This window comes from Dermacentor silvarum, chromosome 11 (genome assembly GCF_013339745.2).
Source record: "Dermacentor silvarum isolate Dsil-2018 chromosome 11, BIME_Dsil_1.4, whole genome shotgun sequence".
In the NCBI taxonomy this organism is placed as follows: domain Eukaryota; kingdom Metazoa; phylum Arthropoda; class Arachnida; order Ixodida; family Ixodidae; genus Dermacentor; species Dermacentor silvarum.
Window position 1 is genome coordinate 90,616,146 of NC_051164.1, and position 104,716 is coordinate 90,720,861.

The 104,716-nt window shown below is 46.2% G+C and overlaps 1 protein-coding gene across 1 annotated transcript; it reads right to left on the reverse strand.

The window, feature by feature from the left end:
• Positions 1–9,355: 9,355 nt before the first annotated feature.
• LOC119433025 (QRFP-like peptide receptor) lies at positions 9,356–99,495 on the reverse strand. The gene is made up of 6 exons (XM_037700176.2): positions 99,372–99,495; positions 20,954–21,373; positions 14,219–14,342; positions 13,309–13,514; positions 11,861–11,972; positions 9,356–11,154 (listed from the first exon to the last, which is right to left on the reverse strand). The coding sequence occupies exons 2-6, from the start codon at positions 21,352–21,354 to the stop codon at positions 10,813–10,815; spliced, it is 1,185 nt and encodes a 394-aa protein (XP_037556104.1). The 5' UTR covers positions 21,355–21,373; positions 99,372–99,495; the 3' UTR covers positions 9,356–10,812.
• Positions 99,496–104,716: the final 5,221 nt, after the last annotated feature.

Consider the following 104,716-nt stretch of genomic DNA (forward strand, 5'->3'; position numbering starts at 1 on the left):
GGTGTCGCAAGTGAATTTTCGTCCCGAAAGGTAGTAGTTTGTGTTCCCCTTTCCCATTCCCCCGGTGTAGGGTAGCCAACCGGACGTTATTCTGGTTAACCTCCCTGCCTTCTGTCTTTCTCTTTGTCCTCCTCCTCCTCCTCCTGTCAAACAGCGACCCGTTCACGGCGGGACGGGAATGGGCACACAGAAGAACATGGCTCGTTTTGAACACGTAAATACACCGTTTATTGTGACCTCACTCGGTCGTACAACAAATGCTCGACAACATCATACGCGTGCCTCCGACGCATACGTCCGGAGGCCCACAGAGATCAGCACAACAGTGAGCAGTCGCCCTGCGGAATATATACACAATCCGAAGCCCTCTTCTCGAACCGACTAACACATTCTAAATCTAACGAGCACGGTGAACGATTGTTGTACATTTACGGCGCCACTTTTATTTCATTATCCGTTGTATACATGGAAGGGAAGAAGAAACAAGGATCGCTTCAGTTCGTTGGTGTGCGTACTTTTTACCACGAGAGTGGCTACAAGTCGTCGGGCGTCTTTCAGCGAACGCCCAGATACCAACCTGCAGATTATCTATACATCTCGTAGACGTTTTAAAGAGATAACTTATATACATCTTACACAGTGTTTCACTTCTATAACCTCTTCATTTCTTCTTTTTTCTTTCTTTTTTTTTCACTTTACCTAGCATGGCCTGTGTACAGTCGACGGGCCAGGAGGTCGTAGGTTCCAATCCTGGCCGCGATGGCTGCATTTCTACGAGGACAAAATGCAAGAAAGCTCGCCTACTTATATTCAGGCGCACGTTAAAGAACGTCAGACGGTTAAAAAAAAAGAAACACGGAACCCTCACCACGGTGTCTCTCATAGCCGCAGTGTTACTTTGTGACGTTAAGCTCAATCAATCAATCACTCAGTCAGTGGGTCAGATCCCGTGGTTTGTAAACTTTTGCTGTTGACTGTACGTCCTCATTACACTACTTGATCAGACGTGTAAGGTCCTAAGTCAGTCTATTGTTCGTACAATTCGGGGCCTTCTATCGGTTTTCAGTCAGTGACATTTTATAGGCAATACGCTGCGCGTGCGAATTGCCTATATGATGTCGACGTTATATGTGTGTAAATGTGTGCGACTTTATGTGATAGTGGCAAAATAAATCTTTGTCAGGGTGGCAGGCACAAGTTCGGAAAGCGGCTTCCTGTTCAAAGAAAGAGGTAGACGATAAATGTGTTACAAAAAGACTGGCGTCAGCGAGTACAGACTGGCGTCAGCGAGTACAGACTGGCGTCAGCGAGTACAGACTGGCGTCAGCGAGTACAGACTGGCGTCACCGAGTACAGTCGCGCATTACGAAAGCCTTGCACATGCATATGCGAAGCTCCGCTGTGCCTGAATTGCCTTTTTTTTATTTCCTTACTTACTTATTTACGTTACAATTCACGTTACTTTTGGATGAATTACGAGAGCCCACCTCCATCTGTTTCTGCCTTACAGGAGAAATACAGCCTTCGTGCCTGGCCACTTTCGCTCGATAACTCTTGCTCCTGACCCCCTTACGACTCGTCGCACTCTCCCGTATAGATCCAAGAAATAGACAGAGGTTCATAGTAAGATGGAGAACACATAATCAACTGTGGTGGATCAACGCGTGTTCTAGGCTCAACCGAACGTTTCGACGTGGGGAGTTGTCTGCGTCCAGGCAACAATTGCTCTCCCTGGCACCGGACACTCCCCGCGTTATTGTTTATCTATGTGCGTGCCTATGTACGTATTTCTCTCTCTCTCGCTCTCAGCGTGTGCTTTTCCTTCCCATTGTTGTCTTCCCTTACTGCTTCCCCAGTGAAGAGTAGCAAAGTGGATCTTAATCTTCCGGTTACCCTGCCTGCCTTGCGCACCTCATTCATCTCTCTCTCGCTAATTGCCGCTTAAATTTACCTTTCTCTCTCTTTCTGCTAAGTGCGGCATTTTATTCGACTCGATTCAGCTATTTGTCCAACGAGAGCGTTTCTACGTTTCAACGTGCAGTTCAATGGCGAAATCGGAGTCGGGCCCGAGTTAAAGCTTTCCCTAGATGCGAAGGGATGGAAGGAAGGGACGGATGGGGAGGTAGAGGAAGCGATGTTCACGATGCGTACCGAAGCGGGCTTTCCGAAACCCGCCGCTCAGTCGGCGTTCATTCGCAACAGCATCGTCTCCGCTCATGTTCTCGCCCGCGGAGGACGCGTGAAATCAACAGTCGACACCCGCTCTATATGTATACGGTCGATGCTGTATTATTTAACGCAGGACGAGTCTCTCTCGTATCGACTCCCCGCAAAACATTCAGCGGTAGCTGCTATCGCTGTCGCCGCCGCCGATGCTGCTGTTTACATCCGTGTGCATTTTCGCCTTGTTCTAATTCCGCGGAACCGTTGTTACCGTATTTCTCGCTCTACATTCATCGAGCTTTCAGCGCATGGTCTTTCGCGCTCGGAGGAGCAAATGCGTATATGGCAGCGTAAATTAGATACGAAGGCCTTCGAATCATTATGTCATTATTTATTTGCGTGTCGCATCACACTAGCCAATATTTGCTTATAGAATAGAACATATGCTGAAAACTTGTTTATGCCGCGTTGAATTTTAACGAGCGCGAGCAGATTACCAGCGTTGAGCAGATTACCAGCGCCGCGTCCACTGCCTCCTCGTACCACTTGCGGTTTGATGTTTTAACGATTGATTCTGCATATCCACGAAAAACACGTTGTTTACTAGGGGTACGGTTGAAGGAAACAAGGACCGAACATGCATCGACGACCGCAAGAATTGTACGAGGGATGTTTGTGGGGTTCTCGGTGATTTAAGCTGTGCGGACGTGTCGCAGATCATCACGTATGCTCACTTGTTCTAGAACGACGAAAAAAAAAAAAAACATGGTCGTGGCTTTTTCATACTCCCTACACTTTTCTTAAGAATTAGTGTCCTCTTACAACGCGCAGTAATAGTGCCTGACTGTCGGTTAGAACCGCGGTGTCCATTTTCTCTTCCTAGTTGCTGATAAATATATCTCTCTCCATCGAATCACTATGTGAAACCGAAGGACACCGGCATACGTGTTCTCAAGTACAGCTTCTCTACGATGCATACAACGTGGTCCTCGTCTGCTATAGATATATATAGACGCTATAAGTGGTCGAAACATGGCGTCTATGACGCTTCCCGGCAAACGCTTCCAGCACGTGCAGTTAGCAAAAGCGTGCCCTTCGAGATCGGCCTCTCTTACCCAGAGAAGGCCTTCACATGAGCGTGGATTTCGACACCACCTATTGCATACTGCGGCCTCCGAAATACATGCACAGACGCCACCACTCTCAGAGTCTTCGAGGCGCGCGAAACCCCGGATAAATTACCAAGCGGCATAACTGCGCGATGATACAGTTATTAACGTGCCCGGCTCACAAATATACATTGGCACAAGCACAAGTGCTCGAATTCCAGTGTGGGCAGCAAAGCATTTTATCTTCGTACTGTGGCTAGGGTGAAGAGCTGGCAGATGGATTCAATGGTTGGCGTTGACGGAAAGAACAGACACGCACAGCAAACTCAAGTTTCCAGCTTTTAGCTGCGTTCGCAGTTCAATGCGAACGCGAGCATCACGAGCGTCAGAATTGAGTCGGCTATCGCTTTCACTCCGTCGTAACTCGGGCCAATTTCTCGGGCGAAACCACAAATTTTACAAGCGTTATTCTACAAGTTCAAAATGACCACCGCGTTAATTTAACACATTGAATGGGCAAACATTTTCCGCCGCTATACGCCCAGGGCGGCTGACGGCAGACCGGGGGCGCGTTACAGACGGGAAAACGCGGCATGCTCTCTCGTACGCATTTCGCTAATTGGCCGACGCGTGTTGCTGCCGCGAGGTGTAAACGATTCCCTTTTGTGCGCCGATTCAATTACGGCTTCTCGACGTCTTATTGTTGCGAACGTTGTCGAAAAGGCTGCGTCATTGATGCTCTTGACGAAAGAGGATCAATTACAAGCTGCGCACATAATTCGAGAGCAGCGCAATTGCTTTATCGCTATGCTTGCTGCTGTGCTTGTTGTTACTTTTTTTATTATTAACTGTATTTAAAAAAGAGGCTGGCCGGCTACTGCTCTTCTTTGACATGATAGTTGTCCTCATAATCGTCCGAGCAGTAACATTGATTAAATAATTCAGTGATATTGTGAACAAACATTAGGAGGAACTCGGAAGCAATATTTTTTGTAACTTGTTTGGGCAGTAACTAGCGTATGTAATGCGGTCCTGTACAAAGGGTTGCGGGCCAGAGACCGCATTTTCTTAACTTTTGACTGGTTGCCCAGATGTTCTCGTTTGAGTGGATGGAGAACGGCTCGTGCTTTCGGCTCAAGGTCACTTGAAGGTCGCCGACAACGGGAGCTAAAAGCATTTCATGCTTAGAAGCACAAGGGTATCAGTTGTAAAGTTGTGCTTGTTGTTCTTTGCTTCGCTCACGTTTTGTCCGAATTCTTCTAAGCGGCGGAAATTACATGTTAACCTATGATACGCTTGACGATAATGAATAAATATTAAATGATTTAAAACGACATTAGGACACACATTGCAGCTATGGTTATTAAACCAGCAACTACTCAAAGGATGTATACGCAGCATTACTAACATCGGGACAAGCGGCGGTTACCACATTTCCCTCCTCTATGTAGGCCGCGAAGTAGTGCAGTGTTGTAGGCGTTATATTGTCTGTAACAAATCGAAGTGACACAGTGACGTTTAAACTCAGTTCTTCTTGTCAACCGGTCTCTTACAAACCTGAAAAACGACTTCCTTGACCAGATGTCAATAGCATATATGCTCGCATCAGCTCCTTTATGTATATGAACGAAGAATTCATTTGTCCAGTTCTTTCAGATAATGGCATCATTTGTTTTCCTAAACACATAGGTACAGGTTTAACATCACGATGACGGTTCCTCATGTTCACTGTTCATCCAGAATGGTCGCGTCATCTGGTGGCATTTGAAGTGTACTACGTGTTGCATTTTTACGTCATCACTGGGAATGCAGGTACGTGTCACACTAAGTTTCAATTTTCTCGAGAACAGGTGGCAACAAAATGGTTACTCGCTCTACATATAGGGTCACCTGTATATCGTTTTACGTCACACCAGAATATTTTAGATTGCCATTTGTGGTTCAGTTTTCAGGAAAGGGCGAAAGCCATTGTCCACACCAAGTCTGAGGAAGGGAATTGTTGAAATTCGAATGGTAAAAAAAGAAAAGAAAAAGAAAGCGACTTTCTGCATACGGTGTATGAACTGCAATTTTTCGAGATTTTTGTGATAATGAAAAAAAGCATGGCCTTTCATGGACAAACTTTACTTCTTCATCGGAACGCTGAAGTATTTCTGGAGCAAAATTATGCAAGTCCCAGGTAACACTCGCGAAAGATGAGCATATAGAAATGACTAAATAAACCTACTTATTTGCCATTTTCACAGTCCACAGAACAAGAAAAGTATAAAACCTTCGTACTAAAAGTAGAACATTTAAGAAAGAAAAAAGAACTTGCTTACATCTAAAAAATCCTTGTAGACATTCTATATATTCTTCTGTTTAAGTAACACATCTTTGTGTAAACTTGCTTTCGAAGAGACATCGAGTTATCATTCATACTTTAAGGATGAACGTAAAGTGATTTTCAATCACCATAATAAATTTTTACTCGGTAGAAAGAGTTAGTTCTTCCGATATAAACCTTCAAATTTGCGAAATTGGCGAATCTTAACAAAGCAGCTTCTCACTTTTAGTGACGTACATTCTTGTTATTTTTATTATTTATTTACTATTATTCCTTTGCAAGAAAGCTGCGCAGTATATTTCACAAAACCAAAATGGATGTCCTTGTTCACACACATTTCCCTATCTGACACAAAGATTTCGTCGAAAACAAAAATTTGTAATCGAACCACCCGGTTCTGTTTCAGCGATGCATTCCTGTTTAAACTACGCCTATCTGTCTGCCGAAGAAGCAACAAAAAAAACAGAAAAAAAAGAAAAGCTTGAGGAAGGCCGAAGGCGCCAAAGGCGGAAACACGCAGCGCGGCATTTGCGTTTCGCGCGAACCGGAGTTGAGTAACAAATATGAGCCGTAGCTTCCGGGTACGATAATTCCGTTTGCAGTGTCAGCTTCCGCTCATTCATCAGGGAGGCCGCTTCTTAGTGACTAATCGGATCTGCCGTGGGAGATGCTAGCCTAAGACTCCAGACGGGAAAACAAATACACTCGCTGTGGGAGATACCGACCCAATGAAAACAATGAAGAAAACGAGAGAACATCTCTTATCGAGCTTCTTACACCCCGAAGGAGTGCATTGCCACGGGCCGCTAACTGGCTTTTCGTGAGAGCTGGTGAGCGCCAGCTAATATGAAACAAAGAAGCAGAAAAAGGCAGAGTGTGTAGGAGACTTTACAACTGTGTCTCTTTTCCTCGCATAAAGAACGTAACGTGTCGTTGTTTGTTGGCTTCTTATTATATGACAAATAAATATCGGGCGCCCCTTTGTTTCCGTTATTCTCTCTCTCTCTCTCTCTCTCTCTCTCTCTCTCTCACACACACACACACACACACACACACACACACACACACACACACACACACACACACACACACGCACGCACGCACGCACTATACGCTTTAATGCTTAACTTCGTTGACTTCTACCTTTCTCTTCTCCTGCTCCCAAATTATACCTTCAATCGAACAACTTCTGAGCATTACGAAACTGCAGCGTGAATACCCAGCGAAATGTTGTGGTTTCGTCGAACGAAAACAGTATCCACACCCGATAGATCGAACTCTTGGTAACACCAAATAGCTCCATAAGTGTGCTTGTTCCGCGGTCACGTATCACTACCACGCCCACGTATCACTACCGCGCCCACCAGCTAGAAAAAAAAAACTTTTTCTTTCACTATGGCGTGTGCTTTAAAGCCTCGGACGCGCGTGAGCATGTTATGTTGGAACAATCCCTCGAAAAAAAATATGAAAGGTTGCTTAATAATCAGCCACCGTGACGTGCTTAGGTTGCTCTGGTCAATGGACACGTGCTTTCATAACGTCCGAACGTCCGTCTAACACACCAGTCCGAGTCTCTGCCAGTGAAGAAAGTTCCTTTTAGTAAAAAGGAGAACAAGAAACCCTAAAGTGAGATACGTATTCTTAGTAATCAAAATTTAAAAATATATATATTTTATACCGAATCTCTGGATATATGGAACATGAACAAGCTCTGTAGCGAGTTCGACATAAACGGATTTGACTGTATGCGCTTTTTTTTAAATGAAATCTAAGGAATAACTACACACAGCATGTAAAGTTATTGTGGTCTTACATTTGTGTTCTCGACAGTCGTCGTTTTTCTTTTCTATAAATGTGCACTGAAGTCGGACAACAATAAGGTAACAAAAAAGAATGGTGCTTTCCTGGTAACTCCTAACATATCTTGCAATATATCTTCTAACATTTATTCTCGCACACACACAAAATGTGCGTGTGCCATGCTTTCTTTTTGTCTATTCCTTGTGCTAAACTTTCCTATTAACTCCGATACGCACAATGCACTATGACAGCGTACATGTGCTAGTGTTTTAGCCACTAACTCGCTCAAGCGAGTTGGTGGCTGAAAGTTGGTGGTAAAAAGGACCAGCATAGCAGGCTGATCACATATTAAAGCGATAGCTTTAAGGGCCCCGCTACGCGGGTCGCCGGCGTTGACCGTGAGCGAAAATTGTCTACCAATCACAGCGCGGCGCGTCCGCGTGGCGCCTCTCGGGTCCTTGCAGCACAACCAGATGGCGCTCGCCTTCGCGCATCCGTGGCAGCGGCGGCGCCGGCCGTGCGCGGAAAAAAAGAAACACAATTCTCGCCTTCGTGCATAACGTTCGCCGCAATCGTTTCTCGGTGAAGATTACGGTTGCATAAGCTTCAGTTACCGGGAAGCGTGAGAAGCAGTCAGGGACCCTTTAATGCTATCGTGTTATACTCTTAAAGGCGAAGCTTAAGCGTCTCCCAAGTTTTTATTTTCTTCCGCGTCGGCCAATTTGTGCGATCAATTATTAAACACTACGAGTCGACCAACTCAGTTTAGAAATTTCTCACAATATCGTCGATATGGTACAGGCTTTGTATAGGCAAAAAGGTCAGGGTGATTGGAAGGGAAGATCCTCTAGAGGTATTTATAGACAGTCCCTACGTAGACTGTACGAGCAAATTTCCATTAGTGTAGGCCCAGGATTTAAGCAATTGGCTGCGCGTTTCAAAAATCACTATGAGAGAGAGAGACAAAAGAAAGGGCAAAGGCAGGGAGGTCAACCAGATGGGAAGATACGGTTTCCTACCCTACGCTGGGGAGAGAGGGGAGGTGGAGGTAAAGTGACAGCAAAGTATAGATGAAGAAATCACTATGACATCTACGCGAAGCTTTCGGGTGCACTTGAATTAAGTCATGCATGCAAGTAATATTGATTTTATTCTTCGATAAGAATAGGAATGTCTCGGACGTTATCACTATATGCCACTACGGGCCGAGCTTTGTGCGAGTAATATTGGCGTCATTCGGTAATAAGAACAGATATGTCGCAGATGTTCGCTCTGCGGGTCGCAGCGCCGCGGCAGTAGTGTCATAACGCCGGTATATCGCGGTTCTGTCACTTTAATATGGTCTATAGTTTCTCCCATACCGCTCTGCTTGTGTGGTCCTGAGGTGTGGCGGTCTTTTTAGTTCCCGCATTCTGGACCATCAATAATCTCGGCTCGTGTTGACAAAACATTTCGTACACTCCGCTGTTTCGCACGAACAGGTGCCGTTCACTCATTGATAGCGAAACATACCAGCGAACGATTACTCGCGTGCGAACAATCTTACCCAAATGCTGAATTGGCGTACGCTAGTAATGACATTCGTAAGAACTTGGATTTTAAGCTTGCAAGAAGATTATACTAATGTTATTCGAATGAAAAGCTTTGTGAATTCGCTGCTGAGTTCGAAAAGTTCAACTATTGGTGTGACAGTAAAGGATAGCTGCATCACTGCCATCCATGAATGAGAGCCACTTTTTTTTTTTGTCAATGAAAACAAGGGCTGGTTCCTGAATAACGTCCGACTATATATATATATATATATATATATATATATATATATATATATATATATATTCTTTTTGAGTAAATGTTATGCCTCTAAAGTCGCGAGACATTTGAAATCTCGAAATTAGTAAGGTAGAAACAAATATTAAGGTAGAAACTCTTGTTAGAACTGTTCCGGCCATTCGCCGACATTAGACATAAATATAGCTATGCCGAATATTACGTTTTGGGCGTGTTCCGCTAACAGCGATGTCTGTTGCGCACACTTAACGTTTTAGTAGCGTTGGGGAGCAACGTCAACGATGGGTGTAGTAGTATACAATCAACGCTCACAGGTCCTCATGAATCTCTGAACCGCAAGGCTGTCACTGAAAAACAACTTCGACCATTCACCGGAAAAAAAAAACACAAAAAACACGCACACAGTCATTTTGGCACTGGCGTCAGTCATTCGCTGGCAGTTCGCACTGAATAACGCGACTTAGAGTTACCGTCCAGCCACTGTGCTCTATATTCTTGATGACCAATGGTCGCAGGTGCCCGAAGGGCGTCTATCGATACCTCCTCCGGCGAACGTCGATCTTACTTGCACTCTATATTCAAGGCCCTGTCCGCCACGTCCACGGGAATCCTCCCAAGTTTCGACCGTCTTGGCGCCTTGTATTGTCCGGCACAGGTTCTCAACACTTTCATAGACGTCAATACCGCCCTGACTAGTTGCCCGCCGTTGCTTTCGTACGTCAGTCGATCCGTCTTGTTCAGGACGTCGTGCTGTAAATTGTGAAGTCGATCTTATCTTTTTGCCCAGAGTGTCCTCAAGTGTCCACACCAACGTTTTCATGTGAGCGCTCGCATTCAAATACACACGCCCCGCCCTGCTTACACGCTTTGCGTCAGGACTTCGCTGTTCTCTCTTATGGGGTCCACAAGTGTTTTTTGAATGTGCACTTCATACAATTAAGGCACACGCTACGCCCGCCAGTGTGTCCACTGTCCTCGTCAAGCGTGAAACATGAGTATGGGAACTTCCGCTGCGTATTTGTAACGACCCTTCAAATACCCATTGAAGTAACCCGGCTCTGAAATTTTCGCGGCACTTTTTTTTTTTTTTTTACTGCCCGAGGGACCAAAACCTCATTTCTTTTTTAAATTGTGCACATTACCCGCAGACGACGACTTCTTGGCTTAGCAAGCCTTCCGTGCTCCTAAAGCGCTATGTCAATTGTCTCACAGATCCACTGCGTCCATTTCGCCGTTTCAAGCGTCCACTGAGTTCTCAAGCGTCCACCATATTTTCAAGCGTTCATCTTGCCTTCAAGTGTCTACCATGCACCGAAGTGCCCAGTATTCCCCCAGCTGTTCGCACTCCTCGCTTTGCAGCATCCTCACAGCACAGCAGTGTATAGACCTTCAGGTTACCGATGCTAGCACTGCTCTCCCGCGTGCATAACAACGTCAATTTGGGCGTCCATCAATTTGGAGTGGCCATCATTCTGGGTGTCCATCACTTTACGTCTCCATCAACTTGCGTCTTTTCTTTTTTTTCTTTTTATCTCAAGTGTCCACGCCGGAATGATCGTTGCCCTTCCACGGGACGCAGCAGACGGGGCCGTCCTCGACGCCCGCGTCCGGCTTTTGTCGGCAGGGTCACGTGACGTAGGTGGCCGAGCGCCCCATGCTGACGCTCGTGGTGCGCGTCCGGCTGAGTCGCATCGTGGCCCCGCGCCAGGGCGTCGCCGAGCCCGGGTGCACGCAGCCGAACAGGGCTTCGCGGAAGGAACCTCGGAAGGAGCGCGACATGAAGCCGTACACGAGCGGGTTGACGCAGCTGTTCAGGTAGGACAGCAGATGGAAGCAGGTGCGCAGGGGTTTCAGGTAGGAGTAGTTGAGCGTCGCGACGCCACCGAACGCCGTGAGCACGTTCAGGATCAGGATCGGGGCCCAGCAGAGCACGAAGAGGCAGACGACCAGGATGAGCATCTTGATCACCTGCAGTGTTAGAGAAACAACATCAATCAATCGTTCAATCGGATGACCAATCGGTCGACCTCGAGGAGAGGCGATGATTGTGATTTCGATTTAGCCTGACTTAGCATGACACGCTGCACCGATACTCTACGCGACTAGTTGCCAATTTTGTATTAGGCAATGGATGCAAGGTGACGTGATATGGTGGCTCATGCGTAAAATGCACATGCCCATAATGGGTGATTCACATAAAGTGAAGCAATCGTACGTTACTAGCAGCTGGGTTGCTACATAACCAACGGCAACTGGGTCACACGATACATCTATAATATTCGCATATCCGTTCTAGGTGTTTAACATATTTGACCCAACTTTAAAGATAATGCGGTAAATGGTGGATTAATCTCACCAACGGCGTGTTGTGTGCGGTTGTCTTGCGACACTCTGGACATCTTCACTTGCGTGCATTATAGCAAATTATAGGTAAGCTCAAATATGACAGATTTTCAAAATTCGTTTGATGCAACTCGTTTTTTTTTTTTTTTTTTGTTTTATGTTGCAGAGAGATTTGAGAAACACGCAGTGAAGTAGTTTCCATGATGTCTCTTGTTTCCCTAAAGATGGAATACGAATGCGCAGGACTGGTTACTTCGTACAACGCTGGTCTATTGGCAGAGCACACAGAGAATAACTCGGCACGTGGGTGACACAGCACGTGGTACACAACCTGACGAACGGTGTCCTCGTCTGCGCGTGAGGGCTTGAGGCCGGACGGGTCGCCGTTCGGCGCGAAAGTGGTCTTCTTTTTGGATTTCTTCTCGGTCATCTCCGTCGCCACACTGGTAATGCAAAGAAGACATCACGTCAGTAGACGCTCACATATGAATTAAATTCCAGGTGAACAAGATACCGGATACATATACACAGCTGCACACCCAAAGGCGGGCAAATAAAGGAACACGTACAACAAGAACTTCTGGAGACTTCCAAGTATACTTACAGGCGCCGTATAAACTTACCCTTATTATACATACACCACTAAAATGGCTGTTGCAAAGGCACGATGAACTAGTAGTCATAATTCTATTTTCGCAAAACTGATTTGCTTCGAAGGGGAAGAGGTTTATTCTCAGAAAAACATGCATTTTCAGATCCAGTTTGCATGAGCCTTTAAGGCTTATGTGCTTGACTGGGCAGTCTAGGTCCTGCTAGCGAGATGAAGTTGTTGAACAGCTTCTGTGTGGGCATTACGTCTTTTTTTCCTCCATGTTTTTCGGACTGTTTTACCATTCCTAAAACTACAACATACATGTCTCACATCTGTGATAAGTTAACTCTATGTGTTTAATTTGACCCGACTTCGACCCATTCAATGCCTGGATTCATATACCTTCGTGGGAATCTAACCTACAGCTAGGTGTTTTCTTAAGTGCCCCGATTATAGTGTAGTTATGTGACCTGACTTTATGTTGACTTTAGTGTGCGCATGGGACTGGACTTAACTGTGGTTTGGAGTTGACTTTTAGTTTTAGCGTGCTTAAGTGATTTCTGTTTGATATTTTTATGTGAAAAGGAGTAGCCGGCGCCAATTAAAGGCGTCAACATCTCCTAAGCACTTTATAATAAAAAAAAGAAAGTAATGTAACAGTATGTGCAAGCAGCACAGCAAAGTTATTGCTGTGGTCGACACACGTGTGACACACAGACTGGAACCTAATCACAACTAACTTTAATCATAGATAATTTAGTCATAGTTAATTATACCTAAACCTAATTGCACGAGGTCGCGGGATCAAATCCCGGCCGCGGCGATCGTATTTCAATGGAGACGAAATGCAAAAACGCCCGTGTGCTTGCGTTGTAGTGCACAGTGGTCCAAAATAATCTGGACTCATCCACTATGGCGTGCCTCATAATCAGAACTGGTTTTGGCACGTAAAACTCCAGAAAGAAGAAGAAGAATCGCAGTTAAACCTAAGCATAGTTTCAAAAAAAAAAAAAGGACTACAACTCTCAGTAGCATGAATCCAGCACGAAGAGTCTTCGCGTAAGCGCAATGAAAATATTCGTCAGCACGACACAGAGGACGATGACATCGCGTAAAAACTCGTACAGTGCTGGAAGCTGATTGCGACACATAGGCAGCCCGGCGCAAAGAGAGGACGGTTCACTCACGAGGTGCCCGTGGTGAGACTGGCTCGCTCTCGAACGACCATCCACAGCTGGGCGCAAATCTTGGTATAAGCGTAGCCCATGACCAGGGTGGGTATGCACAGCACCAGGATGAGCATGTAGATCTCGAAAGAGCGCCACGCACCGGGACTGGCTTCGTCGCGCATGCACCAGTATGCGCGACGACGAAGGCCCATCTCCACGTGTACCTGGGCAAGTGAGAAAAAGAAAAGACGAGAAAAAAAAAAAAAGAACCGAGCTGGAACGAATTGTATCGAACGCAGTCAAGCATTGCCAAATAGGTCTTGTCAGAAGACATGCCCCAGAAGGTAGGGAAAATGATGTCACGATTCAGTAAACCGTTCAATTCGCGCCACTCTTCTATGTAATTACGAATGCATACGGACGAAAATTAAACATCGATTATCTATCATTCTTCCTACAATGACCTATAATTCTGTCTATGAACGCTTTCAAGTAAGCGTTTGGCTGTTCTTGCATTTTTTTTTTTTATTCAGGCGCATCTATTTTTTTTTCTCATCACCATCATCATCATCGTCTTCTTTTGACGTCCATGCCCCAGCGCTGAGTAGCATGCTAGAACAAAGTAGTTGAGGCCGACCTCTCTGCTCTTCTCTTGCAATAAATCACTAGCTAAGCTAATGTCCCAACAGATGGCAGGGAAGGCTAACTTTAATACAATGTCTTTGCTGATGGAATACAGTAATGCGTTTCGATCCGTGTGTATTTGCGATGTACTCACGCTAAGACACAGCCATTGGCGCTCGCACTCTCCGGCATTCGCGTTCACACTTCACCTACCACGCACACCGGAACTCGCTCACATCAACGTCTGAGAAAGTAATGCGACACCGTAGCGTTCGCACAGCGTCGCGTGAACCCGCAGCCCCACCTGCACGAAGATGATGGGCAGCGCCGTGAGGAAGGCAGCGATCCAAATGAAGATGATCACCCGCCTGGCTTGACTAAAGGTGCACAGGTAGCGGGAGCGAACCGGGTGGATGACCGCGTAGTACCTGCACAACAACGAGGCGACGATGAAGAATGCCGGGCAAGTCGACGGTTAAGAGCGCGAACCCTAATGGCACGGAAGGAAGAAGGCACAGAGGCGACTCCGTTCCTGCGTCCCATTTATATTGAGCAGCTAACTTAAAATTTCGCAATGACTATAGTCGGACACAACTTAAGTCTGCAGTGAAGCCTCGCCCACGCCCTCATAACCGCCAGCCACTGTTCCTCCGCCGGGCTGCAAATAGTTCATACTTCAAGCTTTCCCTGTTACCTAAATAAGGCGGTAACGACAGAAATAAAATTATAAGCGCGTAATTTTATGCTTTTTCACTCGTCTATTATAGCGGAACGTACGAGTACGACAAGTACAGCCGTATCAAGTACGACGCCATTTTTGAAAAGGTCGCATGACAACGATTTTGTTTGGTTCTGTGATTGGCTGGCGGAGTAACACAACCCCGCGTGGTCCGTGTGTTGTTCCCAACTGCTGTTCTTTTTTTTTTTTTTCAGTTGTGTCCTACTACAGATCTTTATTTTTTTAAATCGTACACTGAACACTGAAATAAGAAAGCGAAAGAAGGACGTCTATGCGGTTACGGTACCGTAAGCAGGCCTTCCAACCAATCTTCGTTTTTTCTTTCTTTGGAGCAGCGCGCTGCTTGTGCCCCTATACATCAGAAAACATGAAAGGGACGTGGACAAAACGTCTCGCGAACTCGCAACTGTTTATCCTTTTACTGAGTCGTAGGACGCGTTCGCTGGCGATCGAACGCCGACCATTATAGTTCTTCGGGATGCGCGTGCTGTCCATCTTTGCTATCTGTACGGGTATGCTGGTTAACGGCTCTCTTCTCTACGGAATTACGCAATGAAACATCAAAGGGCACCTCAATGTCCTCGCCGGAAAAAAACTATTTGCATTCAGGCGCATCGTTCGTTTAATAAACGAATAGCTTTCTACTCAGCGTTCCGCTATTCGCTTACATTGAAAATAATCGCGGATGGTTCCTGCAATCTTTTTATTTGATGCGCATCTACTTTTCTCTCCTCACCATCATCATCATCTTCATTTGCCGTTCTTGCCCCAGCGCTGAGTTGCAGGCTAGAACAAAGTAGCTGAGGCCGACCTCTCGGCTCTTCTCTCGCAATAAATCTCGCTCTCTCTCACACTCTCTCTCTCTCGTCAGCCAGAGAGATGAACATTTGTTGTCGTTTCATTCTAGTGGCTGAGACCAGCAACGGCATTCACAAGATTCCACGACTGAAATACAAAAGCTGTGTGGGTTATACGTTAGTGTGTGTGTGTTAGCATGTTATTGTGTTAGCGTGTGTGTTACTGTGCTAATGTGTATGTAAGTGTATGCGTGTGTTAGTATGGTAATGTGCGTTTGCTGGTATATTAGTTTGCGTGCTACTGTGCGTTAGCGTGTTAGCCTGTGTTTGTATGTTAGTGTGTCCTTGTTGCCCGTGATGGAGAAAGCAAAAAAAAAAAAAAAATTCGTCGACCCTTTCATCCGTGAAGATCGTTAACAAGCGAAGCTGAAACGTGTGGCCCCGGTGTTTATACTGGGTTAATCCCGAGGTTTCATTAAAGTATTTCTCAATTATGAGGTTACACACACACGTTCGGCTGCGACGGAGAGAACGACGTCACCGACGGTATGCCCGCAGTCCGCCGTTGTCGCTTGCGTTCGATGTCTCGAGTTCGCTCGGCGGCGTGGTTAGCAGCATTTGCCTGCCCATTGCCGCTTGCGATTCTTCGAAATTAGATTGCTTCAAAATTAAATATGTCCGTCAAGTAAGACAATGAATGGTTCGCACCCCCTTATGCATTAGCTCATACCCCCGTAAACGCGGCCTCCCCATTACGACGACGGAAGAGAAGTGAAATTCTTCGCTGGAATGATTAGCGGCGACGCAGCCAGATGTGGAAGAAGACGACGACGACGAACGCGGGAGCAGTGAGTGGCACGGGCGCGTGCCGAGCATGCGCAAGAGCGCAACTCGAGGGGCGTCGACGAGCCAGCTGCGGAAGAAGACGACGACGCTCGAGCCAATGCTGATGATGATAGTTTTCTGTACACAGGTGATTTCGCCTAGCCATATAAAGCTTCGCATTAAAAAGCTATGGAAATGATGCTGATTCATACGCCAACACTGGTATGTGGCGACTGTGAAACGTCACGTTCTTAAATGCCAACGACGACGAAATTTCACTTTGGCTAAATTTGTCATAAGTGAGTAGTATATAGTACCACTGAAGCAATCTTGGCAAAGCCACCGGGCTGGTAATTGCCTAGTATTCTTGTTAGCCGCCTATAAACAGCACCTAATCAGACGACGCGTGCACCTAGTTGTCGTCGGTATGACGCAAGTCCCAGTACTCCACCTCCGGGATCTTCTCACCGCGCCGAGGTCAGCCTGCGGGCGTCTCGTTATCTCGGAGGACATGCCGAGGAACCGCGCGTGCTAGATCATGCGTCACTTCCGGTGAACGATAATGGCGGCGTTCTTTATTCGTGGTGTTATAAAACGGCTATTTTCGTGAGCTCTTCGTGACGCTATCGCTCGTATTTCAAACGTAAAATTTTGAACGGAAGCTCCTCCGTGTCCAAATTATCTTAAACTAGTTTTTGTTTTTACGCGGTCAGAAATTTTGGTGGAGTTAGCTGTTAACTTGCAAAACATCCGGCAGCCCACGTGACGTCTCAGCCACCCACATGTACTCAAACTTCATAAGCCCGTTGAGGTGAAATTCATTAAACTAAGCCATCCTTCGCTTGACACAAAAGGTCTATAGCTGGCTGTGTGAACAAAAAAGGAGAAACTAGCTTAGACTTTTGGAACAAAGTTAACGCCGACATCCTTCTTACATATTACAAAATAAACGAGCCGGAGACTTGCAGTCCGTCCCGTCGAAAGTGATTAATCTAGTCTCCTGTAGCACACGTAGGTGGCAAGAAGCACTCAGCCAGATTGGCGTCTGTGGGCGTACGCACCACAGAGAGCCCCGTGCTAAACTGGTCGACGTTGTAGAGCGGCAGCTAATGCCGCGAATATGCGCAATAGGCAAACAACCCTGAGAGTGCTGCGTCGGCGTCGTGTGCACAACAGATGAGTTTCAGAGTTTGATTTTTTTCCTCTTCTTATTGTTCACACGTTTTTATGCGTGTGAAAATGTTTGACTCCTCTTTACACTAAAGCGCGTGTCACGAGAGAACTGAACATTATACGAAAAAATGGCGAGACATACTTGAATAGAGGAGCCGCGAATTAAACTTATAGAATTATGTTACTGCAACTGGGGGGAGTATGGGCGATGGACGCATGTAGCCAGAACGTTGGAATAGTTCCCTTAACTGCCGCATACGTCTCTGCAAAGCAGGTTGTATGTGTTGTCAGAAAGCGACAGTGCAACATTGGCTTGTTTGGGCTGGTCTTGATGCTAGCTTTTCTTTTTTCGTTATTTTTTCCAGCACGCTTTACATCACCTTGACATTAACATGCATGCAGGGATGCATGGTTGTTGTCGAGCCAGCATAAGAAAAAAAATCGTTCACGTTAGGCTAAACTTGGTCCAGTTTACATGAAGCTAAATAGTTACTGCTACAGTGATGAGGTTGGAAAATAGTGCCGTTTGAGTACGGAGAACAAAAAAAACTACCGAGGGGAAAAAAAAGTTATAAAATGGTGGTTAGCTGTGCTCCCGGCGGTCCTTCACGAAGTTGAAGCCTTGCGTTCGTTCCTGCGATGATAAGAACACCATAGCTTTGTCGTGTAAACTGGCCGTGTTGTTGGTCGTCCGAAATAGTCGGTCGTCGCAATGTTGGTCGTCCGGGGGGAGGGGACGGTTAGAAAGGTGCTTGAGAGATAACTTGCCTTCCACAGAGCTGGCCACTCAATGAACTTTAATAATATCCATTCAAAAGGTAAGATTTATCACATTTATCACACAGTAGTCATATAGTAATCATATAGCAAATCGTGCAATGATCTTATAATGATCGCGTGGATATTTTTCGAATACAGCATGCGGGTGTTAAAAGAGCTTTTCCCGGGATTATGCCACGTTTCCTCCTAGTGTAGAATTCAGAACTTTGAAGTTTAGATACCTTGTGAAGGCATTTTTTTCACAAAAGCAGGAACAAGTACAGTACTGATAATGAAACGGGCTAAGCTGTTTAATATACGGCCTTAACGACCTCACACTGAGTAAGGCAAGTCTAATGATTATAAAAACATCTTTTTTTTCTCTCCAAAACGTTAACCAACAAGCATAGAATTCGTCTGCTTATAGAAGCGTGGACTCGATGAAAATCTTCCGCGATCCTCGCACGGGTTAAGGAAAAAAAGAAGAAAAAAAAAACTGTAAGCCCGAACTTTGAAAGTCGTTCGCTCGTAATATCGGTTATCGTTTGGCGATACCTCGGAAGGAAGCGTACGCTGCAATTGCAAAGGAGGCACTGGCAAGGGCGTCGGCCAGCGGCGAACCGATATTACCGGCGACGAGCCATGCGAATCCAAACACCTGGTGCTCCTGGCGCGCCGCCCATGAAACTCTATAGAAGAGCCGCCTCAGACGCTCTCACAACGTGAACCGTCTGTCCCAGACGATTTCTTTGTGCCGCACAAGGCCGACCTCGGGTGGCGTTTACATAGGCTTTTGCTTTGCGCATTTGAATGACCCAGAAGGTGGTGGCCTCTCGCAAACTGTGGTCGCGAGGAAACCATCGAGCGCGCTTCATTGTGAGCGGCGTCACCCCACAAGCGACCTGTAGCTGGCAAGGGTGTGCTTAGCTCGTCGCGTCGACCGGCCGGTTTCGTAGTGAACAAACTGTCCACAGGTGACGTTGCTATAGTTGTGCCACGTCAGCTTGATCGAAACCGCAAACTGTTCGTTTCGATCGAGTGGCTGTGGTTGTGGTAACGAAAGACGGTGAAGGCGCGGTTCCAGTTCAAGTCAACAGTCTTTTTTGCGGACGCCTCACAGCTTTCGCACTGTCTTTGTGTGTGCGTGTGTGTTCGGACAAAATTTATACCGGGTGTTTCACGTAACTTGAACGAAGCTTTGAAAACAAAAAATCGCTATGCATCTTCGCCGAATCACGCCAAAGCCACTTTGTTCTTAGCCACCGTGGAGTTACTACCAAATTCTTGGCCATATTATATGTTTCTAAGAAACTGTAAACCATTGTCGGAAACTGCCAACGTGTTTTCCGTGGAGTTATCTTTACACGTGTTTTTTTTTTTTTTTTTTTTTTTGGGGGGGGGGGGGGGGCTCTAAAAATATGGGATGGATGGATGGCTGGATGGATGGTTGGAATAAACTTTATTGAAGTGCTGCAGATCGTGATTTATGAAAAAAAATAAATAAACGCAGCTTTCATGAAGTGGTGAATCAAATGAAGTGAATCAAATTGCAGAATTTCATTCCAACCGCGCGCGCGCGCGCACCCACGCTACGTAGTGTGACATACGCAGTGACAATTTGAAAGAGCTATACGAAAAACAGTCGGCGTCGGTGCAATAGAAGTATGCGTGCGATTGTGACCTAATGTTGAGAGCACCGGGCTGCCTTGCTGAGAGTCCGAATTTCCATCCCACCATCGGGCGCGTAATTCAATTTTGAATTTAACTGTGACCTATTCAAGCAAGACAGCAGCAGCCACGGTCAGGAAAGTCTGAGAGTGGTCGCTAAGAAACCTTCCTTCGTTTTAAAAATGACGTCACTGCGTGCTTTCGCGTCTGGATTGCAGCGCCATCTATGGCTCATAAAAACACTTTCGTGGGCTAGTCAGTGTTGCATTGCCTGAATGGCGCAGCGCAAACGGGTGAACACAAGACCGACGCTGTCTTCATCTTCTCTGGTGTCTTGAGTGTCCCATTCGCGCTACACTTGCACACTCAATCGTGTTTCAAAGGCGCGAAGCCTTTCCCGGCATGCCCGCAGTGAAACAAAGTTGACGAGAGGGCCAACTCCTGACAGAGTTTAGCCCTGAACCGAAACTTATTTTTAAACGTATACTATAAGGAAGAAAAAAAGTAATTTGAGCTGTATTAGTCAATTACACTTTCACAATACAAAACGAGTCATTCTTGCCGTTAGAAGAGGACCGGTTAAGCCAGTAAAGGATTTAAGAACGAAGGACGAGTGGCGACACCGTCTGCGATCTCTCACGCCAGCTCGTCGTGATGTCATGAATTTTGACAGTGTCTGCCCAGACCTAGTTAAGTTTTGTTTTGATCAGCAAAGATAAGACTACACCATTTTCTACAAGAGCCGAAGGCTAAACTTAGTAAGCTTCAAGAACTGAGCCACAACGCCCCAGATATACAGTGGAATCTCGTTGATACGATCTTTGCGGGAACCGGAAAACAAAGCGTATCATCCGAAAATCGTATCATCCAACCAAATCGTATTATCAGGGGCAAAAAGAAGCGTATTGTCCCGAAAAACGTATCATGCAGAAGAATCGTGTCAACGAGATTCTACTGTACTTTGAAATTCGTGACGTAAAACTTTCGAAAGGTTTCATTGAATATATTTTTCAAAAGAATAGTTTGTCAGTCATTTTAAATTCATCGAACATTTCTCTGTAGACTCTGTCTGTCCTACCTCTCGATGCTGAGGAAGGTGAGGTTGAGCACGGAGCAGATCATGGACACGTGCTGCACGTACAGCAGCAGCTTGCATCCCACCTCGCCCAGCGTCCACGTGTACGAGAAGAGCTGGCCGAACTTGACCGGCACGCAGAGCAGCACGATGAGAAGGTCGGCCGAGGCGAGCGACGCCAGGAACAGGTTGGAAATGGAGCGCATGCGCGGGAAACGGGCCACCGTGTACACGATGAGCAGGTTGCCCACCAGGCCCAGCAGGAGGGTGGCGCCGTACACGGCCGCGGTCGGGACCAGGTCGGCGAGGTCGAAGCGCCACGCCGACTCCTCGTAGTCGTAGTCCTCGGGCATGCCTTCCTCGGGAAACAAGGGAAGCTCTTCGCTCGAGTTGGTCTCCTCCATTGCTCGATCCTCTCTGCTCCTGCGAAGGCGAACGAAATCGCGCCTTGATGACATCACCGCCGGACAAAGTCCGGCATTTTGTTACACACTATAGGCAGCGCCGATGCCGACCATCTGTTACGCAAAGAGGCCATCGCCGTGATGCCGAGACGGCAGTAAGGAGCAATAACGTGGTGTTCTGCGGGGCTAGTCGGTGCATATCGACAGTATAACGTTATTGTAACGACGGTGTAACGTTACACAGGGAGGACAGAAAGGAAACGATGGAGGACAGTAAATGATTCGTTCCGAAGTACACACCCGCCGTGCTGACACCGATTTCCTTGTTACTGAACGTCGTTCTTCGCAGCCAGGGGAACCTGCTCAACCAGTTGATAGCAGTAGAAGGCGAAAGTTGTGGTTAGATATTAGGCTTAAAGAGGAGGAGGAAGATATTTTTGACTGCTGGCGGATCTAGCCTTGCTGCAATTTCCAGCAATCGTTCCGCCCTACCGCCGCCTTTCAACAGAATTTTAGAAAGCCAAAATATATAGGTGCGTCGTTCAGTGCATCTTCCGTGAGAGTACCAGCACGAGACTTGAATTCGATAAGCACCGCTTCGATTCCCCACATCTCCACGGAACTTCTTTTTAAGCCTTATAAAGGTCGATCCAAATTCTTGCGAACGAAGGTACAGTTTCAGCCCATTCCCGAACCATTCCCTATAGCCCATTCCCACCTCAGACCTCGGCGTCTAGCTGTAGCCTCGATGTGCTTCCCCGAATGAAGTGGCACTCTCATTGTTCATTCGCTCGTCTGTATTTCTATCTTGTCATCCCTAAACCTAATTCTCCCTTTGTAGGGTAGTAAATTAGATGCGTGCCTAGTTGACCTCGCTGCCATATCTTTTATAGCTCGCGGTCTCTCTGTTCGCGGTAAAATATGAATTCCACAACGCCCGATGACAGGGACAGAGAGCTGCTAGTGCGCGTGGATGCTCTCGGCCCGTATTTTTAGCAGTCGTCTGAAAACCACGGCAGTGCAGTCGGCGTGCATTCGAAATGAGCAGAATATAGAGGCAACTCGAAAAGACTGAGGCAGTCGACAGTGTAGACGGAGAGAACTCGAGACGGTCCCCACTGTGACGAGTTCCAGGTTCGCGTGGCAACAGTATTGCAAGATACCGAGGAGAGACAAACTGTTGCGCAACGATTGTCGGCCCCGCACGCCACTGCTAGTTAGACCAATTATGTGTCGAGCAGTGCCAGTTGGATTCTCTCGCGATGTCTGTCGTTTAGCGAGTAGGATGAGACGTCCCCGAACGCCTCGCGAAAGACGCGAACGAAAGAGCGCCGATTGCAACAGGCTGCTTCACCGTCCAGTCGTCCCTAGTCCGTCTACGTAATGCAAAGGACCCCCAACCGATTACCATCACTTTCGTTCAGCTTCGTCTTCGCAGAGCTAAGGCTTCCATCTAGTTCCTGAGCTTACTCAAAGTGTGCCCGCAGACATCGTGGCTTGTCCGTCTTATCTTGCTGAGCGCTGCAGGCGTGCTCTTGTTTCGAATGTGATCGGTCAGCTTACGAGTTAGTGGCTGTAGAGTTCGTAATATTGCCACGAAGGAACAGAGGTCAATCGACGAGACTCGAGGTGGAAGTTTAGTCAGTGCTTGCGCTCACGTTAAGCTGCTACACTATTTGTTCAACAGCTATCCGCCGGTTGGCAAGAACTTGCACATAAATTTACGGTTCGACACCGAACGACGGTGTTCGTCGTCATGGCTTGCTCGGCCAACATAGCAGTGTTATGACAGTGTCATGTCACTGTTACTACAGCGTCATGACCCGGTGCATTGTCATCGCATACCGCCACCAGCTCGGCATGAATCTCCTTGGCATTGTGTCCCTTGAAATGCAGATGGCGGATCACTGCTCGTGCTTCAACCAGCTTTCACGATGGACGCCGCCATTTTCGCTTCGATGTACAAGGGTTGTTCCGTGGTACTATATAAAACAAATTGTTTTTATTACGCTGAAACTAGAGAGACTTGCGCTCATTCTGATTACTAGCGTGAAGACCTGTTTCCACATTTATGCTGCCGCTAATACGAACTTTATGAACGCCTCTTTATGAACTTTATGTGCGCTAAACAGCACCACCGTGCTCATAAACAACATTCTTCGACCATGAAGGGAAAGCTGATGAGGTAATTTGAGAAGAGAATGACGAGGACGCTGCGCGCATAATCAGAGCGCGTACTGTCGTCTTCATGTTGTGTATTCCTATTCAACCAACCGGCCCAGCTTCCTGCCTTAACTGAGAAGGCAAACAACGCACGCGTGACAGCAATCCTGAAAGTATTCCCGAAGTCTCAATCGCGTTTGTTTAAGCTGGGGAGGAGAAAACACAAACATCTTGTTTACTATAGCCCTTACGTGAAAAACAAAACTTATAATACGCCATGCACTCAATGTTAAATATGATTTTTTTTTCGCTCTGCTCTTCCGCTGTCTGGCGAATGCGAAACCACCGCAGGTAGCAAGCTACGCCAATTCACTATCTGAAAAAGCTCTGTCAGAACCTGTCGGACTACTTGGCACGTTTAGTCTTCTCTTCATTGCCGCAGAAATATTTTCGCGGCTATAGATCGGTCTAGACAGGTGGGGTATTCTTTCGGACCTCCAGTCTGCATTTATCTTGCGGGGCAAAAAAAGAAAAAGGTTCATTACTAGCGGAGAGAATGAAGCTCTTACTTTAGTTTTCTACAGTTCGCACCCGAGAGACAGCGCGAGGACGTCACTGTGACGTAAATAGTTTGAAAGCGTCTTCTTGTACGCGCGCTATTCTCGCGCCCAAAAATTTCTCAATAGTTGCTAGGTTGAGCCCTTGGTTACTCCGTAGGGTAATGTTACCAGTTGATATTTAATTTTTTTCTGTAGACAGTTAACCATTGTAGAAAGATAACCAGTTTATATAAGGCGTTGTCACAATCGATGACGTCAATGAAAGTTGGTTCGGGAACTGCCAGATCACGCCGCCGCTTCCATTTCGTTATTGCATCTTTCTTAGCTTTCCAAGTCTCTACTTTCAGTAATCGTAGCTCTTTCTTTTTTAGAAGCCTAATTTGCCAAGCCACTTGACGTTCCTCGTTAGTGTTCATTTGACACTAACGTACTTCAGGCAGCTTTTCCTCTCTCCGGCAGGTGGCGGTAGACATTCGTGATGCCTAGGGAGCCTACATGCAACGCCGTTTTAAAACGGCGTTGCATGTAGGCACCCTAGTGATGCCCACGTGTTTGCTGTTTTACGGCCTGAACGCGTTAACGAGGTTAACCGAAGCGTTTCTGCCGCGTTCGGGCGAACTTCGTTGACGGCACTGCGGTGACGTAGCACGCAGCTACCGACTAATGTGCGTCGTATATTGAAAATCTAGAAGGCACAGCGCCTTAGTCACCGCGGTTGAACGCGATTGGCTGAAACGCCGCTGGTGACGCTCTGACGTCACGCTTTGAGGATTATTGCCTTTGCGTGTCGCCCACGATAAGTTAGGTTAAGTTAGGTTAGGTTAGGTCAGATTAGATTAGGTTAGGTTAGGTTAGATTATGTTAGGTTAGCGTAAAAGGCGTTAGGTGGCGCGGCGTACTCCGACAGCGGTTGCAAACGGCGTCGCCGGCACCAATCGCGTTCAATCGCGGTTGCTGAGGCGCTGTGCCTTCTAGATTTTAAATATACGCTTCCCGGAAGCCAGTCAAACGGACTGTGTCGAGTTACCTACAAAAGTTATACGAAGGTACTCCGGCTCTACTGTCTATACGGAAGCTGCAACTATGCCGGTACAGCCATTAGCATGGGAGTGATGGTATATTACATGGGTTTGCCTAAACTTCGTTCTTGTGGTTTCAGACGGCTTTTTGACTTCGCAAATGGATCATTTTTAGCAAATTACTCGGTTATAAACACAGCTCAAAGAGCGAGGCAACGAAAAATGTTAGGCCTAACGTTAAGAGACAAGAAGAGAGCGGTGTGGATGAGAGAGCAAACGGGGATAGCTGATATTCTAATTGACATTAAGCGGGGAAAATGGAGCTGGGCAGGCCATGTTATGCGTAGGGTGGAGAACCGGTGGACCATTAGAGTTACAGAACGGATACCAAGAGAAGGGAAGCACAGTCGAGGACGGCGGAAAACTAGGTGGGGGTGATGAACTTGGGGAAATTTGCAGGCGCAAGTTGGAATCAGCTAGCGCAAGACAGGGGTAATCCGCTGAAAAGTGGCCTGATCCTGGCGATAGTGCAGAAAAGGTGCAAACTCAATGGCACATACCCGGGACAAAAGAGAGAGAGAGAAGGAAAGAGAGAAAGGAAGAAAAAGAAATAAATAAGCAGAGAGGGAAAGAAATATAGAGAAAGAGAGAGAGAGAGAGAAAGAGAAATAGAGAGAGATAGCTAGAAAGAGAGAGAGAGAGACAAGAAAGAAATTCACCACGAAGGTCACATACACACACGACAAGCTTTGCTTACCCCCATTTTCTCGACAGGGGAAGGGCTGGTGATTTCTTTTTTTTTTTTTGCCTTCAAGATTCACCCGGAAAAGATTACGCAGAATATTATTATGGGTATGAAGTACGGCACATGTGTAACTCGTTTACTCATTTTCTTTTCATCCGCTTTCTGAAAATTTGACACTCAATTGATCCAGGCCTATGTGTCGGTTCAGACGGTGGAAAGCAACATTGAGGTGTGTTTCGAAATCACTGAGATTTGCGTAAAAATACCGGACGCGGCAGCAACCTGGTAATGTACTACACGTAGTTCCATCTTCACATCTGCGTTTGGGCAATGCAATGCAGTTTTTGTCATAGCAAATATGAGCGGATAGTTATTTTTTCCCACCTACACGGAGACGCAGATTTTGGTATCTAACCGCGGTATTTCAATTTTGAAAAAAAATTTTGCCAAATTAACACAACAGTAGACATAACAGTTGGCATAACAGTAGACAATAAAATCCACTTCGAAGAGCGATTATTTCCCACGGCTGTATTGGGGTCTGAGGAGGATATACGGAGCGAATTTAAATAGCCCCCTCGTACAACGAATCGCGTTGCGAACCAACTCAAGTACCTCCCTGCGCATTCAAGATAAACCAATTCGTCTGGGGTCCTAGTTCCGAGAATGGAAACAAAGGTGGCTGGCGCCATACAGATGGGGAATTTCGCCACTCGACGAAAGAAAGCGCGGTATCGTCGCTACGCGCGAAGCCTATATTTGACGCAATCGGAAGCGTGATCTGTCACTGCCGACGTATTGCGTGGTGTCGCCTCTGCTGACAACCAGGTATACGAGGTGTCCCCTCGAAGCATTTTTTTTTACTTTTTTTTTTCTTTTGGTGCGGCTGTGATCAGTCAACTCTCGACGCAACGTGTTTCTGCGAGGAACGCCGAGAGGGCGAACGGCCTTGGGAAGACAGGTGCTTATTGCACGCCCACATTCTTGCACGAGCGTGGCACTACCGCCTCAAATGGTCGCCGCCGATGCCAGGTTCGGTGACGCGAGTTGTCAATCGGGTAAACTCGCTTCTCGTATGTTACGTGCCGTGCAAGTAATTTCGAACACTTCTACGTACGAACAAGTGCAGGAGTTATCTGACGAAAGATGTCGTTCATTGCCTGCAGATCAATTCCTTGATGCTTTTAACAGATGGTTAACCTTTTCCGTTTCAATTTGTGTGCGTTTCGTTAGCTATTTTGTTAGCGTATGCATGTAATTTCTCCCTGTCCGAAAGGCGATTGTCCTTCATTTATTCGTTTTGTTCTCCACTCGTGTTGGTTTCCTGCATCTTTTCTAGTTTGTTTTTGTTTTTCGCTAGCGGCTTCGTTTCGTTGCTCTATGGCTGACTGTAATTTATTGGTTATTAATAAACGCGAAGCATTTCTTGGCGAACGTTTACCACTTTGACAGTATCTATTTAATCGCCTACGTCTTGGTGCTCTCATGGTGGTTTTGTTAACTTGGTAGGTACCAAAATTGGCATAGTATGCCAAGAATGTATGACGAACATGAATGGTAGGTCATGACATGAATATCATGACATGTGTGTCATATAGGTCATGAAACAGCCGCCTACGTCTTCGTGCTCTTATGGTCGTTGCGTTAACTTTGTATGTAACAAGAATTGGTTCGTACATGGGTACTAAGTGAAAGAAACACTAAATGTTCATAGTAGAAGTCATAGTCCTGACTCAGCAAAATTGAAAGACTCAGCGAAAAAAGAATAACACTCAAAAACCAATGAAATGGGTTCGGACATAAATGATAGGTCATGACATGATTGTCATGACATGTGTGTCTTGCAGGCCCTGAAACAGCCGCCTACGTCTTGGTGCTCGAAAGGTCGTTTCGTTAACTTGGTAGGCTCCTCGCACACTGCTTCACATAACATCGATTCCCACAGGGCGTGGGATCTGCCGGCGTTTTTTTTTTTTTTATTAATCTTTTCTGTTTTATTTCTAGTGCCTCCTTAGTAAATTGAACCTATTTTGCACGGCTGTCCTGTGTGTGTGTGTGTGTGTGTGTGTGTGTGTGTGTGTGTGTGTGTGTGTGTGTGTGTGTGTGTGTGTGCGTGTGCGTGTGCGTGTGTGCGTGCGTGCGTGCGTGCGTGCGTGCGTGCGTGCGTGCGTGCGTGCGTGCGTGCGTGCGTGCGTGCGTGCGTGCGTGCGTGCGTGCGTGCGTGCGTGCGTGCGTGCGTGCGTGCGTGCGTGCGTGCGTGCGTGCGTGTGTGTGTGTGTGTGTGTGTGTGTGTGTGTGTGTGTGTGTGTGTGTTACCCTATGGAAAAATACCCTATGGAAAAATGTGCTACATGGAATATCCCGTAATCTAAAGGCAACAATTCAAAGACTGCTGGCCAGACTGCAAGCCTTCGCATATGTCTTGGTGTTCCGCGTGCATCTGTTAGTGCTTTGGTAATTGCTAAGTCCCGCCAACCAACTTTTCATGCACTAAGATTTACGGAAACTTGTCGTCACATTTTCCGTCTCGCAACACAACACGCTAATCATCCACTGTGCCAAGACCTTCAGGATAGAACCGCTGCGCGCATACATGATGAAATACGGCGGTGCAAAAAACCTACTTACTACCTGCTTACGAATACTGCCCTGCATGCGCAATGCATCCCCCATGGCGACTTGCGATTCCAGAAATAGTCACTTCAATTCCACGAGTAGATCGTAAGTGTGATATGCCCGTAGTTGCGATAAATCACTCACATATACACTGATGGATCATACTGGTAACAAAACTCTAAATCGGCGTTTTATATACCTGCATACCAAGAGAAAAGAGCTTAGAAGCTTTGCCAATTCACAAGGTCCACAACGGCAGAACCTTACGCAATACTTTCTGCTTTACGTTACATATGTCAGCATTGAGGACCTCTTCGCTGGGTAGTTCTGAGTGACTTGCAAGCCTTACTGCTGTGCTTAAATTAAATCAGCTTAAGAAGAACAAACAGCACATTGACATACGAAATACAGAAGACATACGCCGTTGCGAGAGATCTACAACATGACATAACTTTCCAGTGGATTCCAAGTCACTGTGAAACGATAGAAAATGTAACAGCTGATCACATGGCACGTGCAGCGCATCAAGAAAATGAATTATCACTACTTCCTCTAGCGATGAGTGATGCGCGATGTTTATTGAACAAACTGTGCGGTAGATTGTCCAAGGAAACTTGGTTCATAAATGATGCGTAGAACTCCCAATTATATAATATTGATCCTGGAATAGAATTCGATATTCCGTTTAAAATTAGCTGATCTGTTGAAACAACAGTTCATAGGCTTAGGCTAGGCACTGCCTGTACTAAAAGCTTCCTGTATAGGATGAGAAAAACTAACACTGCTACATGCTCATGTGAAGAGGCTGAAGAAGACATAGAACACCTTCTTCTACACTGTAAAAAATATGATGCTCCCCGTAAGAACCTTTCAAAAAAACTACAGTGCTTGGATAGACGGCCACTACCCTTAGAAAAAATTTTCGGTCCATGAGCAACAAAACAACTTCAAAACATCGCTGCGCGCGCCTTAGTACAATTTTTGGAAGAATAAAAAATATCACAAAAATACTAAGTTAGATAACAGTTATTGCTGGTATTGTTATTATTAACAGGCACTCTTGATTACATGTTTATTGTGTCTTCGTGTTCATGTAGCATTTGTGTATGCGTACACGACTGTTGTATTTAGAGCGCGGCATTCAAAAGGGACCCAATTCGCAAGTGCCCAACATCTTCTGTGTGAACATCTTGGTTGTGTGAACATTTATACTTTGTGAACTCATGTGTTGGTTGTGAACACTTAGGTATTTTGAGTCTTTATATGTGAACTCTTCTGTTGCGCGATCATTTATTTATATTGTAGTACTGAGATTTAGACGTAAATTTTCGTCCGTGATCTTATTAATTAAGTCCAGTTTTGTGATTGTTGAACACTTGCCAGGACTATGAGTTTTATAGTAAGCTAGATAGATAATCGAACCAATTTAAATTAAATATTTTACGCTGCAATGAAAATACCCAATTAGAGAGGCCCAATTAGAGAGGCTATCAACATTTGAAGCTCTTCTTCAGGATTTAAAAGTCTTTACAAAAACTGTTGCTCATCGTCAAATGTTGAACCAAATTCAAGAACTAAATACGCATATTTGCAATTCCGTAAATGTTGCTTGATAGGGGATATAAAATGGACAGATTCGATTACTACACGGGACATTAAGCTCTACTGACATTTTTGCCGTGCATTTTACGAACAACACAAAAAGAGGAGTATGCTTACGCAAGTGATGCAACATTTGTGGGAAAGCTGCAATGCAATATGTTAGCCTTGTCCGCCTAACATTTCACACTAGGCACACTTTAGGGCGCTGCGACATCTGCTACAGTTGTCCACATCAGTCAATCGACGTGTTGCAATGCTTCTTAACTTCTCTACACTTCTTGAGCGCCTAAACAAATCTCTCAGGCCATCAGCCAGCAGCTGTTACCCTTTCTTCCTTGATATGCAATAAATTTATTTTTTTGCTCGTTTACATAATGTCAATGGAGGGAAAGTTGGCGAGCTAAATAATTGTCTCACTTTCTCCTGGGGAAAGCGCTTAGCTGCGTCTTGGAACGAATCCAAACAAACGCTAGGCATGCGGAAGAGAAATCTCAGTTAGGAAATTGCGTTGCATGTGTGCTCAGACGCGAAGCATTAAAGTAAAAAAAAGAAAACATTAAGGGGGGCAAACTCTGACATTGTAACATCCGCAAACACGCCTTAAGCGTCTTTGAATGCGTCGCACAGCTACCATCTTTCCATTTCTACATCTCTCCAAGAGGCGTTTATGGCGCATTTTGCAAAAACACAAACAAAAGCCTTCGCATCATTAAAACTGAGAAAAAAAAAAAGAGAATTGTTGGCGGGAACGTGACCGTCCGCGTTAGCAATCTCGAGCCTTGAAATGGGAGCATCGCCCGCTTTATATATATATAAAAAAAAAAAACACTTCCCTTCGCACCAGGAAACCGCGACGCCTGAGGTCAAGGACTCACGCTGCACACGATGACATCAAATTCTCGTGCACAATTTCATTGTTAACTTTCTTGCAAACATCTCAACGTTTTATTTATCGTGAACCCATTTACTCAACGAAGCGTCACTGGGGGGCTTTTTCTCCAAATGCCTTTTTTCTCTTTCTTTGACTCATAAAGGAAGCAGAATAACGCTTGTCGAGCTATAGATCCCCAACAGTTCTTAACGTTACAAATCACAGTTGCCAAGGCAGCGTGGCAGTGGATTAAAAATCTCTTGCATTCTAAGGTCTGTGTGCGTGTGTGATTTTATTTTCTTTCCTTCCTTTTTTATTTTTTATTTTTACACATTTTCTCTCTCTCTCTCTCTCTCTCTCCTTTCGCATCCCTTTACCTGTACAGGGTAGCCAACCGGAGATAACCTCTGGTTAACCTCCCTGTCTTTCCCTTTACCTTTTTTTTCTCTCTCTCTCTAAGGTCTGAAAGAAAGGCGATGTTGCCTGCTGAAACAAAAAAGTTGTCGCAGTTTCACCTGAAAGGCGAAGCATCAATTGCGACAGCAAACTTGTAGAGAGCTATACGGAGTAATGATATTAGCTTTATCAGCTGTATAAACTTGGACATGCAGCAGCATCGGCAACACGCAGAACTGTTGTCGACGCCATCGGCGTTTTGCCCGCGTTCGCTCAAAATGCGTGCGGCGTTGGTGACTGTTGCCGGAGCCTCTGATATAAATAGGCACTGCGTGCCGCAGTTAAACGTCGCCTCCCTTCCCTCCCCCTCCCCCACGGCCTCTCGCTCGTCGGAAGAAGGCGCGTTTGCTCTACATATATGGTGATTGTAAAGGAGAAAAGAGACGCCTACTTCTGCAGCCTCTAAGCGAGCACGGCGCAGAACGCGCGTTTGTTCTCCGCCGTGCGTTCACTCCCCGTGAAAGACGCGCCCCTCGCGCCCTTTCACTCGCACATACAGCGTTCGGCGGCGCGCGGCGACGATTTCATCTCCAAATGACGTCATACGGAACCTCACGGCGACGGCGACGCCGACGGCAGAAATCTGCTTTTGAGTGTCCATATAATTGCTATCGCAATAAAAGGGGGGGAAAACAATAAAAGAAGAAAGATTGATAGAAACAAAAAGAAAACTGCGGATTCGACATGCTTCTGCGACCTTGTGGAATCACAACCCAATATATAGCATAGCATTCAGTGCTAATATTCCACTTATCGATTATCCCTTTCTTCGCTTTTTGTGCAATATCCGGGACAGTAACTACGCTTTTGCTCTACTGATATCGACTGCTTCCTCAGCTTCCTCCTCCTCGTATACGTGAGACGATAGCGCCTCGGACGCTATCGCTCGAATACTTTTCATCATAGCGTTCCCTACATAACTTAAATGGCAAAAAGAAAATAAAAAAGGGCGCCGCGATCCTCAAGTTAGCGTGCAAATGACGGCGATAAATCGATTTGTCGATTGAGTTCACGATTGTGGCTTCAGACGCTCTTGCAACGCTATTTCTCACGCTTCATCTATCATTATCCGCCTCGATTTTTTAACCACCTTTACGCTTTCTAAACGCGACGAAGGAAAATAGAACTCTGTGCGCATGCACAGTCATCGTGAAATGTGGCATTCCTAACGCAATATTTCGTCGTAAATGATCAATTTGCAAAATCGCGAAGTCCTTCGTAGCCAGAAGGACGGAAGTTAATCATTAATTATGGGGTTTTACGTGCCAAAACCAGTTCTGATTATGAGGCACGCCGTAGTGGGGGACTCCGGAAATTTGGACCACCTGGGGTTCTTTAACGTGCACCTAAATCTAAGTACACGGGTGTTTTCGCATTTCGCCCCCATCGAAATGCGGCCGCCGTGGCCGGGATTCGATCCCGCGACCTCGTGCTCAGCAGCCCAACACCATAGCCACTGAGAGAAGGACGGAAGTTCAGGCACGTCTGTGTACTACCCATCATATTCATGCGTGCTGTTTCTATGTAGACACTAGTAGACATGTAGTATAAATCGTGTTGGGAAGGTTCACGTTAGCCTCGTAAACCCGCCCTCTCATAGGTTGTGCATCAGTCTGATTCTGAATGACTCCAAGCAAGCACCACAGCGCAATAACTTCAACTGCTTAAACGTGAACGTTCAGCTGCTAAACGAACGCAGAGACCAGCAGTAAAACGGACAATACACAAATACTGTTCACGCAAAGGTAAAATGCTTAAACGCTAAGCCACACGCGTTGCACGCATTCGCGTACAGTTCCACGTAGCGTAGGATCTCCATTTCCTATTTCTTCTTCTTTTTTTACTTTCTCTATTTTTTTTTTCAGGAGAACGCCTCTGAAATAAAACGCCTCTCTATGCACCGCTGCGTGTCCTGCAATCTAAAATTTGTTGGAAGTATCTTCAGCTCAAGCTGGCCTTAAAACCTAGCTCAGCAAAAAAAAAATGTCAAAGTTTCGCCCTAAGGGGGAAGCAACGAATGCGATAGCAACACAGCAATGTCATACGTAGTAAGGTGAGCGGCTTTGGTAGCAATATGAATTGTAGTAAACATGAGCTGATTAAGTAAGCAGGTGTGCTGCGGCGTAAGTAGACCGACATGAAGAGAGACTCGATCACCACGAGAAGGCGCGTGTGAAACGGTGGTGTTGATGAGAAGCGCTTCCCGTGGGTAGCGCGTGCGAAGGGACACACCTGTAGCGCTGCACTACCGATCCGGGCAGCATTGCATGTGTAGCGTGCGTTGGAAAATGTGGCCCGACTATTACTAACTGAATGAACAAGCGTGGTGTGAGCGCGCACAAACAAACATGAATAGATCACACTGAATGACTGCAGACAACGACTGTCAGAACGCTGGCAGCAAGCGCATACGCCGCAGCGGGCGAAGGTACGTGCGGTCTATCGCTTCAACGGAAACTGAGCGGCGAATGCAAAGCGCATACAAAGGTCAGAGCCGTGTGGAGATAAGAGACGGTGCGGGCGAGCGACGAGCGCGGTTGTTGGCAGAGTACAAGTGCCCCCCCCCCCCCCCCCGCTCCCTCCGGCGCTGGCTTCCCGCTTCCTTGCTTGCGCGTGGGAGATTGAGTGCGTTCGCTCTCCGTGATAGCGCGCGTCCCCGCACGCTTCCGCTCGGGCATACGGCGCGCGGCGAAGATTTTATCTATACGGAACCTCACGGCGACGGCGACGACGACGGCAGACATCCGGTTGAAGTGTCCATATAATGGCTATCGCAATAAAAAAAAGTGTGGTTACCGGTATCACGGCTCTGGTGAAGTACACATGCTGTCCATAAGCTCCGGATGTGCTGACGTCGGTCGTAAGGTAACCAGAGAGGCGACAAAACGCTTTCTTGCTGCGTACTACATTTTCATTACCTTCACTAATGCGTGCTGTCATTCTCCCGTGAAAATACGACACTTTAGTCACGTTCTCGCTTATTAGGCCACCCCTTTTATTCGTTCGGTGAACAGCTGTTTCCCCATTATCCCCTCGAGTTTCTACGACGCCAAAAGTTCAATCCCTCCTCCTCCTCCTCTTCCTCTTGTTCCACGTCAAACGCTCGAACGACTGCCACGGGCTCTAGCAACTACCCGTTCGTCTACAGTACGGCGTGAACAGTAGCTTTAAGTGCAGAAAGGGGCTCCTATTGCTCCCCCTATGAATTTACGACCTCACAGTCGCACAACATAGCGCTTAGGGGTTAATGAGTAATGGCGCAAGAGTCAAGTTTCGCCGAACGGAAATAAACAAAATCCCAAAGGTTCCTCTGTTTGGCTTGATGTTTACGAGTGCCGCGTTTCAATTAACTTCCGCTCAACGCGGCTGCCTGCCCCTTCCCCCCTCCTCTCCCCGCCCCTTTCTTCCGCATTTTCGGCCGCCACGCGAAACTCGGGCAGTTATCGCGCTCGGCCGCTTCGTGGCGCCGTTGTAACGCCCGCCTCAACCTTCCTTGATTGGCCACCCCGCTTGCGTCCCGCCAAACGCCGTCTCCACCACATTTGATGCTCGGAGGAGAAAAACAAATCCATCGGCGCTATACCGCACCATGCATATTCAGAACAGTACGGCGTTGTGGAAGCTGGCGCGCCGCGTCGGTAATGCCCGGCCGTTTAACGCGCAACGTTCCTGACTATAGTTAGACCCAGTTTTCCGTAACGGGTATATATCTGGCCTCGTTCGCGAAACACGAAAACACGTGTGGCGGACGTCTACTTCCCTGATGTCTACGTACTGACGTACTAATTTGGAATAAGGGACCCCTACACACGAATCGCTTCTGTCGGTCAGCTGAAATAAGAGTATTCATTTCAGCATACATAATGATTGATCTAGGCTAAAAATGAAAAAAAAAGAATATTGGAGGACGCTTAAACTTCGCCTTTAAGAGTATAACGAGATAGCATTCAAATATCCCTGAATGCTTGTCAGGCTTCCCGGCAACTGCAGCTTACTTTTTTCTCCACCTTCGCCTTAGCGCGCCACTGCCGTTTTACGCTCTCTGCGCTGCCAAGAAGGCGAGCGCCATCTGGACGGTGTTTTTGCAAGTGCGAAACCATCACGCGACACGGCATGTTTGAATGTTGAAAGATTAACGCGAACGCGCTGCTAAAAAGCATGATAATGCGTGCGTGTTTACTGCGAAGCAAAAAGCACAAATTCGAAGCGGTAGATTACACTGTGCACCTAAGTATAAGACAAGCACTGCACAGTGGCTTCGAAAAAAATAAACACAAAGTGATTTCAGCATCAAACGCATACGAGGTGGGTTCAATTAACGTCTGCTATAACATCCTTTCTTACTTATTGAACAACATTTTCAGCACTGTCCCCTCAAACTAGTCCCCTCTACTGGCTATACACTGTCCCCATCGTTTCTTCTATTTTTGAAAAGCCTCCTGGAACGCACTTTATGGGATGGCGCGCCGGTTTCTTGTCGCATTGTCCTGAATCGCATCTATGGTTTGGAAACGACGTCCTTTCAACGTGGTTTTAAATTTGGGAAACAGGAAGAAGTCCGCTGGGGCGAGGTCTGGGGAATACGGTGGATGGGGCACAACGAGAGTGTGATGTTTTCCTAGATAGCTGCGGACAAAGAGCGACGTGCGAGCCGACGCATTGTCATAGTGCAACATCCAAGGCTGGCTTTCCCACAATTCAGGCCTCTCACTGTGCGCAGCCTCCCTCAAACGCGCTAGAATTCCTGATGGACAATGTCTTTGCAGTCATAAAAACACGACCGACATCACCTTGATTTTTGAACTAGGCGGTTCATGCTGCACTAAAGACCAGGGGCCAAATTCACAAAGCTTTTCGTGCGTAAGTGCTCTTTGCCATTGGCCGCCGCCTTCGTTAATGATATGTACAGCATCACGATTGGATAAAACTCGCTCTTAAGAAAAAAAAATGCTAGCGTAAGAGATTTTTGTGAATACGGGCACAGTTAAGGAATGCAAACACATGCAACGAAACGTGTGGGAAATAAACAGGGAAGCGATTGTGACATGTTTTAACGCGGCAGCTTTAAGGGCCCCGCGTCGCAGAAAATCCTGTGTCGGCGGCGGCGGCGGCGGCGTCGCCGGCCGAAAAAATCATATCAAACCACGCATCCCGATCCACGTAGGCCCTCCGCGTGGCGCTGAGGCGTTAGTGAACTAATTGGATTTCTCAAAGTAGAATGCATCAGAAAAATCGTAAAGAACGACTTACACACAACCTACAGACGGAATAGCGTCGGACGGTAATTTGAATGTACGAGAAAACATAATTATGTTCCGAAGAAACTCAAACACAAACCCCTTTTCCAGCATTTCTACCATTCATACAGCGCGCGCCCGGGTTTGTTACTTGCAGAAACACCATCCAGATGGCGCTCGCCTCCTCGGCAGCGTAAGACCGTAGAGGCTAAGGTGGAGAAAAAAAAATAGAAGCTGCAGTTGCCGGGAAGCCTGACAAACATTCGGAGATCTTTGAATACCTTCGCGTTGCACTCTTAAAGGCGAAAATTAAGCGTCCTCCAGATTTTTTCTACCAACGTCCACGTTCTCGGTCGATCCAACTCATTTTTCCATGCCGCTCAGAGAAACGCTTTGCCGCAATCATCACTACTTGGTTCTAAAAACCCGAACATAGAAGCTCGGCTTGAAAAACCTCTTTCAGAGGGGGACGTGCGAACGTGTGGTTGATTGCCAAGCTAGGGACCACTGCGATTGAAATGTCTGCCAGTGTTGACGTGTGGTGGCTGAGTGGCTCGAGAGAAAGTCAGTGGAGTTTGAATTGAACGCTAAACTTTAAGAAGCAGAAGAGACCTAAGCGTTAAGATAACATAACTGGCATCCGGGCTAGTTGGTCATGATTCATCCTTGAATTGACTTGTTCATCTCAAGAAGCAATGAGGATAACTCGGCTGTGTGTTGTTTCTTGCGCTGGACAAGTCAATTCAAAGATGAAGCGTTAAGAAGCTGTAACGTAAAAAGAGACTGAAACGTTGAGAGAAACGTAGCTCTGACGACGTGTGAAGCTGAGAGAACGGTGGCGAAGACAAGCGCGTGGAGACAAAAACCAAAGGAAGACTCGTTCGGAGAGCTGTACATCTTTACACAATTGAAGGTTGCTTCCACTGATGAGAAGAAAACCATCAGAATTGGAGGACGCTTAAACTTCGCCTTTAAGAGTGGAGCGCCATAGCATTCAAGGATCCATGGCTGCTTATCAGGCTTTCTTCTCGTATATTCAAATTACAATCCGACGCCGTCACTTCTGTAGGTTGTGGTTAAGTCGCACTTTACCATTTTTCTGACGGATTTTACATTGAGAAAAAAATTGTTTCCTAACGCCTTGTGCCACGCGAAGGGCCTGCCGGGTTTGGGTGGTTTGGGATAATGTAGTTTGCGATGATTATTTTCGCCACCGACGCCGGCGAGCCCACGCCGACACCGACGCCGGATTTTCTGTGACACATTGCCCTTAACGCTATCGCGTTAAAATAGTTTGATATGTACGATGGCAGAATCATCAGTGCGCAACCCTTTAATGCTTTTTTGAAGTATTAGATGACTCTTATCAGTGAGGCCCACTCATGCGGGAAAACTGGTCGTGGTATCGCACCTTCTTAACGAAATTGTGAGCATCCCTTCGATGGTGACATTTCCGATGTTGACCTTCTACAGGAAGTTGTTGAGAGACGTAGCCATAAAACTGTCGAAGCGTTGAAAGGAGGAGGAACAAACTTTCATTGAAACCAGCCGTTTAGTTGCCTGGGCCTCCCACGTGGGGACGTCGAGGTCTTGCCTCTTCGCCGCCTCCAGGCTTGCTGAGTCGTTGGAAGTTGTGACGTCCTGCTCCATGAAATACCTTTCAGAGAAAGTTCGGTGGACACCTTAACCATAACGCGTTCAAGCGATAAACGCAAATGTCAGGAGGTGGAAACAACATCATGTCTTGAGGTCATAACAGCAACCATGTACCGGTACGGGCTACTGCAGTGTTGGAAGCGCTGCTCCAATTGCTCCAAACTGCTCCAAGAGAGAAATGCTGCTCATGCTGCTCCAAACTGTTATTTTTGTTAGTACCTGCCCCGAAACGGCGCTGGGAAACTCGATCTCATACTGATGTCCGACTGCTGCTGTGGCAACTGTGATATGTGACTGATCACTTTTACGTTGTGATGCTCAGCTTTATCGGCTTTGATCTCATTTCCGCCACAAATAACTGGCATTTTAAATATGTGGCTGATTTAGCTGTATTTTTGAACTTGACATGCAGACTATTTTGGTGAAATGTCGAAGTGACTGAGATTACTTCGATATCATACCGATTATCAAGTGCTGCTTTGGCAACAGTTATATGTGATTGTGGTTACTCTTATAATGTAGTGGTCAGGTTTACTGGTATGAAATCATTTCTGCCACAAGTGCTGGTATATTAAATATATAGCTCATTTTACTACGCGATCGATAACCATCCATCTTCTTAATTGTTTGTTTCTTGAAGTTTGCGTTCATTATTGTATTTGTAATATGTTTCATAATAAATATTAACATTTGTGAGACGCTTCGGTGATGCTTTTAACGCCAGCAGTCGTATGGAATATTTGATCATCTGCTCCGAAAACACCAATAGCTGCTCCAAACTAGCATTTCTTTCTGCTCCGAAAACACTTATGGCTGCTCCAAATTTTCGTTTCTTCTGCTCCTAAATCTGCTCCAAAAAGTAAAATGTCGCTTCGATCACTGTTACTGTCCTGTTTGTTTCTATGTCCTCCTTCTTCGGACAGTTGCTCTCAAGTGCACCGAAATCTCGAGCTTCGGGTTTCGTCGCTGGCAGTCTTGATTGGCCTGGACGATGGGTATCGACCGGTCGATCACAAAAGCTATCTTTAAGTAAAGATAGCCCGGAAAATTCGGCTCAAGATGGACTGGCTGCAGCCCTATAGCTTTCAAGGCGATGCACGGAATTCGAGTGAGACAAAGAACGCAGACGGCTTCGTCGCGTAGTTGTTGTGAAGGGGAAGAGAAGCGGGGGGTTGGAATAGGGGGGCTGTAGTCCGCTGCGTCGGACAGCATCGTCCACATGACGTCTAACAAAGCGCGCGACGGGTCCTCTTTTTAGTTATTTCTCGCTCAAGCAGTCCCATTGTTCACCTCCCGTCGAACGCTGCCGGCACCGTGAGAGACCGAGTTCGCGTTCGTTTGTGTCCCGTCCCAGCACGCTTAATCGACGGGCCACCCCCCGTCCCCAGCTCTCAGGACGGAGGACAAAGAAAAATAAGATAAATGATAACAAAGTCTCATTGTCCGCGATTCCATACGCACCTATACAACTGGCCTCGCTAATTTTGTCTCCTCCTTCTCTTGTTCCAGTGGAACGATGGCCAAGAAACGGGGGAAAAAAGGGGGAAATAGCTGGGAGGGCGGGAGAGAGAGAAACTGGCACGTGACAAGAAAGTCGGACGCTGAAACTGGAGCGGCGGAAGTGCGTTAAATTGAAAGCGTGTTGTGACACGTGCTCCTTCCTCCCTCAACTGCCCCTCTTACGCTGTCCCCTTCCTCACGCCCACTCCGCCCTCCTCTCCCCCACATCTCTTTTCTTTAGTCCTCCTAAAGTGTCCTCGTAACAACAGACAAGCGACGAAAGGTTCACAAGCTTTTCTTTTTTCTTTTCCTTGGTATCTTATTCTAGTACTGCTTTCAACGACGTCTTGCGCTGAATTTTTCTCTTTCCGACGCTTCGCTCAAGTGAGAGAGCCTTAATGGGTCGAGCGGGATGTCACCGCAAATAAAACTGCCCCGCACTCTGACAGCCCTCCGAGCAACAACGGCCGCTTTTTCGAACAAACACTTTGGTTGGACAGAGCGAGCCTTAGACAAGAAGGTTGTGTGTGCGGCAAATTCGACGGCCCGAAATGAAATGAAAGAAAAGGCCTGGCAGACTTGTGGTCTGAACTGCAGTGCTAAGACCTGTATAGTGGACCCTCGACACCGTATCCTATCTATTGGCAGCGAATCTTCCACTGGTATCGTCGCGCATCAGTCATGATGCTTTATCTGTGTGAAATTCTGTCTAACCGCTCGCGCCTGTGTGTGTGTGTGTGTGTGTGTGTGTGTGTGTGTGTGTGTGTGTGTGTGTGTGTGTGTGTGTGTGTGTGTGTGTGTGTGTGTGTGTGTGTGTGTGTGTGTGTGTGTGTGTGTGTGTGTGTGTGTGTGTGTGTGTTGGAGGAGGAGGGGGGGGGGTTAAATAGTTGACACGCCACGCAGCCAAGTGTAAATCTAATGAACAAGGCGAAGCTACCTTCTCCACACAAATATTTTTATGACGCAGCAGCCAGCTTTACGGGGGCTTGAATACCAGGGAGCTACGCATGTACGCATGGACAACTATTGAAGTGCGTTGCAGTTCGAGCAAATGGCCATAGATTGATGAAAAAAATTGCATATGTAAGCCGAAGACAAATTTACACAAATTTGTTTGAATACACCGGAAAGAGCCATACTTTATTGACACCTGGAGTTGACGTCCCGGGGCTACAAAGAGGTTATGCAAGACACCGCAGCTAACGGCGCCTGATTAGTTTGGATCAGCTGCGGTTAATGGGCGCACAAAACATGCTAGTGGGTCCCCTTTGATTTGCGCCTCGGTCAGAACACAGCCACCGCGACTGCTCGGCGAACCCGCGACCACGCGCTAAACATCAGAACGCCGAGGCTACCAAGCCACCACGACGGGCATTTCTCAGTCCAGTGCTCGTGCAATGGCAAGAGGAAATACGAGAGGAAGGGAGAGAGCATCTGGAGATGTCGCTGGTCCCCATTGAATATGTCCGTCGGTTTTGGACACATGCCAAGAAATTTTGGGCATTGCCCCTTCGGCATTATTGTGAACTTCACTGCAATACACCAGCGTAACTCTGGCCAGCACTTACAAAAATAACGGGCGAGAGGGCCCCTCAGGTGAGAGGGCCCCTCAACGGGGCCCTCTCACCTACGCCGAAGTCTTCGCTAAGCCTCGACCACAGCCTGCCATGCAATCACTTCACCAGCCGCCCCGTCCAACCCGTCCTCCCACATGGATGGGACCTGTCGCAGCGACTCGGTGGCGTACAGCGGACAATCGGCCGATATGTTTTGCGTGCGGCTACGCAGGCCACGTCGCACGCCACTGTAGTCGCGTGCAGTCGCCTAGCGCTGAACCCACTAGCGTCTCTTCTTCGCTACAATATGTATATATTTCGGAAGATCCGCCAAGTTTCAACAAGTTCCAGTTGGCAACATCGAGAGAGCACTTCCTTGCAATGACGTACGCATTTACGTCCCTTAGTGGGCACGTCGTGCTGCGTTAGAGAGAAGGGAGGAAGGAAGGGCAGGGACGTTAACCATACTTAGCCCAGTTTGCTACCCCACGGGGGGGGGGGGGGGGGTGAAAGAAAGAGAGAGAGAGAAGACACGAGTCTTGATGGCACTTTCACATGCACTAAGCTAGGCGCAGCATGCCTACAGTCTGGCACACAAGTCTGTCGCCTTCCGGTACTGAAGAGCTCGAAAGGCTTTCTGGACTGATGAGCTGTGAGGCCAGGCTCCCAAGACCTTTGCTTCCGTAAATGGCCTATCGTCCACTCTATTCAAGGCACACTGGAGAGTCTGACGTTGTTTCTCGAAGCGAGAACAGTGGTACAGAAGATGTCCGATGGTCTCTTCACACTTTCACATGGTGCAGACGGGTGAGTACGCCGTTAGAGCAAGGGCTTTGGTTCTGACCTTTTAAAACACTGTCATACCACCGTACTAACTGCCAACTAAGTACTCTAAATGCGTATGTTATTATAAGTACATCTCTCGATGATGCTAACTTAAACTTGCTGAAAATCGGCGCGATCTTTCGAAATATAATTTTTGACGATGCTGCACACTGAGTTGCGCTTGTGTGTTGCGGTGAAGTTCAACAGATTGCCGATGGGACAACGTCCAAAGTTCCCGGGCAAGCGAATATGCCGGAACCAGATCTTCTGAAACTCGGATCAGACCTTTGGAATCGTTGACTTGGTGTGGTAATATTAAAAAAGAAAGTGTAGAAGAATAGAAAATCGGGCGAATTGAAGCCTATTAATTTTTTTTTCTTTTGTTAGGGAACAGTGCTTGTCCCGTCCTCCTTTTGTTGTCTTAGTTTGTGCGCTGTGCAAAAATGACCACACAAAAGAGCACGCGCGAGATTAACTGAGAGAAAGAAGAGTATGTTAGTGGCGTCCCTCGCTTCATCCCATTGCCAAACCGCCGATGAGAGAGCACGGCGACCGTCATACGCCTCAGCCATGTCACGCGCGATGCACGAGGTTACGCTCACAGACACACTTCTTACGCGCTCCCTCTACCGGCAGCCAATGTTCCGATCTAAAGTGGGTGGGGGGGGTAGATAAACGAGCTCCGCTCCTCCCGAAAAGCGCGAATCCGCTCAAGATGAGGAGGATGACGACAGAGACGCTGCGCGCATAAAAGTGTGAGACCATTCGGTCGGCTTATGCGACACTCGGCGATAGAAGGCACCAAGGAGACGGGGCCAGACAGATATCACGCTTTCGCTCAACCCGCCCGCTCACTCGCTTGTTTGCTCGCCGGAGCCCGACGCAGCTTGTTATTCCGCTCGTCGATGCATTATACGCTCTAAATCCGCGCGCCATTGTCGTCGGAGAGCGAGGCATTTTCTCCCGCCGCGGTTTCATGTACCCGATGTTGCCGGAGCCTGCGCCTTTCTATAGCGCAAACGACGCGCTGTTCTGGCTTCAGTAACGACGCCACTCGGAATTTCGACTTGGCCTCGAAATGTTTCGCGACGGTCGACGACTGGGCGACGCGAAAGTGTGGAGATCGGCTCGCTTGCGCGTTCACGGGCTACTAGCGAGCCTCATTTCTGGAAAGAAAAAAAGAAACCTACGGGCTCAGGGAAATTTGCCTGAACTATGATGTGGAGAGTTTGCAGACGCTTCACCGGTCATTTCACAGTTAGAAGAGCTTTCAGCGCCGATAAATGGCCGTCGGCCGTGTCTCGCTGAATGCGGTGGTTTCTCGTGAGGTAGCTGATGCGAGGCTGAGCTGTTGAAAGGTGCCTCTGAGAATGCGGAGCGCTTATGCCTCCTCGTGTACGACGGAATGGTTTCGGGCACCGCACCCTTAGCGAGGCAGTCACGCTGTGCGCTGCAGGAAGTTCTTCTTGTGGTTATCAACTACTCCTCTTGTCTGAGAATTGGTCTCTTGGAACGCATTTGTTGGCGCACGTCGTACTATGCCTTTCACGTCGACCCGCTCGTGTCTAAAAACACGGAGTAAGCTAAACGCAAGTATGCCGTTGATTCATTCATTCATTCATTCATTCATTCATTCATTCATTCATTCACTTTAACGTTTCAACCCTAGGCGCGATTTTCTTTTCGCTGACTATGTCTGGAGACATTATTAAAGTGTTGTGTTTAAAAAATCTGCAGATATATTTTCCTCTGGACAGTTAATACACAATATAAAGCTAAAAGAAAAACTCGGTAGGATGGCAAGGTAGACTATGATATGCCTATGGACAGTCTATAAATTGTCACGAAAAGCATTGCATGCTTCGAGGAAGAGGGCATGGAAATAAATGCCTTTCTCTTCCACAGTATGATGTCGGGCGTGCTGACGATATATACTTCTCCCCAAAACAGTCATAGAAAGAGAGAGAGCGAGAACTATAAATAAAAGGTGGGGAGATTAGTCAGGACTGATTCCAGTTTGCTACTCTGCACTGTGAGAAGGAAAGGAAACGATTAGGACAAGGAGAGAAAGTCAAAAGTTGATGTGCACTGGAGTCGCCGACGTATTGAAATTTTGCAGCGCTGTGTCCCATAAGGTCGCCCAGTGCGGTTGCCTTCAGGAATCGCAGCATTGCATTTACGGGCTACTGCCGCTGTGACATGCGACACCATGGCGCCAAGCTTTTGTCCAACGACAAAGGCTTTACGTCTACATGGTTTAGAGAGCTGCGGAGGGCAAGCCTTTCACGTTCGAAAGATGGCCAGTGGCACATAAAAGTATTTATTTATCGGTTTCTTCACCGCCAGAAGCTGTGCATTGAGCGCTATCGGTCATCTCAATCTAGAATGATTACGGACCTCGAATGCAACGGCCAGGCGTAAGCGACAGTCCACTCTTCACTTCGGTAGATGCCAGGTATCAGCGCAGTTGCATGGAAGGGTCCAGTAAATGCAAACGATGGCGAGTAAAATCAGGTGTGTGCCGCTTATGCCGCGTCAAATCATGTGCAAGCCGCTTATATGTGCTAAACCGCATCAGTTCTCGTTAAAGGCAAGCACAAATGAATTCACAGTGAACGGAGGATAACAATATCCTCCGTTCAGCAGACGATTCTGCAGAGGATTCTACGACATGTCCATAGAAAATGCGCGGACTGACCAAATCCTTCTTTTACACAAGAGTATACTTTCCAAAGCGGCGAACCTACGCTTCTTGAAGAAAGAAGGGCTTAGGAGTTCCATTCTCTCACATTGTTGTCGTCCGTGGCAATGCTGGATGGTAACACTGGGCCTGGGCGCTGAAGGACCTCCAACTGGTTGCTCGCCTCGAGATAACCGCACCAATACATACGGTGCGTCGAAGCGCGAAACACGCCTCCCCGCCCTTCTCCCGACGTTCGCGTCTGCACGTCAACGCGGCATCTTCTCGCGGAATCACATTCGAGGCACACAAGACGCGCGCCACCGGCGCCGAAAGCCGGAGCATCTCTCTCTTTCTCTCTGGGCTGTTGCTCCCGAGAAAACGGCCGATATTACTCGCAGTAGCAGCAGCAGCAGCTGGTGTGATAGCACGTACTGCCTTTCTTCTCTTCGGACACCCCGCACTGTTCAGTCCGATGCACCGACACGCTCTGGCGCATCCGTACTCGTCGATCACGTTCGCCGGACCAACGAGGACAACGCAAGCGGTGATCGAACGGCGGCGACTTTTTTTCGGCTGCCCAGATGCGGGGATGGTGACTACGAAGGAAAGCATCGGCGTCGAATGTATGTGTGTAAAGGGAGGGGGGGGGGGGGGGGTAACCTTGGGCAACCGAACTCTTGTTACTCTTACGCGCGTTCGAGCGTTCCCGAGTGTACACTGACCCACGGACTTTCGTAACTACACCATTAGAGTCCAAGCTCGCGGAACAGACTGCGAATGTCTTTCCTTCTTCTCTCAAGCGCCGTGGTGGCTTAGTGGTTATGGCGTTGCAAATGTTATATGTTATATTTAAACAAGCGAAATCTCTCGCAGGAACATGTAATGAAAGAAATAATTGCTGTGGTTGAACGCGGTTTGGCTTGCTTTGGGAAAGGGCAAAGACGCTGCTCGGTGCCCTCAGCAACTAGCGCATCTATAATTGCAGCACAAGACAACACATATACGCTGCTCGGTGCGGCAGCAGCAGCGAGCGAATTGAACTTTATGCTGCGTCTCGCTTCAGCGCGAACTAAGCGTCGCGCACTTTGTCCACATCGCAGATCGCTTTCAAGATATGAGCGCCCACGCGGCGTACGCTGCAGCCGCCCGGTATAGTGGCAGGCTAAGTCCCAGTTTGATCTTGGCTGAGCTTGAAGGTCAGATTTACGGAACCAGGCATTTTCTGGGTTTGTAACTGGAGTAGCAGAGCTATAGCTCTAAAAGAGTGCTGCTCGCCAACCGTGTGACGAACTCATCTACAGAAATCCTCGTTGGCATGCACACATTATCAATACTACTTCAAGAAACCACACACACAAAGACAACAGTGGCGCGTTTGGCGATCCCTTCCTTTGTTATTTTTTACCGAAGGAAAAAAGGCACAAATAGTAGTGCACACGGACGTGCTTCGCAAGAGATGTGACGCTTTTTCTTATCATACAAGCCCTTGTTACAGTACATTATCATTAGCATTTTGAGCATTTCCGTATCCATCTTCGACCTGTCGGGCCTTTCGTTCTTGTCTGCTGTTCTACTTACTGCTTCGTGCCATATACTCTTGCAAAAAAATTAATGCCATACCCACTACACTAATCAGCCACCCTTCTCTAAACGTATAATATTTTGATAAACGTTTTCTTAACGTCACAGCTACTGTTCGCACTGCAGAGTAACATCAGCGCTGCGTTCGTTTCCCAGCACATTACGGACGTTAACGTGTATGCGAGGAGCGGGACGCTTTTCCTTATCATACAAGCCCTTGTTACAGTACATTATCATTAGCATTTTGAGCATTTCCGTATCCATCTTGTACCTGTCGGGCCTTTCGTTCTTGTCTGCTGTTCAACTTACTGCTTCGTGCCATTGCGATGCAAGGAACCATTGTCGCATTTATGTAAATTTGGCTACTAAAAAATGCAGCCAGTTCCGAGAAGTGAAATCTGTCGAAACAGCGGAGCTGTGGTCTTTCTGTTTCTGCGATTGTCGCTTATGTTTCGGCGTATTGCCGCTCGCGCCGAGCGGCGTCCATCGGGTGAAGAACGCGCGGCGCAAACACCTATTATACCCCGGCGCCTGTCCTCCTCCTCTTCCCTGGCGCGCGCTCCGATTGGTCGGCTCCTCTCCTCCCGGCGAGCGGGTCACGTGACCTCTCAGGCTCTACTCCTGCGTAATGGCGTACGCTCGACTAACAACAGCTTCGCTGTTAAAAGGCAACAAGCTTCCGTTCACTCAAGGGCGGCAGGTGCTGAACATGTATATATACCGGTTTTCACCGGAGTGTTACGCGAAAAGGAGGCATATACAATGGTCGTGTATGCACAATATTATAGTTACTATATATATCTTGATCACTTGTTAAGACGAGTTGAGCGGCGTTCATTAGTTTTGTAACCCTTCATTTATTATTATTCTTTAGGGAAAGACAACCTTCAAAGAGAAATTCGGTTTAACCCGATTTTCATCAAACTTGTTCGAGGCGCAATAATCCGGAAATATCGGATTTCATAAATGTGCTACAAGCCAGCATAAATAATGGTAGTCGGTGACGACCTTGAATGGGTCACCGTAAATATGACAGCAAAATTTCCGAACAGCAAAAGCATCCGCAAGACATTCTTGCTCCGTGACGGTGTAATTTCGCCCGGAATTGCTGAGACAATGACTGGCTTAAGCAACAACGTGTTCTGCGCCATTGTATCGTCGTACGAGCACTGCTCCGATGCCTATCCCACTGGCGTCAGTATGGATTTCGCTGGGAGAAGAAGGGTCGAAGTGACGCAGGATAGGGTCCGACGTAAGTAGGAACTGGACAGGAGGGCGACTCACATCATGGTGTCGAATCGAAAGGTACATCTTTTTGCAACAAATGCGTCGCTTCATGCGCAATCTCAGCGAATCTCGAAACAAAGCGGCGGTAGTACGAGCGTAATCGAAGAAGACGGCGGATCTGTCGTGCAGAGTGCGCTGGCTCGAAGGCGCTGACTACCTCAATTTTTCGTGAGTCATGCAGGTCGTATTCCCTCCTTGCTGACGACGTGACCAAGCAGCAATGTTTGGCGCTCACCCAAACCGGCACTTTCCGGGGTTTAGAATCAAGCCAGCTTTCTCCACGCAATCCACAACCAGGCTAAGGCGGGTGTTATGCTCTTCAAACGTATATAACAGCCGAAAATGACAACTTCATCTATAGGTAGCACGGACGTATCTCCCACTTTAGTCTGCGAAGAATTGTGTCCGTGAATCTATCAATCGTGGCGTGCGCGTTACAAAGCCCGAACGGCATAACGTTACAGTATGCAAACCTAATAATAGTGATAATCACACTCTACAGGTTCCGCAGAAAAAGAAAACGCCCTAAAAGAGCGTCTAGATAACATTTTCTCGCGGCGAATTGCTGTGCTCTACGTATGAAGAGGCCAGAGACCGAAGTTTTCGTCCTCAATGCCGGGCGCGTGTTCTTTCGGTCTCGGAAGAACTGGATGGCATTTCTCAAACTTCACATCTGCCGCGGTAAAAGCCAGTTGGTGGAGGAAACCGTTAACGGCGGCCCATCAACTTCCGGCGGCGGCGAATCCATTTTACGGCGGACGAAGCGAACGTGGCGGTAGAAGTAGCTAAACCAAGTTTAGACATTGAAAACATACGCACCTGCCACCGGACTTACAAAGGAATTGAAGAACGGCTTTCCAGGGAGAAAAATTGTGAAGGGCCTACTCAAAAGTGACTCGACCGCAGGTCTCCCTTTTTTTTTTTTTTTTTTTCCTCGCTTTGACTTACTCGCATTGGATTTACTTTACGACAAATGTATACGGCACCCGGCGCCGCGTTGAGGGTGGCTCTCAAGGCTTTCCTATTGAGTGGCACTCTAACATTCGTTGAAAGAGAGTCGAAGTTTTGAATGAGGGAATTCCGTGGCACGGGTATTCACGCCTCCGGGCCGATGAAACGCGCTGAAATTCAGGGACCGGACGTTCCCTTCTTCGCATAACGTCGCTTCGCCGGACCGCGATGACGTCCATTCATTTGCAAATTCGGGCGCACTTCTGTGGAGAAAGTCTACCTTTTAGCCAAGCCAAGTGTGCCCGGACGGCGATTTCGTGGAAACAGTGTTGACGGGGAATAACGTCTTTTTGTTTCAAGTTCGACGAGTTGCATTCGAGGTTTTGAATAGTCGCGCGCCCCGTATTTCGTATACGTATTTTGATGCGATTGATTGATTGATTGATTGATTGATTGATTGATTGATTGATTGATTGATTGATTTTCGGTTTTCTTTCCCTTCACCCGCATAATACAGGGTGCCATAAGGTCTTATCGCACTGGGACCTTACACGGAATCTCACGCCAACGACGACGCCGACGGCGACGGCGAAAGTTCACCTGGAGTGTCCATATCATTGTTATCGCAATAATATATATCGAATGCTTCGAGAAAATACGAGATTAGAGAGAGAGAAGCTCTTCTCAACCGACAGTTTCTTTGTTTCCCCCCTCCGAAGCGACGAAAGTCTGAGCCCCACGAGAACCGAAGCTTCAACGCACGCCTTGAAAGACAGCGGCTCTGAAAAGGCTTCCCGAAAGAGGTCTCGTCGTCCGAATTATTTCTGGCTTATGCTACGCTGCCCGTCAGCTCGCGATTGTCGTATTAAAATAAAATAAACAAGAAAAGTCGCGTCTCCTTCCGGGGGATGAACGGTTTAATCTTCTCAGAGGTATATGTGCACCGGTTGGATGAGATCCCTAGCGCGAAGGCGTTATACAAAAAATCATTGAAAATGCAAACTCGCTGCCGCTTCGCCGTGTGCGTCGGACCGAGGGACCCTTCGTAGTATCTACCGCGAAGGTCTCCGGCCTTTCTTTCTTTCTTCCTTTCTTTCATTTCTTTTCTTTTCCTTGTCCCGTCTCAAATATTATGACGCGAGTTGAAGCAGAGAACGTCTTTCACGTAGCCAGCTTAGCAAACCGAAGCAGGTATATACGCTACAGGTATACGGTAGCCATAGGGAAGAGCTTCCTGGTGGCGCTTCTGCGAGCTCGAAGCAAATCGGATTAATCAATTTTCGCTTGAGTTTAAGGCTTCTTTCTTTATTCCTTTTCTCTCTCTCTCTCTCTCTCTCTCTCTCTTTGTGTGAAGTGAGTGGGTCATGTGACAGTAGAGCAGTAAGCGCTAGACTATATCCTGTTGCGTCGCCACTTTCTACGCACTCGAGCATGAGGGCGAAAAAATGAATTTAGAAAACCGAAAGGGAAAAAAAAGTGAAAACGAAAACCGCGATGTGTAGGTCCTGTTTAGCTGTCGGGTCCTGCCACCGGAAACACATGTCGTCGACACCTCGACAGGTGTCGTCGTGCGTGCTTGCCCAGCCTTCAGCTTAACGTCGCTTTCGCCAATCACTTCATATTTAGCTCCATAATAACAGCATTACGTCGCTTCGCCCTACAGCAATATATATATATCTGGAATCATTTACTGCAACAACGGCAGGCTCTCACCGGGCGTACAACGCCATCTCATTTAATTCATATTTTTTTTATTTCAAGGATATTGCCAGCCACTGGTAAGGGTCTTGGGCAGGAGTGCTTAAACATGTGCCAACAAATCTAGCACAGTTGCGAGACATTGAACAGGAAAAATACTAAGCGCTACTACTACTACTACTTTGCGTCCACTCAACGTCGTCTTCATACTCTACAGTACTGTCTCGCGCTACGGCTCTCGGGCTACCGAGTGGCAAGGAGGGGTGGGAAAAGGGGGGAGAGGTGTGCGCTGTCGATTCGCTGGCTTGCTCGTTCGCCGTGGGAAGGCGAGAGAAAGGGCGCATGCTCTCGGGCAATAGAGTTGCCGGGGGAGGCCGGAGAGAGGAGGAGGGGACGCTGTCGCTCGCTCGTTCGTCGCACCGTCGTCTTCCCTCCCCAGGAAGGCGAGGGAAGGCGCCGAGGGAAAGGGCGCGAGGTCTCGGGCAACCAGCCGGGGTGGGCGGCAAAGAGGGGGTGCTATTCGCTTGCGTTTGACAATCATCGTCGATGGCTTGTGCATAAATTTTTCTTTGTTTGTTGTGTGCACGAAGTGAGGTTAGCCCTAAGCTATACTCGGCCTTGTCCCACGGGCTTTAGTGCTATGTGGGCTTTAGCGGTTTAGCAAATTACCGCTCCACCGAACCCGAGGCGCAGCCGCTATACGAAAGGCCTCGACCAAGCGGTTAACTATGTGCGGGCAAGTGCGGCAGGAGTGACTGGTGTATCTCTTGAAAGCCGGGTGACTGTGAAACTGTGAAATATCAATCTCAATGTTCAGCAGGCGGCGCTAAGCCGCTAGAAGCCAATGAGTGTCTTCTAGCAGCTTCTAGCGCTCCCCGATGGTCACCAGGATTGATATCACATAATTGCTCAATATGCTATAGTTGACAAAAGAAAAAGAGCACCATAAAAGTAAAAGAAAGACAGGGTAGGTTAACCAGACGATATATCCGGTTGGCTACCCTGTACCGGGGAAGTGGAAGACGGGTACAAAAGAATAAAAGAGGAGAGAAAAGAAACATGTGAAAACAATGAACAATGTAGATGATTCACAGTCGGTGAAAGTGCCACATAGTCAGAAACAATGTCAACGTCCCACTGAGACATGAAATACCACACAGTGCACGGTCGTAACTCGTCGCCATGAAGCCGCGCCGTTATTTAGTCGAAGCCAGATACGCTGAACCACAATTCGACAGTTTCAGTGAGGCAAAATTGGCAGCGATTGGAAGGTCGTGTTTAATTAATTTTTTTTTCAAGTACGTCCGAAGATTCAACTCCATGGCCGCGTAGACATTGCGATAAATGTCGGGGCTCACTGTGTTTCTCTGCCGAAGAGTGTTTCTCGTCACCCATCGAGCCTGAATATCTCGACTTGGGATTGTTGCAAGGAAGACACGATTAGTACACTGCCCTCTATTAGTGGGAATCGCACAAGAAAACAATTTCAACTGCTTGCGAATCATTGACGTGGCGCTTAATTAATGATATAATTCGCTAATCAATCTCACGAGGTCACATCTCATTCGCGGAAGCCCATTGTGATGAGGCGGCTACGGCTCTTCATTATCTTCGCAGTCGTTTTGGTTGTTGACGCTCCATTGATTAACCGCGAACGAAATCTAACAGAGAAGGGGTGAGGGACGGCGAGTTGTTTCTCCTGATGTAGTTTTTTCCTCGTTGAGAACAAACAAGTTCCGTAACTGAGCACAAATTATGTTCCACGGCCGCGGATTTTCTTCTTTTCAAAAGCAATCCTAGTGAACATAACAGGAAACAGTAGTTTATATTGATAAAGTTAAGCGCCGCTTTCGTTCGCAATTATCCTAGACATTGAAGAGCGCTCCAAAAAGGGGAAGGTAAAGTAGATACACAGAGAGTTTGTCGCATAAAAGCAGAGAAATCTAGTTATCACCCCCACAACGACAATTAGCTTAATTAATTAGGTCCACTGTGGAACAAAGCCGCTTTCCATTCGATTATCCTACTACCCGGTCATGTGTCGACTGAAGTCACCGTGTACCCGCGCATTTCCTAACTTCGTCATCACATTCTCCACCGCCTTTGACTCACATCTTTGAAAACTGTCCAGTTAAGGACGGGACGAGCTTAAGAAGTACAATCGCAGACTCGCCACTGATTTATTAAAACAAAACGTCACAAAGCATCATCATCTTTATCATCATCGTCAATATTTATGTCCACTACGGGAACGAACGTCTCTCCCAGTGATCTCCTATTGATCATTTCTTTGCGCCGGCTGACCCCATGTCACACCTGCAAATGTCCTCATTCGATCACAACACCTAGTTCTCTGCAGGCCTCGACGGCGCTTCGCTTCTCTTGAAACTCATGCTTTAACTCTTACAACCAACCGGTTATCTGCACTACGCGTTACACGTCCCACCCAACTCCATTTCTTCCTCTTCATGTCAACTATAGAATATCGGCTACGACTCAGTTGGCTCTCTAATCCGCACCACTGCCTTCCTGTCTCCTCACGTTACGCCTATAATTTTTTTGTTTCGTCGCTGTTGGGTCCTTCACCTCCTCTCAAGCTCCTTAACCTCCAAATTTCTGTCCCATGTGTTAGTGCCGGTAATGCAATGATTGTACAAATTTCTTTTCAAGGATAGCGGTAAGCTTCTAGTCATGACTTAGTAATGCCTCCCGTATGCGTTCCAACTCACTTTTATGTCTTTGTAAATTTCTTCCTCATGATCAGGGACTCGTGGTTATGGCCACAAAATATGCAGCCTGGTGGCCTAGTTGCGAGTCTGCGAGGGGATGATGCTGTTCGCGACTGTGACGTAGGAGTTTATGCGCGTTGTATACCCAAAGTGGTCCTTAGAGTCACGCATAAAACGAATGTAGCAACGGAAACACTTTACCACTAAAGACAGAACCCGTGACCAATGTGCGAACACTCATTCAGTGATCATTTTTATTGAATCATTCATTTTAGCACGTGGAGCTCGTCTACGGCTCGCTCTTTTCACGTGTAGCATTTTGCTTTTCATGGGCACAGGACGCAGCACCGGGACAACACAGGGGCAACCAAAAGAACAATGTTGCACTTCATCGCATAAGGTTTGACAGGGTGCGCATGATGGGTACGCGAGCATTCTTAAGGGTCTGACTCAACGGTAACACATATCATCATTTTAGGTCGTTCGGTTAAGCTGACTAGAGGGCCATGGTGGACTTCAAGGAAGGGACGGTTCGCTGACCATCATTATGTGACCCGCCTTCTGGCTTTTTCCTCTTGACGTGAAACAGTTTGCGCTTAAAACCAGAATGTGGTAAGAATAGGGACAGCTGGTCGAGTTGACGTGGCAATATTATGAAGCAGCGCCATATACGAGCACGAACAAGAGAAACAAGACGATGATAGTGGTTGGGTGCAGCAACTGCCGGCAACCCATGTAAGGCTGCGCCTGACACCACGCCAACGTCAGCTTCTCACGTCGAGTCCGCTTTCATGAAAAATTCTACAACGGCACTCATCATTTCTTGACAAGTGCAGCTAAGGTGGATGATGAAGACAGAAGAAGCAGGATAAGGCAGAACTCAGTAAATAAATTAATGATTGAAACTCGTAGCGCAATGATCCCTAGCGCGATGGCAGTCGCGTTGCGTGTGCGTTTCTTTCCTGTCAATTCCTTCGACCACTTCGGGCGTTCTGCGACCCAATCAACTCTTCAGGACGTGACCGGTCGCCCCCTCGCCCGTTGCCGGAATACGTACTATGCGCTAAAGATGCACAGGGAAGCATCAATATGTAGCTAGAAGGGCATGTTGCTATTTGGGGAATATCCTGTGTGAAATTGATTCCCATATAGAGACATTCATGTGGCCCGCGACCTTCATAAATGGAATCAGGCATGCCTTCCCAGAATTCTACTGAACAGATATATATATATATATATATATATATATATATATATATATATATATATATATATGTGGGGGGGGGGTGCTCTTTAATGAATGGAGATGTTTTCCTGTTGACACGCCTAGCATGCTGTCCATATGGGAATGATGAAAAATAAAGTTATATGGCCAGTTGACGTCACAGATACACAACATACACGAAAGACACCACAAGAAGAGAGAGAGAAAGAAAGGGAAAGAAAGACAAAAAGGTTAGCCACTGTAAATACCGGCTGGCTACCCTGTACTGGGGAAAGGGGTAAAGGGAATAAAAGGTGATAGAAGAAACAAAAAAAAATGTGAAGTAAGAACATTCGCGCAATAACAACACTCAAAAACTAAACTACCTCAATGAGATCAGTGTCTTTGAGGAAGCGTAAAAAGTGCCTTCGTTGCACGAGGTGCGCAGACAGCATTAGCCTATGGGCCAATAACGTGTCTTAGCTCAAGGGATGGCAGTCCTTGGTGAATGTTCAGTGCGGACAATTGAGGCTGGTAATTCTGCAGTAAATAGCCTGCAAGCGCAGGTTAGGTCGGCTATGTTTTCCATTATGTTACACGCAGGGCACAGTGGTGAACTTGTCCGTTTCATCTTAAATAGGAAGTGTTTATTATTTCTACATTTAGCCTAATGCAGTTTAGGCATGCCCGATCGCGCATATTAGGGCCACGCGGTATGTAAAACTCGCACATAGGATCGTCAGTACAAATACGTGCCTACTACTATTCTGAGTCAGTCCAAACAGCACGTTGCGCGCGCCATGCAACCCATGACACAAGAGCTGATCCGTCACTCCTAGAGAAAGATACTGGGAGTTGCTCTGCAGAGTTGTGGGCTGAACCAGCAGCGCAGTCTTCATGTACATTACCCGCTACTCCGCTGTGAGAAGGCAGCCACTGCAGAGCAAAGCTGTGCTGCATACCACAGGCTTCGGTGTGCAAGCAGCTCAAGTCGTACATAAGCGGGTCATGGTCGCGTGGCGATTTTAGGGACAGCATGGCAGTACAAGAGTCTGTAAGAATGACTGAAGAGCTCGCTAGCTGCTTCATAATGTGATAAATAGCTGCTTCAAGATGTAAGTGATAACTGCTCTCAGTGCAGTCAGATTCGTGGCGTCGGAAGAGGTCCTGTGGCTGATCTTCCCCGAAATAGCGACACCTGTTGATGGCATCCACACAGTTATAACAGATGAATCAGTTGTCACAGAGCCGTCAGTGCATATGCGACGACGATGTTCGTAGCAGCGTGAGATGTGTTGTAGCGTAAAATACTTCACTGTTGGCACGGGGCTTTTTTGTTTGCATTTTATGCCACTCACTAGGGCTTACACTTAACCGTACTGTACAAAATTCTGCACTCGGACTCCTTAGTGCCTAGAAAGTTGTGCTCCAGAGGCCATAGAAAAGTCAGAAAGGTTCTTGTGTTGTATGACTCATGACTGTTCCTGTCGAAAGGAGAGACTACACGAACGATTATATCGATGTCTTTACGACGGCACCCTAAGCAGGGCGTAGCCAGCCAAGTCAATAATAGATGCACGTGTTCTGGCTCAAGTCAGCGTCACTAGATAGCGCCACCAGTGGTGCTGCTCATGGGCATGCCCAGTTATTCGCTATTCCATAAATAGAAACACGTTTAAGCAGGGGGACTAAAACTCTCTAATTTCAGCTTAAATTTAAATACGAGCAATGTACGGCGTTAAGTTCTTTACGACTGTATGAACCTGATGTGTTTAGACATCATTAAGGTTTATGGTTATGATGACGATGCTTAATACACATCTTATAGGTTCTCCTAGTAGACATCTAATAAAAGTATAGCAGATTTTCTTCTATCGTTCATACATAACCTGCACAGGTGTTATAAGCGATTGACGGAGGACGGTCGTACTAGTAGTAATTTACATGTCTAGTAAACTACTACTAGTAGACATCTAACAGATGTCTAATAGACTGCTGTAGATTTTTTCGTTCATACATAACCTACGGAGAATGTTATGTATGAAAGGTTCTGTATTATGCATTACATGAAGGATAGTCGATGTACAGGGTTCTAAACTAATCTTCACTACAGCATGCCATGGTTGACATGACAAATTGGCCGAGCATGAAACTTTGTTGCCTTGCTTTTCCTAACGGCAAATCCTTGTCACAACGCTCGACGCAAAAGAAGAAGCATCGGCCTGATTCCAGAAAAGGATGCCCCACACCGAGACCGTTAATTGCCGGGCGGGCCCTTGCGGAAAGGCTGTTTTAGCCAACCGTCGAGCGCGAGGAAAGACTTTCTTTCCTTCTCATTGAATCGAAGAGAATCCGCAAAATGCTTCGCAACTTTCAACAAGCTTTCCTTAACTATTTGCTTTTGGCCACATATCGCAATAGACGACCTGGAACCCGTCAGCTGGAAAGTCGTATTCGCGCAAATATGGTAGTGAATCTCAATGAACATTACAGAACTGCTAGGAAAAACGCAGAAATACAGATTCACAGCAAACGACATCAAAATTTGTAAAAACAATATGAACACAAGGTAGCATCAGAGCTCTCCACCTACAAAACCATATATTAGCTAGCGTATATCTATTCATTTATACTACTTAAAACAAAGCAAACTCCATAAAAACTCACTATATGAAGAAACAATAAGACATCACGTTTTTATCAACATGTCGATGGTGGTAATGAAGCTTTATTGAACTAAACAAAGCAGTCGCTCACGGGCCTACGGGGATAAAGTGATCAGAGGGATATCAAGAATCAAGATATCAAGTGGATCGTCCAATCAGCACTTGCCTAGCAAAATAATATTACCCGTAGGAGGCACGACTCTGCAGCCCAGGAGCACAGCTCTCGCACGACATTGTCGACCCCAACCGAGCTACGAATGCACTCCACTAAGTATGCCTCCGATGCTTTCGCTCGAGGGGCCTCAAAAAGCCCTCTGCGCAGCTATGTAATTGCTGGGGGGGGGGGGGGGGGGGGGGGGGGGGGGGCGCAGCCACCGTAAATATGCGGGTCGCCGTATACTAATCACACGAGCTACGCCGATAACCTGTAGGATCCCATCCACAACTACTCCTGTATTGCCTTGCCTGCTCGTCGAAACAGAAGCTCAGCTCTGCTCATTACAGGGAAGAGGCTTGGCCATGTGCAAACACTGTGCAAACCACTGCGCAAGCATTCTACAAGCGATTTCCCCACAATATGCAAGCATTCTGCAAGCATTGCCCAAGCATTGTGCAAGAGCCCTCTACTCTCAAGTGCGCCTTGGTGAGAAGTGTGTAGAGCAAGAAGAAGAAAACGACTACCTAACGAGAAAACTGGTACTTTGCCTTTTCTTTCTCGTTTAGTTCTTTTTATTTCCTTCTTTTTTATGCACGCCTATATAATCAAGGCAAGCCAAGCACAAAACGAGCGAGTCGCATACGGCGCACCGTAATCCTAGACAGCGATGGTGTGTTCTCCACACCGAATTCTAGGGCCTGGCCAGAAAGCATATCCTCGATTAAAGGAGAGCGGTTAAGGAAGGAGAGAGTGGGGAAGGAGGAAAATAAGAAATGAGAGAGAGAGAGAGAGTTGGAGTGTAAGGAGCCACGGCCCACCGGCGGTTCCCCGATTGGCGCCCCAATTAATCACCGTCACCGTAGAGACCCCGTGCCACCCATCGTATAGCGATGCCCCAACCCCCCGCTTGCAACTGGGCTCTTTTTCCTGCATGTCTGTATCGCGTTGCAGCTGTTTTACTTCCACGTTTCTTCCTGACGTGCGCAATTTTTCTGCTTCTGTCATAGAGTTGCGTTTGTTATAGCGTGGTGTTTCTTAACGCGCACACGCACACATACACGCGCACGCACACACACACACACGCGCGCGCGCGCGCGCGCGCACGTGCTCCCATATCTTAGATTTTTAAGATAATAGAACAAAACGAAGGAACGATGGACAGCAAGAAGACGTGCTTAGTCCTACTGCCTGAGATGTCGATTGTATAAACAAACCCTGCTAAGAAGGGGGTGGGGAGGGAGAGAGAGGGATCCCTTCGAAGAGCGATTGCAGTCGAAGAACATGGGTTTGGGTATTTTGGGGTCGAAGCTTGCTATCGGGGCGCGCCGAAGGCGACAAGCTCGGCCTATATTTCAACGGTGTTTCTGACCGGCTGCCGGTGAACGATCCTGGGCAGACCCGGCGTGGGGGAGACGGTTTAACTATACACTCGAACTGATGGTCAAACGAACAGTGGTTAAGTAGTGGTTTCCGCGTGCCCGAGCCAGGTGCGAAGAACAGTTGTTTGATTTGCTTTGGTTTGCTGTCGCTCTACTGATGGCCCGAATATCCACAATCGGGAACTGGTCAAGCGCCGGATTGAATTCAGAAAAAAAAAAAAAAAGACACGTTCAGTTCCCCTTTCTCTTCCTCCTCTGTCACCTAGTCGTCTTCCCTACTTCTTCCCCCTTTTTTTTCTTTTACTTGATCTTTTCTCTCTACTTCCTCATCTTCCAATTCGTCCTGTTCTTCCTCTTCCACATTTTTTTATCATTTTTTATTCAAAATACCCCCAACGGCCCTCGTTACGGGAGTATTACAAGGGGGGGGGGGAGGTTACAGATTCTGCTAATACATCGTACTGAAAACAAAAGAAAGCACAAAAGTAATAATAGAGTGAAAAATATAGCTAATGCATGAGATGAGTCACAAATATTGCAGAGAAAATATTAATACATATTAGGAGAACATAGGCAACTGCAATGAAAAGATAACAGCGACAGACATCGAAAACACTGTAAAGTCCAATAATAATAATAATAATAATAATAATAATAATAATAATAATAATAATAATAATAATAATAATAGGTGGCAAGTCGTGAGCGAATTAGTTCTTGAAACTTAGTTAAGTCGGGTTCCGTGGCAATGTCTCATGGTAGGGCGTTCCATTCAGTTCTTATGCGCGGTAAGAACGAATGTGCGTAATGGGATCACTGGCAGTTAATGCGTTTGACTTTATATGGATGGTCACGACGTGGAAAGATAACTGGTGGTGACTGAAAGAAATCATCATGAAGTAAAGGATGATGATAAAGCTCATAGAAAAGTGATAGGCACGAAATTTTACGGCGAAGTGCTAAGTTGCCCAACTAAGCTTTATTCTTTAACAAGCTGACGCTTCTGTAACGTGAATAATCTGAAAAAATAAATCGCGCAGCACGGTTCTGCAAGACTTCGATGTCACTGATTATATAAGTTTGTTCGGGATCCCAAAAGGCAGACGCGTATTCTAGTTAGGGACGGATTAATGTGGTGTACGCTAGTTTTTTACCATGCATTTGGTCTTCTTTTAAGCTATGTTTAAGAAGTCCGAGAGTACGGTTAGAGGAGGCAGGGGTAAGATTAATATGATTATTCCATGATAAGTTTGACTGAAGAGTGATACCAAGGTACTTGTAAATTGTCGTGAATTCTATGCCATTGTTATCAAGGGAGTAGGTGGTTGGAATTCGTGGCCTGTTGGTGAATGGATAATTCTTATTATTATCCTTCTCCTATTCCTCCTTTTTTTTCGTCTTCCGTTCAGCGAAGCCGAACTTTAACGGAAACCCCTATCTCCTTATTTTGACTAAAAGCGAAAAGCGCGAATCGTCAACGTGGACAGGGAAGACGACAACGGAAATTGATGGACGCCCTCGCGACTTTTAGTGTTCTTTTTTTCTTTTTTACTCGAACCTCGAAGCGAGGTTTGAGAGCGCCTACGCGATGACGAGGAATGCGAGATCGACACAACCGAGAAACGAGCACTCTTCCGAGTCGCGTAGTACGAACGTTACGGAAGAAGTGCTCACTCGATTTACGGAACGTCGTCGTGGGCCGAGAATATCAGTCTGAATATTTAACGCAAACTAAACCTAACTCCGTATCTTTCCATTCCATTGGTGGGAATTAGTCCCGATATTCCGTCCGTTTATGTCGCGCTGAATAAATATTCGACAATTGCTTTTTGCGCCTTAACTCACGCTTGTATGGAAAACGACACAAACTTTCGTAATCACCATCATTAACGTTAGCCCTTTCGCAAAATAACGAAACCTTTCTGTGCTCATTACTTCCTATACATTACGTCTGTAACGCCTTATCCGTTCATATTTTCTTTTTTTTTCAGATATTATGTCGGCATTTCTTTGCATCTACTTATGAATCCGACGGGGATGTTTCTCCTGAAAAAAGAAACAGGAAGGGTTATTCGAAAATTTTCTCTTTTATTTTCCCTCGGAAGCATTTAACAACATACTTAATTACTTGAATTATGGGGTTTGATGTCACCGAAACTTCACAGGGGCTACATGAGGGACGTCGTGACGATGGAGTGCTCCGGGTTAATTTTGACTACTCGTAGGTCTTTAACATTCATCCAAAGCATGTGGTACACTAACGGTTTTTTTTTTTCATTCCGTCCTCATCGGAATGCGAGTGCCATGGCTAGTAATTTATCCCGGCGTCGTGCTTAGTCAGAGCAAACTACGCTAAATTTACCGCAAAGTTTAGATCGGTTCTGTGCTTCACGTGATAAATGTACGTGTAAAAAAAAGAGAAAAAAGAAATAGAGAGAGACGCTGCGCCTAACTCCTGGCAAGCAGATCACACCGATTTCAGCTGAGCGAACAACTGTTCTCTTTCCATTCACTGCATATTTTAGTTCGTGCGCTCACAAGGTAACTGCCGTATAAAATTGTTTACGATAACTACCTTATACTATACATAACAGTTGTTTAAAATTATATAACACAAACGCCAGCCCCGTCCTTTGATTATTTCTACTTTGAGATTCCATTCCCCATTTGTGCACACTAGGAAGCGCGTGCATTTTGCGCGTAACAGTAAAACTGAAATCGAAATCGTGTATTTTGTGCATTACGCTGAATAATGTAGGTGAGCTAGCGCAGCAAATGGTGCCAATCGTACTTGAAATCTCGGTAGACCGCACGTTTCTGTAATTATTAAGTGTACCTGCACTTCAGCTTCAAATCGTGTCTACGACCCCATATTCATCATGTCTAATGTCGGGCACGTGTCACACAACTATACATTTTGTGACATCGCACAGATAAAGTGAAATTAAGCTCTAGAAGTGCCATTAACAAAAAAAATTCATTTAAAATTCGACAGAGACACTTAGGACTGCTTACGTAGGGGAGTGCGAAAGTGTAATACCGTTTGTAGACCTCGGAACGTCGTGAACGCGATAATTTCATACACTCATGACGTGGCGCCACCTCCTCCCCATTGGCTGCGACGTGACGTGTATAATGACGTAGACACCAGGCACACCTTCAGTCAGCCAGAACAGTGGAGCCGCCCTGGCGTCGGGAAAGCGTGCGCACCCCGGAAGCCCGGGTTCGATTCCCACTCAGACAGAAATGTAGCAAATTTTATTTTCAAAGTCATTAGTTTACTTTGTTTACAGGAACATCCCTGAGTAACTTGACGTTAATCCGAGCATTTTGGACCGTTTTTACTCTCTGCGCCGTCAACCATTTTTGGTACCATCTCTCCGTCATGCTGACCACGACGTATATAGCGCTTTCGCATTAAAACAGCAGAACGTAATAGACTGCACATCAAACAATCACTGAAAAGATGTTATGTGAGGCAGGAAGATTCTTGGCGATTCTCACATCACGCGAAATACAATTGCAGACTAGTACTCCATCCGGCACCCGCCGTCTTTTGCTGTAAGTATTTTTGAAAATAGGCCAATTTCAAATATGCTATTAGGCAGGTACTTTCACAAATGTGCAATATTACTGGCTACAGTTATTGTGTTCCGTTAAAGCGGAAAACAGTGAATATAAAAAAATTAACGGCGTTTTAAATATATCCACAAACATGGACTCAAAAGATTCCTTGCCGTCAAAAGAAACGCCTCCTACTGGTGGTCAAGCAAAACATTTTTAATGTCATTCGACAAAATTAATCATTCAGCCAAACCGCTTATTGCGCCAGGTATTCGTGAGATAAATGCATAAACTTCATGGCTACTTATCGGCCACACAAGGAAGCGGAAATAACTTACTTTGTCGCCTACCGAGGTAATTTGTTTCGTTTCAAATTGCGCACGGTGCAGAAATACCCTAGTTCCTTGTGTCTTCTTTTTGTCCGTGCTTTGCTTTTATCGGACGCCCTTTGTAGTCGTAATTTATTCTTGCCAGGCACGTAACAACTAACCTAGTCTTACATAAACTCGGTGTGCCGAAAAGATTACATGCGCACCGCCTTGCTGACTCTTTCTGCAGTGTCAATGAAGTGAAAAAAATAGAGCAAAAAGCTTTTGCATAAGCAGAGGAATCTATTTGGTCACTCTACCCGGAAGTGAAGTGGACACTGTGAGACAAAAAAAATTAACAAAACACATTGTTAACAAAACACCGTTCCCATTTAATTTTAAGGTGTAGCGGAGGGCATCGGTAAAACAAAACAAAACGAATAATAATAATTTTGCCTGGTCAGGGGATACGGACAACGCGAGTTCATTAATGACCGCCTGTCACGCCATCCCTTTAGCGCTCGTGATTAGTGATGCACGTTTAATTACGAGTCGCTTAAATTGTGACGCAGAGCGAAGCGCACTTTTTTGCTCAATTTAGCCGCAAATAAAATACCGTACAGAAAGCTATTATGGACCTGCAGAAAAAAAAATGCAAACAATTCATCCGAGAATCCGCCCAACCCCCATCATCCCTCATTTTATATTATTTGGACAAATTTCCCAACGAAGAGTTAAAAAAAATATAAAGGAACAAAAGTAAGACTAGACTTCCATTGTCGTTTTGTCTTTCAAAAGTGATGATGCGCTAAATCCGTATTGCAAAGCCTGCAATACGATATTGCAAAGCAGTGACAATGTTTTGCTTTTTCGATGAAAAGCTCGTACAATGAGCGTTGTCACTTCATCATAAATGGGGAACTGCGGGTGCCACATATTACCTCTTGTCGGAGTTCTTTTTCGTTTGCAACCCAACATCACATACTTTAGTATAAACTTACTTTTCTTTTTTTTTTTCCTGTCTGCGGTGCGGGAACTGCTTTGTCTTTGGCCATGCCGATGTCTTTTTTGACCGCACCGTCTTGGCTTCTCTCTTCACCAGGAAATATCTACTCGCTGTTAAAATTCTCATCATTTAACACTCTCATAATTTATGTGCGTCAACCTTAACATACCTAAATTGGGGCAAGAATAAAAAACAAAGCAGATAAAAAGAAACCGATACAGGAAGCATTAGTTATTTCGTGCGTGCGTGCGTGTTTTGCATGTCCGGTGGTTTGCGTCCCCTAACTTGCGTGCGCAAAACCTAAAACTGCCTAATAAGAAGGAAGCTTATCACCAGGGAAAAGAAGCTAAGAGCACAGCAGCAAATGTCTGGCAAAAAAGCAAGGGGAAAATGCAGATATAAACGATATCGAGATATATGAAGAAAAGAGAAAAACAAGCCTAAAGGCATGTGTCGTGAGAATGACAAAGTAATTACAGGACTTTTAAATGTCTTCGGGCACCAGTAGTGCTGGCGGAAAAAGAAAAAAAAAGAGGGAAGAAAGATCGTAAGGCATCGTAGGCCTACAAAATTGGAGGACAACCTCCTTCAACCCTTTTATTTTGCCCCCTGACTAATCTATTAAATTTTGTGGAAACCGTCAGCTTGTCACTTCGCCACATCACACATGCGTAACACATGCTCTCTAAGGAAGAACTTTTCGTGTTTCTACAGCAGTTTCGAAGACAAGTTCTTTTTATTGTTTAAGCTATGTAAGATGACGTTGATGCCTTTAAGGGCGCCGGCTTCTCCATTTTCTCCGACGTGTGATTAAAATAAAATGAGAACACTCGGCGAAGATTGCACTGTTGTACAGCTGACAGCTTGCGAACTTTCATTAAATCTTTATCTGTGCGTTAGCAGCTCTTTTCGCGCCATCTCCAACTAACTTCGAGTTCCCTCTCTTTTCTTCTGTAGTTATTTTCATTTCGATGGTATCATACGCCGATAAGAGACGAGACGAACGGCAAACAATACCCCGTTCGAACGACGTTGTCCAGCTGCCCCTTTAAAGTAAGCTTCTTCTCACGAACGTTTCATAGGAGGTGAAGCACGCTTTACAGGAACACTCGTGTTGCTCTTTGCACTCGTCTTCCCAGTCTTTCGTCTCGCTTCTCTGAAAGACATGTGACGATTATGAAGGCGGATAAAATGGTTTCCGGATGAACGAATAGAAATATAAATGCGAACAGCTGTCTTTCGGGAGTGATTCGATTATTAAGCTTTCAGATAAAAAAAAGAAAAAAAAGTATAGTCTGAGAAAACTTTCGTTTTATTCGTGTTATGGATCGCGAAACTTAAAGCAAAATATTGATTTCGTTGCTCTTCCCGAAACTTCCATTCGTTTTGTTGCACTTTATGCGATTTTAGAATGTCCTGCAGCTGTTTAATTGCGCTGCTTGTGCAGTTTTTTTCGTACCGTACTCTCAAGTGGTGATTAAGTTGCAATTATTAATTTTACTGATCATATGCTCTAGAGTGCAAAACAAGTAGTTGTACGTATATAAGCATGCAGTCATTCAAAATGGCGTAAATTTTTTGAATGTCCAATACTGCGGAGCACCTCATTTTGTTCCGCTACTTTTGTTATCGTAGACGCTGTGTGACCATTGCATCTGGCGTGTTAGTTTTGCTGCTTAGGTGTTGAAAGCTTGGGACGGCTACGTTCTAATGACGTAGAAGACGATTTTTTTTTTTAGTGGGAGCCCCGCACGGCGAAGACGTCGTAGTCGTAAAAATAAAGATCACTGGTGACCTGACTCGTATGTATGCGTCGAAAATTGTCTCATCACACGAAACCTAAAAAATTCCGATGGTAACATAACTCCACCGTGCGTTAGCTACGACGGGGATACTCATAAACAAGCGTCTCTTGCAAGGTTAAGTAAGTTCATAAAACCGTAGCAGACAGATGACCTAAGTAAATAAGCGTGGGCAGGATAGAATAAGGCCGGACTGATATAGGCTTTCAGTTCCGGAATAGTGAATAGCCTGACAGCGAAGGGAGTGCTCGTCGCTTTAGGTTGTACGCGAATGGTAAACACGATTGGACACGTCATATTGACACTCCCGCGCCAATATATGGTGACGTCACAGATTTCTCCAACGTCTACCCGAAGCTAGTTAGTTGCTTGTTACTGAAACGGGTTTGGTACCGCTCAAAGTAGACGCAACATGCAAGTCCAAGACGCCACAGTGACGTCATCGGTGCCGTGATCTTGGTACGAAATGTTCAAAAAAAATTGTTTTTTCTGCCATTAAGCAGGCGTTTTCACTGAAGAAACGCACAAGAAGGTTTCGGGAGCGAAATGTGACAGCCTAGTTAAGACGTAATATCAGCTTTTACTGTCACTTTAATTTTGATATAGTCACCGGCAACTTTAAGCTATATTCATCCAAGTAATCGCAAAGCCTTGGGGTTTTCGCCTACCTTACCTAAAGTTATCAGCCTCAAGTCGCAGATCGAGAAAGTGAAGGAGAAACTGTGCCTCTCTTACGATACCAATTAGAACCCGTAGGCTCTTTGAGTAATGCACAAATGCTGCTAGAGGCATACGTTCTGATCCCAAGTATAATGTGGTGCTCTGATCAGCGTGAAATGAATAATAAGTATGACGCTCTTAGCTTAACCTGCGAAAGAATTCACCAGCGTCAGCTTCTTGCGCAAGAAAACTGCGTTCGCATACGCGGCAATGCTCTCGAACTCTACGCATACATTGTGGAACATTGCGGAGAACTCCGTGCATGAATTGCGAGAAACGCAGTCTCCTCGCCATACATCGAGTACTTGCGACTCGCTCCTGTTCGCCTTCACTTTTTTTGTTCTCGGCCCCCAGGACGCGTCTTCTTGTCTTCTTCTCATAGCCTGTGCTTCTTACGGCCGTTGAATTCTGTATTCGATCCTGCGACGATTCGCGGCTGCATTCCAGGATTCTGACGCTATCTTGTTTGTCTGTTTGTTTGTGTGTGTGTGTTTTTTTTTTTTTTTTTTTGCTTTCTTCCTTGCCTTTCGCATCTCACTTATCTCTTTCTCTTGCTTTTTTTTTTTCGTAAAGCTGTCGCTGGGCGTCGGCATGACCACGTTTTCACCGGCTGACTGAGGGAAGTGAGTGGGTCGTTTGCGGTGGCGTTCCATTTTAAAAAAGAAGAAAAAAATATCTAGGGGGTGGATTCTGGACGTATTTACCTCGTAAGATTGTGAAAGGTTGTCTCAGAGGCTTCCCACTCGGACAAATGAGCGGGCCGTACTAGGAGGGATTCTAGTTGTAGAATCGTACGAACTGGTTTCATAGCCGTTTTATTTATTTTATTTTTTTACAGATTAATACATTCTGCTATTTGATGGTAAGGCGCACCGTGGTGGGGGACTCCAGAGAAATTCTGATCGCCTTCAATTCTTAACACGCAACTAGTGCAGGGTACACGAGCGCTTTTTTGGATTCCGCTCGCATCGCAATGCAGCCACCGTTGCCGGGATCAAACCCGGGACCTTGTGACGTCACGATCGCTGAACTACTACGACGGGTATTTGTACAGATGCACCGCACCCAAAGTCATTTAAAGGTCCTGTAATTACTTGCGCCATTCCCACGAAGTGTGTGCATTTTGCGTTTTCCACACGTAGGAGCGAGGGAGCTGATTCAAGAGGCGTTTCACTTGGGAGTGAATGGGCCCGGAGTGAGTGTGCTGGTTCTATGGGAGTTCCACGTGTACGAGTGTGCTATAGCCTTCCAGTTACTTCCAGTTATAGCGTTCCAGTTAACTTTGTGCTTCAATGCATAAAACAGCGTTTTCCTGAGAAAGGGTACTGGAACACATTGAAAATTAATATCTCGAAACTGGTTCAGTCCTGAGAATTCGTTCCAAGTGGATACGCCTTGCGAACTCCGCGGCTATAATTCGTAGATCGAAAGATGTGCCGTAGAATAATTAATTGATAAGTTAATTAGCGTAATTATGTTAATCGTGCAATTCGGCGTTGTATTATCTCGTGGGAGTAAGGGCCGCCTCATCGAGTAGTGTAGATCAAGGATTATAACTGTGCTATCTGCCACAGGCAATATTTAAAATTTTGGTGCAGCTAAAATGAAACACCCGTATTTCCGGCAGTTGGGGCCTATAAAAGTGTATGGTGACGTTTTGTTTTCTTCGCAAAGTTAAGCAATCTGTCGGCACACTTTGTAACTCTAATGATCGCTAGAATGGGAATTTTCACAAAAGGCAAACTCGGAGATTAGTGAGGCAGGAATTCTTCCCCTGGAGTGTTCCATATCCGTGATACGCCGTGGTTCACGTCACTTTGAGGCTGTCTCATTCGCTCTTCACCAGTTTCTGCAACTCATCAGATGACAAGTTGTGGAGACCCATTTTCAACAGGCGGGATTCGCTAATTATACTCATGGATCTTCAATTTTGTTTAGGTTCGCTCGCTTGGGCGGACAAGGCAACGTCATATTAGATGTAGTCAGGAGTTCGACGCAAGTTCGTCTTGTCAGGTAACATGACGAAGAAGTTGCAGACTTGCCGCGTTGGCTTAGCGGCTATGGTGTTGCGCAGCTAAGCACGAGGTCGCGGGATCAAGTCCCGGCTGCTGCGGCCGCATTTCGATGAAGGCGAAATGTGGCCCCCACTACGGCGTACCTCACAATTAAGTCGTGCTTTTGTCACGTAAAACCCTAGAAGTCAATTGAATTGATGAAATTGCGGTCACTGACCAAGGTTATCAAGGCTACCCACACCTGTTCATTACGTCACATATTGGCCTACAAAATGTCACACAACTCTTGCCCGCTTTAGTTTGATCAAGGAATCCGTACGGTTCCGAAATGTCCTGTGCGTGTTCTTTCACTTTCACTTGGCCATTGAGCGCAACTTCTTCGTCATATTAGAAGGTTTTCATTGGCGTCATCGGGGCCGCCACGTTGGGGTACCAAAACGATGAGAAGCTGCGTAAACAAGAAACGAACCGCCCGGGCCAGTATAATGTAGCAATCTATTCCGCTCGATTCTATGCCACTCTTATCATCCAGCGTGCACGCCCTCCTAAGCCCGTTGAAAACGGGGTCGAAGCGCCGGTCTGACCACTGTCTGCCATGTTCGGGTGAGAGATTGCGCCCAAGGCGTCACGCGAAAACTATCCATACCAAGTTCTTGAGAGGCCCTTTCACTTAGCGGGCAATACTCAATGGCGAGAAGGTCATGTAGGAGATAGAAGTCATAGTCATCATAATCAGCAGCAGCAACAGCAGCGTATTCTATGTCTACCACAGGACGTAGGCCTCTCCCAGCGATCTGCAATTGCCCCTGTCTTGTGTCAGCTGACAACATTCTATGCCTGCCTATTTCCTGATTTCCACACACCGTCTAATACCCGTGCCACACGGGCAAAGGAAAGTGCACTTTGAGCGAGTGCACTTCGCGGCTAGTGTCATTTGCGGGCTGCTACAGGGGAACGCTTAGTGACACTCACTGCAGAGCGCACTCGCCGGCGAGTGTATTCGGCGAACACACTTCGCGGGGGCGAAGTGTGTTCAGGAGTCAGGAGTAATAGCAGTAATAGAGTAAAGCAGAGTCAGGAGTAATATTTAATAACATTGTTTTAAATTGCTAACGTTACAAGATGATAAAATGTGCCACACAGCAAAAAAAAAAAAAAGAACAAGAACAGCAAAAACTATTCTCGTTCTCGGGCTCTTCACGACCACGCCGGGTAATGGATGCGCAATTGTTTGGCGGATCGAGTCGTTTTGACTGTTGCTGGTCAAGTTTCCGTCGTTGCCGGCGCTTGTAAAGGTAGGATTGTAAATGTTGCTTCTAACAATAATGAACTGTTTTCGCGCGCACATTTTTATATTACCAAATATACGCTTTCCCGCCTGACTCCCGATTGCCATGGCCATCAATTTGAACGAACACTTTTCTTTCCCGTGTAGCAGTGCGCCGCCAAAGTGACACTCAGCGCGCTGGAAGTGCACTCGCTCAAAGTGCACTTTACTTTGCCCGTGTGGCACGGGTATAACTGTCAGCCGTCGTCGAACGCATCTACCTTCCCGAGGGGTTTATTCTTTTACTCAAAATGAAATCCTGGGGTCTTACGTGCCAAAACCACGATCTCATTATGAGGTACACCATAGTGGGGGACTCCGGATAAATTTTGACCGCATGGGTTTCTTTAACGTTCACCCAGTGGACGGTGCACGAACTTTTTTTTTTCATCGAAATGCGACCGCCGCGCCCGGGATTTGATCCCGCGTTCAATGCCAAAGACACCACGCCACCACGGTGGGTGGGTTTATTCTTTTTACAGTCCCTCGTAATAAGCCCACTTTCGTCGCATTCGACCATCTCACGTCAGCAGTCGTAGCCCTTGTGGGCTGACGAACAGAAGCGCAAGCCGTGGTAGAGCATACAGGCAGCATATATCATCATCATCATCATCATCATCATCATCATCAGCCTATATTTATGTCCACTGCAGGACGAAGGCCTCTCCCTGCGATCTCCAATTACTCCTGTCTTGCGCTAGCTGATCCAAACTTGTTCTAACTTCATCGCCCCTCCTTGTTTTCTGCCGTCCTCGACTGCGCTTCCCTTCTCTTGGTATCGATTCTGTAACCCTAATGGTCCACCGGTTATCCATCCTGCGCATTACGTGGCCGGCCCAACTCCATTTCTTTCTCTTAATGTCTGCTAGAATATCGGCTATCTCCGTTTGCTCTCTGATCCACACCGCTCTCTTCCTGTCTCTCAACGTTAGGCCTAACATTTTTCGTTCCATCGCTCTCTGTGCGGTCCTTAACTTCTTCTCGTGCTTCTTCGTTAACCTCCAAGTTTCCGTCCCACATGTTAGCACCGGTGGAATGAAATGATTGTACACTTTTCTTTTCAACGACATCGGCATGCCTACAGCTGGCAGCAAAAAAAAAACCCACAAAAACTAGAGTCAACGCATCGCGTCCCCGCGTCGTCGTCATTTATTCCTCGCTCCGTCATCTACAGTTTTGTTACCGCTTTTCCCACCCGTATAACACGCACGTACCGCGGGCTACAAGATAACCGCCTTCGAGCAGCAGAGCGTGGAGGGAGAGCCTCCGAAAACACCTCGGCTTGCTTTTCGTCAAGCGAGAAGAACGAGACAAGCAGGGCTGCTTCTCTCGCCAGCGCACGATTGCTGTACACGATCACTGCCTCGCAAAAAAAAAGAAAAAAAGAAAAAAATGGTCAAACGAGCGAGCAGCTCAGGCGTGGCATCGTCTCCTTCGCACACGCCGCGCCGATTGCGACAAAGCGTTTCCCATCAACCGTGGAATCGCAACGCGGCGTCTTCTTCTCCTTCACCGAACAACGCCGCAGCGGCGTTTCGCAACGAGGGCGATAATTGAGCGCACTGTACACGACGCCGACGCGGGCCCGCTTTCCGCGCGACCGCAGAAACCGCTGCGCGAATGCGCGACAGCGCGGACGGAGAATCGGTTACGTAATGGGACTCCTTTCGCTCGTCCTTTGTATTACCGTCGTTCCGAACTGCCTATCCGCGTAAGCGACGTGCGAATGAGAAAGGGGCACGCGCAGTATACTGTAACTGCGTGAGACATGTGACGGGAAAGTAGTGTGCCGTGGCATCGCGTTGTTAGTGTACCGTGCATCTGTATCGCCTATATAGTTGCAAACCGATACGTTCCAGAGGGGATGCGTATATACGAGCGTGCTCCCCGATGGAGAGATGATATGCCCTTTCTGACTGTAGAGGGATTATATGTGTATTCTCTTAGCAAAAGGCATGTGCTGTGTGTGTATCTTTTCTAAACATTTCTCTACATTTGAAATAGAGATTATGTCTAATACATTTTACAATATTCTAGAGACGCTGTACCGGGTGGTCAAAATTAATCTTTACGGAATTTGTAGAAATCGCCTGTGGCAGGTAGCATAATTCTTATCGTGGAGCTGGGTTATTCGATGAGGCGGACATTAGTAGCACGAGAAATCGAAACACATATTCAACTAATGAACAAAAATGTACTAATGGACTTCTTAGTTCATTACTTTGCGACACATACTGCAATTTACGAATTGCAGGCGGTGAGTTTGCAAGACGCATCCACTTGAAATGAATTTCCAGGATGACACCAGTTTCGAGATATTATTTCCCAAAGTGTGGGACGAAATACGTGGGTGTTCCAGTTGCTTTTGTGCTTCAATGAATAAAACAGCATTTTGTTAAAAAAGTAAGTGGAACAACAGTGCATTTTTACGGCGAGTTTGATGGCGCATATCTCCAAACTGGTGTCATTCTGGAAATTCATTCCAAGCGGATACGCCTGACAAGCTCACCGGCTACAATTCGTAAATGTCATTATGTGTCGTAAAGTAATTAACTAAGAAGTGAATTAGTGAATTTTGTTATTTAGTTTAATATGTGTTTCGATTTCTCGTGCTACGAATGTCCGCCTCATCGAATAACCCAGCTCAATGATAAGAATTATGCTACCTACCACAAGCGATTTATAAAAATTCCATAAAACTTAAAAACGAACACCCTGTATATCTCCTCTGCCAAAGGAAAACATATCGTCTCCCCTTTTCTGTGCTGGAGAGGTGATTGATTGAGTGATTGATTGGACAAATAATTAATTAGATTTATTTATTTATTTATTTATTTATTTATTTATTTATTTATTTATTTATTTATTTATTTATTTATTTATTTATTTATTTATTTATTTATTTCCTGCCAACAGCTGTCGGGCCGCGGAAGAGGTCACTAGTGCATACAAGAGCATAAACATAATGTAAATGTACAGAACATCATTTCCAAAAAAAAGTAAGTTTACTGAGCATGATTTTGTGTAAGGAAATTAAGAAATTGTAACTGCCTACTGAACGCATTTGCGACAAGCAGTTTTGTTGGCCAACCTTACACATGCACTCAATTTGAACACATACATATCATATGAACTGTCATTCTAGATCTGATGCAGCCGTGTCATGAGGCAAGATAGAGAAAGATTGGGATAAAACACATCAGAGCAGCTGCTGGTTTTCAGTGACCGAACCCGAATCTGCAACGGCGCTAGTAACTCGCAGCAAACAATTAGCCCTCTTGCGACTTGTCGTAGGAACTTTTAATCACGCGCGAGTATCCTGTCATGCAAAGACGGCCTAAGTATATTCTAACAAACTTGAGTAGTCATACTATCGGCATCGGCGAATATACCCTATCTGTCGTAGTAAATGCGAACGAATCGACGCTGGACGGCGTCTATCGAGTTGCTTTGGTGGGTACTGACAGAATTCCACACAGTAGATGCAAATTGTAGTCGCAGTCCGACTACTGCACTGTTTTGTGCACTATAGTCAGGCCGCGAATAGAATGTTACTACGTCGCGTTACGCTGGTCTAACATGTCGATATGCGCCGCAGTAGTCTAGCAAAATGCAGCGGTAATAGTCATAGCAGGCGCTATGATGGAGCGATTGCTCGAGACAATGCGCCCCCTTCATAGTCATTTGACCATAACTCGGTGTCCTGGCGTCGTCACAGATCTGTCTCTTCGCCATAGCAGGGACGTGTCCTCTGGTTTCCATCTTCTACACGGAATATATCGTCTATCTTCTTCCTCCCACTCAGAAAGAAAATATCCTCTGTCCTCTTTTTGTGCGAGTGTTATTAACTACGGTCGAACACGGTATGTCATCGATGAAGCCAGCGTTCTGACAAAGGGGCGTGTCTTCGTCAGAGCAGCAACCTGCTTTCCTTCGCATCGCCCTTATGTTCGCGTATAGATCATTCTCTGCCAAACCTCGATTAAGGAGGAGAAGTAGGAGCTACCCTGACAAAGACAGGTCACCATATACATTCCTTGTTCGACCCTTGACAATCACTTCAAGCATCCATCTCCCTGTGCACTTCTCTGCGGTTTAGCTTTGTGCTAGAGAGATTATATGCCCTCTCGGCTTCTTCTTCCTTTGAGTCTATCCCCCTGTATGCGTCCTCTCGATACACTGTAGGACAGATATGAGCTCTCTATCTTGTATCGCTTGCGCAGAAAATTAAATGTAACACTTGTTTGTTCGGCACCGCGAACAACTCTGGACTTCCCCACTACAATTTCTTTCTCTATCTCTCTCCTAACGTCACGTCTGCCCCGTGAAGCGATCCTCGTCCTATCGCGCGTGAATCTGCAGGCCCACTTTTAACGACTGCGATATCCGGCGTCGTCGTTAGTACGCCGTATTTCCTAAGCCAGACGAAGACCTGTGCGTACACCCAAGGTGTGTAGACGTCGCAACGTCCCTCACACTCGCGTTCGTGGGTGAGCATAATCCTATGCGCGCGTTAGTGCCGTGCTTGTACATGTGCCGCAGGCCTCTTTGTAGAGAGTGTAGCGCCAGCGCGAACTCGAGGAAAAGAGCAGTGAGTTAGATAGCGCGATACCGGAGTGTTCAAAAGGTGATATAGGATTCGCGCCATGCTCGGTTGAAAGTGGCTCTCCAAAGAGGGACAGAATTAAATTGATTGGTTGAGCTTCCGGAATGATACATGGGTGACTTCCCGACGCAGCAAGCCCCGTAAGTCCTAGCAAAAAATTACATATATATCTATTACGACAATAATACGAAAGACGACTGGCGACATCAGCTCACTATTCCTGCATCTGCTCCTGATTACTTCAGAGATTGTGTCAACGTCTCCCCCAAGGCAGTTAATCAATCATCATCATCACCAGCTTAACGTACGTCTACTGCGGCACGAAGCCCTCTCCCAGGAATCTCCAAATATCCTTATCTTTCACCAGCTCGCTACATCATATGTCTGCAGATTTCCTATTCTTAACACACGCCACTTAACCCTCTTCCGTCCTCAACGGCGCTTCCCTACCCTTGGCACCATTTTCCTCACAGCAATAGATTAGACCTACCGGTTATCTGCCCTACGCATCACATGACATGCCTAACTCCATTTATTCGTCCTCTATCACAATAGAGGACGAAGGCAAACAAACTCCATTTCTTCGTAATCTCTGTCACAATATCGGTTGCCCCATCTTGCTCTCTAGTTTGCACCAGTGTCTTCTTCTCACTTAACGTTATGATTATCACGATCCATTCCATCGCTTTAGCGCCTTCTCAAGCGTCTCTGTTATCTTCCGAGTTTCCGCACCATACGTTAGTGCCGCTAGAATGCAATGATTGCACTTTTTTTTTCAAGGATAACCGTAAGTTACATGCGCCCCGATCCATTTATTTCCCTGCTAATTCTCTTCTCGTGATCCGGTGGCCCTGCGACCGACTGGCCTAAATTAATGTAGTCCTGTATTACATGCCATTCAATTGCTGATAAGTTTAAAAAAAGAAAGAAAGAAAGAAAAGCAAGGAAAGAGCCGTACTGTAAGTGAAGGTAAACGAAAACTGAACACGGCAATTACGTTACATGTTACATAATTACATGTTAAGACACTTGCGCCTGCACGTCGTTTTCCGCGAATTACTGTGGTGGTGAGTGGACGACGCGACGTGGATGAGCACATCTGGAGGGACATTCGACTTTCCTATTGGCTAAGTCATGCAGCTTTCACTGTGCTGTCAAACGACTTGTGAGATGGAGTGTATACTTCCGCGGACACTCGATAACTCTCCTTTACTGCGGCATCGACATTTACCCCCAGAGTGGTTGCAGTGGGGAGTAGAGACGTCTTTATTTTAAAGGGTGTAATATTGGCCTCCGGTGCTGGATTGGTCTCGCGACTCCTAGATCATGAAACCAACGCTCAGAGCTCGCGATGTAAGAGAGAATTAAATTTAAAAAATGAATTCCGGAAGCATGTGCTCGGAAGCCATCCTGGGGGAAGACGGGGCGCGGAATGACATGAGCCCTCCATGAAGACGCCTTCATTAGCTTTGACATTTGACTTCATCTCTCGCAAGTGTACAGTGTACAATTTGCGATGGGGAAGGCGAAATAGAACGCTGAATATTAACCAACTTGATTGGCCTTACCTCCCTGATCACTTGGCGGCAACAAACAAAGCAGCCTGCCTCAAACGCGTATGCCATGCGTAATAAGATAACGTAAGAAAAAAGATTGCGGGATTCGAACCCGCGTCCTCGTGCTAAGCAGAAGAACGCCGTGCCCACTGAGCTATACCGCGGCGGGTAACAAAAGTGACATGATCAGGAAATAAACGCATGAGCAGGTGAGAATAGACAATAAGAAACACACGAGCACCCGATTGAATTCCGCAAATAATGAGTCCTTTGATAGAACGCAGAGGGAATTTCTTCTTTTAAAGTGTATTTATTTTGTGACGCCAAAAAATATATTTAAAAAGTTGCAGTCACTTTAGCATACGCCAAATAGGGTGAAGATGAAAGCCTGCGCGCTCAAGAGATATTCATTAAATTATTTGACATTCTCATTCGAATGCGTTGTTACTTCTTATCACTTGTATTTTTCCGACCAAAGGTCGCGGATTTGAGTGGCTTAATTGACGCTACCTTAAATAACTGTGCCTTAATTAACTTCGCCCTAATTAACACCAAAAGTCACGGGTACGACTCCCACCAAAGTTCGTGGGTTCGAGTGGCTTAATTAACTCTATCTTAATCAACACGATGACGACGGTGACCCGCACACCATCTAAATTGTTGGGTGAGCGTTTAGCGTTTACATATAGGTAACACACGATGCCGGGTTGGTGTAGTAAGTACTTACTACATCAATTCGGCATCGTGTACGATTTCGCGTCGACGACACGGTTTTCGCTCAAGGACATTGAAGGTCGACTGATCGATGAAACATATAAGGCTTTCGCCTTAAAAAAAAAAAAAATTCCATCCACTGATAGCGATAGCATGTACGTGTCCTTCGAAGATACAAGTATGCATCGTGTCGTGTAAAATGAACGGGATGCATTTGTCAGTGAATCCGCGTGTCTTTCGTGACCGTGGCTTTTCGGAAGCAGGTGCGCCCTGCCGACTCGTTTCCGGCGTACTCCTTGAACTTTGGCCAGGGGATCTTTTCCTCTTGTTGCTCGTGCTCATAGTCATGTCGCTACCTTTCCACGATGGTCGTTGTGAGTGCGACCCCATGTCGAAGGCGTCCTCCTCACTCTTCACGGTGGTTGGCATGGCAACAGAGCACGGTGGTATTAGTGTATGCTTCCTTCCCGGTCCCCCGCTACTTGAAGCCGGTAGTGCGTGCGTTATGTCTCGTCGTCGTTTCTGCCTTGGTGCAGTGTGCGATTTCGCGGATGAACACATCTTTTTTGTTTTTCTTTTACTGCGCAGTAACAAACACGTGAACACGTCCCAGCATAACTTACGCTGGTTGGACGTCCGTTCGGCATTCACGTTCGGCCTTTTTGGCGAGTTCTTCTGCGAGCCTGTGTCGTGTATTTGTCCCTGGGGGTAACATATTCTGCGCCTTCTTGTAGATCAGGAATCAGGACCCTTGTAACTGCAGGAAGTACCGACGTCCTTGTTTTAGATCCATGGGGGGGAGGGGGGGGGGAGGCTTAGAATATATTACCCGTAGAATGGCTTACAGTAGGCCTATCATAGTAGGAGAATGGGTGGATGCAAAGGTAGGGACTTGCAGTGAGGGGGCTGATGACGATTTGATACAGTGATGATGTGCGATTGCTTCAGCACAAAATGGAGGGGGGGGGGGGGGGGGGGCGTAAAAGGAGTGTTTGTCTTGCAGTTGAGTTGATTTTACGGACAACCCTCCGGCTGCTAATATTGATATTTCCGTGTGCGTTCTCCAATTAGTTGTCTTATGGACGATATGCTCGCACGAGAAGAGCCCTATTGGGCTGCGTATTGGTTGTGAAACAAGTTCGCTAGATCAAACGGGGATGCGCTTACAGGGGGTTTATTTAGGGCTTCACTTAGGACTTTCGAAACCGGTGCACATTCTAAATTGTTCAGAGCCTACAGGTACCCGCATACGCGGGCTCGCCTGCAAACGAGGCGTTCAGCGTCTGCTGCATGCAAGGCATCAAGGTTTTAATTTCCGCAATTGAAACTTCCTTTCTTCAGATGACAGTGCTTACATTGAAAATTAATTAGTTAACAACGCCGATGTTTGTTAGGGCCTCAACGGCTTTTCTTCTTGTAATCGATGACGTAGTATCGGCCGTGTAGAATCAATACACTCTAATGCATCTGATACCCAACGTATCATTTTTTCGCTGCACGCCGAGTTTGATATCTGGGGATTGTGATTTTGGGCACGAGAAACTTAACGCACGCCCTATAGTAGCGTTCTTGATGTACGCTGTAGCGAGTTTTCAGTTGTAGGTAGTTCAGCAAATTAACAGTTCAAAATTAAGTAATTACTATAATAATTAGGTTCTTGCTTTAATACTTTCTTGTTTTATTTACGCGAAAGTAACTCTCCGTCTCCAGAACTAAAGATGAACGAGCTGCTCTAACTTTCCTCGAGGTGAAACGGCGTTTGGGCATTACAGGATCAAAGCATAACGTGTCTGACGGCGATGAAAAAGAAATAAATCAGAAAATGAATGCCAGGCAGGTTAACTAGAGTAAACGCCCGGTTGGCTACTCTGTACCGTGTCAAGGGGCTAGAGCAGGTCATTTCAGACAAATCATTAAAAATGGCTAATCACGTTGCCACTCAATATAGGTCTTTTTTTTTCTTTAAGCGAGTGGTTTAAAACCGGCCTGTCAATGTAATGGCACAGTGGATTCTTTGATTTACCCTATTTTTATATTTATCGATTCGGTAGGTGCCACTAGATGTGTGCCCGCTATTGGCCAGTCCTCCTGTATGGGTGTACACGTCATTGCACGTCACACAATAAGTACGGAATCCTTAAATGTTAGTTAGATATGTGTCGCACTTGTATACGCGTTCACCTAGCCGTCTCCATTCTCCTCTCAACAAGTGTCAACACATCGCCTTCGTCCTCCTCACGTCTCTGCGTAGATGTATCATACTGCGCATGCGCCCGAATTCGTGTTTTCATTTTGACGTGGCTCGTGAGTGGTGTATAGTGCGTAAACGTAAATATTGCATGATATCAGAGTTATGATTATAGGGATGGATAAACATAATCAGTGCATGAGGTTGCACGCTGCGTAGGATGAAAGCATATATACACAATTGCTCGTGCGGCCGTTAGTTGTACAGTATTTAATTAACCGCGTCATCAAAGCATCGCTTCACAGATTCCAACATGTGTATTGAATCCCCGTGTTTAAGTTTTTTTTTTTCGCAATTCTCGACAATTTGTATAAAAAAAACTTGAGCCTCTAAAATAAATCATCTACTTCGCACAATCGATAAATTCCTGCTTTTTTTTTCCCTCTCAAATGTCACACATTTCATTTAAATCGGTCTTTCTTTCGGTTGTCTGATGACAGTATTTTTCCCTGTCTTTGTTCAGGCGGGAACTTGAATAGGTAAATACGACTCGGTGCCACCTAAAGCTTCTCCTAACGCACCTAACAGTCACAAATCATTTTTTTATTAAGATATAACCGGCCTTTGGCCAGTTCTAGCCGTCGCTCCGTTCCGGCAGCCGGGAATATACCGGAAGTCAACGCGTGCCGAAATGGTCGGGAATAAATTAAAACTCCGCGAATGTACTGTAAGCGGCAGTGGCTAGAACCGCGGCGAAGACCGCGTCTTCGCCTCTCCGTAATTGAATGACGGCTCCGCAATGACACTTGCCGTAATTAAACCAGTAGGCATTGCTTGAACTCACGAGTTCCAAGGGCCCGGGCTTTCGAGCTATATACGTGTACCTCCCCGCCCAAGCTTTCAATTGCCCCTGAGACAAACATGCATGCCCATCTGCTATAGTCAAGAAGATACCGTTACGTTGTCGAAACACTCCCTTGCCTGCAGATTTCTTGTTGTTGTTTTTTTTTTCGTTTTCCTTCTTTCTTGTTTTTTCGTGTTTTTTTTTTTTTTCTCGCACTGTTGGTATTCACGGATCAACAGCCCCGCGAAGCCGAACTATTTTTACTTTTCTTTGTTATCGTTGTCATTTTCGCACTTCTCTTGGTTCTTCTTTGTTTCATTTGCCGGGCGATCGCCCCCGACGTGCGAACTCATTAGACCAGGTGTCGAGGCGGAACGTCAATTTAAGAGTGAAAATGCCGCCTTCTAGCTGGGAGCTCGGCTACCGGTCTTGGAATAAAAAGTCGCAACGTCTTATTGCTTGACGGTTTAATGCTGAGACCATGCCAATTTGCCAACTTTGCTCTGGTAAAGGTAGCGTCACTCAGGCTGTTGTAACGGAGGGACGATGACAGGGCACATCCGGGTCAACGAGAGACAAAGACTCGTCCATTTATTTTCAGCTTAATAAATAAATAACGAAACAAATAGAAACAGTGGCATTGTATCTGACTGGTGATACCTATTTTATCTTTCTGTTTTCTATATTCACGTTTCGTTTTACGTTGTAGTTACGCAGTTACTCCCGAACACTTAACGTGCGCGTCGTACCAAATGTCTTGTCGCGCCCAATGCATTGCTAGTCGAATCAAGCGCGCGCACGCTAACTGCTGGTAATTGTGTCTCTTACGAAAATCAATTTTAAGTTCCTTTGGACCACCTAATGAATTCCTATCGAGCATAACGGAGCTCTATAGATCTACAGAAAGGCGCTCTCTATAAGAGCACCTGTAAAGTAAAGGCTCTATAAAGTCTAAAGTGACTGTCTATAGAAATATTCATTAAACGCAATGTGTGTTGGATGTAAAGTGGATTCACGTCCTTTTAATGAGTTCCTAAGAGCGATTTTTTTTTCATATTACCACCGTAGATATGTAGCCTAGATATCAGCGCTTGTCCTTTCTTTCTTGTCCGTGTTTTTCGCGCTGTTCTCCAGCAGTACAGCCTAGATAGCGGCTGTTCCACATGCGTGACGAACAACTGAGTAGCGGGAATTTGTATGAAATTTGTAATTAACTGAGCGTGAAATCGGGCACGCGTATTTTGGCTGGCAACATTTGGAGGGGGGAGGGGGTAGGAGTTTAGGTCGATCGTAACTAAATAGTTATTTGGCACGCGTTCGTTATATCTGATGAGACACGGTACCATCGCGCGCGTACAAATTCTGTAGGCTGCGCGGTCTTCATATTCGTCATAACGCGACACTTTTAAGCGAAGCTTTATGGGCTCACAAGTTACGGCGTAGGTGGTGATGCTTGTGGTAGTAGTGGTGTCACGCTTAAAAATAGTGCAGGAAGAGTCCAAGCTCAATGGCACATACCAGGGACCAAGAAGAAAAATAAAGAGAGAAAGAAAGAGAGAGAGAAAGAAAAAAATGTCGCAGTTTCGCCCGAAAGGCGAAGCATCAATTGCGATAGCAAATTAGTAGAGCGCTATTTGGAGCAGGGATAGTAGTTTTATCGGCTGCATAAACTTGGACACATTCGCTTACCAACTGAATTAACAAGCGTGGTGTCAGCGCGCACAAGCAAACATGAATAGATCACACTCAATGACCGCAGACAACCACTATCAGAACGCTGGCATCAAGCGCAGCCGCCGCAGCGAGCGACGGTTCCTGCGGTCTATCGCTTCAACGGAAACTGAGCGGCGAATGCACAGCACATACAAAGATCAGAGCCGTGTGGAGATCGCTTTTAAGAGACGGTGCGGGCGACCGCCGCAGCCGGGTAAAGTACAAGCGCAGTTGTTGGCAGAGTAGAAGCTGTACCCCCCCCTCCCTCCCGCGCTGCCTTCCCGCTTTCCTCCTTTCGCGTGCGAGATTGAGTGGCCAGTTCCCCTTGCGCCCGGTTGCAAGATACGCATTTGGTGCCGCAGCACAGCGTCGCCCGGCCTCGCTCCCTCCCATACCCCCACGGCCTTTCGCGTGACGGAGGTCGCGTTCGCTTTCCGCCGTGCGTTCGCTCTCCGTTATAGCGCACGTCCCCCGCGCGCTTTCACTCGCGCATACGGCGCGCGGCGGCGATTTTATCGCCCTTGGACTTTATATGGAACCTCACGGCGACGGCGATGGCAGAAATCCGCTTGAAGTGTCCATATAATTGCTATCGCAATAAACAGAGAGAGAGAAAGAGAGAGAAAGAAAGAAAATCACCAGCCCTTCCCCTGTCGAGAAGATGGGGGTAAGCGAATGTTGTCGTGTGTGTACTTGACCTACTACTTTCCCTTCCCTTTCCTACTTCTTTTCGTTCGCTTTCGTGGCACTTTTCGTTCCCTTTCCCTCTACTTTTGTTCCCCTTTCGTGCAGTTTTTCCTTCCGTTTCGTTGTACGTTTCCTTCCCTCGGTGCATACATTTAATAAACGTTTATGATTTATTACCGTGACATGTGGTGAACATTACGTTGCCCTGACGAAGGTCAGATACACGCACGACAAGCTTCGCTTACCCCCATTTTCTCGACAGGGGAAGGGCTGGTGAATTTTTTTCTAAGCAGTACAGCTATAGGCAAGATAGCAGTACGTATGCCTTTTATTACAGTCAAGTTTTCACGCCAACTTTCTTTCTTTCTTTCTTTCTTTCTTTCTTTCTTTCTTTCTTTCTTTCTTTCTTTCTTTCTTTCTTTCTTTCTTTTCATTCTGCTGAGCGGAATACAAAAATATTTCCTGTGCTTACATTCAGGTGCACGTTAAAGACCAGGTGGCCAAAATTAGTACCGAGCCCTACACTACGGTGCGTGTCTCATATGTCACGTGTTAACTTAAAGGCAGTCGTTCAGTCAATCAAATATGCAACCGATCGACTAATGAATCTTCTTAGCATTGGGTCCTCGCTCGCCTATAGAAGAATCGACAGAAGCGCTGGCGCAAAAGCTACTCCACGTCGAAGTCAGCGCGGTGTAATGCGTTCCTTTGTCTAAGTCTTCTTCGTAGGCGTTGTCACTTGAGTACTAATGGACGGCGCATTGTATACGCGACAGTGTCGCAACTACCGCGCCGATTCGCGATTGTGATGACGTCACTTGAAGGAAAGAGAAGTTGCGACCGTTTCCATCAGCGTTACAATGCGAATGCAGGATCTTATAGTGTCGCTTCGCCTCGCTACATTTCGCGTCACGCTTTCGACGAACCGTAACGACAGCGACGTACGGCACAAGGTGTTGTTGCGTAACAAATCGCCCGCGAGCGTGAATAGACCTATATATACGTCAATGCTAGGCGCGCAAGACTGACAGTGACTTTTCGCAATAACTATCGTGGGCCACTTTCGACCTTCCTGGTCTCACCCTTGCCAGCCCTGTGGGAGCAAGGTGACTCGGCCGGCTGGAAGCATCACTACTGCACCGTTTTCGTGCACTATCAGCAAGAACTCCTGCGTGGCGATGCAAGAATATAGACAACATCACCGCTGCTTTCGTTTTGTCCCAATGGTGGGGCGTAAAGACCGAAAGACTCTTCTTGGAGGGTTGAAGCGTATAAGAGCAACTGCGTGCGGGATCACGAAGGACTTAGTTATCCCGCAAGGACATTAGATTTTGAGGAGGGAGGTGTTTGGCATCGTAGTGCAGTTTCTCAGAGAAACCGATCTGTCCAGAGAGCGGCGACGTTTACCAGTGTTTGCCAGTAGCCAGCCAATCGCGTGATGTAGTAGAACTAGACTCGGCGGGGCAGAGACCTTTGCTTCATCTGATTACCTTACTCATCAATTTTAACAGCGTTAGAGTGATAAGTGACACACCTTAATTACGCCACGTGTATAATTCTGAGACATGTTTATTTACTCCTGACAAGTTAAACTAAGACGCTCCGGTGCAGCAATTGCTGGCATGCCTTTGCAAGGCTAGATCCGCCCGTGGCTTGCACCATTCTTCTTCTTCTCCCCATAAATAGACGTCGGCTGTCAGCAGCTCTTAGGAGCCGTGTATTTCGAATAGCAAAGTACGTTCGAGAGGCGCGATTACGTCATCGTCGAGCCATGGTCTGGCGATGGCGAGTTTCTAGTCCGCGGTGATTGCCCGTCTACTTAACGGCCGCGCTGACAGAGGACGAGACGAGAAACGGTAAAAAGAAAAATTAGAGATTCTCTGCAGCGAACGCATGGTGAGATCTGAGCTCCGCTAATCCTTCGCGTCGGACGGCTCTGACGACGACAGTGCCGACGTGCGCTTGGCGCGCTCTCTAGCGCTCATAACCGAAATGACGAAGTTAAAGTAAACGTTCCAAAAACTGAAGATGTGGGTTGACGGGCCTATGTCTGCAGAGAGCCCAATTCAAACAACGGTAGATTATACCGCTGCTGCCGCGATGTGTGTTACAACGCAGTCTTTGACCTCGTCGGAGCGTACAAGCTGGGTCTCTCTCTCTCTCTCTCTTTTTTTTTTCTTTTTTTTTTTTACGCGAGTGCCCATTATACTGTATGTCTGGGTCCAGCGATAAAAAAAAATATCTCCCCTGAGTGCCCGTCACGAGAAACCCTTCGGCTAGGTATAAAAGAAAGCGTGTCAGGACGTAATAATTTGACGTGCAATGACCTATCTGTAGCTCTAGCTATTTCGTGTCGGTATAACACCAAAAGGCATCGCGCCGATAAAAAAAAAAGGAAAAAAACCGAGTATTTCGGCTGCGGTTGAAAATGCCTCCACACTTCTCAGAATATTGGCAGAAACGGTTGGACAATAGCAGCAAAGTGTTCTTGAGCGACAGCAAAAGTTGTGCAAAATGACACGTACAAAGCTAGAAAATTTCCCGCTGTCGTTTAGAATTTTTTTATGAGCATAGTTTGCGGATGGTGAAATGTTTCTTTTTTTATTATTCTTTCTTTCTCTGTGTGTGTCCTTTACCTACCAAATTATTTCTATATGTGCCTGTACATCTATCTCTAGTTACCTATCTCTTTATCTCTCAGTCCGTATAGTATGCCCATCATCTGTTGTCATCTATCAAATGGCAAAAGTGAAGGGCAATAGAGAGAAAGCAATCAAGAGGAAAGCAGCTGCTTCAGCAAGAGCCTCTACATCTAGGTACACGTCTATATAACTATATTTATCAGCTTATCTATCTGTCTGTATGTGTGCCTGTCTGTCTGTCTATCTATCTATCTATCTATCTATCAAATGGAGATAGTGGAAGCAGACCTGGAAAAAGCAAGAAAACAGCTGCCTCACATAGTAACTAACAGCTATCTGTCTTCTAGACTGTCTATCCAAGTACCTACCTGCGCTGTGCCCATCAATCTGTGTGCGTATAATTTATCTAGCTATCATATTATCTAGCTATTTATCGATACCTACAAAACAGCGAGAGTCGGGGCAAACCGAAAGAAAGCGAGGAAACGGCTACTTCAGCAAGAACGTACACGAACCCCTCAAAACAGCTTGGGCGATGACCCGACGATGCCGCGTGCACAGTTTCTCCAGCAGTTCCAACTCAAAGGCGCAAAAACTTGCGCGTATCGGGTGAAATATTTACTGAATGCGAAGAAATTTCTTTTTTTTTTCTCTCCCTAGGGGGGGGGCGTTGTTGTTTTGGTGTCCCTCCACACTTCTTGCTGCACGCGCACTGCTTATCTGAGTGTACGCGACATCCGGCTCGTTTTCGCTGATAAAGCCCGTCGTCTCAGATTTCCCGAACGACGATCAGCTGCCGAAGGCGAGCGTGCGGGAAAAGGGGGCAGGATCGTGCTGCGCATGCGCGCGCATTCCTCGCTCCTCACTCGTAAGTTGCGTACTAACCAAGTTACGACATTAAGTGACACCAGGGGAGTGTAGGGTTGCACGAAAAATTGTCGAGTTCTCTCGGTGATAGGGGTGTGTCAGTCTATACGCGCGACGTGAACACGAAAAAAAAAAATCTTCCTTATGACGACAATAGAATCAAATAAATGTGAAATATTTGAAGCGATTGAGAAGGCACTGCAAATATTCAGAAAAACTTTTCAACGAGGCTACCATCTTTGGTTCATTCAGCGGTATTTTGCAAAAAAAAAAAAAAAGCAAAAGAGGGGGGGGGGGGGGGGTAATTCTGAGAGTATACAGACATCAACGTCCGCTTCTTTTATAAAACCTTAAATCTTTGTAATTCTTTCATGCCGTTCAACGACAAACTTTTGGTTGAATGGCTGTGGGATTCTGCTGCTAAGCGCGATGCCATGGACTCGATTCTTGGCCGCTTTACGAGGAGTTATGTAATTCAAGAACGTCTGTGTGTCCGCATATCCGTCCTCTAGATACGTAAACCAAGGCGTTGCAATAACACTGCGGAGCTATTCGCAACGGCTTTTTTGTATATCGGGCGCGGGTTTAGGAAGTCTATCTATCTATCTATCTATCTATCTATCTATCTATCTATCTATCTATCTATCTATCTATCTATCTATCTATCTGTATTATCTGTCGTGCTGCAAAAGAATTGATTGCGGTCTCCAGCTGCATGCTACCACGTATTTAGTTTTATTTTCTATTGTTGAACCGTAGGAAAAACCATGTCCGAGGAATTCATGTTCGATAAATCTGTTGGCATAGCAGGCTTGTCCGCGCGTGAGCGATTATCTTCTATTACCGTACAATTCGGCATATAATGTACGATTCTTTTCTCTCTCTTTTCAAATTTTTACATATTAATGTTGCTTCTCATATTATTCGTGAATGCAAGTTTTTTTTAAACATGCAGATAGATAGATAGATAGATAGATAGATAGATAGATAGATAGATAGATAGATAGATAGATAGATAGATAGATAGATAGATAGATAGATAGATAGATAGATAGATAGATAGATAGATAGATAGATAGATAGATAGATAGATAGATAGATAGATAGATAGATAGATAGATAGATAGATAGATAGATAGATAGATAGATAGATAGATAGATAGATAGATAGATAGATAGATAGATAGATAGATAGATAGATAGATAGATAGATAGATAGATAGATTTTTGCTGGTCGTATTATGCACTGATATGTATTCTCATAATTATTTCTCTTATTCTTCTGTCCACTCATATGTGGGTTGTACGCAGGTTTTTACGGTACCTAATCTTTAGATAAACACTCACCCTCCCTGGCCGCGTTTTCGATAACGGACAATAATTGGACAAAATAGTCGCATGCCTACACAGCGCCTATTCTACGCACGCCACCCCACAGCCTTTTTGCTCAAAGTACTTCGTTTTTCGATATCCCAGAATTTAAAAACGGATAACAAATGACGTTAAACTACACGGTCTCAGCTAAAAGGAGGGCTCGCCAATTTTCCTCTTTATTCAACGTTTGGAGCTCAATTATATTCTGGTAGCAAGAACTCGCTGCTAGCGCAGTGTTTCCTCCCATATACGGTGTTATAAGGCGCTTAGAAACTAGAAGCCTTTTCTCAAGGCCTTGAAAATCACCGTGAATTACCGCATATAAGAACGACGCTTTGTTTTAGGTTATGGCACGTCAACATTTCCTTTACTATATTCGAATGCGGTTGCGAAAGCTCTTGAAGGCATACGGGCCAGTGTAGCACATAAAAAAACTTGAAAAAAAAACTCAACTCGATTTTTTTAAACCTCCTATAACACGCAGTTTAAGGCTCCGAAAGCCACTAAGAAAAGAATAATCAGACTCCAGTAATTTCTCCGGCCTTCAACTCGTTCACGCCGCAGCAGCAGCAGGATCTAAGGAGACCACCATGTTCTCAAGAATGTAACTGTGTAGCACTTATGTTGCAACGGCGCATACCCACTCGATCTGTGCGATAGTCCAAGAATCGTGTAACGCGAAATAATAGATTGAAATGCATAATATGCAAAAAAAATTACCGCTAGGTTTAGAATAAAATGAAACAAAATTTTGAGAACATATTGTGATGGAGCGTGAAGGACTATCTCATTACATAAACAACGCAAATGTAACTCAATTTGGCGGAAAAAAAATTAGGGTCAGAATGTAGCGAATAAATCGCATTAAACCTCAAGAAAAGTCCTGCATGGCAGAAAAAGTTTTTTTTTTCCCGTCGCTGTGCCCTAAACTCTACCCACCAAAGAATAGCAAATCCGGAGCAATTTAATATAATTCAAAGATTCGGAGTGGTGTTTCTAAGATTCTTTTTCGTTAAACAAAAATAGTTGAGAAGAAACAAAAAAAATCGCGCATAACTCACCTAAGATTACTATCTAATTGTGCGAATAGCCGAAACTCGTAATGCATGAGGCATCGTGTATTGCACCCAGGCTCCAATCTCGCGCTTCCGTCTAAACACGCCGCGCCCTCTGGTGACGCCGCCTTGAAGTCCGCGCATATCCACTTGCGCATATCCTATGGCACACGCCCGAGTTGGCGTCAAAGAGGTTCATTGAATAGCGGCACATACACGGTGACATATACCCGCGCAAACGGCCCACATTTTGATAATACACTACCTTCGGGATCGGGCCACATACTGTCTGATCGGGCCACAGACTGCACTGTCTCCGGGGTCGGCCCATATTTTTGGCGGGACAGCTGTATAGCTAGATAGCCGGAATGGAAACTGGATAGAGTGTGCAACGAATGGTATTCGCAATCTAAGAAAAATCATTCATGGTCTCATCGCAACTAGTTCTCTGCAATACGCGTAACGTCGTTTCGTCCGTTGCAGTATATGGCCTGTGGTGGCCTCCGAAGTACATGTACCTCCTCACTCTTAGAACTTGCTTCTCGCATGATTGCCAACACAAATTTCCAAGCGCGAACGCTGCGCGATCGCTCTTAATACTTGGGAAACCCACGCAGAGATCGGTAAACCACCGCACGAACAGGCAGTTAATGACCAGGCAGACAAACAGGTGCATCCGGCAAAAGATAATGCAGATACAATGCAAATTTTACGATCTGTGAGAAGCGATGCTTTGTGAACGTGGTTAGTGTATGCTACGAAGCAGTTCACCTTCCGCACAGCGTTTCGCAGCAAAATGATTACTTGCCTGCACGTCAAATCAGCAAGACGCGCAAACTCCTACCACGCCACCGCGGATGGCAGTCTCCGGGATCGGCCCGCTTTTCATCCACCCATCTCCGGGATCAGCCCAGTTTATCGTTGCACAATCTCCAGGACCGGCCCGCCTTGCTCGGCAAGAAGCCGACCAAGCTGACGCGTCAAACCGCGCATGCGCTATCTATCTATCTATCTATCTATCTATCTATCTATCTATCTATCTATCTATCTATCTATCTATCTATCTATCTACGCTTTAATGAACCTTCGCTTTAATGAACCAATTTCGCGCCCACATGCTTATATTTGCAGCATTGAGGATGTCTATTCTCCATCTCAAGTCGTCCGCCCACCGCGCGACAGTAATTCGCGGTATACGACGGGCATGCATGCGCAAAGATCCTAACATGTCACGTATCGCTGTTACCGTATCACGTATACTAAGCAAAAAATAAAAATCGCTAACCCCGCGTCATTAATCAGACAGTTACGCCCGGAACTATATCCCGCTGTGCAAGGATATTATACCTGCGTACTCCTCGTACCTTCGGCAGTGCTGCGAACGACTTGTGAGATGGAGTATGGGTACCGGATGTAGTTTCACTGCGTATTTCCGTAGAGTAGAGCGCCGGCCACCGGCCCATCTGTAGTAGTAGCACTGATGGGGTTGCATATAGGCCCAATCATTGCGAGTGCTTTCCCGCAAGTGAGCCATCCGGCAAGACAGCAGAAGTAGCCACGGTCGGCAAAGTGTCGGCAAAGTATACTTTGCCGACAGTATGGCTACTTCTGCTGTCTTGCAGAAGTAGCCACGGTCGGCAAAGTCACGGTCGGCAAAGTGTCGGCAAAGTATACTTTGCCGACAGTGGCTACTTCTGCTGTCTAGCGCCACGGTCGGCAAAGGGTAGGGCTAGAAAGCTCCGCTTTTAAAAGAAAGTTGCGCACATCGCAGCTGTGATTACTGCGGCTGGCTCCCTTGTGCACTTTGCCTCCTGGTGACGTGTTCGATCCCTGTAGTGGTGGTTGTCAAAGTTTCGTTTTTTCTTCGCCAGAAGGCGAAAGTTGCGCGTGAGATGTGGTCTGACAAAGACGGCGGCGTAACGACCAGGACAGACGAACAAAATTAGCCATGCTTTGTAACTGCTGCCGCAATAGCACCCTCCGGATTCGAGCATGCAGTGGCCCGAAGTATACAGGGTGATCATTATTCAGTTTTGTGGATCTTTTTTTAAAAAATAGCCTATTGCAGATAACATAGTTCTAGTCCTCGAGCTGGATTAGTCAGAGATGCAGACATTACTCGCACGAGAAATCTAAACTCGTATTCAACTAACTAACAAATATCCACTAATTATCTTTTGAATGACGCTGCAGCACATATCGCAATTTATGAACAGTAGCCCACTGCATTTGCAAGGCGCATCCACTTGGAACGAATTTCCAGAATGACGCCCGTTTGTAAATTTCCTTGCGTTTGCATAGAATACAAGTTAAGGAGTGGCGTCAGAAAGAAAATTATGTTACCTTCGTATCATATGAGAAGCGATAAACGATTGCCATAACCATTATTCAGCATCCATTTCTGCGTGACTATGCAAGCTGCGGAAGAGTATTATTGCCTCGTGCTTTGTAGGATGTTTTGTTTTTCAAGTGCCATCGGTCCCTTGTTTTGTGTAACTTGGAACGATAGCAGCAGTTATTTGCTTGAAGCGCGCGTGGTATAACTATTCCTTCCTGAAATTGGCGTACATTTAACTGGAATCGTTCCTCCAGTTACTGTACCCTTAGATTGCCCGCTTTAAATACACGTGGCGAGGTATAATGCCCTTAACCTGAACACACTGAACCGCGGAAACTGCTGGAATTCTCGTTGAAGAAATGCCTGGACATATGCAGGACTTAGCCATCATCAGCATTCATTATTTATTGTTTCTTTAAAGTCCTCTGTCTGGGCATTATACGCAATGGGTAGCAATTACTATACAGGATAAAAATTAAGGAAAAAACTCACTAGTTTCTAACACAGGTAAGATATCTGAGAGGCAGAGTATGAGAAGTTGGTGAAGCAAGGTATTATATGACTATTACGATGGTAATCACGCTTCTTACCTTTATTTAGGCGCTGGTAAAAAAAAGCGTGTTTGCGACTTCTAAAACGCAGGAGCCGGTATCAAAATATGGATAATAGTTTTACCATAAAAAGAGGATAACACGAACTGAAATTTGAAAAAAAAAAAGTACCACTGCCGCGAAAGAACATTTATTTTCGCTAAACACTGCAGGAAACCAGCTAAGCGTATCGGAAAGAACCGCTAAGCTGGCATCACTATCTAAGTCCATATCTACGGAAATTCAGAGCTGGATTGGTCCCTGGCAGAAATTCGCAGTTTCCCCCGAAAGGCGAAGCATGGATTGCGATAGCAAATTAGTAGATAGCTATACGAAGTAAGGATATTAGTTTTATCGGCCATATAAACTTGCAAACATTCGCTTACTAACTAAATCAACAAGCACGTTGTCGCGCGCGCACAGGTAAACATGAACACATCTCGCTCGATGACCGCCGGCAACTCGCTGTCGAAACGCTGCAGTCAGGAAGCGCGGCAGCAGCGGCGAGCGAAGTGAACCTTCGTGCAAGTGTATCGCTTCAACGCAAACTGAGCGACGAGAAGACCGCATGCATGAAGGTATGAGCCGCCTGCAGATTGCTTTCAAGACAAGGCGCGCGCGCGGGACTGCGCGCGGCCGTGCAAAGTACGCAGTGGGTGCCGCAGTATAGAACGCCGCCCCCTCCCTCCCGCGCTGCCTCCCTTCCGAATCCCCATGCGCGCGGTCGCGAAATGCGCAGTCGCTGTCGGAGAACAACGCCACCCCGCGGCGAAGGTGTCATCGCTTTTGGACATTATGCGGAACATCACGGCGGCGGCGACGGCAGAAATGCGCTTGGAGTGTCCATGTAATTGCTGTCGCAATAAAAACTTACGTCACCTGGGCACGCAGTCCCGCGCTCACCTGGTGATCTTGTGAACATTCAAAGTTGCCTTTCGTGAACATTCAAAGTTGCCGCACGGCATAACGAGGGAGTGAAATCGTATATAAGCACGCAGGCTGGTTTCATGTAGATACTGCAACGACGAATTATGAAACCTATAATAGTTCGTGAGCCTTCGTTCATATAGTCTTCGGCTTGGTCAGTTCCCGACTTCCATGTCCCTGAGCGCATTTTCGTGGTCCGTCTTTGTCCAAGAGCCCGGCCAAAGTAGGCGGCGGGCATTGGCTGCACACGCAGGGGTGTAGAACAAACAATGAAGAATTGAGCACACACGCGGGGGAATGACTGCACCCATGTCAGGCCGGAGGGTAGACTTTCGGACAATGGGGGGCGATTTTGTCTGCTTATTTGTTTGATTGTTTGTTTGTTATGGCTTGTTTGAAAGCGCCTTTATTACACTTTTTGCGGATATTCGCGCCCTGGGCTTTTCGCTCTCCGGCAGAAGTTACGAGCCATGCCGTTCGCAAACGAATCAGGAGACTTTTCGCTATGACTTTAATATGCCCAGTGGAAACCCCGTCGAACTCTGCCAAAAGAAAGGAGCACGTTTTCTTTCTGTCTTATATGGCCAAAAAAAAAAAACTTGTTCTTACACGTAAAATTCACGGGGAATCTTTTTTTTTTTTTTCGCAGGCCCTACATTGCCCCTACCTCCCAACGCATATTACGTACATTCGGCTTCGTATTATATGCGTGACCTTACGGTACCCGCAAGATAGGCGGATGAAAAAGAACAATAATTAATAGAGGACGTGCTCGCGTGTGAATTCGTCCGTATGCTGCAGCTCGCCACATTTGTGTCTCTCTTTTTTTTTTTTTTTTTTCACGTCATCGCGCGAAGACTTTACTCAGAGTGGGCACACGCTGGAATAACAGTCTCCAGCACAGCTTAAGAAAACAGTTTAAATGCGGCCTCTTCTAATGTTCTTCTGTTTTCTTCTTTATTTTGACCGTAAGGTGGCGCCCTGGGAGTTAACATATTTTTCTGGAGGCGTACAAGCGGTATACATGTAAATTTAATTAATACATGCCACCACACTTTTTTGCCCTGGAGGAAAACTTTGGTCCAACACAAGGGAGAAACTGCGAAACAGCCTTGAGCAATGTTCCGGTGTAGCTGTTCCCCAGGCAACGGATTTTTTATGCAAGTTGTAGAGTGATTCAAGTGTGTTTGTGCAAGTGTATAGTGACGACTAGATGAAGTTTCGCGCTTTTTATGTCAGCACCTTCTTCCATACCGTCTAAATCTGGCACGCTGAAAAATATATGTTACAATGTACATGTATATAATAATGTTAAATAATGAAGTTATGAAAAAAAAACTTGCCCAACTCTATTGTTTTATTCAGCAGAGGACTAAGCAGCGTGAACGTTATTACGGCGTTTATTATGTTATATTACACATTATACGCATATTACACAATGTACGTTTGTATACAGTGTTTCAAAAGCTTTTGCGGATCCCACCCACTGTGGGAATCGGTAGACGCAAAGCTTATATTTAGCGACGGTTTCCACCACACGCCCAATACCGGCACGCTGTTGGCGTTGCGATAGGCGTAGAATCGCCGATACGAGTGTATGTACTGAGAGAAGTACGTAAATATAATGCTTGACGTTCAACGCGTCTGCACCCCTTGTAAAGACATTATCAAATGCTCCTTCCAATCGAGACACGTTCATAAATGTCCTTTAGGGTTCGCATTGAGCTATACAGACACCATTTGTGACGTATGTCACAAATGGCGTCACAAATGGTGTATGTCACAAATGGTGTCTGTATAGTTCAATGCAAATCTGAGACACACAAGACACCATTTGTGACTTACGTCACAAATTGTGACTTACGTCACAAATGGTATCTTGTGTCTGGTGTCACAAATGGTGTCTATATAGCTCAATGCAAATCTGAGACACACAAGACAAATTAATTAATTAAATTATGGGGTTTTACGTGCCAAAACCAGTTCTGATTATGAGGCACGCCGTAGTGGGGGACTCCGGAAATTTGGACCACCTGGGGTTCTTTAACGTGCACCTAAATCTAAGTACACGGGTGTTTTCGCATTTCGCCCCCATCGAAATGCGGCCGCCGTGGCCGGGATTCGATCCCGTGACCTCGTGCTCAGCAGCCCAACACCATAGCCACTGAGCAACCACGGCGGGTCACACAAGACACCATTTGTGACATACGTCACAAATGGTGTCTTGTGTCTGGTGTCACAAATGGTGTCTTCGCATTGAGCTATACAGACACCATTTGTGACGTATGTCACAAATGGTGTCTACGCAAGCACTACGCAAGTGCTTCCTCTCCGAACTCCTTTACGCTGACATCGCAGCTGTTCTTCGTGCTTTCCCTCTCGGCGCTTGTGTTTTGCGGAAGAGCCTCGGCTACGTCTACTCGGTGAGACACCATACTCGGAGAAAGACGTAAGGAAGCTATTTCTGAGCGCCATTTAACTTAGACGAACTGTGATTAGATAGCGTTATCAGATTCGGCTAATCTACGCCTTTGATGGCCTAGATTAGCCATCTTACATCAGTACACGATGTGCCCCCCCACCCGAAAGGGTGGGGGGCACATGTCAGAATCGGTCCAGTTTTGATTACACCATCTTTTATCCGACCCCGTGGAGTTGGGTACGAATGCTTCGCCTTAAAGATACGGTAAAGAAAAAAAAAGAACTGATTTGAGCTGTGTCAGTAAATTGCCCTTCCACGATACCAAAACGGCTATTCTTACCGCGATAAGATGTTCGATCACACAGGAAAGACGCGAGAACGAAAGGCAGGTTGCGACGCCGCCTTGAAATCCCCGCACCAGTGAGCTGTGACGTCATTGATTCCGACGCTGCTCCGGCCTAGTTAATTTTTATCGCTGTAAATGCTTTACATTGCATTCTAAGAGCGGCCAAAGACTAAGCTTAGAAAGTCTCAAGAACTCGTACGAAACCACAGCCGGCCGAAAGGGCGAATGAAATACCTTGTCGTCAGTGACGTCACCCTGACGTAACGACTGTAGAGTTTTAGCGCGAAATTCGAAAAAAATATAGTATTATGATCAGCCTATTACCGCGAAATCAACGAAATTGGAGTTCTTCGAGAATACTTTATCAATCTATGCTGATTCAGGGTTTATATTTAGTGTCCCTTTAACAACGTTACTCTGAAGCAGAAGCTGCAAGTCGTACTGTAACTGTCCCTCACAACCGCGAGCACACTAGCCTTTGCTGCAGAGTGCGATCGCTCTCGATCGATCTCCTGGATTGACTGACGTCGACCATCGCTTCCAATACAGCGCGACGTTATCTTGAAATGAGTCGTAGGCGTGGCACACCTATGTGGCGACAAGTCGAGCCCGATAACGCTTTCTGCTTGCAGTCTTAGACGCACCTGCAGCCGTGTTTCGTTGTTTTGGCTCCCGTTATTTCGAACTCCTCGATCTAGAGGCAACTTTTGGGTGATCAGCATTTCATCGCTGTATTTGCAGCTTGTTGATATGGAAGCTCGCTCGTCATTTACAGCTGACATGTTTAAAATGAGCAAAGCTCGTGTTCGTATATAATCATGTAATGCTCATGTATATCAACCAGACAAGAAGGGCTCACAAGAAGATCGACATTTGAAGTGATTGACAGCGACTAAACAAGGAAATCATCAACCTTGAGCCAACATTTCCACAAGGTGACTTATCCTCGACAGGTAATATTAAACCGATTTTAAACACGTACATTAAACACCGGACGGCTTCCTCATGAAGGGAACTTCGACGGTCTTACTAATTAATGTGCAAAGTGCGTGAGTACCAGACGGAACACCAGATTTGTGTTTCTAGTCGGTAATCTTTCTTGTGTCAATGCTGAAATAATAAACAAGTTTTGTGAACGCGGTTGCTCTAAAACTTTAACTATGCAAGCGAATAGCATTGAGTGAGGTTCTGGATTCCACGTTAGCTGAAATCGCTGGTTTGAACAAAAATGAAAGGTTCCCTTTTATGTCGACGCGAAGTGTACAGTCGACCACAAAATTTCGCGGACCACGGAATCTAGGAAAACGTTCGAATTTCCGAGCAGCCAGCAAGAGTAGCCAGTAAAACTGTACATCACCAAGTTGTTCTCACGTCCTATAATAGGGGCTGGAGATGGCAATACCACGCTGCGTTCTGAGGCTGCGGAGGTATTCAGCTTTTTCTCAGATCTCATGGTCCGTAAGATCTTGTAGTCGACTGTACAGCATGCGTTGCTACATTTCAAGTTCTAGTTTATTTCGTAACTGATCATAGAGAGAGTACATTATTAGTGTTACAGTCGAAGGTGCCAAAGTTCAAGAACTTCCGGGGGGACCTCCTCACTCAACGTGTGCGTTAATAAATTCGAAAGAACAGCAAATGATGGGACACCTAAAAAGTTTAGTGCGCAAAAAGTACGTTGCACAAAACCTTCAATACACAGGAAACAAACACACATATAAGAGCACAGAAGTTATTGTAAAGGCGTTAAAACGTCTGCTAAGATTATTAAAATGTCACAGTAAGTTTAGCAGGTTAACGTTACAGCCAAGTGTGACTTTTTTTTTTCTTTACAGGCCAGACGGAAGCCTGAAAGATTATATTGCTTTGATTGATTGTCCAGGCTTATCGTCTCAAAGCAACACTTTGACTATCACAAACGCCGTGGCCGGGGGAATAATTTTGACTACCTGGAATTCCTTAACCGCTCACGTAAGAACGAGAACAAGTAGAAATCTTTTTTTCAGCGTTGCGCCCAATGCAACAGTCGCGGCTGGGAATCGCATCCGCAGCCTCGCGCGTTTGGCACCCGAACACCGTTGTAACTGAGTCATCGCGACAAGCAGTTTTCATGTTTCGTACAGCGTCGACATATTCAGCTGACGCGCATTTCCATGCGTTCTTATGGGCAATCACATGTATGCGTATGCCACAAACTGACTGTCAGTACATTGAAGAAAAAATAACGGGAAATAAATGGTATCAGCATTCTAACGAACACTTGTCTATTTTGTCAACTGTGTCCTGGTATGACAGCTCCAAAAGCTATTTCGGTTTGAGCGAGCCTGGTCCGTGGTATTTTTTTTTTTTTTTTTTTGCCTTGAAGATGTGGGTATGAGTTGTTCACGCAGTTGTTCATATGAGTGCTCAGCCATTAATGTACTAGACAAGGATGAGTCAGAAGAACATTCTTCAGGTTAGAAATTCTTATCCAAATGAAGCGCCAATGCATGAACACTGTTATGCGCGGGAGCAAACTAGAATCGCAGTGTTCTTTAAATTTCTTTTTTTTCTAATTCACTAGGAGTCGTCATTACGGAGGACGTTCCTTGCAGACAGCTCTCACCAGAAATCAATGCGTGCATATTAATGATGCGTGAATGTTCGCACGGGCTTGTCCGTGCGGGGTGTTAGTAATTTCACATAGGAGGTTACGTTAGTTCTTTAGTGTTTTGGAATACTTTCAATAACTGGATATTAACGAGCACTTATCGAGACACTGGCATTCGCAGCGCATTGACCATTGCGCGAGACCGTCGGCGCGACAAACGGTCTCGGATGTCCAAATCGAACGGCATCAGCACGAATCGGCACGCTTCATTTAACGACCACCTCGCGACCATACAGGCATTGATAGCTGCGCGATCCATTTAGCGTATACCGTCCTATATAGGGGAACGTTAAAACATCGAAACGTCACTTCCTGCCATCAGACTCAAATAGACAGCGTTGGCTTCATTGTCACGCAATGCCGTGCTCGATTTACGTTACGTTTTACGGAAGCCTGTATGTGCCGAGATAAGGGTCGGAAAATACGTCGGAAACGCATGCGCGCAGTATTTCTGTCTCTTTAAAAGTCTTGCGAATGTCTGAACAGGTGGCCTCTGCACTCAAGATAATGTCGCAATGCGGGAGAAAACTAAAATTTAATATTACCTTATGGGGGTTTAAATTATCTGAGATTACGGAACGAAGCCCGCTTAAACCTCGACCACGTGGGGTCCTTATATACGTACACCCGAAGCACAGTAGGCGACCGTTTTTGCATTGCGCAAGCCGGTGGAATACCGCCGCCGCGGCCCGTGCTCAACAGCAAGACGTGCTCAACAGCAAAACGACGTAACAGCCGTTCAACCGCCACGACCGGGTGGGGTACTTTTCTCATTTAAAAAAAAAAGCACGTAAGCTTACTTTCAATCCTTCATTGGCACGCAAGTTGCGTAATTACGCTTTTCCCCTGCTTGTTCAGCCATTCTTCAAGCTGGCCCTATACTGGTGCACCGGGCGGTCCACGATGCACAAGCTCCTCGGGCTCGCACTTGGGTCTCATCCGCTGTTCCTCGACAATTTGATGACGTCATCCGCAAGCGACCAACGATAGCAGGCCGGGTCGGTGGCTGAGCACTTTGCTTTAGTACTTCGTACTAAAGCGAAGTTTGTGTCGGAAGGAACTTGCTCACGAGTACGAAGTGAACTATGTTGCTATAGCGCCACAATATCCAGTGTAGAAAAAATGAGGATACAAGGTGTCCCAACTTACATGCACCAAGATTTAAAAATATGCAAATCCCACTTAGCTGGACAGAACCAAGGTAACGCTGTTTGCCGTCGCTTGGAGAAACTCAGATTATTTTTGCATTTCGCCTAATTACATAATTAGTCTTAATTAATCAATTTCTCAATTATTATAGTCAGATGAAAAGTGTCACTGAGAAAATTGTAAAGCAACATGAAAAACTCCCGATACAGCTTTCTGTTGCTCAATACGTGCTACATAAAAGTGTTTTTCCGAGCGTGAAAGAAACCCGCGAATACACGCAACATTGTCGCGCGACTGGCCGCTCGAGGTCCGCTTAAACTTCGTGTATATACGTGTATTCGCGGGCTTCTTTCACGCTCGGAAAAACACATTGATGTTGCCCGTGGAAACAGTCATGTTGCTCTACAATGTTCTCATTTACACTTTTCATCTAATTATAATATTTGAGAAGTTGATTAAGGGTAATAATTTAATTAGGCGGAATGCAAAAAAAAACATTCCATCTCCAAGCGACGGAAAACATTACCTTGGTTCTGTCCAGCTAAGTGGCATTTGCATATTTTTAAATCTTGGTGCAGGATAGTTGGGACACCGTGTATAATGCAAGGCGTGTACGTCATAAAAGCGCTACCGTTTTGACGTTAGCGTTCATTGATTAAATTCTGCGAGCATACCGTGTCACCGCGAATTCAAGCACTTTTCTTTTTTTTTTTTTTTCAAATCCGGGATCGTACTGGGAGAGGGCACTCAGTATCGAAGCATGACACAGATTTATAGTATTACACCTTTTTTTTCTGAATTAATATCGTGAAAAAAAAAGGTGGGAGTGTTAAGATTCACGTTAACACGTCTACGTCTCATGCTGTGTTTTCTGCGCATATAAATCATCACGGCCAAAATTCATGTTCGCGCTGCATTCTCAAAGGGCCGGAATGCGACATCCCGCACACAAAGAAAACAAAGCAAAAATATAATGAAGTGTGCTGGGTGGACGCCCTGAATGCTTTAAAATAGTGTGTTTCATAGCTTGACTGTAGGACGTGTGATTGGGACGTGAAACACTGTCAGTCATCGTGACAGTGTCATAGCCCAGAAAGGTTCGCGAATCACAAAATTTAAGTAATACGTATAAATATAAAAATTATTAATAAAGAGGAAGAAACGTGTTCAAGAAGACTGCGACTGATAAGAAAAGTGCGAACACCGCAGACAAGCGTAACTGCGTACATATTTCGTTCGCAGCCTAAATTGTTAAGTCAGAATACAATTCCGCTTTCTTTTCTTTTCGCTGCCCATATTCTGTAAACTTCCTTGCCGCGAAGTTACTCGCAGTGGTTAGTGCTCCATGGGGTCGACTTCTTGCTCGCTGCAATTTTTCAACAGCATTGTAAGTGTCCTTAATTACTCGCGCACTCGTTCGGTGTTGATCCGCACGCCGGAAACGAAGTACGGAAGAATCGGCTTACCTCGAGACAGGAAGGGTAAGGTAGCCCGCAGGTGACGTCACTCCCGATCCTCTGTGGACACAGTTCGCGGGCACAGTCCAACCTGAGGTCGTTTAGAGCGCTGCCACCGATTCCATCGACGACACGCGACAAAGTCTGGCGCGCTTTTGCCGCTAGCAGACGATTTCCACCACGGCGACACAATCGCGACGCCCTCCCCCACCACCCCCCTTCAAACTCCGAGCATGTGTCGCCCTCTGCCGCCCACGCGCTCGTGAGATCCACCCCCTCGAGCACGGGCTTCGAGATTGTAGCGGTGGCAATCTCAGAGGCCATGCTCTGGTGCATATACGTGAATGTTTTTGGGGTTCGTCACAGCAGTGTCATGAGTGTTGGCTAGAGTAGGCTAGAGGCTAGAGTATGACTCTGTAGTTTGGGGCGGAACGTGCAAATTTAATTCTGACCTCATTGAACACGCTCGAAATAAATTGATATCTATTTTCAAGCACTGTTTTTGCCGTTCAGGCGATATATCAGCTATGGTCCAGCCCTTTCAAATATACCTCAACTCACACCTCTAAAATCAAGACGTAATAAATCAAACTTTTTTTTGGTCCTTTATAAAGTGGTCCAAGTATTATATATTGCCAAAGGCTTCTTAATCATGTGCAATTTTCCGTGCCGCAAACGCGTATACCAGGCAACATTCCACATTTTCTGCCCGGCCTTGCTGCATTTAAAGACGGCCCTGTGGCTCGACTCCAAAAGACATGCAATTAGTATTCTGTCTCTATTGACATATTTCAGAGTTCACTTTATGTCTTTAATAAACGAAATGGAAATAACACATAACAAAATATGAATTCAAGTATGTTGGCTCCATCGTGAACTTGCAAAATTATCACAGCGTATTTTTTGCTTTATTTTTTGTTTACTTTTTAATAGCTGTTGTACTAGTCCCAGATTCTGTTTCTTCGATGTTATGACCAGACCCTTGCATTTTCTGTGCTGACAGCAATTGATCACCAAAGCACGTGACTGTGTGCGTGTTTAGAAACACACAGAGTTATAACGGAAAAAAATTCCTTCGGTTCTGCTTTTTCACGTGACAGCGTAACACGTATTCTGAAACGTTCCACTTAGGCGATAGTTCGCCTTTCGCCTTCAGGCCCGCGCTGATTGGCTGGTTGAGCAAAATTGAATGACGTTGGGCTCAACCAGCCAATCAGCACATCCAATTTTGCTACACAGTGAAAGAGTCAGAGTCGGGAGTAAACAAAACAAAAAACAAGATATTTATCGGCTGATAAATATACACAAATTAATAAAATAAAACAATAAAAAAGACACAAGACAGGCTAACACACCTGAACTTAATATAACACAATGATGAACACAAATAAATATGACGAGCAATTAACAGTGGATATAAACATCAAGCAGGGCGTGGATCAAATATACAAGGATACCCTTAACAATGGTCCACTAAAATAAAGTTCAAAAGAAAACACCGATGTCATACGCGTGGCCGGGCAGCAGCAGCAAGTCGATAACAGGTGAAGTCGGCGCGCAGAGCTTTCCAGAAGAATGCTGGCGGGTCGATCTTGTTGAGGTGGATGCGATTGCTGGGCTCGGTTTCCTGGGAGTCTAGATCTGATGACTTCCCTCAAGCAGCTTGAGCTAACTTGTGGCGAAATACCGTGAGCTTCGTTGCAGACGTTGGTTTCTCCTCTCGTACGTCAACGAGTTACTCAGAGTTCCGACGTGGCTAGGCGGCCCAGGCGATACTGGACGGCACTAGCCCCCCGACGGCTTCTCAGCAGCTCATAGGTTCAGCTTCTAGACTCTCCTCTCCCTAGTTCCCTATGTCGGGGAACTGCAGGTATGCAGAGTTCATCTAATTATTTCATGACTCCTCCCAAAAGTCTTGGCCGCGCCCCTTTCAATCAGGGGCGAGGGAACGGTAGATTCCCCTCTCGCTGTCCGAGGTCGCGCCCCCGCACTGCACCACACGGACGCACACGCACACACTTGGGTCCGTTAATCGGCGTATCGCTATCTCGAAACTATATGCCGCACAGTGAGAGCACGACGTTTTTGACGCCCGTTAATCGGCGTGTCGCTGTCTCGAAACTGTGTGCCGCACCGTGGGACCACGACGTTTTTGACGCCCGTTAAACGGCGTGTCGATGACTCGAAACTATGCCGCTCCGTGACATATGGCAAGATGGATGACTGGATCCAGCACTCATATCGCAGAGGGTCAGCACTCGTCGCGCCCTCTCGCGGAGCCACATCTGAGGCGCAACAAGAGCACACACATATTGGAGAGGCAAATGAAAATTCTAAGAACTGCCCTGTCTAGCACAACGTCCATGGCTACAACCAGTTGCTGAATGCAAGCAGGAAATCGTATACACTAAGTGTACAGTCGAACGTATCTAAAACGAACGCCTCTACAACGAAATTACCTGTATAAAGAACGGTCGATTATGTCGCGGCCAAATTCCTGTCTTTTATGGGTATTGTGAATGATTCTACAACGAAGACCATCTACAACGAATTTGCCTGTACACCGAAGGAATTTTCCCTGGCAACTGATTTAGTTACTTTACAACAAATGCTACGTAAAACAGCGTACGAGGCTGCGCTAAAGACGCACTTGACGATCGTGCCGATGCCATGTCGTCATCAGCCTATTTTTATGTCCATTTCAGGACGAAGGCCTCTCCCTGCGATCTCCAATTACCCCGGTCTTGCGCTAGCTGATTCCAACTTGCGCCTGCAAATTTCCCAACTTCATCATCCCACCTAGTTTTCTGCCGTCCTCGTCTGCGCTTCCCTTCCCTTGGCACCCATTCTGCAACTCTAATGGTCCACCGTTCATCTACCCTACGCATTAAATGGCCTGCCCAGCTCCATCTTTTTCTCTTATTGTCAACTAGAATATCGGCTATCCCCGTTTGTTCTCTGATCCACACGGCTCTCTTCCTGATGCACGAATTTTTCAAATAAGTTCATTAATAGCCGAGATATAAATATCTGAAGTGCCGCGAACCCATTATTTCAAGAGGCAAACGTCGCCGTCAACGTAGACAATACAGAGTTTTAGTTGCGTCCCCCTAATCTGAAACTCTCTACTCTCCACTTGCCCCGTCTAGCCTCCGCAAGCGAAATTCGTTCCCTGCGGTCTCCCATACCGGAGCCGGAAGATCGCGTGACGAATACGCCACGTGCCCCCCCCCCCCCTTCTTCCCCCCTCTTCCCCCCTCGGTTTCGCTCTCTGTGCGCGCTACTGCACGACATGGGAACAAGCAGACGAAACGGATGTACATCTCTCTTGCTACAGTACGAAGTAACACAAGGACAAGCAGACATTCGGTTTGTAGGTTTTATTATTTCTCTAAACTTTAAATCGTCTATTGAATAAGCAACAGATCAAACAAATAACTGCTGTTGCCTTGAATAATTTTCAAAGTCACGTGCCACTGTGAGTGACGTCACAGCACTGCGAACTACGTAGGCACACTTGCGCGACTGACGTCCACTCTCTGGGTGGGAGCGCGGCGCCCGCGCGATGAAGAGCGCAGGGTGTTTGCTTTGAAATGTCAGCTCTTTTCGCGGCGCGTAGCCGTTTAATATTTTGCTGGCATGATCGTTAGCGCGCATTGTATGCACTGCGCTTGTCAGTTCGAAATGGCCAGACCTGGTGAGGGGCCCTTTACCAATTGTTCTCGAGCTTCTTTGTTAGCCTCCAAGTTTCGGCACCGTATGTTAGCACCGGTAGAATGCAATGATTGTACACTTTTCTTTTTCAAGACAGCGGCAAGCCCAGTCAGGATTTGGTAATGCCTGCCGTATGCACGTCAACCCATTTTTACTCAAAATACATTTTTATCATCATCATCATCATCATTCCGTAAATTTCCTTCTCGTGATCAGGGTCTCCTGTGAGTAATTGCTCTAGATAAACATACTCCTTTACAGACTCTAGAGGCTGATTGGCGATCCTGAATTCTTGTTCCCTTGCCAAGCTATTGAACATTATCTTTGTCTTCTGCATATTAATCTTCAACCACACTCTTACACTTTCTCGGTTAAGGTCCTCAATCATTTGTTGTAATTCGTCCCCAGTGTTTCTGAACAGGGAAATGCCATCTGCAAACCGAACGTTGCTGAGATATTCGCCGCTGATCCTCACTCCTAAGCCTTCCCAGTCTAATAGTTTGAATACGTACTTCTAAGCATGCAGTGAATAACACGGGATCGATTGTGTCTCCTTGCCTTACCCATTTCTTGATAGGTAATTTTCTACTTTTCTTGTGGAGAATCAAGGTAGCTGTGGAATCTTTGTAGATATTTCCGAATATATTCACGTGTGCCTCCTGTACTCCTTGATTACGCAATGCCTCTATGACTGCTGGTATCTATACTGAATCAAGTTTTTTTTTTTCATAATCAATGAAAGCCATATAGATAGGTTGATTGTACTCCGCAGATTTATCGATTGCCTGATTGATGACATGGATGTGACCCATTGTAAAATATCCCTTCCTGAAGCCTGCCTGTTCTCTTTTTTTGATTGAATTCTAGTGTTGCCCTGGTTATATTGGAAATTATCTTGGTGAATATTTTATTTAAAAAAACTGAAAGCAAGCTAATGGGCTTTTAATTCTTCAATTCTTTAACGTCCCCCTTCTTATGGATGAGTATAGCTGTTGACATTCTTCCAGCTCTCTGGTGCACTTGAAGTCGTGAGGCATTGCGTGTAAAGGGCCGCAAGCTTTCATGCATGATATCTCCTCCGTCTTTTACTAAAACGACCGTTATTCCATCTTCTCCTGCCGCTTTATCCCGGGTCATGTCTTGCAAGGCCCTTCTAACTTCATCGCTAGTTATAGAATGAGCCTATGTATCATGTTGATCACTACTTGTAATGAAGGTAGCGTGGTTGCTCTGGGTACTGTATACAGGTCAGTATAGAATTCTTCTGCTACTTTTACAATATATTCAAAATTGCTGACCACATTACCCTGCTTATCTTTCAGTGAATACATCTTGCCTTGTCCTATGCCAAGTGTTATTCTCACTGATTTCATGCTGCGGCCATTTTTTACTGCTTCCTCAATCTTTCCCACATTATAATTTCAAATAACCCTTACTTTCTTGTTGATCCGTTTTGACAGTTCATCGAATTCTATCTGATCTCTTGAGTTGGACACTTTCATGTTTTGTTGTTTCTTTATTAGGTTTATTATCAGGTAAGCTCTCCCTTTGTTTCTTGGGAGAGCTTACCTAGTGGTTGCCTTGGTGCCTTACCTCCCACTTCAATTGCTGCTTCTGAGATCAGCCTGTAGTTACGGTTT

Excerpts from the sequence above, each read along its gene's own strand:
- LOC119433025 (XM_037700176.2), bottom strand. The coding sequence starts at position 21,354 with ATGGAGGAGACCAACTCGAGCGAAGAGCTTCCCTTGTTTCCCGAGGAA. Across the intron at positions 14,343-20,953 it reads ACCTTCCTCAGCATCGAGAG|GTACTACGCGGTCATCCACC; the intron begins GTAGGACAGACA and ends GTTGTTGTGCAG. Across the intron at positions 11,155-11,860 it reads ACGAGGACACCGTTCGTCAG|GTGATCAAGATGCTCATCCT; the intron begins GTTGTGTACCAC and ends CTAACACTGCAG.